The 120,346-nt window shown below is 30.4% G+C and overlaps 3 protein-coding genes and 1 long non-coding RNA gene across 18 annotated transcripts in view; 1 reads left to right on the forward strand and 3 right to left on the reverse strand.

Annotated features, from left to right (window-relative positions):
- LOC129318677 (G-type lectin S-receptor-like serine/threonine-protein kinase At4g03230) overlaps positions 1-1,463 on the reverse strand; it is a 1,784-nt gene extending 321 nt beyond the window's left edge. The window contains exons 1-3 of the mRNA XM_054963576.1: positions 1,075-1,463; positions 833-983; positions 1-750 (exon numbers count right to left, since the gene is read on the reverse strand). The exon at positions 1-750 is cut by the window's left edge and continues 321 nt beyond it. Of these exons, the coding sequence (XP_054819551.1) occupies positions 442-750; positions 833-983; positions 1,075-1,280 (666 nt within the window). The 5' untranslated portion in view covers positions 1,281-1,463 and the 3' untranslated portion in view covers positions 1-441. The remainder of the gene's footprint in view (positions 751-832; positions 984-1,074) is intronic.
- A 28,437-nt stretch (positions 1,464-29,900) lies between these two features.
- LOC129317800 (uncharacterized) lies at positions 29,901-70,668 on the reverse strand. 13 transcript variants are annotated; one of them, XM_054962183.1, is made up of 15 exons: positions 70,501-70,668; positions 70,354-70,417; positions 69,727-69,794; positions 63,574-63,650; positions 57,803-57,928; positions 56,540-56,589; positions 38,373-38,525; positions 38,042-38,197; positions 36,380-36,460; positions 36,084-36,191; positions 32,187-32,288; positions 31,961-32,092; positions 31,066-31,182; positions 30,686-30,785; positions 29,901-30,608 (listed from the first exon to the last, which is right to left on the reverse strand). In XM_054962183.1, exons 8-15 carry the CDS (start codon positions 38,147-38,149, stop codon positions 30,127-30,129), a joined length of 1,230 nt encoding a protein of 409 aa, XP_054818158.1. In that variant the 5' UTR covers positions 38,150-38,197; positions 38,373-38,525; positions 56,540-56,589; positions 57,803-57,928; positions 63,574-63,650; positions 69,727-69,794; positions 70,354-70,417; positions 70,501-70,668; the 3' UTR covers positions 29,901-30,126. The 13 variants fall into 13 exon arrangements, 7 of the variants coding, with proteins under 7 accessions (XP_054818158.1, XP_054818160.1, XP_054818159.1 ...); XM_054962185.1 differs by lacking the exon at positions 32,187-32,288; XM_054962186.1 differs by lacking the exons at positions 29,901-30,608; positions 30,686-30,785; positions 31,066-31,182; ... (3 more) ...; positions 36,380-36,460; positions 38,042-38,197 and adding exons at positions 38,615-38,734; positions 38,834-38,947; positions 39,915-40,060; ... (2 more) ...; positions 43,931-44,913; positions 48,944-52,026 and having other exon boundaries at positions 38,219-38,525.
- Positions 70,669-84,940: 14,272 nt separating this feature from the next.
- Positions 84,941-98,420, reverse strand: LOC129318895 (uncharacterized). 3 transcript variants are annotated; one of them, XM_054963891.1, is made up of 2 exons: positions 93,912-94,345; positions 84,941-85,066 (listed from the first exon to the last, which is right to left on the reverse strand). In XM_054963891.1, exons 1-2 carry the CDS (start codon positions 94,255-94,257, stop codon positions 85,035-85,037), a joined length of 378 nt encoding a protein of 125 aa, XP_054819866.1. In that variant the 5' UTR covers positions 94,258-94,345; the 3' UTR covers positions 84,941-85,034. The 3 variants fall into 3 exon arrangements, with proteins under 3 accessions (XP_054819866.1, XP_054819868.1, XP_054819865.1); XM_054963893.1 differs by lacking the exons at positions 84,941-85,066; positions 93,912-94,345 and adding exons at positions 88,787-89,117; positions 98,147-98,420; XM_054963890.1 differs by lacking the exon at positions 84,941-85,066 and adding an exon at positions 88,787-89,117.
- Positions 89,114-91,079, forward strand: LOC129318896 (uncharacterized). The gene is made up of 2 exons (XR_008595350.1): positions 89,114-89,496; positions 90,757-91,079. It is a non-coding gene; the product is annotated as an uncharacterized LOC129318896 (long non-coding RNA).
- Positions 98,421-120,346: the final 21,926 nt, after the last annotated feature.

Genomic DNA, 120,346 nt, shown 5'->3' on the forward strand with positions numbered 1-120,346 from the left:
ACTAGAACTATCAGCGGCAATGACCCACTTCCTTTGTCTCTTCTCCATTGCAACTTCCTCTTACTGCCCTCACAACATTGTTGCCTTTGAGGATCCAATGATGGAAGAGCAAAGAACATATATGAAGGCCAAGATTTTGATTTTCTATTTATATTTTTGTTTCCTCGGATGGTAGGTCAAGTAGTTTCATCGCTAACTTTACTTAGTCGGTTAATATAAATATGGAGAATTATAGAAGAAAGATGTTTTGGAAATAGCCTTTTGGAGTCAAAATGGTGAAATTTTCTGGAATAGTGGGGGAAAAAGGTCGAGGAGTAGAGGTGGGGATGCGGGTTAGAATCATCAACCTACTGTTCAAAACCCCTTTTTTAATTTGGGCTTTGAAAATTAGTTTGTTTTAACATAAAAATAGCATCCATTATGTATATAATACACCAGGCACTATCGACCCTCTTGATAGGAAGACTCGGTTGGTAGAATTCCTTCAAGTTTACTAGAAGAAGAAGCAGTATTTGAAAGGCCCCTGTCTCTGTTCATAAAAAAAGTTGGTTGTTTCGGAGTTGGGAGGCTTACAGTCTCACTTTCAAGCATTATCACTACCTGCGACATGGTAGGCCTATCTCCTGGTTCATCTTGTACACACAACAGACTCACTTGCGCACACCTAATGAATTGATTCACATTGCAGCTTTCAATGAACGACTGGTCCATTAAATCCAACAGTTTATTCTCTGTCCATAGCCTCCATGCCTGCATTAGGTTCATTCACATAAATAAGAAACCACCATAACATAGAAGAACAAGCCAAGAGGGTGAACGAGATGAAGCATACATAACCAAGAAGGCTAGGAACTTGTTTGGATTTGAAGAATCCTGTGTTCTTCTTTCCACTAATAATTTCAAGTACCACTACACCAAAGCTGAAAATATCTGATTTCACTGAAAATAATCCATCTAATGCATACTCTGGAGCCATATATCCACTGTAAAATGAAAATAAAAAAATATTGTAATTTTTCTTTATAAATTAAAGTTCAATTTCATCATAATCAAATACAAAAATCTCAAGCTTACTAGGTTCCAACTATTCTCTCAGTGTTGGCCTCAATTTCTTTGTTTCCAAATATTCTTGCCAAGCCAAAATCTGAAATTTTTGGTTGCATGTCCTCATCCAGAAGAATGTTACTTATTTTCAAATCTCTATGAATTACTCTTAATCTAGAATCTTGATGAAGATATAACATCCCTCGAGCTACTCCTAGAATTATGTTAAACCGCATCTGCCAATCCAAAATCAGACTATGTGTAGAATCTGTGTCAACATTTTCATTTTCCTTAGAAAAGGCATGTGTGACAAATGAAAGTACTGGAAAAATATTTGGACTAGGTGCTCATTTAGAGAGATGAATATTTTAGTGTCTATCTTTCACATGTAAAAACTAAATTTTGTTTAATTTAATTATTTTAAGAGCAGAAGGAGATGGCAGAAAAAGCTGAATGAAGTGAAGCGTAGGTAGAGGAAGGTGGTGGCAAGTCAAATCCTTGCCACCCACGCCGGTGACGCTAAGAACAGAGGAGGGAGAAGGATCTGACACCCACCGTCAACAAGGGAAGTTTCTTAGCTGACACAATAGGGGAGAAGGCTGATAATCACTTCGTCGGGACACCTTGCAGCGGCAGAAGACGATACACCACTCACCGGCGAAGGAGGAAAGCCAAGCAAGGAGGAGAATGAAGGCTCAAATCTGGATCTCACTCTCCCTTGCGTCTCTATCCTCTGTTTTTGATTCTGATGGACTAATGAAAATAAAAAGAAAATGGTCCAGGAAAGAGAATAAATTTGATTGCTTTTGAGGTCAAAATAGTAAATTTGCAAAGCTGAAACCGACATAAAAAATATCTTTCTTTTTGAAAGAGTAATTTGACCTTGTGTACCTTGTATCTTATGCATGTAAATTATCAATAAAACTCCACCAAATCAACATTCTTTTCTAATAAAAATAATAATTTTTTTAAATTAATATAAATAAAATTAAAAATATTATTTTATATTTTAATTTTATTTAAAAATTTTGGATTATTACATGGTGATTATTCTTTTTGGTAGAATTTTGTACTATATTTTGTAAATTATAAGTTAGTGCTCCACATATATCACTATAAGATCCAAATTTTATGTTGTTATTATGCAAGTTGTTGGAAAGGAGCCAGACTCCTTGCTGGTTTGATTGGTAGGTTCTGTTGTTGTTGTGAAAATTCTGGAAGGTTCAAATTATAAGAGAGACTCTGTCAAAATTTTTACAAAACGTTTAAATCTTTATGAACTTTATTAATATTTATAACTTACCTATATTGATATTTTAGTTTAATTCTTAGTTAATCAAGGCTTATGGAATATGAGTTCACCTCATATTGCATGTCGATCACATCCTTGATGTCGGGGTGTGATCAATGATATTAGAGCAAGGATTCTTGGGTTACCTAGGTTTCTTGGGTATACGTGGAGCAATGATTTTTCTTTGGAGATTCAATTATTATTATTATGAACTCAGGTATAATAATAATTGAGATTTCATTGAAAGTCCTATTAGTGTGTCCCAAAAAGAGTCATTTCCCACCTTACTTATCATGCTTCCTATATAGTTGCTGTGTTTTAACTAAATATTTCTTATGTTTCCTTCTATAGTAAGAATGCCACTTAAGCGTCGTCCCTCTAGTAGAAGTTTCACTTGTAGTAAGACATCTGGCAGGTCCTTTGCTTCATAGAATGAATGAACCGCCCTTTCATAGTAGAGGGTAGGGTCTTAGGAGAGTAAAGATTAGGGGTTGTCGACCCCATATGCATATTCAGGAGATTGTATTTGAGGCCAAACCTTTGAACCCTCAATCTCATGAGGGTGTTTCATCATCTACACCTGGCACTAAAAGAGAAAATGTTAGTGCTACTAATGAAGAGGTTGCCATGGCCAAAATTGGTTGATTTTATTAAGTTGAATCCTCCTACCTTCTTTGAAACCAATGAGAAAGAAAATCTAGTAGCGTTCCTTGAGGGCGTGGAAAAGAGGTGTCAAACCTTGAGGTGCCCAAATGTATAGTGTGTGGAGTTTGATATTTTTCAACTCAACGGGGTAACAAAAGAATGGGTTAAAACTATTCCAGGTGTCAAGGATAAAAGGGTGCCATCTTTATCCTAGGAAGAATTCAAAGATGTATTCCTTCAATGTCATCTTCCATAAAGTAAAAGAGATGCCATGTAATGACCCAAAATTTTAAATAAAATATTTTTAATTGATATTTTTATTTAAATTAGTTTTATAAAAAGTAAAGAGTGATAGTTTAGTGAAATATTTAAATTAGTTTTATAAGAAGTAAAGAGTGATAGTTTAGTGAAATTTATTTTAGTAACTTTTTGAAGGTCCAGAGTTTGATTTTCATTGAGCAAAAGTTTGATTTTATTTTATTTTAAATTATAAAAAATTTTGGGCTCATTTTTGTAATTTTTCTTGTGACATATCTTGTAGTTTTCCCAATTTTCCTTTTTGGTCAAAATGTATATTCTTCCTACGCGAAACAGATCATTTCGTTTTACCTCAATTTATCTCCTTTCTTCACTGACATGAGCTCCCTTGATTCTTTACTGTCGGTTTGCGTTTCTGCTCTTCACCATCGACTTGCTTCCTAGATCTTTGCCATCGGCTTCCTCTGTTCGCGTCGCTATTTTGCAGCTGGAAGTGGGAGATCGTTGGATTCGCTGCCTTCTTTGGCCGTTCTTTGCCTCCTCTTTGCTTCGTGGCTGACAGTGATGCGTGGTGCGTCATCTTGAACTTCTCTTCCTCCTCAGTTCTGGGCATGAAGTAACCTCAATTTCTCTTCCTCCTATGACCGATAGGTGCTATCTCTTCTTTGATTTTTGCTGCTGTGGAAAAAAAAACATACACAGAGAGAGAGAGAACAAAGAAACTCATTTCAGTTGCAATGGAATTGTTGGAGGAGGAAGGAAGATGGGAACTAAATAAGAGTTTGGAAAGGTTTGATAGCTGTTATATCTTACAAAATCAGTTAAAGAAAAACAGAGAGAGATTTGAGAAAACTCTAATAGGTTGTGTTGGCATTTTGAAATATATAATTGTTGAATTTGAACTGAGGTGTGTTGGTGTAACAATTGGCTGTTATTTTATTTTGATACCAGGTTGTATTTGATGTAACGTATTCTTGACAAGTCTGGACGTGTTTGAAAAGGATTATTGATAGAGGGTTAAGGAGATGTTTACTTATATATCATCTTGAGTGCCCATAAAGTATCAGTTAAAATGCCTAAAAGAGAAATTGTAACAATGAGAAGTTTAATGTTATGTTAAGAGGAGTTGTAGGGATAGAGTATGATTTGTTAAATAGTTTAATTGACTCAAGTATACTTAAAGTTTAAATGATTATGGTACTATTTTGAATATTAGTTGAATATCCACCAAGTGTTTGGGAAATTACTTGACAAGTAAAGTTGAATGATGTAGTAAGAGATTAATACAATAAAGATAATTTTGCTAGTTGTTGGAAGTTGATAGTTAAATGCTTACTTACATTAAGAAAAGAGTGACAAAAATGATTTTAAAATTGTGATTTATTTGTTAGGGAGTTAATGGCATTGTTGGAATTAAAGTGAGAAGTTGAAGTAAAACAAGCTTTAGAATTTTTGGAGAATTTTTCAGGTAAGTGGAAAACGTCCCAACTAATTTTCTAATAAAATTTCCTGTACTAATGTGAGTACTGGATAATTTGTTAATTAAACTTCTTTATTTTATGAAATTACCTTTAGCACTTTTGAAATGTCAATTATTCAATAAATACAAGTTTGGACTTTGATTATGGGATTTCATTCTGAAAATCATTGAATTGCTATGGAAAAACGATTCATACGAGTTTGACATTGAAAATGAAAATTATATTTTACCAATGATGATTTTCTCACATGTTTGAAAGTAGATTTAAAAAGGGACTTTATACAGAATACTAGTTGCTAACGGCAGTTCCGTTAGCCCTTGGCGTGCCATGGTACACCTAACTAGCAGGGTGTGTATAGGAGGTGCTAGCCTCATGCGATGGCCAACGCACGTGGAACGGAGGGATGGTTATTTATGAGCATCGTACTCACGTTTGTTTCGTGGCTTCAAGTCGCATTTGGTTAGCATTACCCTCGTAGACTGTGACACATTTGTTTCTTGGTTTCAGCTACGTTTGGTTATTTACCCTTGTGGACTGTGTGTCCACGTTTGTTAATTATTCCGATAAGTCCCTGTAATTATGAATTCAATTATTTAATGATTTTATATTCCATTGATCTTTATTCAGCAATTTATTTATAAATATTTATTTTATTTATGTGCTTTCTTGAAATCAAGTGATATTATCATTTGCTACAATAGTTCAATAATTTGAGATTTTCTTGAATTTTTATACAGACATTTTATTATGAAGTTTATTGAATTTTTACAAAAATTTTTGTTTCTTTAACTTACATAACTATTTCGAACTTTTCATTTTATTTATGTTCTATTATTTGTTGTTGGGATATTATTCACCGAAAAATTTCTTTGGTCTTAGATAATGTAGTTGACCCTGCACCTCCTGCAAATCATTGAGGGGCTCTATTGCATTTTGGACAGTGGAAGCATGCTTCAATTGTTTATTTTAATGTAAATAGTCATTATATTATACAATGGTAGTTAGTGCTCCATGTATACCGTAGTTGGGTTTTGGTCCTATTTTTGTTATCATATAATCTACTGGTGTGGAGTTAAGCTCCTCTTCTAGATTTGCTGACAGGTTTATTGGCTATAGAAATTTTGGGATGTTCTAATTATAGGGGAGACTCTGCCAAAATTTTTATGGAATATTTAAGACTTTATGAACTTTATAATTATATATATATATATATATATTATATGATTTATTGATCAGTATAAATATCTATCACTATTATAGTTAAATATTTGGATAATTGAGGCTTATGGAATATGAGTTTATCTCATATTTTGTGTCAATCACAACATTAGTATTGGGGTGTGACATGCCAAGATAGAAGAATTTTTAAATTTGAGATGTACTAGGTCCGTATCGAAATATTGTCACACCCTAATACTAAAGGTATGATCGGCATGAAATAAAAGGTAAACTCATATTCCATAAGCCTTGATTAGTCAGGAATTAAGCTAAAATATCAATTTATGTAAGTTATATATAATAATAAAGTTTGTAAAGTTTTGAATGTTTTGTAGGAATTTCGACAGAGTCTCTCCTATAATTTAGACCACCTGAAATTTCCACAGTAACAATAGAATCTGTCAACTAGATCAGCAAGGAGACTAGCTCCATTTCAGCAATTTACATAATAACAAATAAGATTAGGATCAAACTTTGGTGTGCGTGGAGCACTAAGCTATGATTATAAAATAAAATACATAGTTTTACCAAAACAATAATCACAATATGCTTCCTTTTTCCAAAAAGCAAAAGGGCCCTCAATGATCTAGTGGAGGTGCACAGTCAGCTATAATATCTAAGGCCAAATAAATTACCAGTGAGTAGCGTTTCAATCAAAATTACAATTAAAAAAAATACAAAGATAATAAATAATAAATTTAACTTAAAAGCACTTAATAAAATAATGAATCATATACTTAAGCTAGAAATAAATAATGATTTTTCTCAACAATATAATTGTGAAATTAAACAATGCTAATAGAATCACATAAATGTATTAAAAATCTTTACTGCTCATAAATTATAAAAATTTTCAATAATAGAGTAGTACGATAAAGTACTTTTAGAGAATTGCTAGAGAAATGATAAGTTTTAACTTAAATTTAAGAGGGTTTTATCAGAACGATTAATAAGTATGGACATATAGTCTATGAAGGTAGATAATCAATCAACGTGGACACACAATTTATGAGGGTAAGTAACCAATCAAGCGCTATTGAAAGCCACGAAACAATCACAGTAAGAGCCATAAATCAAGTGCAGGCATGAAGCCTATGAAAACCAGTGTGAGTATGATGCTCATGAATAACCATCCCTCCATTTCACGTGCATTGGTTATCACATGGGGCTAGTACCTCCTATAAGCACCCTACTAGCTAGGTATACCATGGCGTGCCAAGGGCTAACTGAATTGCCGTTAGCATTCAGCATTCTGAACTTAGTCCTCCTCAATAAAATCAAGCATGTATGGAGCAAGAAAATAATTTCAAAATTTTATCTTTCAAACATCATTCAACCATTATTTCCTATTGTCCAAATTTATCATTATTTCCTCCATACATGAATTATTGCATTAAAAATTTTATATCGACATAAAATTCAATAATTAAACTACAAAAGATGTATATCATTTATCATATGTATGTTTCAACCATTGCTTATAAATAATATAAATTATCAGTAAAATCAAGACATTTTCATTAATAAGACAATTATATTAGGAAAAAAATAGGGTTTACAATAATATTTGTATAATTTATAAAGGAATAATAGTAAAATTTAAATAAAGAATTTTATAAATATTTTATTAGAAATTTATTTGAAACGCTACCCACTTAGCTAATAGTTTCTTAACATTCTAAAGCGTGTTTCTCTTAATCTCTCACTTTAATTCTAATGGTGTTCTTAATTTCCTGACAAATAAATCATAATTCTAAAATCATTTATCAATAAATTTTCCAATCACTTACAAGGCATTTGAATTCAATTCAAAACACTTTAACCAATTTTGTTTCAAATATACTTGAGTTAGTTAAATCATTTGACAACTTTTAATTTATCCTCATACTTTCTTATGACCCAGACTCATTCATAAATTATAATAAACTATATCAATCATTTTTAAGCTTCCTCCTGATTAAAAAAAATGTGAAACAAGCATCTTATGTAATCCTTTCTCCCATTTTGATATTTTAAAATTTTCAATTAACAACTTGAACCAAATTTATATCTACTCCTCCAAGCTATAACATGGAAGCTTTAACAACCCATAATTCATTAAATTCTTCTCTCACACATTTTTATAAATACCTTGAGAGCATGCATTTATCATTGATAAAATTGTGAGATGAACAACTAAGTAATTCCAACAACTCCCAAGCTTTTACTTTCATTAACCAAATTTAGTTCATATCATGGTAGAATGACATCCAAGATTAACTAAAACTACACTTCTAATGGATTCTAAAATTTTGTGAAAGCAATAATGAGGATTAGAGCTATCATAATTCAGCCAGAGAAGGGAGAAGATCGTTCGGAGTTATTGTAGGAAATGAAGAAGAAAGAAAAATAGCAACTACCTCAACTAAACACAATAGCAACAATTGTGGATCAGCAAGTGGCCTGCGGTGAAGGAGAAGAGGAGAGCTTTAATCTGTTACATGCACGAGAAGGAAGCAGACTAAACTTTCAGCCAACAAATAAAAGAATCAGCCAATACACATACACACGTAGGACTTCAACAACTGAAAAGGAAGGAAAAGAGAAAAACTAAACATATATACACACACCCCTCTAACAGCATGAAACAGAGCAGAAAAGAGGGAAGGATTCAGCTGCTTCCACCTAACAGAAACGAACAACTGGCTGAGGGAACAGGACAGATGAATAGCCGGCGGTGAGGAGACAAGCCCACTAATGGTGAGGATAAAGCCTGTGCGACAAAGAAGGGAAGAAAAATAGAACACTCACGAACTCTCTTACTCTCTGTTTTGCGTTTTTGACTAACCAGGAAGGAGGAAGATAATATGAAATAATAAGCTCAATGAGAAAGTTACAAAACAAGACCCAAATCTTGTTGGGGAAAATTTCAAAATAATACCCCACCAAATATTTTTTTTATTTTTTTGTTTGTATTTTTTATTGATATTAGAATATTTTTATAACAATAAGCAAGGGGAACTTTAGTAATTTCTCATATAAAGGAAAATAAAACTATCATTTGGCTTAAGTAAGATTCAAACTCTAGACCTCTATATAAATAATCAGTATAAATTCCACTAGGCCAATGCTCCTCTTATGTTATAAAATAAGATAATTAAATAAAATATCAATAGGGAAGGAAGATTGTTTAATTTTAAGTTTTTGTGTTATTACAAATATGATTGAAAATTTGTAGAGCTTTCTTCTTTTTCCCTTCACATTGTGCCTTCTGAGAAAGAAATGATTGGAAAATTTGTTCATGGTTTACCTCAAGAGATACATATTCTAGTATCTGTTATGATGGAGCTCTTTACCAGCTATTCATAGGCCGTGGACGCTGCTCTCAGAATTGAGTCGAAGCATCAAGAAAACAAGGCAGTTTCTAAGAAGCATAAGGGAAAAGATGAGGTGAAATTCCAAGGTTCTTCTTCTAGAAGTGATCAATTTCATAGGCAATTTTACTCTTGTGGAAAGCAGTAGATGTTCAAATCTTATGTCCCTTCCTTTACTGGTGCCCTAGTTTCCAAATACAATATTGGAAGTCCTAAACTGTAATCTCAATTAGCTTCATTTCAGCTGAGCTATACTAGAGCCCCTAGTGCTACTTGTGCATTTTCATTCGGGACCTTATCACAAGGCATATGGTGCTTGTTATGAGTATGGACAAGTAGGTCATTTCAGAAGAAATTGTCCTCTTATTCAATCAGTGTCTAGCCAAGGATCTATTCGACCACCTCCACGCTAGACTAATATTGAGAGAGCACTTTCTACTATTGTTGGAAGGGGTATGTCAGGAAAAACATTTGGGAAATTAGGACAATCTTCAGGCAAGGACAAGCATTGGTTTATGCTATAACTCGACAGGATGCTCGAGCTTTAAATGATGTGGTTACAGGTATTATTTTTGTATGTTCTAAAAGTGCATATGCATTGATTGATCCTGGTTCAACACATTCATATGTTTCTATGTACTTTGTAAAAAAGTTAGGTAAAGAACCCATCAAACTTAATAATCCTTTTATGGTTGCTACTCCAATAGGAGAACCTCTTTTTATTACGCAGGGATTCAAATCATGTGACACTTGAGGGTAGAGAAACCCTAGTGGACTTAATGATCTTAGATATAATTGATTTTGATGTAATTTTAGGCATGGATGGGTTGGCCTCTTGTCACGCTACTGTTGATTGCCGTTGAAAATGGTAAGATTTGAAATTCTTGGAGAAACTCCTTTTATTTTGTAAGGGAGTCAAATCGATAGACTAACTGGTTTAATTTCAGCCCTGAAAGCCCAATGGCTTTTGATGAAGGGTTGCCAAGGGTACTTAGCCTTAGTAAGGGATGTTGAGAAACTAGTTTCTAGTATAGAATAAGTTCCAATAGTAAGGGAATTTCTTGATGTTTTTCTAGATGAGTTGCTTGGGTTACCCCTAGATAGGGAGATCGAATTCGCTATTGATGTGATTCTAGGTTAGCCAATTTCAACTACTCCTTATAGAATGGCACCATCTAAGCTAAGAGAATTGAAAAGTCAGCAGTAAGAGTTGTTAGATAAGGGATTTATTCGCCCTAGTACTTCTCCTTGGGGAGCGCTAGTTCTCTTTATGAAAAAGAAGGATGGGTTGTTGAGACTCTGTATTGATTATCATTAGCTTAACAAGGTAACTGTAAAGAATAAATATCATTGCCTCACATTGATGATCTTTTTGACCAGTTGGCAAAAGCTCAATGTTTCTTAAAGATTGACTTACATTTAGGATATCATCAATTGAAAGTTAACAAAGAGGATATTCCAAAAACAACATTTAGAACTTGGTATGGCCGTTATGAATTTTTTGTAATGTCTTTCAGGTTGACAAATGCTCAGGCTGCATTCATGGATTCAATGAATTGAGCATTTAGGCCATTCTTAGATAAGTTTGTAATTGTTTTTATTGATGATATTGTAGTATGTTCAAAAAGTTAGGAGGAACATGAAGAACACTTATAGCTAGTATTACAAATGCTAAGGGAGCACTAACTTTATGCAAAGTTTTCTAAATGTGAATTTTGACTCGATCGAGTTACCTTTTTAGGCCATGTTGTGTCTAAAGATGGTAAATAGGTAGATCCAAGCAAGGTTAAAGTAGTTCAGAATTGGCCACAGCCTGCTACGATTATTGAGATTCAGAGTTTCTTAGGTCTAGTTAGTTATTATCATCATTTTGTTGAAGACTTTTTAAGAATAGCTATACCATTGACTAGATTGACTCAGAAAAATGTGAAGATTGTGTGAAGTGATGAATGTGAGGAAAGCTTCTAGAAGCTAAAAGACTATTTAATGTCTGTACTAGCATTAAGCTTGCCATTAGGGACAAATGGATATGTAGTTTATTGTGATGCTTCTTGGGTTAATCTCAGTTGTGTCTTAATGCAAAATGGGAAAGTAATTGCATATGCATCCAAGAAACTCAAGAAACATGAGAAAAATTACTTGACGCATGACTTAGAAATGGCAGCAATTGTTTTTGCTCTAAAGATTTGGTGGCATTATCTGTATGGTAAGACCTGTGAAATTTTCACTAATCATAAAAGTCTTAAATATATCTTTGAGCAAAAAGATCTCAATATTAGGCAAAGAAGATGGATCGAATTACTTAAAGATTATGATTGCACAATTCGATATCATCCTGACAAGGCAAATAGAGTGGCTAATACTTTAAGTAGGAAATCTATAAGTAGTATAGTGCATGTAACAATAGTAAGGAGACCTTTAGTACAGGAAATTCATAAGCTGGAGCAAGATGAAGTGGGATTTGAAATTTTAGAGAGGGGGTTGTTTTTGGTTCACATGTAAGCCCATTATTCTTTAATTGACCAGATTAAAGATACTCAAAATTCATATCCAAAAGTGGGTAAACTAATAGACCTGGTCAAGAAAAGGGAAAATATTGAGTTTACTATTGACTAAGAGGGTGTATTAAGGCATGACAACAGGATTTGTGTTCCACAAGTTGAAGACTTGAGAAGGCATATTTTGGAAGAAGCTCACTATTCTGCATATACAATCCACCCAAGATCTATAAGGATGTACCAAGACTTGAAACAACTGTATTGATGGGATGGAATGAAAGGGGATGTAGCAGACTTTATTTCACGGTGTCTTATATGCCAACAAGTTAAAGCAGTACACCAGAAGCCAGTAGGGCCATTTCAACGACTAGAAATTCTAGAGTGGAAATGGGAAAACATCACAATGGACTTTGTTACAGTTTTCCTCGAACTACTAAGAAGTATGATTTTATTTGGGTTATTATTGATAGATCGATCAAATCTGCACATTTCATTCCGGTTAAGAAGACATACTCGGCCAACGATTATGCTCAAATTTATATTAATCAAATTGTATGATTACATGGAGTTCCAATTTCTATAATCTCTGGTAGAGGACCATAATTCACATCCTAGTTTTAGAGGTCATTTCAAGAAGCTTTGGGAACTTAACTAGATCTTAGCACTGCATTTCATCTGCAAACAGATGGTAAGTCTGAGAGGACAATTCAAATTCTTGAAGATATGTGGAGATCTTGTATTTTAGACTTTGGAGGAAGTTGGGACGAGCATTTATCATTAATGGAGTTTGCATATAATAATAGTTACCAAGCAAGTATACAAATGGCACCATTTAAGGCCTTATATGGTAGGCAATATAGATCTCCGATTAGTTGGTTTGAAGTTGGGGATGTTAAAATTTTGGGACAAGACTTTATGCAAGATGCTAAAGAGAAGGTACAGGTTATCAAATAAAGATTGATAACTGCTCAAAGTCGATAGAAGTTTTATGTAGATTATCGTTACTGAGAGTTAGAGTTCATGGTGGGAGATAAAGTTTTCTAAAAGTGTCATCTATAAAAGGTGTTATGAGGTTTAGGAAGAAAGGCAAGCTTAGTCCAAGGTATATCGACCCATTTGAGATTTTAGATAGAGTGGGTGCTATTGCATACCATCTTTCTTTGCCTCCAGAGCTAGACGATATTCATCATGTGTTTCATGTGTCAATGATGCAGAGGTATTTGTATGATCCTTCTTATGTTGTTAGAACTCAGCAAATTCAAATAAACAAAGACTTATATTATGAAGAAGTTCTAATAGCTATTCTTGACAGGAAGATAAGGAAATCAAGATTGCAAGAGATTCACCTTTGTGAAAGTTTTGTGGTGTAAACATTCTATTAAAGAGGCCACTTGGGAAATAGAGAGTGAAATGCTAGAGAAGTGTCCGCATTTATTTGATAAGTGAGGTAAGCATTCATTCAAATTTGGAGGATCGAATTTTGTAAGGGGGGAGAATGTAATGACCCTAAATTTAATCTAACAAAAATTTCTTCCCAATGGATATTTTATTTAAATAAGTTCTATAGTAAGTAATTTTTGTGTACCCTTTCTTGTGATTTTTTTGTGTCCTTTCTTGTAATTTTTCCAAAAAGTTCCTTGGATCAGATTTTCTATTTGCATGAATGAAAGAAAAACAGAGCTTTGCATTTTCTTTTCTCCACTGCCCTTATACACTTCTCTAGACTTTTATAAAAGGTTCATCTCTTTGATTCTTATCAACTTTCTTAGCTCATTATTGGCTAGGGCTTTCTTTGCTGCTGTTGCTTTGTTTGCTGCCATCTTTGTCGTTTGTGTTCACTAGCCACAATGGAGTAAGCTTTTGATTCTTCTTACATGTCATTGTGTTGTTTGTGCCAGTAAGAGGTGAGCAATACTCTCCTTCTTTCTTGGCCATTGGTTTGTTGTCTTCCTCTTCTTTGGAGGGAGGAGGTTACAGCTTTCTATCATTCTTTTCTATCAAAGGGCTATCGGTAGTAAGTGGGAAAAAATTTTCATTTCCTTCATCTTCACCTACTAAACATCTATGCACGAAGAAAGTTTAATATTTTTCTTTTTCTTTTTAAGCCCATGAAGTCTACTCTGTTTCCTCTTCTTAGGCCATGGGGTTGTAGCTTTTTTCTTTTTCGTACTGTTTGTGAATTGTGCATGTGTAGTAGTTACTACTATGTGTTGGTCAAGGTAAGATGTTGATTCTCCTTTCTTCCGTGAGTGTGGATTTTAGTATGCTATGCGACTTACTCTTCTTTCTTTATTAACCGAAACCATGCTCTGCTTCTTTATATTATTGTCTTAAGGTGGTAGAAATAATTAAGTGGCGTGGGTTAGATACTATTTTAGTATATGTTGAGCTAGAATTTTCCAAAAGAAATTAGAAGATGGAAATGTTGGTGTTGCTTAGGTTGCTTAAATGCTTGCTTAATGATTTAGGTTGGTGCATGTTCTCTTGGTAATTATAACTATACTTGAAAGATTTATGGGTGAAAATAAGATTGTTAAATTTTATAATAGAGCTTGAAAAATTTATAAATATTCATAATGACAAGAGGATTGTTGGGTTATATGTTAGATTAATCTGGGGCATCATTGGAAAAAGCACGAAGTTACGAGAGTTTGACTATAAGATTTTAGAAACTTAAGTGAGTGGGTAGTGTCCCAAATCAACTTCTAGTTGAATGTTTATAAAACCTTTATTTAAATTTACTATTGGGTTTTTATAAATTGTACATATATTCTTGTTAATCTTACTTTTTAGATAATAATTGTTTAATATATGAAAATGTACTAACTTTATTAAGGACTTACATTTTTTATAATCAATTAGTGAAATAAGTATACGACAATTGGTATTGTTTCCCATTAGCAACTTAATTATTTAATTCTACATTGAAATAAATTTTTTTATTGTAATGAATGGTGTATGAAAAAGGTGATGATATATTTGGAGAATGAAAAGTGATAGTCGAATTGTAGTTGCTAGTGAAGATTTGATATTATCTTTCTTACTCTATATATGCTTGACTTTAATGAGGGGGATTGAGTTCAAAATGGTGAATGCTAACGGTAATTTTATTAGCCCTTAGCGCGCCATGGTATACCTAGCTAGCAAGGTGTTTATAGGAGGTGCTAGCCCCGTGCGCGGGCCAATGCACGTGGAATGGAGGAATGGATATTCGTGAGCATTACTCTCACGCTTGATTATTTCATGGCCTATGCCGCACTTGTTTCATGGCTTCTAGTCATGCTTGATTGTTTTGCAACTATAAGCTATGCTTGATTGGTTATTTACCCTTGTGAACTATGTGTCCACACTTGTTATTCGTTCTGAGCAAGCACTCTTACATTTAAAATAAAATATGTTACTCATTTATTAATTTTTTGAAAGTACTTAATTGAATTTCATTATTAATGAAAACGTTTATATTTCATGATTTGTTCCTATTTTTAAACACTTATATGATATTAATAGCATTTGTGTAACTTCATAATTATATCATAGATAAAATTTACTAGTCATTGTTGATTTAAGTAGACATTTCATTATTCCATTAAGTCACCTCAAATTAAGTTTACTAGTTACTATTTTCATAATCTCTGTAACATTTATATTTTTGACTGGACCATTATTCACCAGAAATTTCTTTAGTCTCAAATACAATACCTGACCCCGTGTCTCCTGTGGATCATTGAGGGATCTTGTTACTTTTTGGAACAAAGGAAGCACATGGTGATTATTCTTTTTAGTAGAATTTTGTATTATATTTTATAAATAGCAAGTTAGTGCTCCACATATACCACTATTAGATCCAAAATTTATGTTGTTATTATGCAAGTTGTTGGAATGGAGCCAGACTCCTTGCTAGTTTGATTGGCAAATTTTGTTGTTGTTGTGAAAATTTCAGAGGTTTGAATTATAGGGGAGACTCTGCCAAAATTTCTACAAAACGTTTAAATCTTTATGAACTTCATTAATATATATATATATATATATATATATCTTACCTATATTGATATTTTAGTTTATAATGCTCACAATTATGTAACGAATTCAGCAAGTGTACAGGTCGTAAAAATAGTACGTGATAAATCATGGTCGATCCCATAAAAAATCAAGTTAATTGGTAATTAGGCAATAAATTCTCCATTTTCATTTAAGTCAAGCAAAACAAAATTTGGATTTGATATTACAAAATAAGAAATTGAAATTATATGAATGCGGTAAAATTAAAATCCAACAACTACAAATAGTCAAGGCAACCTAGGGTGGCTAATACCTTCTTCAATTCATAGAGCATGTAATTACCTAAATAAATTTACTTAATATTAATTTGTTAATTTAGAGTATTAATAAGAATAATTATCTTTCAATTAATTACAACTCTCTCTTGAATTAATATGTTATTCCTAATACAATTACCCAAGAGGAAAAATGCATAAATCTACTGTAATGTGATTATATGGGTCCAATAGGTATATTCCTATCCTATTGGCAAATTAGAATAAATTTCAATCCCACATTACTCAATCTAATGGTCTAATTTAGATTTTCATCTTCCAAGGCAAAACCTAAACCCACAAATTCACACTTAATGGTGATCAAACATTAAGTAGACAAATAAGCACAATATTAAATAAACAAAACTAATATTAAGCCCAAATAAATGGTTCAAACATGCTATATAATCCAAGAATTAGTTTATAACTACGCCAGATTAAGAGAAAATCAGCCACACATGGCTTCTATGATAGCAAAATTAGTAATATATACAGCAAAGTAAAGAGAAGAAGGAGAAGAAAAGCTTAATCGGATCAATCTTGAGCGAAACCCTTGATTTTTCATTAAACCCAAACTTCTCCAATCCTTCTTTGACTCTTTTCCCTCTCTCTGGACGTTCTGCAGCTGTTGGAGGTGAAGAATGCATGAAAATGAGGTGCCAAAGCCCTAAAAGTTTGTTGATAATCAAAATTGTGCGTTTTACTAAAATCGCGCTTCACTGCAGCGAAACGCATTTTTGCTGCAATAAATATGACCTGCTTAGATTTTCTTTTCAGACTTAATTCCTTGACTTGGGCTCTGAAATTTTCTCTTTGGGCCCTTAAATTGGGCCTACCTACATGTATAAAATCCAGAATTAATGCTAGAATTTGTCCACTAACTTTTAACACATTTCCAAGCCTATTTTCACACACATTCCTCCACTTAATCATATTTTGCTAACAAAGTTTAAATAAATGACTTTCAATTACATTAAAAACACCAATAAATTCAATAAAACATTGGAAGTCATTAGTTTAATTCCTAGTTAATCAAGACTTATGGAATATGAGTTCATCTCATATTGCATGCCAATCACATCATTGATGTCGAGGTGTGACAAATAAGAAATATAAATTCCTGTATTACCTCCACCCTTCTATACCAAAAGGGTTTCTCATTGTACAAAAATAAGACTTGGCTTGTTTTTTAACTTCTCAATAAGTTTCATCAACAATTTCCTACAACATATAAGTGATTCAATTCACTTATCATTACAAATCGCGTAAAAAAGACTATAACTTATATCACACAACTTAAATCAATGAATCATAATCCATTCCAATGGTCTATATATTAAACCAAGCATTCATATAGTATCACTTAACCACCAAATCATTTATTAGCCACCATTAAGCCAATTTCTGAACCAGAAAATTTTTAATCAACCAAAAAATTTCACTTAGTATTACGAAATTTCACAAATAGCCTTTATAATAAAAACTAAAGCTTAATTTAAATCATATTGGATTCAAGTAGTACAATTATAACTAAATCAATAGGCTTAAACCATTAAAGAGAAAAACTCAATCCCTTAGGATTTAATTTTTGCCTAAAACTCCATTCTTTTGCCCGATTACCCACTCAAAATATTAAAGCATTATATAGAAACTCAAAACAAACTCCCTAGGAACCAAAGAAACTAAAGCTTACAAGAATAAAACCTTTGAGATCAAAATTCTGAAATTCTCTCTTCCAAAAATTAAAGAAAACCAAGAAGAAAGATGATTGAAATAGGGAGCTTACTTAATGCATAATTGAGCTCACAACTGTCGCAATGCCTCCCGGATCTGAACCCTAACTCCCTCTCTTCTTTTACTCTCTTGGTCTCTCATCCCTCTCTCTCTCTCTCTCATGCTCTTTGTTCTTTCTTTCCTTTTGTTTCTTTTCTTTTCTGTGTTCAATCTTTAAAAAGGAACTAAACTAACTATTTTGAAAAAAATTATAAGAAAGGGCTTAAATCTTTTATTATAATACAAAAGCTCGAGGAAAATTTGGCAATTTTTTTTCATAATTAAAAATAAAATAAAACTAAATTTTTACTTAGTAAAATTCAAATTCTAGACCTTTAAATTTAATTATATATAATTTTAATTTAATTATATATATATATATATATTATCTTTTTATTATTTTTTAATTAAATCCAAGTTGTAAAAATTTTGGGATGTTACAGGTTTATTGTAGAAAATATGATGTGCAATATTGACTTTTTGGTTTAATTTATGTTCCCATTTCAACAACAATACATTTTGTACCAGTCTTTACCTACAAATAAGGTTTTTGAGTGGTCCTTGAATTTGATTCTCCTAAGTAACTTTAAGAGGAGAGGCCTTTTTTAAAAAAGAAAAACGATAGTAAAATTCTTCTGAAATATATAAATGACAATTTGGTTCCTTGAAATGTCATAATTCTACTTAAGTCTTTAGGAACTTTTCTGTCATTAATGAATTTATATAAATGATCAAATTATCTTTATTGAAAATAAAACAATTCACAAGTTTTGTTTAAATAATTACAACTTTCTTTTTTATATTTGCAAGAATGCAACAATAAATTACAATTTTGTATGTTAAATTCCTAATTTGCTGTTAAATTCATCATTAAATAACCACGTACAGTGGCATGTAATATGTCGGGAGTAACTCATGAAAGTTTAAAAAAGTTTATAGGGGAATTCACAAATGTGTTTATGAAATAACAAACACTTAAATCTATTATTTAGCTCAAGTAAAGTTAAGCATAAGTATATCTCTCACTGTTGAAATGGATATGGTATAATTTATTTATGAAAGGATAGTTCGAGGAGATTAAGATAATGCACGGATATATTACTTTTTGTTATAATGTATGCGTCTATAAGAAGAGTATAACGTCAAGTGTAGGAATTCTGATAGATGTTTATGTTAGACACTAGCACTTGGATATCTATTACATATTAGTCAGTCTTTATCACGTATTGTGAATCATTCAATATATTTATGGCAAATATGATTTTCATGAATATTTGAGTAAAACACTTAAACAAATTTGACGAACAAAATAGGCTGACGTTACTATTGTAAGCTACAAACTTGTGGTAGTTGTGATGATCCATGAGATATCAGAATTGTCTGCTAAGATTTGAGCAATTCTATAGGGCGTGATGATCCATGAGATAAGAGTTATAATTATAATGACTTTAAATTTTAAATTAAATAAATTTTTATTTTTAAATAAATATTTTATTTAATATAAGTTTTATAATCATTAGAAAAAGGTGGTTTATAAAAATTTATGCTAGAAATTTTTTTAGAGATTTAGAGTTTAAATTTTTGTAAGCAAAAGATTGGTTTTGAATCACAAGAAAATTTTGTGTCTTTGATTGTAATTTTTTTATACCTTTCCTTATAATTTTCCTGTGCTCTTTTTATAATTTTCTCCCAAGCTTCTTTTGATCTGATTCTATTTCCCTCACGCGAAGAAAAAACAGAGCATCGTAATCGTCTTTTTTTTTGTTTTTACCTCCCACCGCCATTATACAGTCTCTAGATAGATCCTCATAGTCGGTTATTTTCTCTGGCTCTTACCAACATCCCTAGCTCGCTGTCAACTGAGGATTCTCGTTGCTGTTGTTGCCTTGTCTACTGCTGTCCTCGTCATCTTCGTTTGCCCGGCACCGTGAAGTTGAGTTGCTGAGTTTTTTTTTTCCCTGTCATCGTGGTTAGTTTGTGTTAAGTGAGGTGCGTAATACCCGACTTCTTTCCTTGCTATCAGCCTATTGTACCCGCTGTCACCTTCTTCCTCTTCTCTGTCTAGGTTCGTCTGTCACAGTGGAGGGAGAAGTTTGCTACTTTCTGTCATTCTTCTTTGTCACGAGCTTTCAGTGGTGAGTAGGAAAATAGATTTCCTTTTCCTTCCTCTTCACTTACTGAACATCCATGTGTGATGAAAGCTTAATATTTGATTCTTCTTTTTTGGTCCATGAAATCTGCTCCGTCTCCTTCTCTTAGATAGTTGGGTTGAAGCCCTTTTCTCTTCTTCATGCTATCCGTGAGTTGTGTGTGTCAGCTGCTACTGTGCATTGGTTGAGGTAAGATGTTGATTTTTCTTCTTCCGTGAGTATGGGTTTTATTGTGCTGTGCGATTTACCCTTCTTTCTTCATTGGACGGAAGAGTGCTCTGTTTCTCTATGTTGTTGTCTCAAGGTTGTAGGAATATTTAGGTGTTGTTTGGATTGGATACCACATTAGTATATGCTGAGCTAAGGTTGGCAAAGACACTAGAAGATGGAAATTGTTAGTTTTATCTGGATGCTTGCCTCATGATTTAGTAATGGTGCATATTCTCATAGTAATTGTTAATATAATTGAAAGATTTGTGGGTGGAAATAAGGTTTATTAAATTTTTCAGTAGAGTCTAGAAAAATTATAAATATTACTTGAGGAAGTATATGTTTTTTTTTCCACACAAGTTGTAAGGTTGAATTGCTCGTTAAAAAGTGTGTAGCACCAAAAGCGAAGTTATATTAGACTATATAATAATTAAGATTTTTTTAAATTGAAATAAAGGTTATATTGATGGTTGAAATGTAATGATGCCAAGTATGATTGAACTACATGATAGAAGTTATAGGTGAGTTCAATGAGAGTTTAAGGAGTTAATGAGGAATTTAAAGAATTATTGAAAAAGCTTAAATATTGATTTAGATTGATTATTATAAAAAAAATTCATAATGATGTGAGGATTGTTGGGTTATGTGTAAATTAATTTGAGATATTATTGGTGTAAGCAAGAAATTGAGGGAGTTTGACTTTAAGCTTTTGAAAACTCAAGTGAGTGGGTAGCATTTCAAATCAAATTCTGATAGCATATTTATAAAAGCCTTTTAATTAAATTATTATTATTATTATTTCTTTGTAAGTTGTAAAAGTATTCTTGATAATCTTATCCTTCTAATAATTGTTTTATTTATGAACACGTGTTAATATTACTAAGAATTTATATTGTTGATAAGCAATGATTGAAATAGATAGACAACAAATAGTATTATTTCTCACAGCAACTTAATTCTTTAATTCTATGTTGATATAAAAAATTTATTGCAATAATTCGTGTATGAAGAAAAGGATAAAATATTCAGATAATAGAAATGATAGTTGGATATTATTTGCTATTGAAGGTTTTGAAACTATTTTCGTACTCCATACATGCTTGATTTTACTAAGGAGGACTAAGTTCAGAACACTGGATGCTAACAATAGTTCCGTTAGCCCTTGATGTGCCATGGTACACCTAGCTAGCAGGGTGTTTTTAGGAGGTGCTAACCTCGTGCGCAGGCCAACGAATGTGGAACGGAGGGATAGGTATTTGTAAGCATTGTACTCACGCTTGTTTCGTGGCCCTTACCGTGCTTGTTTCTTGGCTTTTAGCCACCCTTGATTATTTTGTAGCTTTAAGTTGCGCTTGTTGGTTATTTACCTTCGTAGACTGTGTGTTTACGCTTGATTGGTTACTTACCCCGTGGACTGTGTCTGTGCTTGTTATTCATTCTGACGAAGCCCTTAAATTTTAAATTAAGATTCATCATTTCTCTAGTAAATCTCTAAAAGTACTTTATCAAACTACACTATTATTAAAAATATTTATATTTTATGAGCAGTGAAAATTTTTAGTATATATATGATTTTATTAGCATTGTTTAATTTCACAATTATATTATTAAGAAAAAAATAATTATTTATTTCTAGCTTAATGATATAACTTATTCCGTCATTAAGTCATTTGAAGCTAAATTTATTATTTATTATTTTATTATTTTTAGATTTCCTTTATTATAATTTTGACTGGAATGCTACTCACCGAAAATTTTTTTAGTCTCAGATATTATAGTTGATCATGTGCCTTTAGCAGTACATTGAGTATCCCTTTTGTGTTTGGAAAAGAGGAGTCATATTGGCATTAGTATTTTGATAAAACTATTTATTGTATTTTGTAATCATAATTTAGTGCTTCACCTATACCATAGTTAGGTTCTAGTCTTATTTTGTTATTATGTAAATTGCTAGAATGGAGCTAGTCTCTTTGTTGGTCTGGTTGGCAGGTTCTGTTGTTGTTGTAAAAATTTTGGGAGGTCTAAATTTTAAGGGAGACTTTGTCGAAATTTCTACAAAACATTTAAACTTTTCAAACTTTATTATTAATATATAACTTATATATATTGATATTTTAGCTTAACCTTTGGTCAATCAAGGCTTATGGAATATGAGTTCACCTCATATTCCATGTCGATTATATCCTTAGTATCGGATGTGACAGTAATAGAGTGTGATGAGTACCAATGAAGTAGATGATGCTGAGTATGGAATCCTAATGGGATAAGAAAATCATATACTTGAATATCATGCGACATAAATGAAATATTAGGTTGAGTCATCAATCTTAGCTACCATTAGTTGTTATCTTGAGGATTTTCTTGTCACGCCCCGAAAATAAAGGGTGACCAGCAAGGGGTGCAAGGTATATCGCGCATTCCGGTAAGCCTTAACATGAAAATTCAATCCATTTTAAAAAAAATTAATCAGATTATATAGAATTTATAACACTTTTAATATTACTTATCATAAGAAGACTTCAACGTTTTTGTAGAAATTTTGACATAACTTTCCCTGTAACTAGAATCTCTCGAAAATTCTACAACAAAAAAATTTTACAAATGATAGTATAAATCAGGAGCGTAGCTCCCTCCAGCCAATAACCAATATACAAATCAAAATAAAATCTTAACAACAACTTATGTAGAGCACTAATCTTTCTTTTAAATCAAAATACATACGACTTATCTATTTACATCAAAAGCAACAGTACCAACCAAAATTTCCACCCAATGTAGCTATATTGCTCTTCGAAGGTCAATGGTGGGATCAGCGTCAGCTAATAAATTTGAGGCTAAAATAAGTTTTTTAGTGAATAACATTTCCAAAGTAAAATTTTTAAAATTTAAATCAACAGACTCTAATAATGGTGTAAACTAATTAAAAATAATTCAACAAAATAAATTTATAAGTCTGTAAGTCATAGCCATAATTGTAAAATGAGAGTAAATTAAAAGCAATTTTTGTTATCATGTTTAAAGAAAATAATTTACTCACATATAAATTAGAGTGGAATAATTGCTAGTCAAAATCATGTAAATTTTGAAAACATATATTAGTCAACATTTAAAATTTTGAGAACTCAACAAAATAGGTAACAAACGTGGACACACAGTTCACGAGGGTAAATAACCAAATGCGACTTATGCCACAAAAAGAAACATGAACACACAGTCCACGAGGGTAAATAAGCAAACACGACTCAGGCCATGGAATCAAACGCAGGTATAAAGCCCACAAATACCAAATGTGAGAACAAAGCTCACAAGATAAACTGGCTAGTGTTTAACCACAGTGTACTACGGGCTAACAGGACTGCCGTTAGTAGCAGTGTTCTGTTTAATGTCCTCTTAAAAATCACGTTTCAAACATGCGAGAAGAATAATTACTTTTGCAATAAAATTACCATTCTCAATGCCAAACTCGCATGAATTGTTTCAATTCTCATAATTTGTGAAAATATACTTTATAGCTAATATACCAAACTTGCAGTAATTGAATAGCCAATACATTTCAAAGCTCAACAACCATACAAAAATGTGTTCATCAATCTTGAAAATACACTTTTAAAAATAAATGAATGTACGTATCATAACTCGTTTGTCCTTTATTAATATTTCATAATTTTTAAAATTAAGGTAATTCATAAGAATAAAATATTTCAGTAAAAGACTATCAAAAATAAATTAAATGGAATGCTATTTACTTACTTGTTAGAGCTTCAAATTCTCAAAGATATCCTTTCCTTTAATTCTGATCAGGGTCTTGTTCTTCCTCACACCCTATCAGGATATAAATAAATGAAATTTTTAACATAATTCCAAATCAACCACCATCATCTAAAATTCTAAAACCAACATCATTTTTAGAGTTTATCCAAGTGTTATCATTAATATCACTAATCCCCACCAATTTGTTTTAGTCAAAACCATCCATTCATAATTCCATAGCTTCCATACTAACATACTTCTCCCACTGTAAACACCGTATTTTGTCTGGACATTTTTTTAATAACGAAAAAAATATAAAAATATAAAAATAAAATTTAATCCTTTTTAGGATTATATTTTGACAAAATCAAAAAAATCTTGCTTAAATCTTTAAAAATCTCTCCCAAATTATCCCAATCATTCAAAAATATTGGGAGTCAATTTTTAAGGGTTAAATTTTCTCTCCTTAAAACTTATTATTTTTCATTTTTTTAAAAAAATATATTACAAAATTATATTTTTTTTCTCTCTTCTCTAATCTGAAAAAAAAAGGAGGACAAAAGAGGCATAAAAGAGAGGGAGAAATCGGGCGGGTGAAAATCTTCACCCAGCCCAAATTTGCGTTCAGCTGCTGGCAGAGAAAGGAAAAGCAGTGGGAAAAGGGCGTTTACCCGGCGCATCAGAAGGAAGAAAGAACATGAAAGTAGAACACAGCTAGACGCAAACATGAACGCACATATACTTTCGGCCATGTAGCAGAAACAGGAACACGAAACACCAGCAAAGCAGCATGCGTAGCAGGAAAAAACAGAGCAAAAAAAAACATAGTCAGGCATGTTGAAGAAGCACACACACAGAGTCAGAAACAGCAAGACCAGAGACGTGCATGGCAGGAGAGGAAAGTGAAAGAACACGTACACACACTTTCGGCCAACAGAAGAAAAGAGACAGAACCGAGACACATGCATGCATGCAGCAGACAAAAACACGTGAAAAGCTTCACTTTACAGAGAAGAGATGCACGTTACAGACTGCAGAAAAAGAAAAAACAGAGCAGAGGGAGCGAGTTCAAGAGAGCATAAAAGAGAATGAAAAAACAAACAAGAGAGGAAAAAAGGGAAGAGAGGAAAGGCTGGAAGAGAAGAAAAAAAAACAGCAAAAGGAAGAAGAAAGAGTCCGAGAGAGGATAGAGAATAAGAAGGAGACGGAGAGAGAGAGATGAGAAGGAAACGGAAAAACAGAGCATGAAGAAAAACACAGAAGAGAGGATGAAAAACCAAGAGGAAGAGAGCCAGAGACGCAGGAAGGAGAAGAGGCTGAGAGAAAGAGCAAGAAAAGAATAAAAAGAGAGAGCCAAAAGCGATAAACGGAGCGAGTCTGAGAGAGGAGGAGAGAGACGCAGAAAATCAGAGGAAGAAGAAAAAGCTGGAAGAAAGGAGAGAACACAGACCGCATGCATGCAGAAAAAATAGACAGTAGAGAATGAAAACTGGAGGAGAGAGACACAGGAAAACAGAGCAGAAAATAGAGACAGAGGAGGAAGAGAAAGAAGGAGACCGAGAATGAAAAATAGAGCATGGGAAGAGAGGAGAACAAGAGCACAGAAAAGAGAGGAAAGAGAAACTAAAAAAAAAAGAGAAGACAGGAGGAACAAAAGCTTGAACCGAAATGAAGAAGAGAAGGGAACGGGGACGATAAAATGAAAAAACAGAGCATGAAGAAGGAGCAAAAAAACTGGACACAGACAAAAAAAAACAGAGAGCTATAAGCCCGAAGAGACCGAGATCAGAGAGGGAGGAGTTTGCTGAACAGAAGTAGTGAGACAGATCTGGGACATGCTGCACATAGGTTCTTGCTTCTGAATTTGAAATGCACGTGTTTAATTTCTGTTTATTATTCCAAAAATAAATTTCATGTTTAGATATCTGTCTCATATTTTTAAGTTCCCAAATGAAAATTAATGTAATTATTATTTTTTTAATAAAAAAGAGAGAGTGTGGAAAAGAAGGATAAAGAAATTACAAATAATAATTTTTGCTTGCTATCATAACTAAGCTTAATTTGATTTTAGGCATAACCTCATTTCAAATAAAGAATTGGTGTAATTATTAAGCAAGGTCTTTAAATGTATTTTTAGCATGAAAGGGTATATTAATATGTATGGGCATGATTTTTTTTCTCCATTAGTCCTAAGGTTCTTTACTTGTCAATAATATTTCTACACTCATATCGTATGGCACTTTCCATCATGATTACATGTACGATTTCATTTATGACAAGCCTATTTTATAAAAGGCAGGGGGGAGAGAATCTAATTCTTACCCAATTGAAAGAAAAATGAATGAAATGAATAAGAGAAATTTATCTCTAATCATTTACTTGTCGTGTGAGATTTTAAAAATTTTCACAGATATTTAAAGTGATCTCATACCGTATAAATCAATAAGATTTTACAGGTATAGAGATTCAATTTATATGTATAATTAATGGTTTCAATGATCAACCGTTAAAACTAACTATCTTTTTATAATCTAAATAATCTATTTAAGTTTCATGTGAGATTTGAAGAATCTTTATAGGGACTTAAATTAATCACATTATCGTGTAGGATAATAAATCCTCACAGATATCATGATTCACAATTTGTGTGGTAAACAAATAAGCAAATTTTGTAAATAAAATAATTAACATTTTTATACTATTAATTAATTAAATTAATAAATTTAAATCATAATCATATTGTCAAATTAGATCTTTTAATCATGTGAGGTTTTTAAAACTCCATAGACCTTTAAGATAATCGTACTACTGTGTGAGTCAATAAGGCTTCGCAGGTATAACGATTAAGATTTTTATGTTTAAAAATATGCGTTGTATAATTACGCATTAAAATATATTCAAAGTGAATATTATTTAATCCTTTTATCGTGTGAGACCTTATATCTCTGCAGATATTCAGGATAATCTCGTATCGTGTAAATCAATAAGGTTTCACAGATATGAGAGTAAAACTTATATGTTAATATGGGTTTCAAAGGCTCATCATTAAAATTAACTCTCCTTTTATAATCCAAATTAATTTATTTAAGTCTCATGTGAGATTTCAAAAATCTTTGTAGAGACTTAAATTAATCACATCATCATGGGGATAATGAGTCCTCACAGATGTAGTGATTCTCAATCTCTATAGTAAATAAGTGATTTTTGTAAATAATCATATAATATACAATTTAAGAAACTTAATTAACCAAATTAATGTATTTAAATTGTAACCATATTTACCGATTATATCCTTTAGTCATGTAAGATTTTTGAATCTCCGTAGGCTTCTAAGATCATCGTATTATCGTATGAGTCAATAAGATTCTGCAGATATAACGATTTAGTTTTTAAAATATATATATATATACATATATATTATATAATTAATTAAATCAATTAATTAAATTTAATTCCTTTATCGTGTGAGATTTTAGAATCTCCACAGATATTTAGGATAAATCATATTACCGTATAAGCCAATAAGGCTATACAGGTATGATGATTAAAATTATTTAAAAACATATATACATACTTAAGCAAACTATTATTAACACTTAAAAATAAATAAATTAAATTGCTAAATTCTTTTATCGTGTGAGGTTTCGGAATCTCCGCAGATACTTAGAATAATTGCATTACCGTATGAACCAATAAGGCTCTGCAGGTATAGCAGTTAAAATTCTCAATCATAAAACATAAAAAAGAAAAATAATTTTAAACACTTTCCTTTCTTTATTCCAAAAATTCAAAAATGAAGAAAATAATTAAAATTAAATTACCTTTTGCAATTTAAAACACACATATCAAAATTTCAGAAATTATTTTATTTGCAAAATGGTGAATTATTTCTAATTAATTTCTCTTCAAAAAAATATTTTCACTAACAACTTTCAAGCCCGAACTACGCGGACTTTGATCCCCATCACAGGGTATGCAGGCCTCATAGTCAGATTCTGAGTCAAGTCCATCCTCCCTCGTAAATAAATAAACATTTCTCACCTAATTCCTATCATTTTTATATCAAACACATGAATATAAAAGGAATAATTAAAATAATTATAAAACCATATTAATAGAGCACAACAAACTTCAGGTAACCGTTTTGACGAACGGGTGTTGTGGGGTACCTAACACCTTCCTCACACTCAACCGACTCCCGAACCTATTCTCTGATTTCGCAGACCATCCTTATCCTCTATTAATTGGTTTTCCGAGATTTCCCTCAAAATCTTGGTGGCGACTCCTCGTTCGATCTTGTTCCCGTCACGAAGGCCCGGACCTCCGCTCGTGCGCCGTCCACGTCGCATTTTTTCCGGGTGCGACACCCACCAAACATTATCCTTCATACTTATAACCTTCCCTATTCTTGAGGTAAGAAATTTTCTCATAGGTTTTGCACCAATTACTTTAGGTGCATAAATTCTAATTATTTAAGTAATATATCCAAGCTACTCTCTTCCCATCTTTCCTTAATAGTTTCTTTAACCATATTCAATCCAAATTAGATTTATTTAGCTCTAAAACTTATGACCCACACACATACACACACACACACACACACACACACACACACATTTTTATCAAACTTTAGAATGAACTTCTAACTTAAATTTGAATCTTCTCCCTCCTATAATAGCATGGCACAATAGCAACAGAAGGCAGGCATGCATAATTTTTTTTTCAATCACCCACGTATAGTCACAGACAACAATAGGGGAGCCAAGTTTTGCCACTTTAATCACCAGTTCACATGTACACAGAGCAAGAGAAGCCTAAACGTGAAACTTTCTCACCTTAACTCACCACGATAGAAAACAAGGATGAAGAAGTTGAAACAGACGGCCGAACGGGGGAGATATAAGCTAAACGCTATCACCATGCACAACAATAGAAGAAGCCTGACTCCACAGCATTGATACAAGCTTATAGCAACAGCTCTACCCTAGTTCCAATGCTTTGTAATTTCTCAGCCCAAAACAACACAGACAGAACAGCATGCAGAGAAGATGCAAAAATAGGGCGCACAGAAAGGAAGGGATAACGAGGCTCACAGCTGAACTGGGGAAGGAAGAACTCATGAGAAGAACCTTCTAGCTTCAACAATCTAGTCCTTTACTCCAGCCACAACTCAAACGTGAATGACACAGGGAAAGCAACAGATTGAGAAAGAAAACAAAAGAGTCTGAATGCATGAAGGAGCACCTGAACGTCACTAAGCAATGGCGAGCCTCCTCTGTCGTAGGTGATAGCCAGGAGTGAAGAGGGGAGAGATGGGTTGGTTATGGTAGAAGATTGGAGAGCAATATTGAACACTCTCGAATTCTGTCTCTCTCTCTCTCTCTATGTGCTGACTAGATAAAGAAGAAATAAAAGAGCATTTATCAAATGACGAAGAAGGCATGATGGTAATTTATATAGGATAAAACCAAAAGAAATAAAATTCCTTCTTGTGCTCTAGAGAGATTTTGAACTTAGGACCTTTTACATAAGTGATTATATAATAACCACTACACCAAGTCTTCTTCTTGCTACACATGTTCTCAAAATTAATATAATTACTATTAAAACACCAACTTATATACTTACTTATTATTATTATTATTTCTGGGCTATTACATTTCTTCTCTTGATAGGTTACTGTGGTTGGAAGCTAAGAATGAGTGTATGAGATACAGACCAGAAACACCAACTAGGATTTAGAACAGAAGTTTGTAATATATGATGAAGCAAGATAAAGAGGCTTTGCTTATATAATATATATGATGGAAAAAGGCATGATGCTTGGGTACACATTGTTCAAATATAAAACTAAAAATCATTATCAATATCAGATACGAATCATCATCCATCAAATTAGATTCCATACATCAGAGATTAATAAACTCTGTCCTGTTATTTAGTTGAATGTAGAGAAATATTATTTGTCTATGTCATGCATAACGGTTCACTCTTTTTAGTCTTTGTGAAGAGATAAATGGAATAACAAGGCATAAAGGAAACACACCTAAATGCCAAAAGGTCTATCCTCTGAACTTATTATTTCTCCTAATTCCTTCACCTTCATTATCAATTTCTTGCGATCTTCTAAGAGACCCAACCATCAAGAATCAATTGCTTCAAACTCACTTTGTGCCATCTCCAACTGTCTTCGTGCCACTACAAGACCCCCTTCAGCTTCCACTCTCTGCTTTTGAACTTGTTCCAAGGCAATGTCACATGTCTCAAGCTCCACCTTTAAGACTTGAATTTTGTCTTCAGCTGCCAAGACATCAGATATGTCCAAACCAAATACTCTAGCGTGAACTAAATCAACCCATTCTTTGTTGAATCCAAGAAATGCTATTTCATTTAAGTTAGCCTCTAAGGTTGACTTTTCTATTGCTGTAATGTTACGTGGAATCTTGGTAGCTAGCATGATCAAAATGTCAACTAGTACTCTGTAGTAGAGAGATGTTATTCGATCAGTAAGGTGCTCATGAGGCAGCACTAGTTGAGGATATCGCTTGGGTGCTTGTGCAAGTAAAACCATTTCACAAATCCTTGATACAGGAGCCGAAGGGTCAGCATCTTCACCTCGTGCTTCTGTCACGGTCAAGAAAGTTAGCAGAGTGGTATTGAAAGAATAAGTGTAAAGTTATCATGTGAAGAGAGACACTTACGATGATAGAGAGGAGGAATATTATCAGGAATGTTTGTTTTTGTGGCATTCTCTAATTTATGTTCCTCTTGAACACTAGAATCCCTTTCTTCTTTAGTATCCTGCACAAAATGGAAACAAAATTATGCAGATTTCTTCATTTGGTTCTGTACTTTAAAATGAATTATTGTTTATAACTATGTTAAATAAAGCTCAAAAGGCATACAAGTCTGTTAAATTTTGAGTCAAATGGAGTTGCCTTTGGTGACGTGTCTGTGGCACTGACATTATCAAAAATGTCTTTTACTGCTTCCTTAGTACTTTAACAAACATCAATAATATGTTATAATCATTTTCCAGAATACTTCAATTTCTATGGATAGGAAGGGTTGACAAACTTACTTGTGCATAATCATTTCCTGAGAGATCACTAGTTAAGTGAACTGCTGTCATGGCATCATCTTCTGAATAATTCTTTTCAAGACCTTGTTTCATTGTATCTTTGGTGCTCTGAGTAATCTAAAAGTAAGAAGAAGTGAGTTGTACTTTTTCATGTTGCATTAGTGCAGGAATTCTACCATTAGATTTTGCAACTTTATGAAAGACATGAAAAAGAATGTATATTGTAGTTCTATTTTTCCAAGTTCAAAAACCAAGAATCTAAAGGCATGTTATTTAGTTATTGAATATTCATTAACCACTAAAAAAGCAAATACAAGTGAGTAATGCCATTTTATTCACATTGGAATTTGTTGAAATTGTAGCCATTGATCATAGTGAAGCATGTAATCTAACATGCCCTTTCTCTGTATCTAAGCTGTATATAACATAAAAAAATCATAAAATTTATTTGATGAAAAACTTCGGTGATTCATGGAATATAATTTATCTCCTTATTCATTAAACAATTCTCCTTTACCTCTATACGTGATATTTAAGTCTCTTAGTTTAATAAAAGGAATAATTTCAGCAATTCAAAGATTAAGCCATCTAGTATATTTTCTTTGGTGAGACTTCTATCAATATATATATATATATATATATATTTGTGACTACTGCTAATGTGAAAGTTCATAAACATGAGTAAATTGGAAATCTTGTAGCATTTGTATGCTATTTGCTTACTATTTCAAAGTTACAAATAAGCTTTGTAAAATTTTTTATGTGATTATTTTAGCATTATAATTCCCATAATCATAATAAGCACAAGTGAAAACCATGCAGTTACATCAAGATTCTATATTAATTTTTGTTTTTAACTGGAAAGATTCTATATTAATAAGAATAATGCATTTACTTGTGCAATCATGGACGATGCTCTAAATTGCTTCATTGACTCTGGATCAGTTGATTGAGCTGCCATTATAGCTTCGTCTGTTGCAACATTCCTTTTAGAGCCTTGTTCATGTGTTTCTTTCGTAATAGAAACCTAAAAATCAAGAAAAAAGTTTCTCTTTCACTGATTGTTCTCTTCCAATAATATTCTAAAGTTCTACGTACGTATATTTGGATATAAAGCATACCTTTGTTTGATGAGGAAGATGAATTCTAATTTCACTTTTTCCTTCTCTATGTGTAAATTGATCTGTCAAATTTGGCTTAATCTTAGGTTGTTCATCCTCTTCCTATCATATTAAGTAAAAATGTATATAAAAGAGTTATTCAAATCCATTTCAAATTTCATAACAATATGCTCTTTCAAGTTTTTCACATGGTGAGATTCCATTTTGAACACCTCTAAGTATGTTAAGATATAACATGAGGCACCCACGTGAACTTATTGTGATCTAACCAATTGTACACCCACGTGTTTAGTTTCTATAACTAATGTAATAACCTTGACTAAATTTAAAATAAATAAATAAATAAATATATAGGTTAACTTACTTAAAGTATGTTAATATTAGTTTTGGGAATAAATATAACAAGTTAGAAACTTGGTCTAGTGGCAGTTGAGCAATCTTTCATACATGAGGTCCAAGTTCCAATCTAGAAGAGACCAAAAAGGAGAGTTAAATTTTTCTTTTTCTGGTTATACGAAATTACCATCCTGCCCTCCTTCTCATTTGATAAATTTTCTTTCATTCTTCTTATCCAATCGGTACACATACACACAGGGAGAAAGTTCGAGACTGTGCAGTGTTATTCTCCAACCTTCTACCATAACCGACTATCTCTCCCCTCTTTACTTCTAGTTATCACCGGCGATGGAGAAGGTTCTCCACTACTCAGTGATGTTTAGATGCTCCTTCATGCATACAGACTCTGTTTTTTTTTTCTCTTTTCTGGTCTGTTGCTTCCCTGTGCTGTTCACGTTCAAGTGGCTGTTAGAGTGAAGGACCAGGTCGTTAGAGCTAGAGGATTCTACTCAAAAGTTCTTCCTTTCCCAACTCAACCGTGAGCTTCGTGGGTTGCTTCACTAGTCCGTGCCCCCTGTTTCAGTTTTTTTTCCTCTCTGCTGCGCCATCTGCGTCGTTCTGGACCAAGAAAGCATAAAGCATCGGAGCTCGGGTGAGGCTGTTGCGGTGATCTAGTATTGGTACTGTGGAGTTAAGCTTCCTTCCCCTACTGTGCCCGGTGACAGTGCTGCTTGTCTTCTCCCCTGTTCAGCCATAAACTCAACATCCCTATTTTCTTTTCTCTCGGTCTATGGTGTTGATAAGGTGAGGGATTTTCAAGTTTCTATCCTTGTATCATTAATTTTGCTGGGTTGTGAACGTAGGCTTCTGTTGCTGTGTGTGAGAATATAAGTGCTGTGTGTGTGTGTGCTGAAAACGCAGAGGATAGTGTGTGTGCATTGCTATTATTGCTCGGTTATGTGTAAGTCATGGAAATTTCAGATTTTTCTGCTGTCACCTATACTGTTATGTAGAGAGGAGAAAAAAAAAATTTAAGCAAGGAACCCATCTGAATTTAGTGACAATATATGATAAATGTGGGTTGGGGGTTAAAATTTTAAGATATTCATCCTTCCTTGTGATTACAGGTGCATACATAAAAAGGAGTGTTTTAAATTAAATGGATATTGTAGTTGTATAACCAAGGAAAGTGATTGAATTAGTGATGATACTTGGATCAATTTTAAATCATAAATTTGGCTTTAAATTTTAGATGAGGATGGTTAATTTGGAATTGTTTCTAAAGATTAGAAATCTATGAAATTATTTTTATCCTGATAGGGGGTGAGGAAGAACGAGAGCTTATCGGAATTAAAAAAGGGATATCCTTAAGAATTTGAAGTTTCTGACGAGTAAGTGAATAGCATTCCCTTTAATTTATTTTTATGGGTACTTTTATTTTTAACAAATTTTCATTGAGATATTTTATTCTTGTGAATTACATTAGTTTTGAAACTTTATGATATTGATGCGAGACGTTTAAAGGAGGATATATGCATTTATTTCCTCAGGGAATATGTTTTAAAGATTTGTGGAATTATTTGGTTAATTAAACTCCAAATCCTTGATTATTTAGATAACGCAAGGTCGTATATTATTTTATGAAAGACTATTTTCAACAGGTTTTAAATTAAAATTTAAAGTGATACGTGTGAGTTTAGCATTGGAAACGTTGATTATATTTCAGAAGTAATTATTTTCTCGCATGTTTGAAACACGATTTTTGAGAGGACTCCAAACAGAACACTGTTGCTAACGGCAGTTTCATTAGCCTGTAGCGCGCTGTGGTTAAATACTAGCTAGTTTGTTTTGTGAGTTTTATTCTCATGTTTGGTATTCGTGGGCTTCGTACCCGCATTTGATTTCATGGCCTGAGTCGCGTTTGGTTACTTACCCTTGTGAGCTGTGTATCCATGTTTGTTTCATAGCTTCGGCTGCGTTTGGTTACTTACCCTCGTGGACTGATGTGTCCGCATTTGTTTTCGTGGCATAAGCCGCATTTGGTTATTTACCCTCGTGAACTATGTGTTCACGTTTGTAACCTGTTCCGTTGAGTTCTCAGAAATTTAAATGTTAATTAATATGTGTTTTCAAATTTTACCTGATTTTGACTAGTAATTCATTCTTATTTTACAAATATGATTATGACTTACATGCTTTTATAAATTTTGGTAGAATTACTTTCAATTTCTTGACACCATTATTAGAGATTGTCAATTTAAATTTTAAAAAATTTTATCATGGGAATGCTATTCACTGGAAAAAAAAATTATTTGGCCTCAGATAGGTTAGCTGACGCCGATTCCACCAACGACCTCAAAAAGGAAAAATAGCTATAGTGGGTGGACATTTTGATTGGTATTGTTGCTTTAATGTAAATATATAATTTGTATGTCTTTTTGATTTGAAAGAAAGAGTAGATGCTCCATATAGGTTGTTGATGAATCTTATTTTTGTTTGTATATTGGTTGCTGGCTAGAAGGAGCTACGCTCCTGATTTATACTGTTATTTGTAAAAAAATTTGTTGTAGAATTTTCAGGAGATCCTAGTTACAGGGAAGGTTCTGCCGAAATTTCTACAAAAACGTCGACACTTTCTTATGATAATGAATTTAAAAAAGTTATTTTAATTCTCATGTGATTTGATGGAATTTTATTCTTTTCTTGAAAAAAAATGAAATAAACATTCACTTGGAGGCTTACAGGAATGTGAGAATGGTTCACACCTGTGCCGGTCACCCTCTATTTTTGGGGCGTGACAACTAATCTGTTATAACTAAGTGATGTATGCTTGTGTTTGTTTCAATTATCAACTTGATCCTTCAAATTTACTTTTTATTAATTTGGTCCCTTAAGTTTATTTTAGTTATATCAATTTAGTTCTTATCATTTAAATATGAAGTAACATTGTTAAAATCTCCTAACATGAATAATGAAATATTGATGACAACCATGTAAATGAATGAATATAATTATTTAGATCTAAAAATCATGCTCAAAAATTAAAAAAAAGACAAAATTCTAAAGGACTAGATTACTAGAAAAAAATTAAAATAATTTGAGGGTAAAGTTGTTCTCAATTAGTTACATATGCATATCAAATCATCAAAACACTTTACGCGTTAGATTAATGTGAGAGTAAATTTGTGTTTTAAAACTTAAAAGACTTATAATATGATAATTTTAAAAAATATAAGAGACCAAATCGATAAAGTATAGACTAGGGATCAAATAAATAATTGAGACAAACTTGAGGAGTAAACATTTTTATTATCCTCAATATCTTTTATCAAATCTTCACAACTATAATCGCCAACCTCCTCTACAAGTTCTTTATGAATTGGAGTGATACCTAAGGATATAATAAATAATTGAATGGTTCACTAGTGCAACAATTCATTAATTAATTGATCTTACTCATCCTATATTCAATTATTTTCCAAGAAACAATTTAAATGTATAAATAACAAAAAATATAGATGTAATTAATGGTTTTAATATGAACACTACAAATAAACTTACATTTACCGATGGACTTGATGGGGATCCTTCTGCTTGTGAACTAATTGAGGAAGCATCTATTTTATCTTCCATAGGTGTAGTGTCTTCAGGAATACTTTCAATTCTACTCTGTACCAATACAGCAGGAACATGTAAGTATTTGATCATTTAATTAAAACCCTTTGATCCTTAAATCTTTTTTAAAAAGAGAGTATATAATAGTTGTTATTTTTTCCAATATTTAGGCAAGTGCTTGTGGTTCAGCCATTGGATGTTTGTCATAAAAAAAAAAAATTGTCAGTTTTAACTTTTGCAACCTCTAAATTTGATGAAGTTGTAGCCACTGATAACCCTGAAGTAAGGACCATATGAACAGCTTCTTTTCCTGTTTCTGAGCTCTGGATAACATAAACATGATAAAATTTGTTCAATCAAACAAGTTCATGAATTCATGCAATGTAATTTATCTCTGTATACTCTATTTGACTAATTATTCTTCCAACAATGTTTGCATATAGAAATGGTCTCTTCAAAACAAATTAAAGAATAAACACAAAAATTTCACATCATAATGAGATGGGGTTGTTGATGGTAACTTTGAAGTAGGAGCTACTTTTCCAACTTCCTTCTCCGTTTCCCTATAACTCTGAATTACACTAAAAGTAGCCATTGCTCTTAGTTCCTCTGGGTTTGCCATGATTGTTTCTCTTCCTGATTTTGTCTTCAACAAATCCTAAAACATATAATGAATATAGAAAATTGTACAAGTTTAAGACATTTAATTAGTATATTCTTAATCCTTTATTTAGAAAATGGTAGAAGATACACTAGCCAATATATAACCAATGGGAGCTCTTCTATGAATAAAAACAAGAGTTAATATCTAAGTTTTCATCATGTATGAAAACATGCTTTAAGTTTAAATTGTGAACCCTCAATTTTGAATTGATATTTCCAGGAAGTAATGATTTTACAAATATCATATACTATTACTCATTATAATTTTGATTAGTATTTTTTAAAAAAATTATTCGATTAACTTTATGCAATATCATATGGCTAAACAAAATGAAAGCCAGTTTTCTTGGCGAGAGGTTTAAAGCATAGGAAGAATCAGGACATGAATTATGCACATACATAAAAAAGGCTTTTTATCCTCAAATTTAAAGTTTGAACTATTCTTTAAGCTACTTCTTTGCTGGTTTCCTTTTCTGTTTCTTCATAGTTCCAAGTCAAACTGAAAGACATAACTAATTAGTTCACTAAGATAACATCGTCAAGACGCACATATTTTCTAAATCCAATATTCAAGTCCTTTTCAAATAACAATGAGACTATAAATAACAAAAAATAAAGTTCCAGCAGGATATATCGTTTGGAATATTTGTTGTTAGGAAAACAAAGGATACGCAGAGAAAGAAAAAGAAAACAAAATAGTTTATTGAAATTGAACTTCAAGTTCACAAATTCCAACACATTCAAATTCAAGTGACAAGAAGTAAATTTGTTTTTCTTATTGAAATTGGATAACTATGAAGCAGGGAGTAAACATCAAAGGGGATATACAGGCTACTCCCTATGATCAAGTCATTAACAAGTTTTGTCAAATAACATGTGCAACTATTTTTGCATCATTCTCAAATAAGAGATAAAGGAGCTTGGAGATGTCATTTTGATCAGTTTTGACTCTGAAGCCGTTGCTATTCCTACAACTTACTTTCATTGTTTCTATGCTCTGAATAAATCATTAATGATAGCATTTGTTTAATAAAGCAACTTCATCAATTGATATAACTAGATTTTGTTCAGTCCTTGTTTGTTGTATATCAAATATAAGTATGCATCGAAGAGTTAGTCTAACATACCTTATAGTTTTAACGAATCCATTTAAAAAAAAAAAAAATTGCAAGTTTTTCATGTGATGGGATATATATATATATATATATATATAAAGAGGTAAGAGATTCCATTTTGATCACCTGAAAAGAAGATGAAGTTGCTGCCAGTAACTTTGAAGCAAGATCAGGATCAACTACTCTGTTAATATCCTTCTTTGTTTCTTCACCAAGAACAGAGGTAGCAACCATTCTAGTTTTCTTATTTGAGGTATCTTCTGGAAAGCTTTAAGAAACATTCTAGGAAAGTACCAAAAGATATGTAAGCATCAAGTTGTTTTATTAGAATTCTTAGATCCTTTAATATTTGGTGAAGAATTCAAATATACAACAATTATCTTTTCTCTGATTGTTTTTCTTCTTGATTCCAACAGCATCAAATCCTAAAAGAAGCAATGAATAGAGAAAAAGGTACATGTTTTGCAGAAGATGAGATCTCTTGTTGGAGAGGAGTGATCAATTTTGAAGATGAGTTTCTTGTTGCCAACTCAGCTACCATAGTTGCTACCACTACATCCTCTGAGATAGGACCTTCTTGAACTTTTTCTTGCATTATGGGACCCATACTCTGAACAGCACATCACTGTAACTAATAAGATATCATATCTTGTATTGATAAAACTTAAGAATAAATAGTCTTTCTATGCTATAGCATACATCATCATCAAATGGTATATTAGTCTTATGAGAAGCTTTAATGGTGGATTTTGCTTCTGCAAGATCCTCATGTTGGAGCTGCATAGTCGAATTGCTTGTTTCACGTTCATCGTCAAACTCCTATTGGGAATATTAAATAATTAGCCAAAAATCATTTTGACTAATTTGAGATGGAACTTCTTATCATGTTGAAATTACTTAAATAATCTATAAACTAACATCTACATATGTCCTTCTCAATTGTGATTCAGCTGCTGAAGTTTTTGATGCATGTTTCTCTAAAGATGGAGTAGGGTCTTTAGCTTGAACTTCCATTAATGTTTCTCCCTTAATCTACAATATCAAAAAGATGCATTTTATCCATGGATTAATTTTGCTAGATTTTTTATGTGCACATGAGTCTAGAATATTCAACTCAACAACATTCTTACATATTACAAGTGTTGTTTTTTTTTTGTTCAAATCTTCAATAATTAACGTTAGATCTCAGAATGAGTTGAGGTCAGTTATTATAAGCATGTTAATTAAAATTTCTGTCAAAATCTTTCATAGTACATATTAATGATATAAAAAAAATAGTCCAAGTCATGTGGCATATTCCTTTATTTATTCTGTTTGGTACCTTCAACAGAATGCCCCTGTTCTTTTCTATGTTCCAATTAATAAGCACGACTAAAATCGTTATTCCATTCCACATCTTCTATTAAAATTAGCTTCCTTTTCATGCTTTGAATAATATATATGAACTATTGAATTAAATCTCCATTTGCAAGTATGTAGTTAAAAGAAGGAGAAGCTTTTTCAATAATTTTTTTCATTTCTTCCAAAGAATTTTTACAACCATCATAAGAAATAAACAAATTAGATGTGTAAAATATATTTTTGAAAGAGTTTGATTCATTACTCTCTCCATCCCTATACATAGTTTCAAAAAGTTTATTTTGTTTCTAAATATAAAAGGTGTCATAATATTTTTGAATAATTAAATAATTTTGCCCTTATTATATATTAACTATATGCTTTACCACCACCGTGATATTAACTGTAACATTATTAAGGGCAAAGCAGAAAAATTGTTATGGTTTTGTGTTTTCAATTAAACAACAAACTTTTATTAGTAAGCAAGATTCATTAGTTAAAAAATATCTTATATATAAAGATAGAAGGAGTAGCAAAACAGAAGACAGAAATTGTTAGTTTATTAAAATTGGAATTTAATCTCACTAATTCCAGCACATTTAGATCTGAGTGATCAACAGTAAAAATTTGATTTCTTCATATAATTATCAGTCTAACATACCTTTGCTAAATTTGATGATGAACCACTTGTTTCTCCCATATATGGCACAGCCTGAGCATTATCAGAATTGACAAAGAGTTGCTCCTCCGTTTTTTCTTTATTTTTTGAATCCAAATTTGAAGGTCCTTGCAGTTGAGAAGTAATTTCTGCAATGGGTTTTTTGATATTATATTAATTTTAATAGAATATTTACAGTCTTAAACTAACAATTGTGAGAAGTAATCTTTTTCAAATTCAAACCTTGATGATATTTGGGACAATCATCTACTTTAATAAGACGTCGCACATTTTGGAAATTGATCCCACTACAAATAGTAGCAAGCATTGGCAAACTTTTGAGTGTTATTGTCCTTAGATTTGGGAACACATCTTCCAGCACCATGTTTTCTGTATCATTCTGTTTGCACGTAAATACTTGCTCCAACTTTGAGGTTTCTTCTATTTCCAATTCCCGCAGCTTTGGAAACATGGAAAGTGTTGAGATGGAGAAAAGGCATTTCAATCTGTTACAACACTTGATCTCAATTTGTTCTAACTTTGGGAAGCAGAGTTGATGCAAATGATCCTCAGCACTCTCTTCAATGATGTCAACTAATTCATTACAATCACTTATCCTTAATGAGGATAATTGTGGGAGGCTTTTTGATATTGAGACAGAGAAGATTGCTCTCAGCTTCTCACATGCTTTGATATGTAGGTGGCAAAGATTGTGGAGGCTCAAAATATATTTGGGACCCTTACATATATGCCACAACTCACTCAGATTTTCCAAAATCATTGCTTCTAAGCTTCAATTTCCGGTTCCAAATTAAGAACATCTATATTGTAGTTGCTTACTCCAAGAAATGTCAACTTCTGCATATCCTTGATAATTTTCATCAAGTCCTAATAAAAATATATCAATTCAAAATTTCAGTATGAATTCAAGTTGTCGCATTCATGAATTGTGCAAATTCCCAATATGTACTATGATTAATGAATGTCTCAATAAAGATTATGAAGAGAGAAAGTTAATAATTTATTGATGCCTGGAACGCTTACAGGGACATTTTGACATGGATTATGCTTAATTATATCTACCTGATATTATATAATGTCTATGTACTTTAGAAGCTGATCCGTTTTTAATTGCCCATATTGGTAAACATATGGTGCGTCTTTCTTTTAAAACTATTTAGTAGAATTTTTTTTTATTTAATTTAAGGTTATCAATTACTTTCTCAATTAACGACATCTACCTTTAAGAATTTGACTAAAGGCACACGCGCGCATATATATATATATATATATATATTGAAGCAAACAAATTTTAAATGAAAACTAAATTATAAAATATCTATGTATGAAAATTTAGTAATTTCATGTCTGGACATGACAAATTTTTATGTAAGAAAATATATTCTTGATGTTTAACTTTAAATGCTAAGCAATCCGTTGTAACAAAAAGAAAAATTCCAAGAAATTAAAAAGGATCAAATAAACATAGTAAATGCATATTATAGAACAATAAGTCACTCAAATTAATGTGTTACCTCTGGAGCTTTCACATTCAATCGTATTCCTTGTAAGTAAGCCATCAAATCGGGAAAAGATCTTCCGCTGAACTCTTGACCATCCAAATGGATACGTTGTAGAGATGGCAAACCCAAATGATACTTCTTTGCACAAATATTGATCATCTTTGGTACATCTTTAAGTATCAGTGTTTCCAAAGCTGGGAGATCAATATGATGCTCATCACTTTCATTCTCATTTGATAAATAATCTCCACCATGATATTTTCCAAAAATGTATTTCAACTCAGTAGCTTCCCAGATTTTCAAATATTTTAATTTTTGAAAAACATTCAGAAGAGAGAAAGGAAATATAAACTCCAGCTTGTTGAACTCCCTAATTTTTAGATGCTCCAGTTTTGGGAAAATGGAACTAAAAAAATCTTCTTCAACAACATTAACTAATTCCTCACAGTCCCTTATAACCAACTTGGACAACTGTGATAGGGTTCGGCATGCAGAGACAGAGAACAGAGTTTTCAACTTTTTGTTTCTCCTTACTCTTATTTCTTTTAGATTGCTGAAGTTGAGAAAATATTGGGTGCCCACACTTGGGATGAGTGGTCTGTCAACATTCACAATCTCCTGTACTTCAGATTCCTTTGCTGCTTCACTTGCGACATCTTCCATATGCTCCTCAATTTCCTACAAGTTTTCCGATTGATAGAAATGTAAATTTAACATTCTAGTTTAGTGAAACTCAATAACAATGCAAATTCAGTATCATCATATTTTAACCAAAAAAAAAAGAATTAATGTACAAAATACACTCATTTACAAATATCAAATATTATTAACATCAACAAACTTATCTAATGATAAAACAATATCCAACTAACTTTTCAATATTTAGTCAGATGATTTTTTGTCACGGAAATCATTCTTAATTCATCAATGAAAAATTGTATGATATTGCATGTGCTCATATTAATTAATAAATAGATAACCCCCCACACACACACACACCATAGTCAAATAATTTTAAATTTAAATATAAAAATGATTTTTTGACATAAATTAATCTATTGACTTGTATGTATACAAAGAAATTTTTTTTAACAAATTTTATATATTTAATGTTGTTATATTTTGTGAGTGTGAGATAAATACACACACACACCCTGTCACACACAAAACTGCAGCAAACAGGCTCTACTTTTGCGAAGTATTTTAAATTTGAAATCTTCGTAAATATTAGTGAAAATTCAGCATCTCACTTTAGAGAAATTCAATATTGCCATATTTTAACAAAAAAGATAAATAAACACAATACGTTTGCAAATATCAAAATAATATTAATATTATTAAAATTATCTAATGATATAACAATATTCAAAAACTGACTTTTCAATATCTGGTGAGGAGACTTTGACCTGACCTATGAAGGTTTGTCACGAGAGGTATATTCTTATATATATTATCTATGAAAAAAAATTCATAATGATATTGCATGTGTTGGCAGGACTTAATAATTATAGAGAACCCATACATACATACATATATATAAATAATATATATATATATATATATATTATCATATCATAGTCAAATAATTATGAAAATTTAAATCAATTTAAATAAAAAAATAATTATTTTGACATGAATTTATTCACGTGCATAGATAGGAAAATCATTTCGAACTAATTCTGTATATTTTGAGCCAAAAAATTTAGAATTTTGTTCTACTTTTGTGAAATATTTAATTTAAATTTAAACTTGAAATCTGTATAAAGATAAAGCTGGATCGCTTTGAAAGCCTTCATTGTCTTGAAAATGTTTAAATATTTTGTTAACAATCATTCATTGTATAAAATCTTCAGAATCATCCTCAACAACATTCAGCTTGTTGCAATTCCAGATTGTTATTAGATGCTTCAGTTTTTGGGAAATGGAGCTACATGGTTCACTTGATGGTCATTAGAATCATCTTCAACCACATTAACTAATTCCACAGTGATCACACATTTCTAAACTTTTTGTTTTCCTTTACCCCTTCACTTGTCACATCTTCCGTATTCTTCCCATCTAGTTTCCTTTTAAGTTTTAAAAAATTGCCATTCAACATCACACCGAAGTGAAATCTTGTCCGCATATGTTCATATTTTAACCACACAAAAAAAAAAAAGGAACAGAAAAGGCACATCTACTGATTTTTTTTTTTTTTTACCGGAAAAAGGCACATTTAAAGATATCCAAATTAACTTTCAATATCTAGTGTACGGAGTTTGACCTGACAGATGATTTTTTTTCCTAGAAAAGTATATTCTTATATTATCCATAACAAAATTAGGATATTGAATGTTTTGTCATAGATTGCAATGCGCTTAACTCAAATTAATTATCTATAAAAATTCAAAAATTGAAATTATAAGAGAGAATAACTAGAACAATATAATATATTTTTGCAACAGAAAATAGAACAAGGTTGACATGCTAAAATAACAAGTTAAAAAGTGTTATTACCTTTTGTACTTCCATAATCTGTTGAGATGTGCATTCCAGTTGATAATCCTTGATACAAATGCTCCTCATATTTGGTACACCTTCAAGGGATAGCGTTTCCAATGAGGGAAGATCAATGTGGAGATCCTTGTATTCATTCTCATTTGATAGGCACTCTTCATGGTATTTTCCAAAAACAGATTTTAGTTCATGGGCTTCATAGATTTCTATAGATTTTAATTTTTGAAGACCTCCAAAAAAAGTGCATGGAAATATAAATTCCAACTTCTTGCACCGCCAGATTTTGAGCCGCTGTAGTTTTGAGAAAATGGAGGTACAATTGGGATGGCCATCATCCTCTACTTCATTTGTTATTATGTGCTTCAATTCTTCACACTCATCAATGCCCAACTGCTCCAACATGATGGTTGTGGCAATAGATACATTGAACAATGATTTTAATTTTGAACATCTCGAAAGTGTCATCCGCCTTATCACTACTAGAAAAATTAAATTTAGCGAGGGACAAATCCCTCACTAAATGCCATTTTTCGTAGCTAAATTGCATTTTAGCTACGAATTTTGTGCTAAATTCGTAGCTAAAAAAAAGCTCGCTAAATTTAGTGAGGAATTGTATTTCCCTTACTAATTAGCGAGGGATTCAATCTCTCGCTAAAATTAGCTAGGGACTGAATCCCTCGCTAAATATGCTTATATTTAAAAATAATTATGCCACATCACCCGCCATGTGTGATGTCAATTTATGACATGTCATCAACAACCTCATGCTTTGTCAACCACCATGTCACCTACCATCTCGTGCCCTATCACCCACTACATGTGCGACAACTCATGACACGTTATTGTCCACCTTGCGCTATGTCACTTGCTCCTTACCATATCATATATTCATCATGTTTATGCCAAAGCCAAGGTTTGAACCCTTGACCTCATATCTTCCAAGCTTTATGCTCTCCTTCTTTGCCAGTTGAACTGAAAGGCACCTACAAGCATTATATGATAAATTAAATATATATATATATATATATATTATTTAACTACATAAATATATCAAATAATATATTATAAAAATACACACATATACATATTAAATTTTATTTTCAATTATTAATATGTTAAAAATATTTATATTTTATTTAAATTATTCTTTATATTATATTTTTAATAAAATATTATTTTATTAATGAAAATCAACTTAAAATAAAGAAAATATTAAATAATTTTATTATGAATATTTTAGTTAATTTTTAAATTTAATTATTATTTTTAAATGAAAATAATTAAATGTATAATTAAAAGTCATTGTTAAAAAGTAATTTTTTTTGTAATAATTAGCTAGGGATAGAATCCTTCGCTAATTATCTTATTTTAGAGAGGGATTGACAGTCCCTCGCTATTTTCCTCGCTAATTCTCTTATTTTAAAAAGGGATTGACAATCCCTCGCTAATTTCCTCGCTAATTTTAAGTCAAGCTACGAAATCAACATCCCTCGCTAATTTCCTCACTAACTTGGTATTTTAGAGAGGAATAGATGATCCCTCACTAAATTTCCTCGCTAATTTGTATTTTTCTAATAGTGTATATTTTGTAGGTTTAATGGTTGTCTCATAAGACACTCAGCTGTATAAAATGTGTCAATCCTTTTGCTTGATGCACAGAATTCCTGTACAACCAATCAATTAGTAAAAGCATGATTCTTATATTCAACATTTATATACTTATTTTCTTTATATCATTTAGTCCTACATCTGAATAAAAAATCTGATTAAAAGCATCAATGAACCAAAAGATATGTTGGATCGTAAAATACATGAAATACAAAATAAATGTGTCAAGAATAATATATTATACATTTTCATTTATAAGATTGGGGGCAGTTATGATGTAATTTACAAGGTGTTAAATTAATGAGATACCCGTTGGACTTAAACATTCGCATCCATGCTTGTAGTCAAATAATAAAAAAAATGAAAAACGTCACATATAATTAAGCAGTTATTAACTAAAATCCTTCGCTAAGTTAATGATTCGCCCATTATTACTATGTTTAAATTTGAAATTTGTAAACTATCCAAACAAAAAAATTTAAATATTTAAATTTTAAATGTGAAATTTGTAATGTGAGATTTTAAATTTAAAATATAAATTCAAATCCACCAATCCCAACACTATCTATTTGTAGCATACTACTTTAGTCACTAGCAAACCCAGAGGCAAAAAAAAAAAAAAAAATCCTGGATAGATGTCTAATTTCAACAAAAAAAAAATAACGGTATCTAAATATGAGTAAACTTATTTAAATATTCAAAATAATTAATATAAAATAGAGATTTTGAACCAATTACAGATCAAATTAAGGATTTTGATGTAAACGAGATGTTTTAGTTTAACTTTTGTAGGGTATAAACTAAAATAATTTAAAAGAAAACTAATATTCAAAAAGAGCATAATTTATGTTTTTTAACATATTATATATATATATATATATATATAATATGTATGTATGTATGTATGTATGTATGTAACAACTCAAGACGGAATTAAATGAGATGCAGGGTATCAACTAAAATATTTACTTGGTTACAAATATATTTAAAGACTTTCAAAAATATATATATTTAAAGACCTTTCTATCATAAAGGGACAGTAGAGTAAAAAAAATTACTTAGTGGAGCAAAATCTACACGTAAATACTAAATTTAAAAAACATATTATTTTAAATATTAATTAAATCACTATGAAGCAATAATGTATTGAAACTAAATACACAAGAAACAATGCATAAAATTATAGTAACAAAAAAAAAAATAAAGTTAAGATCCATTTTTGCCCCTAAACTATTTCTATAGGAACACCCAATGTTCTAAACTATTTGTTCCAGCAATGTTGATCTTAAAATAAATAAATCATATAGCAATGTTACTCCTGACATTAAATGGGCAAGTGTTAAGTTAACTTTGTTGACTCAGACTTAACACCAGAGCAACATTGCTTCACTTTAATTACTTTTAAGGCAACATTGTTATGAATTAAGTTGAACTTAGCTTATTTTTAAGTTAGCAAAGTTAACCATCAATGTTTGCCCATTTAACATCAAGGGCAACATTGATACAATTTAATAACTTCAAGGATGACATTACTATGAAAAAGAATTTAAAACATTAAGTGTTCCTAGAAAAATAGTTCATGGAGAAAAATGGACCTTAATCCATGATAAACATTAAAGAATGTATCACTTAGAGAAAATTTTATATACTTAACCTTATATACTTAAGGTATTTATTTTTAATTAAGTCAAAACATGTGTAGTTTTTATAGATTAGTTATTCAATAACAAATTCTTGTTATTAATATTATTAACAAATTAAAGTTCACATGTCTTGATTTAACTAGATAAAAGAATATTATTATTTAATTATTTTTTAAAAATATCAATAATGAGTGTTACAAATAAAGAACTAAAGTAATTTCTTTAAATATCTTTATTATTTATTAAAAAAGTTTTCCCCCCACTGTTATGATACTGGATCTGCCACTCCATAACACATTAGTCTCATGCAATTCGTGTAGTTTTCACCAACAATTTGTGCTAGTTCACCATGCTAAAAATTTAATAATGACACCAAAGACAGACAATGAATGACATTGATATCAACTTTTTCGATGAAAAGTGCACAAATTATTATTTTTATTTTAGTAATAATTTACAATAAAATGAATATCCATCTTAGGAATAGCACAGCAGAATTATTTTTTAGGTAAATGTGTATTTTTTTTTTAAAGTATTCTCCAGGGAACATCCAGCACCTTAAAATATTGGTTAAAGTAATTTTGTCCTTAAAATAATTAAAACGTAGTACTTCCTCCATTCAAAATTGTAAGGTATTTTTTGAGAAGTTTGATGTTAAAAATATAAGGCATTTTTAGTTTTTTGAGGTGTAATCATTACCTTTTTTTCAAAAGTGCCCCTATTGATAATGACTTATATTTATTGTAGGCTGTTTAATAGGGATAAATATGGAAAGATATGGTTAGTTGGAAAGTAGGTAACTACTTTATTAGGGGGTGAGATTTGGTTAAAAATGCCTTACATTATTAAACAGAGGGAGTATTTTTTCCTTTTCATTCAATTCACTAACAGTCAACATTAAAGTCTTGGTTAATATTTCAAGTGGTCAATGTTGGAAATTTAACAGTAAAGGCACAAATGCTTTATTTAAATTACTTTAAGAGCAAAATTGCTCCAACCAATAGTTTACAATGCTGAGTATTTATCAAAGAATACTTCATGAGCAAAAATACACCTTTATTTTTATTTTTATTTTTATTTTTATTTTTATTTATTTTTGCCATTGAAAGGATGAAGGAATTCCACAAATCACTTATTCAACCATCACAAAAGGTAGAGATCTAATGAATAACCAATGACCCACCACTTAACATCGTTCATCCAAGTGTTAAAGAAAATCAATTTTTATTTTAACTGTTATTTCATTTAGTATAATTAGCTAGTGCGTGCTTTGATGTAATTAAGGAAAAAATAAATTCTTAAACAAAATGCATTCCAAAAGTTTTATTTCAACTAACAAATCAAACTATTTCCTTATAAATTATGGTAGTAGTTTATTTAACAAGGGCAATAAAGTTTTAACTAACTCATTCCTGGCATTTTGCTTAACTATTAGCTACACAAATCTGACAATAAAAAAAGCGACTATAAATAAAAACAAATATGACCTATCATTCTTATCTCCCCATTTCTCTAAAACCTTCTAAAACTTCCTTGTAACTTTAAAATATTAATTCATTTCAGTAAAATCAATCAATTGAGAATAGTTCTATGACTACATCTCCCCTCTAGATCTAACATGCGTTAAAAGAGAAAAATATACCATTCAAGTAGCATAGTCTAAAATGAAAGTTTAATTAATCAAATATCACTTTTGCCAAAAAAAAATTATAAAGCATAAACATATATGTTGAACAAAGAGAACAAGACCAGAGTAGCATACCTGTGAGATTGTGCTGGGTTTTAGTGTGGCATTAGAAACTACAATATTAGTATCTTTAATTGGAGCCCCAAAGCAACACTCATGAGCCCATGAGAAGGCACTTCTTTTACTTGAGCTTTCATCTTTATTCTTCGAATCTTCTTTCAAAACTTCAAGTGGCCTTGGCATACATTTATTGCATTTTTCAAATATGCTAATGAAACTTGGTACTCCACCAAGAATCACTTTTATTAGTGAAGGGAGCATAGTTTCTTGTAGTGAAACTTGATCCATATCTCCATATTCACCAAATATGTATTTTAGATTCTCACAATCCTGTACATATAAATCTTCCAACTTGGGAAGGTCTCCAGGTAGGAATGATGACACCATTTCTAATTTGCCACATCCTTGAATTTTAAGAGATTTTAACTTTGGAAACAATAATCCATAACTCTTTTCATTATCAACATCAACTATTTCCTCTCCCAAACTACTACATGCAATTAAACTTTGCAGCTCCCCACAACTATTAATGTGTAATTCTTCCAATTGTACTAGACTTTGAGCAATAGAGCGTCGAAAAATTGATGGTTGGAACTGTGGGCATTCTTGCAATCCCAAGACCTTCAAATGAGGTAGTTTGAGACTTTCATCTAAGAATATGTTGTCTAGTTTCTTACACTTCTTTAACTTTAAAATCTGCAACTTCTTGATAAAGCTAGAAGATACATCACCCTGATATAATTCTTTTACATCCACACCATCCAAATGCAACTCTTCCAACTTAGAAAAGGCTAGCACATTAGAATAAGAATGATTCTTACTAGCATCTATAAGGCACTCGATGTCAGCCCATTCATACAAATAAAGCTTCCTCAAATTATTCATGAGCTTATCTTTCATATGAATAATGTCAGGGACTAGACATTTCCATCCTGTTTGCCCAATTTCCCCTAACTCAAGAACCTCTGCTCTTCCTACTAAGTACTTTAACATGGCTTCTGATATTAAATTTTTAATGAGTTTTGGTTTAAAGCAATTTGACATGCCATTACCATCATTAGCAAAATATTTAAAACTAGGCAAAGCAATAGAATACATTTGCCAAGCAATTTCCTCATCAATTTCTTTGTCATCCCCCCGCTTCCAATCTTTGACATTGTAATTCTCAACAAAATATAATTCTTCCAATTGTGAGCATCTTTCAATCACTTCAAAAGGACTGCTGTTTTCAATTTCACATTTTCTTAAACTCAATGATCTTAACTTCTTTATTTCCCTAATTTCCCTTGGTAATTCAAATATTAAACATTTTTTCAGCTCAAAAGCCTCAAGACTTTGCAAATTTTTCAAAATAAAGATGTCACCTAGATTCCAGCCAACAAAGATGAGAGTTCGGATATTTTTTAATGAAAGAAGTGACTGTGTTGATAGATTGAAACACACCTTAGGTTCATCGTAAAGCATATACAAAATTATAAGGTTGTTCATCTCATGAAATATTACGGATGAGTCTTTCACCTTAACTTCTCCTTTTATCCAAAGTATCAAAATCTCAAGGTTTGCACCATCAAAACAATTGGGAAAGTCATTATTACTCCAAAAAAAAAAAATTTCAAGTTTGGCTTTAATTTTGTCCTTGGCTTTATGATCACTTGCATGTCATTGTTTGCTATCTGTAAGGCCACATCAATGAACTAAGTCATGCATCTTCACACAACTTTCCTTACTCCAATAACAAAGAAGATTTAATAAGGTCACTTTTAATAGGAACCACTTTTCTTCTTGCTAAAGAGTAGCTGTCAACTTCCCTAAAAAGGCCCAATCCTACACCAAGTTTGCTTAAAAGGCATATAGGAATTTCATAATCCCTTGGAAAGAGAGAGCATAACAAGAGGAGTTATTGGGCTTCAACCGCAAGATAATTATAGCTTAATGCCAAACTTCTATAAACCTTTAGCAATGGCCCAGAGTTTTGATGAAGATTTAGCAATGACTCAGTGATTTGCAAGATTTTCAAAGCATTCTTCCATTCTTGTAGATTCCAACCTCTGAACATCGTTGCTACTGCCACAATTGCAAGTGGTAGTCCTCCACACTCCTTCACAATTTCTCTTGCCATATCCAATTTGGAAGAATCGTCACTTTCTAATCTAGCATTTTCTCTAAAAAGATTCAATGCATCCACTTCATCTAATGGTGGTAGTTCAATTATAAGATGGCATCTTATTTCTTCACAAAACATTGGTACCACGTGTGGTTATCAAAACACAACAATTCTTTTGATCACAACCATCGGGAATCCCTATGCCTCTAAGATCTAGCTTTTCCCAAACATCATCTAGTATTATGAGTATCTTCCCTTTATTCTTAGCAATTCTGGACAATAAAATATCCAAATGCTCTTCTTCTTGTCCTTCTGGCAATCAAAAATTTAATTGCCTTGCAATTCTTTGCCTAATCTCACTAATATCTAAGGGATTAGGCACAACTGCAAAGATGACTTCCTAAAATGCTTTGGACTCTTTAACTTGTTCGCCCACTTGTGCTGCAAGTGTGGTTTTACCTGTGCCCCCTAAGCCTTGCAAACCAATCATGCAGCAGTTTTCATTCATCAATGCTTTAACAAGTTCTTTGGATATTGACTTTCTACTTTCAAAAACCATAAAATTTGGTACGCAAATGGAGCTTATGCCTGGATGTTTAGCTAGACATGCCACTTTATCAAATTTACAACTTTCAATTAGATCTATAGCATCAATCATCTTATTTGCCAACATCTTCCCTTGTTTATATTGCCAAATGCAATTAGGACACCAACCATAAAACCATTTCTTCTTTGTGTTCATGTCTGTTTTAATGACACTATTAGCTTCCTCTATCCACTGCTGAACTTCAGCAACAACTTTATTCTCATTTCTTTTTTTGGCATCTTCAATCTTCTCCTGCACTGTTTTTAGTTTTGCTTCCAATTTTGTCTTTTTTTTCTTAAAGCTCTCAACATGAGTCTTGGAGCAACATAAGTAGCTAGCTTCCTTAAGTGTTGCATTCACAAATATTTAGACAAGATTTGTTGCAACACTTTCTCCAATGGTTGTCATCTAATATGGATAAGAGAACACTACCATTAAGAGTCATTCTAGTATTGAATGTAAAACAAAGATTTAAAAAAAAAACAAGGTGACCAAAGTACTCTATTATTTTTGCATTTTACTTATTGTTTTATAAATAACATGGAAAAGAGAATACTACCATCAAGAGTTGATCATTACAGTAAAGAAAGTAAAACAAAGGTTTTTTTTAAAGGCGGTACCAATGTTGCCTGATCAAAATTTTAATATTTAATAGTGCACACATGAAAAAATCACTTGAATTAAAATTTTACTATTTTCACATCGCACAACTTTTTTTTCTTTTTTTTTTGTTTGAATCCAATATTTAATATTTCAAGACATTAAATGTGTTTTATTATTATAATTTTATGATGTTTTATATGTTTAATATTTTCTGAACATGTGATTTCATTTTTAAAAATTAACTAGATATATGATTTTTAATGTTACTTCCTTTCATAATACATAACACTAATTATATATTATATTTCATATCATTAAATTTATTCACTTATTTAATTCATTTTAAAAGTAATGATGAATATTAAAAATTTTATTATAGTATTTTTTACAGAGCTGCTTACACATTGGTAGACACTTGATTTACTTATTTTTATAAAGCAATGGACATATCTATACAAACCTATGATGCTCGGGATTTGTTCAAAAACAAAAAGAAACACGGCCGAAATATTATTAAAATTTTCACTTTAAATGAAGAATGATACAAAATAATTTTAATTTTATAATTATTAAATCATTCAAAAAATAGTTTAAATTTAAAAAATAAAAACATAAAATTTTAGGGCTTGTTTGATTCTGGTTTCTATTTTTATGTTCTCAAAACAATTCTATAGAATAGTTTTTCAGAAAAAATTTTAAAAAGAAAAAAAAAATCTGTTTGAATCATTATGTTGAACATAATGGGACAGGGATAAAAATGGTGTCCAGACAGAATGGGACTCGGGCTGAGCATCCAGACATCTAGTCTTGTCCAAAATATATTTATATATTAATTTTATTTTATTATTTTTTATAGATGACAAAACATATTTTTTAAAAAAATTAACTTTTATAATTTTTTTTACTTTTCTAATATTCTATTAGACTAAAATACAAATCTACCCTAGACATTTTTAAAAAGGGGCAATTGGTATCCTAATGTTTTAAAACACACAATGTTATCCTAACATTTTAAAAATAGGACAATTTTGCCTTGTTGTGATAGAAAGCCTACGTTGACCATTAACCTTTGTTATTTGACCTACATACTTCGCCACATCACTTGCCACATCTAATGTGGCTATTTTAAATTAAAAAAAATTAAAACTTGTGACATATGTTATGTTTAATGGTACATATGCTTTACTTTTATATAATTGCATGTGATAGTCAATAGGAGTGAGTTATTTTGTTACTGAAATTTTTATCTCAGCCTCGTGGTTACATTTTTACAAGATAAAGTAGTGATCAAGATAAACGAAAAGAGTTAAGACCGGCTAAGAGTTGTTGAAGCCATGTGAACTCAGAGTATGTGTAATGAATCAAAAACTTGTAAATATATATAGATAAGTTGCCGTAGGGTTGCATGCATGATTTAAATGGTTATAAATTATTGAATGTTAAGTTTGGTGAATCTTAGCCCATGTGTGAAATTATGAGGAAATGAGTAGTTTGTGGTTAAGATTGAGTTGGGATGATGTGGTAAATGTGACAATAGTGAATGGAAAGAATTTGTGGTGAGAAAAGGCCAAATAGGCCAAAATGTGTTTAGTGGTGAGATTTTATGAAACATAAAAATGGACTATTGAATGGCCAAATTTTGATATACATGTATATATGTGATGAAATGTAGTCAATCAGGTATAATAGGTTCTTTTGGACTAAGTTCAAGGCCTTATGTAGTCTAATGAGATAATGGGAATGATTTGAGCACTTGAGTGTGTGAAATTTTTGTAAAAAGTAAATTTTTATGCTCGGGAACCTCTCTCATTAGCTAGCTGATGAGATAAACTTCATATGGATGCTTGAATTACTCCAATTGGATGTTGTATGTGAAAATGACAGACACCAAAAATTCTCTATTTCTGTTGTCAAATGACACTAGCAAATTTAGACTGATGTGACGTGGCTCATGGTGTCTCATGCCGCCGCACATGACATAGAAAGTCAAGCGTGTGGCTTTTGCCACATGCCACAATGCATATATAGCATGCCGCGGTGCATGGCCCCTAGTCTGACCTGATTTTGTAATTTGAAATACATGTAATTAGGGTTATAAATGCATGTTATTTGCTTCCGTTGTATTGCCTAAATGTGTTGTGATTCCAATAGTTTTGCAATCAAGTCTTAGGTCCAAACTTTTCAAACAAAATATTTGATTACTGATTGATGTATTTGATATGGTAATTTTGTTAATCTTCTCCTGTATCTAGTTGATATAGGCGGAGGTTACACCTCGCGACATATGGCACAGATTTTGCTTAAAGCTGACATGCTTAGCTTGTGAAAATAAGAGGAGAAAGTAAGAAAAACGCACAAAGGAGAGGAAAGGAAGCTCATCTTTGCTAAGGCTTTAATTATCAAGAGTTTTAGAGTTTGCTTCGGTGAGTGACTTGTTAGGTAAGTTTCGTACCGCCCTGTGCTACGTTTCTACCCTAATTTCTTTAAGTTTGATCAATAGAAAAACTAAATCAGGAAGTTTTAAAGAGTGAGAACTTAAGGAAAAGGTTTAAAAGAACTCTTGGGTGTTGCGATTGGTTTGAAGTTTATTGGTTGAACTTTAAGGGTTTATACTCAAATTAGCTTAAAGAATCAGGTTAGAAATGGAAAAAAATTGATGAATGAAAGAGTTAGGAGGATGTTATGGTCATCTGAATAGCTTATAGGACTAATAAACATAGAGTAAGGATTACATGAACTCAAAGAGCCAGATTTGAGAAGAATTGGAAGTTGAAAGATTAAATGAATAATTTTTTTTATATTTTATGCTAAATGTATAAAAATTCTCATTATTTTATCTTTCTTTTACTAGGATTTCCTAATCCTAGATGGGACAAGATATAGGATTAAAATCCAATTTTGATTACATTTCAAGACAGGACATGGGATAAGGCCATCCCAATCCCGTCCACTTTGGTCCCATGCACACCCGCAATCAAAACTTGCAATAACATTTTTAAGATTTTAATATTATTGAATGATGCATTCATGATTCATGTAGGAAAATCTTTCTCTCTCTTTGGTCCCAAAAAAAAAAAAATACCCCTCTCTTTACCCAAACTCGTTTTCTTTTCTCATTTTAATATATTCATTTTAATAATCTACAATCAACGAAGAAAGAACTAAAATGAATAATTCAAACACGAACCAACTAAAGCAAATCATTTATCAACTTTGTAAGTATGCTTGATCGATTGCAATAAATCACACATAAATATGAAACAGAAAAATAACTGACTACACATATGCGAATTAGAATGCATTTGTTTAAGTATTTTTAACCGAAAAATCACTTATTTTTGAAAAATTTTATCACGTTGCTTAATTTTTTTTTAAATAATCAGAAGCTGAATATATATATATATATATATTGTAGATTTATTTTACGAAGCTGAGTTTTTAAAAATAATTAGATATGGGTGGACAAGTAATATTTTTTTAAAAAAAATATAGAGTTGCCAGAAAATATCATAGAATTTACAAATACATCATAAATTATTTTTATGAATGATATATAAATATTTCATAAAATCAAAAAACAAATATGTAATAAATTTTTTTATTATTTTAACCAAATACACATTTTTGTATTTTAAAATCTCCACACAATAAAATACTTTTCTAAACTTGAGTCCAAATTTTTCAACCTTTTTACCTCAAAATTCAGTAATATAATAAATCTATATAATTTATCTTTTAATTATTAAATTACTTTTAAAACTATTAAATTTTTAAAAGAAAATTTCCTCCATAACTTAAAAGTCCTGGCTTTGCCACTGGCTAGTTAGATTAGAGATTGGTGGAATTTGGTTTGGGTAGAGTGAATTAATCCTAGAAGTGAGATTTGGGAAGTTGAATTTCTGAAGTTAGCTTGAATGGACTCCTTTAACGTTTAATAGAAGCGAATTGTCATAAATTATGTAGATTTACATTATTTGTGAAAGGTGACTAACACATGAGAGCATTCAAGCTAAGGAGTGTGGTAACTTTGATTTATCTTTCATACGCTTAAAAATCATGAGTTGAGTAATCATTAAATAACTTTGTTGAAGCCGTTTTTTATGTTTTTATTAATTTGATGTTCATTTATTTTTATTTTTTTGAGACATGCAGCTGTTGTCTATTGAGGGCTTGTGTTGAAAGGTGGAATTGAACTTGATGTTGATTTAATTTTTTAAAATCTGGTTAGCATGCTTGTATACCCTTAAAACCTGGTGTTGTTCTATGATCAATTTATCGATGAAAAGAGAATTTTGGACTAAGAGATTGACGAAAGTACCTTAATTCTCGACCATGGTTTGCATGTGTATTTTGAATAACCTTTAGTTCCTGAAATATTAGATCTCATGGTTATATATATATATATATATATATAATTCAATAATCATAAAGCAAATAATAAACACAGATAGCTGAGAAATTTAACAAACATAAACATTAGAAATTAAGAAGTTCATATTATCTTCCTTTAAACATCATTATAACACAAGCTTTGATACCATAACTGAACTAGCTAATTATGTATTACCACAGGGTTTGACCAATAATGATCTGGGTCACAGAAGAACATGTAAAGGCTTTCTGTTCTCTTACATACAGAGAATTATCAAGTTAGAAGTCTCTCAATCCAACTTTCAACCTTTCACAGGACTTCCTCCTTCAAACCATCACAGTATATAGCTTTCAATTTTGCATATTTATATAAGCTTCTTCATAATTATCTTTTATCAAATGTTGATATTCTTTTTTTAACTCTTTTATTTTTTTCTTGTTCTTCTATTTCCATTATTTCTTCTAATTGTTGTAATTCATTTTTCATTTTATTGGTCTGTTTCACTAAATTCTATTTCACTAATTTCTTCTATAGTTTTAGCCATATTTATATTCATTTTTTGTTGCTGCTGATTTTTATTTATTTTTCTTCTGGGTTTATAATAATAATTTCTTAACATTATTTCAGCAACTCTATTACCTTCTTCAAAATTTATTTCTTCTATATATATATCATCTCAGCATTTTCATGTATTTGGGTGATATGGTAGAGAGGGAGGGAAGGCATGGGCGGAACGAGTCTTTTAATGGCTGGTGGAACGTTCCACGTTCACTGAGTAAGAGTTCTTAGACCTCTTACTGAATTTAAATTCTCATCATTACGGTTACGGTTACTATTGCTATTTCTTTAATATAGTAATAATATTTTAGAACTTTAAAGTATTAGACAATATATATGTATGTATGTATGTATGTATGTATGTATTATAATGCCGCTTAAAATTGTAAAGCTTGCTTGCTTTTCAAGAAAAATCAGTTATTATTTTTCTTAAAAAAATACTACTAACTTTTAAAATATAATAGGAATAGCAATTCTCGTAAAATTTAGTAGTAATTTTGGATGATAAGAATTAATTTCAATTTGTTTTTATCATAATTTTTTTAACTGACCTCCCCAATAAAAAATAGTTCAAAATTGAAAGCCATATATAACCATAGATCAAAATTCATAATTTTATAAATGCTATAAGCAAATGCGATCACACTTTACCTCAAAATAACGTGCAATTAAATTTATTTCTGGACCTGAAGAAATTCAACTATTTGGAAGCAAAGAAAGTACATCGGAATACGAGTGAAGCCAATCTCCCATAAATTTAAAGAACCTGCACATAAACTACCAAAAAAAAAAAAAATTGGAGAAAACTTAGTATGATGCACCAACATGAGATGATGTAATGACTCGCTAATCCCTTTAGAACACAGTGTAAATTACTTTCTAGAAGCATTACTTAATTTAAAATATAAGCATTTGGTATATTTTATATTTTCTTTCCATTGATGCCCTTGCTTTTTTTTTTTATTCATTGTCTTTAAATTTCCTTATTTAATGACGATCCATGTGTTACTAGGAATCTTGAAGGAACATAAATGAAAGGATGTGAATATTTTTAAGAAATCAGGGTTTCAAATAACAATTTTGATAAACCGTGAATTAATTAACAATGATATATATTGTGATTTGGTGGAAGTATATCTCTATTTTAATATTTTTTTCATTCTTTATTTTTTGAAATTTAATGAATAAATTCCATTGAGGGTACACAGTGGCAGAAAAAAAAATTAGGAATGCTTATTTAAAAGTACCTTTCAGGAAAATATCAATTTCATGTTCTATAACAATTATTTGACTCAACCCATTAATTAACTGATGTTAAATAAGCATGCATCGTTAGTCCTAAGTAAGCGTAAAGCCCAAGCCAAATTTGATACTCTCCCAATCTAATTTATAAGGCGTTTAATTTGAATTTTTTTAATGTATTTTAAGAAAAGTTATTTCTCTCATCAACCCTAATTATAAGACAAAATTAACCAAACTCACAATTCTTAAAGAATGATAATTAATATTCTTAAACTTGTAAAAATATAACTTTTTAATTTTACTCTTCATTAAAATTAATGACCACAATAAAATTTATCTTGAAATTACAACTTTGTGCAATTAAGGAGGAACAATATTGAAAAAAAAAAATTAACTACTACATCTTTATCTTGCATTTAATATCAAATAAAACTTTAAAATCTTTCCTTGTAATTAGGACTGGATCAAGAAAGAATGTTACTCTATTTGTTAGAAAATATCTCAAATTTTTGGTTAGGTTTAGACGAACCTATATTTATTTGTCTAAGGGATAGAAGACAAGAAAAAGATTTTCAAAAATCAATAGTAGGAATTATACAGTCAAATTTATTTGAAGGACCAATCTATTTTGATTGTTTTCCAAATTATGTTACTAGATTAAAAGATAATAATTGCCGAGAAGCCTTAGTAATGGAAATAGAAAGTAAAGGAACTTGGGCTAAAGGTACTACTTATATGGTAGTACAGTATAAGATAATATTTAAAATACAAAAAACCCACCAAAACTTTAAAGCTAAAAAAGAAAGCCCAAAAGGAGAAACTATGTTGATAGAAAGAGGAGACCCTTCCAAAACTTCGGTTATCATACCTAAGAAAATAAAACATAATGAAATACAAATTCCAGATAAATGGATTTTCCCAAAACTCACCAAACCAACCCCAATAGAAAAGGAAAATTAAAGGAGATAATAACTACATCTGAAAGAGATGTTACCTATGAAATATTAAATAGATCTACCTCTTTAAAAATAAAAGAAAACATTCCTATAAGTATACCCAGAACTTCTTTAGATAATTCTAGTATAAATTATAAATTACAAGGAGTAGATTTCACACCAAACATTCCTAGACCTATTTATATAGCTGAACCTTCTAAAGTTAGAGAATCACCAAACAACCGAACAGAGAACATAGAATGAGAAACTCAATCACAAATAGAAAGAGAATTTAAACCTTCAACAGAATATCATTCTTTAATGGTAATTAGGAAAGAAGGTTTTGAATTAAATAAAGATATTCTTAGAAAAATGTTTATGTCCTCACAAAATAAAGAAAAAAGAAATTGGTATTTTAAGACCTTTGATGAAGAAAAACTAGAAGAAATAAAACAAGAATATTATAGAGAACTTATACAACTTAGAGAACATATAGACTTTTTTATATGGTTAGAAAAATATACCTATAATAACCAAATATTTAATCCTTTTAGTCAGAACAATCACCCATCCGTAAATATGACTTCAATAAGAACAAAAAATTGGACATGTGAAAATAACAATTCTGTTACGTCTATTCACCCTCCTTTAGAAGAAATCACATATAAAATAGGAGAAACAAGTGTTATAGCCTCACCATTAAAATTAGTTAATCCCCAAGAAAATAAAGAGTTACAAAAAATAGTTCAAGAGAACAACTATTCAAACATAGCAATTCAAACTATAGGACAACAATTAAATAGAATAGAAGATAGATTAGATAATTCTTCAATACAAAATAGTCCAGAAATCAAAACTGTTGACCCTCAACGACCAATATTTAAATATGAAACAATTTCCTCTGAACAAGCTAAAACAATAACCTTAGGAAAATGGGAAGTAAGAGATAAACAAAACATAGATATTTTAAAAGAAATTCGTAAAAAATTAGAAGTACTAAATATTAAGGATAGAATAAATGTTATAAGAAAAGAAGAGGAAACAATGTTGGTAAATAAAGTAAAATTTAACCCGAAACCCAAATATAAGAACATAAAAAGTTATTGTCCGAGACCAACTCTTCCGAATCTTCAATTTGAAGAAAGATCTACTATGTCTGCATCTCATTATGATGGATCTTCCATATATGAGTGGAACATAGATGGATTAAGTGAATATGAAATAATGAATATAGCCCAAGAGATAGTTATGGCTGTAGCAGCTTATCGGATAAATAAACTTCAAGATAATAATATATTTGAATTAATAACACAAGGTTTTACTGGAAGTCTAAAAGGTTGGTGGGAAAATGTTCTCACAAAAATCGAAAGACATCAAGTAAAAACTTGGCATTCAGTAAAAATAGAAGGAGAAGTTCAAACCACTTATTTAGATAATATTGCTCAACTTATATATGCTATAATAAAACATTTTGTAGGAGAACCAACAAGAATACAAGAAAAATATTTAACTGAACTAATGAATCTGCGATGTCCAACCCTTGCAGATTTCAGATGGTATAAAGATAATTTTATACCCAAACTTTTTCAAAGACAAGATGCTAATTCGGAAATCTGGAAAGAAAAATTTATTTCTGGCTTACCGAAGCTCTTTGCTGAAAAAGTAAAAAATGAAATAAAACAAAGACAAGGATTAGGAGCTATAGATTATAATGCCTTAACATAAGGAGAAATAATACAAATTATTAATATTACAGGATTAAAATTATGTAATGATATAAAAATGCAAGAGAAAATTTATAATGAAACTAAACAAGAAAAGCTTGAATTAGGAGATTTTTGTGAACAATATGTTTTTGAAAAAATTCAAGCTCCTTCAATAAGAAAAAGAAAAAAGCATTATAAATCCTTAGATAAACCCTTCTATTACAAAAATAGAAAGAAAAAATATAAACACTTTCCGAAAAATAAAAAATATAAATCCTATAAGAAAAATAAAACCCAAATAAAAAAGATAAAGATATTGTTTGTTATAAATGTGGAAGATTTGGACATTATGTGTCTAAATGTAAAATGGAAAAAAAAATAGAAAACTTCAAATCAGTGAAGAAAATAAACAAAATTTGCTTAGGATAATGTTAGAAAATAATTATTCTGAATCTTCTGAATCTAATCCAGAAATCTCTGAAGAAGAAGAAGAAGAAGAAGAATTAGAAAAAAATTTTAATATTAATATTAATGATAATTCTTGAAGAAGAAGAAGAAGAAGAAGAATTAGAAAAAAATTTGTAATTGTTCAGAAAAATTACAAATAAATATCCTAGACAAAGAAAATTTAAAATTTTTAATCGAAATAATAGATAAAATTCAGGATGAAAACATAAAAAACCAATATTTATTAAAAATAAAGGATATTATTGATAGGGAAGATAAAAATAATTTAGATTATACATTTGAACCTCTTAGTATAAATAAAATAATAAAAAGATTTGATAACTCTTATAATAAAACTGTAGGAGTAAAACAATTATAGGAAGAAATTAGAAATATTAAGCAAGAGATTAAAGAATTAAAAAATAATGAAATACAGAGAGATAATGAAATATTACAAATAAAGGCTTTAATTGAAAATCCTGAAATAGAGAAAAATAGTGAAGATATTAATGAAACCTCAACAGAAATTAATCAAGATAGATGTATTAATATAATATCTCAAATAACTTATAGAAAATGGTATTACCAAGTTGGTATAGTTATAAACCAAGAATTTACTAAAACTATTGTAGCTTTAGTTGATTCTGGTGCAGATATGAATTGCATTCAAGAAGGATTATATTAATTCCTACTAAATATTATGAGAAAATTTATGAAAAAATTGAAACAGCAAATAATTCTCATCTTGATATAAAATATAAATTAACAAATGCGCATATATGCAATCAAGGAATATGTTTTAAAAACATATTCATGTTAGTAAAAACCTTAAGTGAACCTGCTATTTTAGGAACTCCTTTTTTAGAACAAATTATACCTTTTAAAGTTGGAATAGAAGGTATAATTACTAAGATAGCTAGAAAGAAAATAATTTTTAAATGGATTAGTCCTCAAATTAGTAAAGAGATTAAAATGCTAAAACAAGAATCTATATTTAGGATTAATACTATTAAGAGAAAACAAAATCAAATAAATTTCATTAATAAAGAAATTCATTATAAGAGAATAGAAGAACAAATAAAAAATTCTTAAATCCAACAAAGGATTGATATTCTTACAAAAGAATTTGAGAAGGAAATTTGTTCTGAGCATCCCAATACTTTTTGGAATCGTAAAAAACATACTATTGAATTACCTTACGAAGAGAAATTTAATGAAAAACAAATTCCCACCAAAGCTAGACCAATACAAATGAATCAAGAACTGCTTGAATACTGTAAACAAGAAATTCAATAGCTTCTTGAGAAAAAAATTAATCGGGCAAAGTAAGTCTCCTTGGAGTTGTTATGCTTTCTATGTTCAAAATTCAGCAGAAATAGAAAGAGGAGCCCTAAGATTAGTCATAAACTATAAACCTTCAAATAAAGTTTTAAAATGGATTAGATATCCTATTCCTAATTAAAAAAGATTTATTAGGAAGATTATCTAATGCATCTATATTCTCAAAATTTGAGATGAAGTCAGGATATTATCAAATTCAAATAAGCGAAAAAGATAGATATAAAACTGCTTTTACAGTCCCTTTTGGTCAATTACGAATGGAACGTAATGCTATTTGGATTAAAAAATGCTCCTTCAGAATTTCAGCAAATAATGAATGATATTTCTAATCCTTTTAGTAAATTTACAATTTTTTATATTGATGATATTTTAGTGTTCTCCAATTCTATTGAAGATCACTTTAAACATTTAAATTAATTTTTTGATATTGTTAAGAAAAATGGTTTAGTTGTTTCTGCTCGTAAAATGAAATTATTTCAAGTAAGAATAAAATTTCTTGGTATGGAAATTTATCAAGGAAGTCTAAAGCCAACCAGCAGAGTCATAGAATTTGCTGATAAATTCCCTGATAAAATAATAGATAAAAATCAATTGCAAAGATTTTTAGGATGTCTTAATTATGTAGCGAATTTTTTGCTGCAAATTAGGACAATAATTGCCCCACTCTTTAAGAAATTGCAAAGGAATCCACCAAACTCGTCGAATAATATGACAAAGATAGTACAAGTAAAAATCCAAGTTAAAAGTTTACCCTGTTTAGGAATAGCTAACCCTTTAGCTTTTAAGATAGTGAAAACTGATGCGTCTGAAATAAGATATGGAGGAATCCTGAAACAGTTAGAACAAGAAAAAGAAAAAATAGTGAGATTCCACTCTGGAGTATGGACAAAGGCTCAACAACAATATTCCACCATAAAAAAAGAAATTTTATCAATTGTTTTATAAATTTTAAAATTTCAAGAAGATTTAATAAATCAAAATTTTTTGATAAAAGTTGATTATAAAGCGGCTAAAGATGTTTTAAAAAAAGATGTTAAAAATCTTGTGTCAAAACAGATTTTTACCAGATGGCAAGCTATTTTATCTTGCTTTGATTTCAAAATACAATTTATTAAAGGAAAAGAAAATTCTTTACCCGATTTTTTAACAAGAGAATTTTTACAGAGAAAATTAAAAGATGAATAAGAAGGATAAAGGAAAAGGTAAAGCTACAATATAGCCAAACACTCCTCAAAAGCTAGACAGACCAATGAAAATGGGAGATTAGGTATCAGATAAATCTTCTAAACCACAGACATATGATCAAGCTGTAAGCTCAAAAATAAGCCCTTCTTCAAAGAAAATAGAATTCAGCCAATATGTTCCAAAAGAATTCATAATGAATGTATGCCCTGTTGAACCTGAATTCAGAAAGCAAAATATAACTGATACGATTCAAGCCATTTTTCCTCCCCTTCCAATTGAAGAAATTTGGAATTTTATTCCACAAAACCCAAGAAAAGACAAAATATATTATGAATATATTCTGGTAGCCACAAATTCCATAAGTATAACACACAAGGAGTCTGAAGGAAATCCATACAGTCAGATAAAAATATTACAAGTCCTTACTCCCACCACTTGGGGGTATTCACCTTATACAGCAAAAAATTTTCCTGAAAATTATAAGGATCAGGTTTATAATTATTTTGATTATAAAGAAGCCTGGTTCAATGTTTTGTATTATAAGAATTATAATCACTCCTGGTTTTTCTGGTTCAACCAAAAGTGTCCAAATACTTTTCCAAAATGGTTCCTTGAATTTTCATATTTTCGGACCAGTTAAGAAAATACTACCCGAAATTGTTGAAGAAGGCTATAATCATTTCAGAGAAAATTCAAATCTCAAGGAAACAGAAAAACCCTTTTGGTTTTTCCACTATATGAGAGTACCATGGATCATAAGTTGGTGCTTTTCTGTAATGGATCAAAGACAGCTCTATCCTACCATATTTTACCTTGTAAGGACATTTAAGGTAAAATGGTGGGATAAATATATTCAAAATTTTGCTAGCAAAGAAGCAGTTATAAGAAAAATACAAGGATTATTGAAAAGAGTTACATATGAAGTAAAGCAGAAAGCTGAAGAGTCAACATCATTTCAAACAAAGAAAAATAGATTAATGACAACTGGCAGCAGCAAAAACAAGAGAAGAATGGGCCTCGTTAATCAATGATGCAGCCTCCCAAGTAGCGTCAGATGTAGGGTCATCCACTCAACAATTAGAAACAGAGGAAGAGACAAATATAGAACAAGACATTTATGGAGCCGATTTTGAAGACTTTCAATTAGTGGTTCATAAAAAGAAATAGCAACAATGTCATGTTCTGCCGAAAGAGGAAAGCAAAAAAGGATTATGAATAAAATAATCAGACAGGCTATCACGAGAAAGCTAAAGTGGAAACAAGACCGAAGAAATTTATTGCATAAAGACAAAAAAAAATGGGAACAAGAAAAGGAAAGAAAAAAGCTGAAGCATTTATGGTCTGACAGGGAAAAAGTAAAGTCACAGGGTAAGGTTTAGTAACCGAACCCTAACCATTGTAAATAATCTAAGGTTTAGATAAACTAGAGTTCGAAATTCCTCTATAAATTCCACTTCTCTTTCAGTTTATAAGGATAAAGGATGATGTGAACATCAACTTCTTTTGTGTGCTTTTCTCCTCTTCTTCCTTATCTTCTAAATTTCAGAGTCTTCCTACTCCTGTACTCCTTCCTTCATTTCATTGTAAGCATACCCCCTGTTTAGTTTTATCTATTATTCAATTACTACTTTTGAATCAGATCCAATTATCTTTTTAAACCAATCCATAAATTTGTTTCAACTGTTTCTAATCCTACTATTTTTACTTTTCTAAGTTTGACAGGAACACCACTGCCTAATCCAACGGACTTACACTCACTGTCAGGTACGGGCTCTTAGGCTTTCCAACGTTTCCACCAGAAAAGAAGTAAAACTGTATAATAAAATAGTTTAAACAAATAAATAGACAAATAAAAATGAACAATGGCTCTGATACCAAAAGAGCGGTTCGGCCCAAACAGATCGATATAGCAAAACAAAACACAATCATAAAATAAAACTTCACAATATTATTAAACAGAAGGGTACAGCGGGTATGCTTCTAATGAAATGAAGGAAGGAGTACAGGAGTAGGAAGATTGTGAAATTTAGAAGATAAGGAAGAAGAGGAGAAAAGCACACAAAAGAACCTGATACCTATAAACTGAAAGAGAAACGAAATTTATAGAGGAATTACGAACTCTAGTTTATCTAAACCTTAGATTATTTATAATGGTTAGGGTTCGGTTACTAAACCTTACCCCGTGACTTTACTTTTTCCCTGTCAGACCATAAATGCTTCAGCTTTTTTCTTTCCTTTTCTTGTTCCCATTTTTCTTTTTGTCTTTATGCAATAAATTTCTTCGATCTTGTTTCCACTTTAGTTTTCTCATGATAGCCTGTCTGATTATTTTATTCATAATCCTTTTTTGCTTTCTTCTTTTGGCAGAACATGACACTGATTTCTATTTCTTTTTATGAACCACTAATTGAAAATCTTCAAAATCGGCTCCACAAATGTCTTGTTCTATATTTTTCTCTTCCTCTGTTTCTAATTGTTGAATGGATGACCCTACATCTGACGCTACTTGGGAGGCTGCATCATTGATTAACGAGGCCCATTCTTCTCTTGTTTTTGCTGCTGTCAGTTGTGTCATTAATCTATTTTTCTCTGTTTGAAATGATGTTGACTCTTCAGCTTTCTGCTTTACTTCATGTGTAACTCTTTTCAATAATCCTTGTATTTTTCTTATAACTGCTTCTTTGCTCGCAAAATTTTGAATATATTTATCCTATCATTTTACCTTAAATGTCCTTACAAGGTAAAATATGGTAGGACAGAGCTGCCTTTAATCCAATACAGAAAAGCACCAACTCATGATCCATGATACTCTCATATAGTAGAAAAACCAAAAGGGTTTTTCTGTTTCCTTGAGATTTGAATTTTCTCTGAAATGATTATAGCCTTCTTCAACAATTTCGGGTAGTATTTTCTTAACTGGTCCGAAAATATGAAAATTCAAGGAACCATTTTGGAAAAGTATTTGGACACTTTTGGTTCGAACAAGAAAAACCAGGAGTGATTATAATTCTTATAATACAAAACATTGAACCAGGCTTCTTTATAATCAAAATAATTATAAACCTGATCCTTATAATTTTCAGGAAAATTTTTTGTTGTATAAGGAGAATACCCTCAAGTGGTGGGAGTAAGGACTTGTAATATTTTTATCTGACTGTATGGATTTCCTTCAAACTCCTTGTGTGTTATACTTATGGAATTTGTGGCTACAAGAATATATTCATAATATATTCTGTCTTTTCTTGGGTTTTGTGGAATAAAATTCCAAATTTCTTCAATTGGAAGGGGAGGAAAAATGGCTTGAATCGTATCAGCTATATTTTGCTTTCTGAATTCGGGTTCAACAGGGCATACATTCATTATGAATTCTTTTGGAACATATTGGCTGAATTCTGTTTTCTTTGAAGAAGGGCTTATTTTTGAGCTTACGGCTTGATCATATGTCTGTGGTTTAGAAGAGTTATCTGATACATAATCTCCTATTTTCATTGGTCTATCTAGCTTTTGAGGAATGATTGGCTGTGTTGTAGCTTTACCCTTTCCTTTATCCTTTTTATTCATCTTTTAATTTTCCCTGTAAAAATTCTCTTGTTAAAAAATCGGGTAAAGAATTTTCTTTTCCTTTAATAAATTGTATTTTGAAATCAAAGCAAAATAAAATAGCTTGCCATCTGGCAAAAATCTGTTTTGACACAAAGTTTTTGACATCTTTTTTTTAAACATCTTTAGCCGCTTTACAATTAACTTTTATCAAAAAAATTTGCTTTATTAAATCTTCTTGAAATTTTGAAATACATAAAACAATTGATAAAATTTCTTTCTTTATGGTGGAATATTGCTGTTGAGCCTTTGTCCATACTCCAGAGTGGAATCTCACTATTTTTTCTTTTTCTTGTTCTAACTGTTTCAGGATTCCTCCATATCCTATTTCAAACGCATCAGTTTCCACTATCTTAAAAGCTAAAGGGTTAGCTATTCCTAAACAGGGTAAACTTTTAACTTGGATTTTTACTTGTTGTACTATCTTTGTCATATTATTCGACCAGTTTGGTGGATTCCTTTGCAATCTCTTAAAGAGTGGGGCAATTATTGTCCTAATTTGCAACAAGAAATCCGCTACATAATTAAGACATCCTAAAAATCTTTGCAATTGATTTTTATCTATTATTTTATCAGGGAATTTATCAGCAAATTCTATGACTCTGCTGGTTGGCTTAAGACTTCCTTGATAAATTTCCATACCAAGAAATTTTATTCTTACTTGAAATAATTTCATTTTACGAGCAGAAACAACTAAACCATTTTTCTTAACAATATCAAAAAATTGATTTAAATGTTTAAAGTGATCTTCAATAAAATTGGAGAATACTAAAACATCATCAATATAAACAATTGTAAATTTACTAAAAGGATTAAAAATATCATTCATTATTTGCTGAAATTCTGAAGGAGCATTTTTTAATCCAAATGACATTACGTTCCATTCGTAATGACCAAAAGGGACTGTAAAAGTAGTTTTATATCTATCTTTTTTGCTTATTTGAATTTGATAATATCCTGACTTCATGTCAAATTTTGAGAATATAGATGCATTAGATAATCTTCCTAATAAATCTTTTTTATTAGGAATAGGATATCTAATCCATTTCAAAACTTTATTTAAAGGTTTATAGTTTATGACTAATCTTGGGGCTCCTCTTTCTATTTCTACTGAATTTTGAACATAGAAAGCAGAACAACTTCAAGGAGACTTGCTTGGCCTAATTTTCGGTTAGGTTTAGACAATCTTTATCTTGCATTTAATATCAAATAAAACATTAAAATCTTTCCTTGTAATTAGGACTGGATCAAGAAAGCATGTTACTTTATTTGTTAGAAAATATCTCAAATTTCCAATTATATTCTTATTAGTTAAAGGAAGATCATGAATAACATTTTTATTTGTGGAAATAGTTTTTCAAGTTAAAAGATAAAATTGAAAGATTATTTCATCTTTTTATTTGACACATTATAATTAGAACCACTTTTTAATTTTGTAAAAAGACCTTATAAATAAGATTAGCATTTGAAATTTAACAAAAGGAAAGTTACAAACAAGTCTGATATAAGAAACTTTTTACAAATAAATCTTATAAATTTTGAAAATACATTCAAGTTCCATAAAATTTGATTGTAATTAATTTATCAAGTAAAATGACACAAATGCCTTTAAACTTTCATTCTTTTGATTAACGTTTGATTGACCATTGGTTATCATTGATTGGTGGCCAGTGGTTCTTGACCAGTCAAAAGTATTTTTTATTAAAATATCAATAATTCAAAGTTTATAAGATAAACATCAAGTAAATATTCAATATTTACAAATAAAATTTTTTATATTTACATGTCAATCTCTTATAATATTAATATTTTAATATTTACAAATTAAAATTTGAAAATTTACAACTTAGATTTATAAATTAAGTTGTTTAACTTGTAGATTTGCAAAATCAAAAATCGACAGTGGTCGGTCAAGGCCAATCAAAGGATAGGAGTCAATCTAAGAGCATTTGTATTATTTTACATGGTAAATTAATTTTATATAACCAAGTCCTATGGCACTTGAGTAATTATTTAAAAATTTATAGAATTTATTTGTAAATAAGTTTTTTATATATGGTCTTTTTGTAATTTTTCAATGAATAAAACGATGCTTTAAAGAAATAAGATCACACTTTACCTCAAAATGGTCTGCATACAATTCAAGTTAGCCAACTACTTGGAAGTAAGGAAACTGGAGAAGCCAATCTGCCATGAACATGCATGGAGATATCACCGCACACAAATTGTAATAAGAAAGAAACTTCAGGAAAGATAACAAATATGAGATCGATAGTGAAATAACTAACCTACCACTTTTTCCATTTTCATTTTTATTTTGTGAAATTTGATTAACAAAAGCAATTAGGGGAACAAGATACTTTTAATTTGAAGTAACTTATATAAATAAGCTAAGTGTGACCCATCATAATAATAATAATAATAATAATAATAATAATAATAATAATAAGACAAACTGTACAATATTTTATTCATTCAATTTGTATAAAATTTCAGTTCTCTTATTTTATTCAGGTATTTAAAAAGTTTCCTTATTTAATAAAGTAACTTCAATAAGAAACCAAAATGAAATCTTGCAACAACCATTCCAAATAAGATTTAAGCAATTCAAATCTTCCCATTAATGACAGATCTTCTCATTTATCTTGTAAGAGAAAAAAAAAGCAAAAAAATAATGATTTTAAGAAAAATCAATTATGAAGGAATATTTAAGGAGCGAAAGAAAGAAGGGTCTGATTTATTATACCTGAAACCGCCTGAGAAGCGTCCATGTTTGGAAGCAAAGAAATTGGATGTGGCATATGAGATCACTGATGAGCCTAACGAGAATCAGTAACAGAAAGACATAAATATGACAGAGAGAGAGAGGGAACAAAAATGGAGAGAGACTTACTAGGAGTAGCGTGCTCGAAAAGAAGCAGAGTGATAATTGAGTGAGAAGCACCAAAGAAGAAGAACAGCTGTGTAGAATAGCAATATAGCACAATGATGAAAACGATAAGAACACAAACGGGCGAGGCACATAATTGAAGAGAGATTCTCTTAAAAAAGCAGAGGGAACTCATATCGTGATTGAGCTTGTCTGTCACATCACACAGGCGAAGCTAGCGCGTTTAACCTGCACCAAGGCCCCACCATTTAGTGGTGGCTTTATTCCTGTGTTTCCGTCGAGTTTGATATTTCCATTCAAATAAATCAAAAAAAAAATCATTTAATATTTATAATTTTAATCTAATTATAATTTAACCTTTAAATTTATACATATTATAATTTAATTTTTTTATTTTCAACTCGATTTTAATTTAATTTTTAAAATTTAACTATTATATCTCAATTCTTATAATTTTAATTATTTAAAATATTAATCTATATATTATAAAAAAATAAAATTATAAATATTAAAAGTATGTTAAAATTTAGGATTAATATTTTAAGTTATTAAACTCTTCTCATCTTTATAAGGATCATAAATATTAAAATATTAAAATAGTTTTAATATTTATAATTTTAGTTTTTTATAATATAAAAATTAATATTTTAAATAGTTAAAATTATAAAAATTGAGTTATATAAGTTAAATTTTATAGATTAAATTATAATTAAGTTAAAACTATAAATATTGAATTATAATAAATTAAAGCTTAAAAATTAAGTTATAATTGAATTAAAATTATAGAAACTAAATAATTATATTTTTAATTAAAAAATATTAGAATTGGATTTAAAAAAAATTAATTATTTCTTCCTTATAATTTTATTAAGCTTGTAATTCAACCCTATCATTTAACTTGTTGCTACTCTTGTTTACACCGTTCGCTCCATCCCTCTAGTTGAAAAAAAAAGCTCGTCAGTAGGAAAAAGACAAAAAGAAAAAAAATAGCTCCAATCCTCCGCAAAACATCAGACTGTCGCAATGCGTGGAATTAACGGCGTCAACTTTGCTCAGATTATATCTTAATCATCAGGCAAGTGATTAATCTCATATTTTTCAACTCATAAATCATTCTTAAAATCGCTAGCCAAAACACTCACCCAAAATAGTGTTCCGATGAGTCGACAGGGTTAAACGACATTTTCAATTTCTTCAGCTTTAGATAGATGCCATTTGAACAAAGTTAACGCCGTTAGTTTCTTGCCCTATCATGTCTAATATTTTTTTAAAAAATTATACACAAGTCCACACCAAAGTTGAGAAGAAGAACAGCTGTAGAGAGTAGCAATACAACACAGTCACAATGAAGATGATAAGAAGACAAATGAGAGAGAAACACAATTGGAGAGAGATACCCTGAAAAAAAGGACCTTGTTCCGTCACATCACATGGACAAAGCTGACGTGTTTAACGTGTATTGAGGCCACACCATTTTGAGGCAAGTTTGATATTTTCACTTAAATAAATTTAATTTACTTCTCTTATTAAAAAATATAAAATATTTTAAATTAAATTTCACATTTTAATAAAATACTTATCTACTTTTAAATTAACTCTATTTTTTTATATTTATCTCTATTAAATAATAAATAGAAAGCTATTCATTAATAGTAGTACTTTTAAAAAAAACAATAATTACATCTCAAAAGATTAAAAATTCCTTACATTTTTAACATCCAACTCTTTAAAACATATTTTATATTTTTAAATTAAGGAAGTAATCTTTATAATTTTAATTTAATCTTTAAATTTTAATTTATTATAATTTAATTTTTATAATTTTAATTCTATTGTAATTTAATTCTTAAACTTTAATTCTTACAATATAATCTCTAATTATAGCTTTAATTATTTAAAATAGTTATTTATATATTGCAAAAATAAATTTATAAATATTAAAATCATATTAAAATTTAAGAAAAATAATTTAAGATACTAAACCCTTCTAATACTTATAAAGATTAAAATTTTAAAATAATTTTAATATTTATAATTTTACTTTTTTATAATATAGGAATTAATATTTTCAATAGCTAAAATTGTAAAGAATAAGTTGTAAGAGTTAACATTCATAAATTAAGTTATAACCAAGTAAAAACTATAACTATCAAATTATAATGAGTTAAAGTTTAAGGATTAAATTACAACTTGATCAAAATTATTGAAAACAAATGATTAATTTTCTCATTCAAAAAATATTAAAACTAGATTAAAAAAGGAAATATTAATTATTTTATCCTTATAACTTTAAAAAGTTTATAATTCAATCCCTATTATTTAACTTGGCGCGACCATGTCCCTCATATTTACACTGTTAGCTCCATCACAATAGTTGAAAATAATAGCTCTAGTCCTTCATAAGGGTCTGTTTGGTTCAAAGGGAGTGAAAGGGAGGGGAGGGGATGGAGGGGAAGGGAGGTGAGGGGAGAGGAGGGGAGGGAGGGGGGGGGAGGAGGGGGGAGGGGAAGGGGAGGGGAGAGAAAAATTTTCACCTTACCAAACAAGGGGAGGGGACGTTGCAGTGCCCCAAATTAACGGCATCAACTTTGCTCAGATTGTATCCTAATCATCAAGCAAGTGGCTAATCCCATAGTTTTTAATAGAGCCGAGAATAAAAGTTGAGTCTAGAGAACTGAGTTTGGAGGCTATATTTAAATGAGAGTTCGGACTTTAAAATTTAGTTTTTTTAAAGTAACCAGACTTGAGGGTTTGGCCCTGATAAGTTCTGTGAAAAAAGGCTCGGACTTGGATAACCCTTTAAGCCTTGATAAGCCTAATTATTTTACACACACACACATACATATATTTAATTGATAATGATATAATTTAGTTAATATTTATTGTAGGTAATGAAGAAGATGTTGTAGAGATAATTGATATTGAATCTCCACCTCCATCTTCAACAAGTGAATCTATATCTGAGGAATTTAATATTTTATTTTTAGATAATGAGGAGAAGAATTTAGATTTACATTGATAAAAATTTTAATTTTCATCTTAAATTTTAAATTTTAAATTTTAAATTTTAAATTTTTGTCAAATTTTATGTTGAATTTTAAAATATTTTGTTTAAATTAAAATGTTAATTTTATTTTTTGAAAAAAAAGGCTCAACTGTCTGGCTCTAAACCCTTTAAATAAGAGTCGAATCTCAAAATCAGATCTTACCTTTAAAGGTCAAGCCTGCCTTAATTTTCACCTTTAAAGTTTTTAACTCATGAATCATTCCTAAAATCACTTGCCAAAACGCTCACCCTAGAAAAGTGGTTCGATGAGTCAACCGATGGGGTTGAACGAAATCTTTGATTTCTTCCTCCTTAGATCCTTCAATCCCACTTGCTTGATGATTAGGATGCCATTTGAACAAAGTTAACACCGTTAATTCCATGCCTTGCCCCGTCTAATATTTAATGCAGGACTGAAGCTGTTTTTTTTTTTTTTAACTGCAGGGACGGAGATGGAGCAAACTGTGTAAACATTAGGGACTGAATATCAACGTACTCACCAAGAAATTAAAAAAAAAAAATATCTCAGCCTTTAAAATTTTGTTTTCTAATTATTTGTTTAAACGTAATTCTCAACCAGAACCGAATGAAAAACATAAGACCATAGGAGCCATGGACAGAAACGGATGATAAAGTAAGGAGAATTATTGATATATTATATTATTATGACTCTCAATTATTATTATTATTATTATTATTATTATTATTATTATTCTGTAGGCCATCTCTGTTTTTTTAAATTTGTGGGGTCAAGTAAAACAAATTAAAGTCTTCTCACTACTTACTTTCCATGCATCAACGAGGAGTAAAATGACCTTTTTCTTTGCATCTTTTGTGGGGGCAGGGCGCATCGTCTAATATATTGACCAGCGCAATGCTGGTGGGGCTTTAGCATAATTAAAATAATTATTAGCTTCTCTCTCCTCATTCTCTCATTCCACCCTATCACCTCTTCTTTACTCTGCCTTCTTCACTTTAATGTAAATTTGATTTATTCAGATTTCATGTTTGTCCTGAGCACACCCTTATTTTTAATCTACTCTTTAAAAAAATTATTGACTTTAAGTTTAATATTTTTTAAAAAAATATTAAATTAATCACAAATATATATGTATATATAAAAAAATTCATGTACATTTTTATTATATATTTGAACTGCCTTTTGAATAAAATTTTTTGAGAAAATATTTTTTTACTGTTTTCTAACCTTTAAAGATTTTAACAAGTATATGATTGACATAAAAGCACGAAAATGAACGCAGAAGATTAGTCTAGTCTTTTTTTTTTCCCGGAAAATAGTTTATATTTGAAAAATATCAAGTTTGATGAAAATATAGAAACTTTTTAAAAAATTTATGATTTAAAGTTCAATATTTTAAAAAAATAAATTTTAAAAATATTTATCCAAAAATTCAAACCCTTATATAGGTTATACATAAAAGTTTATTATTTTTCCTAAACATATTAAATGATTCAAACAACATATATATAATAAAATTCATGTTCTTTTTTATCATTGTACACTTAAGTTGGCTTTTGAAGTATATTATCTAAACAAAGTTTAATTATATTTTTTTATATTTGTAATCTACCTTTTTAAAAATTGTAATTTCAGGATTAATATTTTTCTTAAAAATATCAAATTAGTCACACAAATATATACAAAAAACTTATATCCATTTTTGTCATTATACATCTCAATTAGTTTTTAAATCTAATAATTTAAACAAGTTTTAGTTTGTCTAACTACCTTTTAAAAAAATAAATATTTAAATATAAGTCACGTTAAAGTCACAAGCTTTTTCTAATCTCAGTTGTAAAATTTTTAATCCAAACACAAACTTAATATTTCATATGAGTTTTCCGTACCTACCTGTCCTTTCGACTTTTTCCTTACCTTTGTATTATGAACTCTTGTTTCTTAATGTTATTATTGATATTTTTACATTAAAAAACATGTTATTTTTTCCTTTTAAAATACAAATAATTTAAATTTAAATTGTCCAAATTAGATAGAAAATTTTCAATTTTATCTATCAATTTTATCTAACATGAGATATCTTCACTAACATTTAAAATTTTAATTTTGGGATAATAATAAAAAAATATCTCCAAAATATGAAAATGATAATTAATGATAAAAATATGATAATTATTATTTAGCTTTAAGGTTAATTTTTTATGAAAATGACATAATGTCAGTAACTATTATATGTAGGAAAAGAAATATTTTGGTTGGACTATTATGAAACAAAATTGAAAAAACCTACGTTCTTTCTGCAAATTTGTTTACAAGTAAGGAGAATTATTGGCATATTATATTATGACTATCAATTATTATTATTATTATTATTATTATTATTATTATTATTATGTTTATGTTTATGTTTATGTTTATGTTTATTATGTTTATGTGAGCCATCTCTATTATTTTAAATCTATATGGTCAAGTAAAACAAATTAGTCTTCTCACTACTGCCTTTCCACGTGTCGAGTTTCCATTAACCAGGAGTAAAATTATTTGTTTTTTATGCATCTTTTGTGGGGCTTGGGGGCATTGTCTAGTATATTATCCAATTATAATAAAATTTTAAAATTAGATATGAATTAACATGTTAGTTTTTACATGACCTCTCAGGATTGCATCCACTTCCCGTGCTTTAACAAAAAGCTTTTTCATGAGTTATTGTCACAACAACGTTGCTTATTCATTTCGTTTGGTGAAAGCTTAAAATCAACATCCATTTAAGCGGACATGTATCTTCCATCTTTTTTCTTTTTTCTTTAAGTTTCTTGCTTTTATATTTGTTTCTTTTAACTGTATTTGAATTATTTGTCATTTTATATATATAAAAAAATCTTTTGGTGCAAGACATCACCAATCTAGCTACTCTACTAGGCTTAGTTGAGTTTAATATTTTTCATGACCTTTATCTTTTCTTACCTCCTTGTCCTATAGACTTTTTCCTAAACTCTTGTTTCTTAATGTTGCTATTGATTTTTTATGCAAAAAACATGTTAGTTTTTTCCTTTTAAAAATAAAACTAATTGAAATTTAAATTGTTCAATTTAGATATGAAATTTTCAATTTTATCTAACATGAGATATCTTCAATAACATTAAAGTTTTAATTTTGGAAGAATAATAAAAAAAATATCCCTGGAATATGAATGATAATTAATTACCACAAATTATGATAATTAATATTTAGTTCCCAAGGTTAATTTTTGATGAAATGATGCATTTGACCTCAGTGACCATTATACTTTGGGACATAAATACTTTGGTTGGCCTATATAGACTAAAACATAATTTTGCTTTGGGTTAAGTTTTTTTGATGACATATATAGACTAGTCAACTATATTTATGCCTAATTATTTTTTAAATATATAGTAGTTAACTATAATTATTGAACAAATACTTTTTAACATGTTTTTACCTATATTGTTCCATATTACATGTAATTTGAAAAAATAATTTGTGTGCATCAAAGTTATTTTATACTATCATATTTTTTCTTATCTTAAAGTGATTTTATATCCAAAAGTATTCAAAGTATTATCTTTTATGTATTGAATATAAAGCTTTTTATATGCATAGTACCATAACTTTCATATCTACACTCATATGCATATTAATACTTGGACTAACTAGATGTGTTCATATCATATCATTAAAGGTTGTCTAAAATAAAGATAAGAGTGAGTATAAAGAGGAAGAAAATTAAAGTTATTATTAACATACTATAGATTGAAGAATATAAAGATGAAGAGAATGATAAACTAAAAAGAGCTTAAGAAAAATAAAGACATTCATACAAGTTTGAATGCACCTTGAAGCCTTGAACTGAATAGGTTTAATATCCTAAGGTTAGAAGTCTTTATGTTATACTCATTGATTTAGATATGCAATATTAGTTTAAGATATTCTAAATGAAAACATGCTTTTTAGTTCTTAAGAGAAATAGTGAGATGTAATTTTTTACAATTATGGTTTTTCATTTTTAATCAGATATGTCTCTCAACTCTCAAGATTTGAAAATGTTTTGACTACTAACTTCATAAGATTTTCATTTTTGTTCTATTTACTCAAATGGAATTAAATTGAAAAAGTTATGAATATTTGAAATGTGAATTTTGCAAAAAAAAAATTATATTTGACCTTTGATCATGATTTTAGTCATATAGTACCTATACAAATTATTTTAATGTAAAACATATATTATTTGAAAATAGATTTCAACATATTTTCAATGCACTATTAAAAAAATGTGCATTAGCAAGAGAATTTAGTAAGTAATTGTCTATTCTTCTCTAAAATGCCAAATTAGCAAGGAAATTAGTGAGGATATTGATTTTGTAACTAGACTTAATATTAGAGAGGGAACTAGCAAGGAATTATCAATCCCCTCTAAAATAATATAATTAATAAGAAAAATAATGAAGGACTATCAATCTTTCTCTAAAATAAGATAATTGTTGAGGAAAATAGTGACGGACGATCATCCTTCTCTAAAATTAGATAATTGGTGAGGGATTCTAGCCCTAGCTAATCACTATCATTGTAAAAAAAAAAATTTGACTTTTAGAAATAACTTTTAATTAATTATTTATTTAATTATTTTAATTGAAAAATAAAAATCAATTTTACAAATCAACTAAAATATTCTTAATAAAATCATTTAATATTTAATATTTTCTTTATTTTTAAGTTCATTTTCATTAAAAAATAATATTTTTATTAAAAAATATAATATAAAAAGTCATATAAATATAAATATAAATATTTTTAACATATTAATAATTGAAAATAAAATATAATATACATGTGTATTTTTATAATATGTTATTTGGTATATTTGTGTACTTAAATAACATATATTTAATTTCTCATATAATTACTGTATGTGCATTTCAATTCAACTGATAAAGAAGGAGAACATAAAACTTGAAAAAGGTAAGAGGTCAAAAGTTTAAGTATTGACCTTAACATAAGCATAATAAATATGTGACATGGCATAACATGGCATGAGTTGACTCATACGTGGAGAGGCACCAATGATATGGTATTAGGTAGTCATTTTTAAATATAAACATGTTTAGTGAAGGATTTAGTGAGCGATCAAATCTAGATCAACAATGGTGGAAGTTAGGAGAAGGAGAGTTGGTCGCACAAGCAAGGAAGGAGAAACCGAAGCTTATGGTTGAACAAGGGAGCCATGGACTCACAATCTTCACCTCCACACAGTGGTTCTCAGTGAATGTCACAGCAGTGGCGAGCGAAGCTCCTACTCTTATCGACAGCGAGTTAAATAGTGGAGGACAGAGGTGACTGGATTGAGAGTTTAAAGCCCCCGAACACCAATTTCTCTTATTCTCAAATGGATTTGTTGGATTATCCACCCTTGGTGGATCATGCTCATATAAAAGCCTAAAATTGGGAATGGGGTTCTTGTGATAATTATGAGAAATGTTTGGGTTCAATATGCAATTTACTCAGGGCCTCAAATGTAATATTCTCTAACCTTTGAATTTAAATCATGAACGGTTAAGGAGAAACTGCCGCACATTCCCATAAGAGATGGTTATGGGTGCAGTTCTCAGTCAGTTTTTGTTCTCTTTAATTGTTATCATTGATTAGAATAGCTTTATTGCTTGATTTTTTGGTTATAAATTTTATTTGATTTACTTGCTATAATCGATTAATATAGTAATATAAAAGCAATTTGGCTTGGCTTGGGTGATTATCCATGTTTTGTTTCTGGTGTAGTTAACATAGAATAGTTGTAAGTTGTGGGTTAAAGAAGATTTCAATTAATATATAATAATACCAGAATAATAAAGTTAAATAAAATTAATTTATTTTGTGGATAAGAAAGATTAAGTTTAAGTGATTAGGTTGTGATTGATTGCACTTCTTATTCTTGGTAATTTTCTCAGTTAAATTTTCTTTATTTATTTAATTTTAATTTAGTTTTTTAAAAAGTTAACTTTGTCATAAAAAAATCCCACCACTTTTTAACTTTTCATAATCATAATTCAAGCAATTAATCCATTGACTCTTAGATAGATGACTTAGGTTGCAGTTTACTGTAAAATTTAATTTTTATTAATTTTAGTATTATTTGAAAGTAGTGTCAATTATGGTTCCTATATGATTAATTGGATATTTGTGATTCTTAGAAGTTAAGCAACCAGTATACTCGTGTTAAATGTGACTTGCATCTATTATGATTTATAAAGTTAGAGATCCGTTAGAAGAGGTGTCATTGTGAACTTCATTAAATAAAGAATTGTCTTATAGTTAGAATGGAAAAATATATAATTTCAGATTATCAAAGAGAAGAATAACTCTTTCCCTTAAATATAATTTTTTTAGAGATGTTGGGTAGGTTGTATTTTTGTCAAAACTATTTGAAATGAACCAAGCATGTAGAACCACATATGTCGTTACAAACAAAATGTCAGTGTTTGTTGACATGAAACTAAATTTTGTTGTCACTACTAAGATTAAGTAATAATTAAACATGTACCTTCAAATTTATCAGAGTAGTGCAGCCGAAGCGTGGAAGGGTGCCCTTGAGCCCTATGGGTTTCGATAGTATTGGAATGTTGTTCTTCTGTTTTTAGTTGCCAGGCATGCATATATTCATTATCTTGCATTCTATAGGAAATCCTAATGAAATGCTCAAATTCTTAATAAAAGAATTAGATGGCATTAAGTATTATTTAATCTTTCTTATGGATAATAAGTGTTGGATATGTCATTAAAGCTTCATTAAACTCTCGATGAAGAGTTATCTTATTTAGATTTGGTTAGATATTCATTCTCTTGAATTTCTTTGCTTCGATTATGTGTTGAATAAACTTTGAGAATATCAAAAGATGTTGTAATATGATTATGTTGTTTCTAAGTTGTTGATTTACTCTTTAACAGAAAGATAGCCATCTCTTGGCTCCTAGCATGTCTAATTCTTAATTCATGTTGTGGTGTGTGTGAAATTGTAGTCTATTGAGAAGTTTATTTTACAATTATTTTTGAACTAAATGCAATACTTGTAACATACATCTATCTTGGGTAGAGCTTGACAAATTGAATTTGGAAATGGGCTAGTAGAATATTTGTACATAAACAAGGATTTGCGTTGGTATAACTTATAAACTAAGTTAATATACTTCTATTTCTAATTTATGAATCTCCATTGCTAAAATGGGCTTCATCCTACTAAAGAGCTTTTATCAAGTGTTTGGATATAGATTTGAAAGTGAGATTTATCAAGTATTTGATGAATAATTGAAATTGAGATTTTTGCAAGTATTATTATAAGGATGAGGATCTTTTATTTATACAAAGAAATGTTTATGAGCATATATGAGCCTATGGATGAAAGTTTGAAAAATGGTTTATGAACATTATTTAGATCCTTTTCAAATAAAAAGGTTCATGTGTTGAAGATTTGATTTTGGTGAACATACAAGCCTGTTTTTCATGAGTCTAATGCTCACGCCTGTTATTCATGGTGTTATGCTGTGTTGGATTTGTTATTTATCCTCATGCACTATATACCCATGCTTATTATTTGTGGCCTTCTTACTGCTCCTCTTATTTGTGGCCTTTGTATTGCGCCTATATATTATTCATGACCTTCATGCTATGCCTTGTATTCGTGAAATATGCCTTGTCAGATTGGTTATTTTCCCACATGAGTGCCTATGACAGATATCTCCTGCTAAGTCGGTTCCTTGAAAGGAGCTTGTTTTTGAGAATATGCTTTTATTAAATTCTTATTATTAAGTAAAAATTATTTTTTTTCAAAAAAAAAAGAGATCTTGTTGATTTCTATCTTTAATGCCACAAAAATGGTTATAATAAGTTTGGAGATTTTATTTTATTACATATGTTAGTAATACAATTTATCTATCATATGTGTGAGTATTATATTGGTAAATATTTAGGCATGTTGATTTATATGAACTTTAAGTGTTTTAAAGATTTTAAATTATCAAGGTATGGCTCTTACTTTGAGAAAATTAAACTGAATTTGTTATTTATTTATTATTTATGGTTTGATTATTTTAACGATGAAACCTTGGTGTCATATACTTATTGAATTATTTGTATTTTAGATAATAGAAACTACTGCTCCTTCATCGCATTATAAAGCAGTTTCCTTTGTTAGATAATTGTAAAGCTTAATTTATGGTTAACTTGAATTATTGTCTTGTGGTTTTCGATAGTTGTTCCACACAACAGGCAAGATACTCACATCTTCATTTTTATTATTTACAAATTGAGGAGGTAATTCTTCCATATTTTGTTCAATTGGTTTGTTTAATTGTTTTAAATATTTTTTTATTGACTCTTGAAAAAGATTTGTTGAAGATTTCCCTACTGTTATGAATTTGTTGAATACACACACCAACCCATATTGATAAGGCTTATGAGGTAATGTTAACCTTATATTTCGTGCCGGTCACACTCGGTGTTGTGGGTGTGACACTGAATAATTAAAATAAGCAGAGCAATCAAAATAAGCACAGCTGAGGATAAATTTTAAGAAAAGCTTCAGCCCATGGCATAAGCCACAGTAAACAATTCAAGTAATTCAACAAAGTTTGGGACATCGTAGGTAGCTCATCTCTCATGACATTGGCATATGTCATAAACTTTGAAATTCACATATTTAAAAATTGAAATTGAAGTTTACTAATTCAAAACCAATAACTGAAGAACATACTATATTGATAAAATTATATCAATTTTGATATTAGAAAATTTAGACTCTGCAAGGTAGTGAGATGAGAACTCCATTCCATTGCACAGAAGTCAATATATCTGTGTTTAATATTTATTATATTCAAATTATCGTTCATGTCATTTCTGTTTCCAAGAATACCAAAAAGAGCAAACCATTCGGCCAAAAAAATAAAAAACAAAGAGCAAACCATGCATAATGTTGAATCCAATGACACAATAGAGTTTATTAGACTCTGATGTATGGATAAATAATAAATGCGGCCTTATGTTTGTTGTATGATCCACATCTCAGATTGGTAATCTTATCTTTTATGCTTTAATATTCTGCAAATTAAGAAATGCTAGAGTATTTAACAAGAACAAGTTTGTGAGTGCACTCATTTCGAAATTAAATGACAAGCTCACTGAACAAAATAATTGAGCAATAAAACTTTGAAGCAGAGCCATCTGGATCAAGAAGTAGAATATAGAAGCTTATTAATCAAAATAATCAGAGCAATCCGAGCATGCACAGTTGAGTACGAAATTGATTGAAGCTTATGCCGATTGCATAAACTTGATGAGAAGTAACCAAAAGACAAAACAATTTAAATGGCAAAGATCGATTTAAAAGAAACAGAGTAGTCCCAACAATGGGGAGCAGAGTAAAACCATAATCAATTAATTCAATCATTTCTTTTTTTTTTTTTACAATAATCATTTATATATTCTCTAAAAGTACTCTTTTGAACCCATCTATACATATAAATGCCGATGGAAAGAGGAATTGAAGGAGTTACTTTATCAAAGAAATTTTATATAATGCTATTCCCTCTCTCCATCATCCTAAGTATCTTGGTAGCAGAAGAGGAAATCTCATCCTTAGTCATGAAGTCAGAACTTATATTTGATGAATGATCAGTATCAAATTACACATCAACATCAATTTTTTAAGGCGTTGTATATGTAGAATTGGGTGCTAGACTTTGAAACCAGCAACAAACAACTTGACTCATAAAGGGGAGTTGTATCAGCTTCTCAAATTCGAGTCCCGCAATACAACTTTTGTGGTAAAACTTATGCTTGTAAAGGTCCCAACGTGGCTCAATTCTAATTAATTTAGATCCCCATGAGTCTCTCAACTAGATGTAGGACAATACTGATGGGACAGGTTTTAGTTTCAAAAGAAAGTAGTAACTTCCCCTCATGGGACAAAATTTATTTTGTTTTATTTTTTTTATGATTGTGCAAAGTGTCTTTTACTCTTTTAATTAGAGACAATTACGTTCAATCCGTAAATGTGAGCACCACTAACTCTCTCTATAGGGATTAAAATATTAATTTATTATGTTGTGAGAAGTTAGCCCATTCTATTAAACGTAGTGGTTGTTAACTTTACTTTGTTTTATTTGATTCTACTGATTTAAAATAAAGAGAAGGCAAACATAATAATTTGAGAGTTACAATATAATACTGCAATAATAATTCTACTAACTTTACCACCAGTCTAACTTGGCGTCCGCTTGTTGATGGTTGTCATGAGTGTACCACGTTTCCATTCAATTTTTCATGAAAAGAAGTGTCTTTGATTGAGATTTACATGTAAACTGTCAATTAAAGATAATATAAATAATTTGTTGTATGAATACTGCAGAATGCTTTTTTGACAATCTGGTTGAGGAAAAGATTCTTTGAAGAAGATATTCAAAGAGGGAAGCAGAGAAAAGCAAAGGAGGGACTATTTTAATAGTATTGATTGTCGCTAATGTGAAACGAATGCAATATCCTAGACAATGGATCAAAACAATGTAATTAAAGAAAGGACTTGGAAAATTTACTTGATGACCTTCAATAATGGAGAGCTAAGACTTCAAATCTCATATTTATCTTGTTATTTATATATATAAACTCAATTTTTTGGATTGTTGTGAACTGTCAATAATAATACTACATCGTTATGTTTATTAAGCAATTAATACTATTTAATATAGCAGGGGATATCAGTGTTGATAGCTAGATGGATTTTGTCCTCATAGCACTACTGATCTGATGAGTGCTGAATCTGTTGATTCTGTTCATTATATGCAACTTAAAATCTAAAGTAGAGCTGATATTTAATATTATCAGAACATATAATTTCAATATTAGATTCATTTTAAAAACAGATTCAGTCTCAAATATTCATTTATAAATTTATTTTAAAAACCTGAAATTTTAAAAATGATAAGAGTATAAGACTAGTTATTTTATTTTCTTACACACACACACACTATATATATATATGTGTGTTGAGAAAGTATTGAGATCTATGTTTCCCAACTGCATGCTTATTTAATAATCAATTGATATAAAATTATGAGACAAAAATATTTTAAGAGCAATATCCGATCGAACTCATTTTTGTCTTACTTACATCTTTTTCACTTTAATTTGTCTATACAATTTTGCTTTCAATGGAAAAAATCAATCTTTTTAATAAAAACTAAAGAGAAACTAATTATGCTATTCAACAGAAATCAAAACAAGCACGAGTAACAATCTATAAAGAACAGTACAGGGATCGACTTTTTTATCAACGGCCACCTCTCAAAGGAAAAAGTGAGGGTTGATCGAAGAAACAAAAGTAATAAGTATCCTTTTATAGTCAAAATTAATTAGCAAATAAATCTCTTATACTTTTGCTTCTAATTAGTTTATCCTTTTATTTTGCAGTCTGTGTGCCCTGATTTGTGGCATCTAGATGCTCCATTGTAGCTAGCTTTGGCTTGTTAGATCGTTTTGTCCTTCTGCAAATTAACCAAAAAAACATAAACGAGATTTCTCTATCCAATACATCATCAACGGCATTGAAATCTCCCAAAAAAAAAAGTTGTAAGTGGACGTTTTTAATTTATTGTGTTCATTTTACTGTTAATGTTCCTGTTTGTCATCTGCTTTTTGTTACATTTGCATTTCTTGTTTCTTTTTCTTGACTTTATCAATATTATTGAGAGTTGATGTATAAATGAAAACATAATGTTTTATGGAAAAAAGGAAACTCTAAACCAATAATATTTTATCTTACAAGAAAAAATAATTCACATAAATCAAATTAGGCTAGAAACTTAATAAAATTAACAAAATCAGAGGCTATTTAATATAAGGTATTATTGAATATATGTATTCACTTGGTAAATATAGAAAATTGAGCCGTATGATATCCTCTACACTTATTGGCATAGCTTGGTACACAATTATCTCTTTGGTTTTTTCATAACACATTTTCAGGGTTAATTTGATCATATATATGATAATTCTTATGGAAAAAAAGTAGAGTGCTATAGTTTAAATTTTGAATAAACCAAAAGGAATAGAAGGAGCCTTCTGGCATTTTTACAATTTGCAACTCGCAAGTTTATTAAACAAAATTGAGAATTTAAACCTTATGATGATAAATTGTGTTTTTTTTTTTCAAAACCTTATGATAAAATTAATTGAAAAATGATAAAAAAAAATACTCCTAAAATATGAAAATGACAACCAAAATAGTCATTTCTCCACCTATAATAGTCACTAAATTTTAGTACTTATACTTGACTGATAAACAAATTAGCAAAAACAAAGTAGTTTATTTTGAATTCTGTTTGAGTCAATAGCCCAACCAAAATATTTCTTTCCCAACGTATAATAGTCACTAAAGTCAAATATGTCATTTTATAAAAAAAATTAACCTTGAAACTAAATAACAATTATCATATTTTGGGGTAATTAATTATTATTTGCATATTTCAGGGATTTTTTTTCATTATTCTCCCAAAATTAAAATTTTAAATGTTAGTGAAGATGTCTTTTGTTGGATAAAATTGAAAATTTCGTATCTAATTTGCACAATTTAAATTTAAATTATTTGTATTTTAAAAGAAAAAAAAACTAACATGTTTTTTGTATAAAAAGATTAATAATAAGATTAAGAAGAATCAAGAGTTTACAATACAAAGGTAGGGAAAAAGTCTAAAGGACTAGGAGGGAAGATGAGATGAAACTCATGAGAAATGGCCCGAGCCCCCAAAAAAGAGCAAATAAAGAAATAATTTTGCTCCTCGTTGATGGAAATTCGACGTGGAAAGGAAGTACTGAGATGACTTTAATTTGTTTTACTTGACCTTGCAGGTTAAAATCGTAGAGATGGACCCCATAATAATAATAATAATAATAATAATTGAGAGTCATAATATAATATATCAATAATTCTCCCCACTTTATCATCCTTGCGTGTTCCTAATGCAGTATTGACATTTTAAATTGCATCATGTATTTATATTAATATCATATTTGATATTAATACTCATCAATACTTTTTTAATATGTATCCATAAAATATTAAAATATTATTTTTAATTTAAAAAATTTTAATTTTTGATATGTATCCTATATTTCTTAATCACAAGTTAAATAATTAATGCTCCAAAGTCAATACTTCAAGGAAATTCTTAAGAAATTAAATTTTATTAAAGATTGTAATATTAAACTTTTTATTATTAATATATCTTTTTGGAACATTGGTAGAGATGAATGATATGACCTTGATATTACTAGAATTTTGAATGTGGCAAACTTATCTTTTGATGAACCAATGTAAAAGCTATTCTTTTTTCCAAATGATAGTTGAGGAGAAGAATATTTTGATCCTTTGCCTATGATTATTGACTAAGTGCTAGATAATTAGGTATAGATAAAATAAAAGTGTAATTAATAATTATGTTTTACTTGGTATTACTATAAAGCATTATATATATATATATCAATTTAGATATTTTTTAATTGAAATTGTATTTTTAATTTATATATATATATATGCACGCTTAGAAATCGTATCATATTTTATATTTAAAAAAAAATATCAACATGACAAACGTATCCAATATCTGTGTCTCATAAGGCAATCATAACTTATCATGGCTACGATTGATGGGCACTTAAGCAGTTGCGCTGTTATTCCTTTGCACTTTTCAAAAAAGAAAAAAGAAAAAAAAATGTGGGCACAACACGCTTTGGTCTTATATTTTCATTTACATTTGAACTAATAATCAAAAGCAATGAGTTTTGAAAGGCTGAAATAATTGTTCAATTTCTTGGTAAGTACGTTGATTCAGTCCCTAATCTTTACACAGTTTGGTCTCTCTCCGTCTCTATAGTTAGAAAAAACAGCTTCACTCCTCCGTAAAATATTGGGAAAATTACTTTAAGATGTTCCTCAATATATTTAATTATTATAAAATTTATTGACAATTGAGTTAAGTAGATAATTATTAAATGTGTTGTGTGGGATTTATATGTAGTTCTTTCTAAAATATTAGACGTGGCTGGGCATGGAATTAACGACGTTAACTTTGATCAAAGGGCATCCTAATCATCAAGCAAGTGGGATTGAAGGATCTGAAGCAGAAGAAATCGAAGATGTCGTTTAACCCCATCGACTCAGCGTTTTGGCAAGCAATTTTAGGAATGATTCATAGGTTAAAAACTATGGGATTAGCCACTTGCCTAATGATTAGGATATAATCTGAGCAAAATTGACGCCGTTAATTCCACACACTGCAACGTCTGGTGTTTTATGGAGGAGTTTAGCTCTTATTTTCAACTACAAGGATGGAGCTAATAGTGTGAACACGAGGGAAAGGGTGGCAACAAGTTAAATTATAGGATTGAATTACAAACTTTTTAAAAGTATGTAAGGATGAAATAAGTAAGTTTTCCTTTTTTTTAAAAAATCCAATGATCTAGTATTTTTTAAATGAAAAAATTAATCATTTGATCCTACAATTTTGATCCAATTATAATTTATTTTATTAAATTTTAACTCGTTATAATTTGATTCTTATAGTTTTCAATTGATTATAACTTAATTCATGAATTTTAATCCTTACAACTCAATACTTATAATTTTAATTATTTAAAATATTAATCCCTATAGTTTAAAAAATAAAATTATAAATATTAAAAATATTTTAAAATTTTAATATTTGTGAAGAGTTTAGTAACTTGAAATATTAATCCTAAATTGTTTAACATAATTTTAATATTTATAATTTTTTTACAATATATAGATTAATATTTTAAATGGTTAAAATTATAAGGATAGAGTGACAATAATTAAAATTTATAAATTAATTTATAATTAAAGTAAAATTATAAAAATTGAATCATAAAAAATTAAAATTAAAAAATTAAATTACAAGCTCACTTGAAATTATAAAAATTGAATGATTAATTGTTTTAAAAATTTATTTGAATGGAAATATCAAACTTGACTGAAACATAGGAATAAAGCGACTAAATGAGGTGGCCTCGATACACGTTATTTGACGAGACAAGCTCACTTATGATTGATATGAGGTCGCTTTGACTTTTTTGGAGAATATCTATCCAATCATCAATTATGCGCTTGTAATAACCTAAGTTATATTTATAAGATTAGAATAAATAATAAGATAAATTTATTGTATTTTATGATTATTGGGGAAAAAAATAACAGCATTAAGGAGAGGGGGACCAGACGCAACTGGAACCACAGCAACAAAAGAAGAAGGAAAAGAAGATCAAAAACTACATAGGGGACGAATCTAACAGGGTGTACACAAAAGGAAGAAAATGAAAATCACAACATCAGAACAAGCAGAAAAGAGCTCGCGAACAGCCCTACCAGTTTCAGCGACCTGATTCTCAAGCACACCAGCTACACACACGTGAATAACAAGAACAGAACAGCAGCGGAGAAGACAAATAGAGACAGAGAAGCATGATGAAGAACTTGAGCCTTGCACAGCGACAGCGAGTCTCCACTTTCACCATCGACCACTGGAAATGGGAGTGAAGAGATGAAGCATGTAACATGCTGAATTTCAATTTAGGAAGACTATTTACTAATCAGGAGTATATTGGTAATTAGTGGATTTATCAGGGTTTAGATGTTAAATTGATGTTTTGTGTTGTATTGATAGTATTGAAGGGTAGAATGGCAATCCAAGACATAATGTATGAGCACAAGTGAGATTGACCTCACTGTGCCACACATCGCGGCGCATTGCGTGGAAATTGCTTAAAGCTGACATGATCAGCTTGTGAAAACAGAAGTGAGAAGTGTGGAAAATGTGTTTGGAGAGGAGGAAGTGTTTTGCTCTGCTAGGGCAAGTAATATCTGGAGCTTGGGAGCTTGATTTGATTGATGACTTGTTGGGTAAGTAACGCACAACTCTACACTTCATTTCTACCCTATTTTCATTGAATTTCATCAGTTAAGAAATCAAATCATGAAGTTTTGAGGTGTTATAATTTAAAAGAAGTGTCAAAATGGGCTATCAAATATAGAACCAAGGTTTTGTGACTAGTATGCAGTTGAATGGTTAAGCTTTGAGGATTTAGGCTCAAAATAGCTAAAAAGTTAGGTTAAATGAAAAAATTATGGTTGAATAATGAGTTAGGAGGTTGCTATGATTGTTTGAGTAGCCTATAGGGCTAATGACTATAAATAATGGATGTATGAATTCAAAAGATGCTAATTGAACCGTTTTATGTGTTAAGGGATTCAATTTAACCAAATCAATGCTTATGTAAAGTGTTGAGACTTGGCTAAGGGACGTTATGTTATGTAGATTGAGCACCTGTGACATTATTTGTGGGAATCTACACACTTAAGAATCCATAGTGATTGGTAACCCTTAGTAGCAAGGGTTAAAGGTAACTGAAGTAATATTTTTACTTGTTTGTTTGTAAAATTGTTTAACAATATTTTTATATAACTATATGTATTGTGTTGTGAACTGATAGAATAGCGGCATTGTGAAAGAATGCATGCGGGTGTGTAAGTATTGATTGAAATGAATTTGAGGTGGCATGTGCATTGCCATGCATTGCATCAGCGAGAATACCCTAGATTATGATAGGGGGACACGTCCTACCGTGAGGAGGTCTAGGAAGTCTTGATGATCTAGAACATAAAGCTTGACTCTATTAGGACAGAGCTAGGAGAAGAATCCTGATGATTTAGAGCATAGATCTTGACTCTGCTATGACAGACCTAGGATATGGAATGATTCAGAGGTTACCCTAAACTAGGGTAAGGGATTGTGGTCCTACTTTGTATAAGGCTGAGAAATTCTAGTGATTCAGAGCATAGAGTTTAACTCTGCCATGATGGACCTAGGAGCCACCCATATGCGAAGAGGATTACCTAGTCTGAGTAAAGGTATAGTGGGCCCTGTTTTATGTGACTGGAAGTCCTAGTTCAAGCGTAGAGATTACTCCGCTAGGTGGAACTAGGAATACATGAGCATGATGAGATTGATGAGAATGAATTCCTGTATAGGCATATGATATTGTTTTTTACTGAAACACATGCTACTTTATCAACTATTTATGATTTTGCTTATTAACCGGTAATTGGGGTTACCTCCGAGTTACTGGGACATATGTCTCACTTTATTACTTTTGAATACAGATGAAGAGAGCATGAGAAGGCTGGGAAAGGAAGCAAGAAAGAGTAGCTTCATTTGATAGTGGTATGACTACTATATGTATTAATGAATGTATAAAGTTGTATATAAAGTTTTAGTTTCTAATTAGGATGCATAAATAACTGCGTATTGAATTGTGTTGTGAAACTTGCTTATATATATATATGATGTTGCATCTCCCCGAAGGTGCCCTAGTGGAGGTACGTGGGTAGGCTTAGATGCTAAACAAGCAAATATATGTCATTATGTAACTTGTTCCACTTGTATGTATATGTTGAATGTGAATTGATTGTGGATTGTGAATATATATGAGAATTTGACATAAATGGGGAGGCAGAGCCCCATTTGGAAGAGTTAAGTACATTTGTGATTCTCGACCATATAGTGAGGCAGAGCCCCATATGTATGAGTCAGAGGGTTGAAAGTAGAACAAGTCTAATTGTATATATGTCAATATGTGTTGTAGATATTATGCCTCATATAAATTCACATGTGTGTAATATGGCGTTGAGAGGTCAATTTGAGTAAATGACATGATACCTGTGATTAGTAGTGTCAATCAAGTATATGTGGTCCTTTTGGACTTAGTTCAAGGCCCGAAATAGTCTAATGGGACAAGAAGTGAGAATTGAACACATAGGGTGTAAGTTTTTGAAAGAAAAGCAACTTTTTGCACCCGGGTGTCCAATTTTAAATTGAACCATCAGATCGAGTCCAAACTTATTCTATTAGCCAGTATAAGCTTGTAAGTTTAGTGTAGGCACTTAACTTACTCTAATCGGATGTCAGATGTGGAAATGCCGAGTGGCAAAAGTTCATTTTCTGAGCCGTCATATGACAGTGCTATCATAATCGCCATAGCACATAGCGTGCCACACCGCAGCATATGGCATAGATAGAAACAAAGCATGTTGCTTTGTACCATATGCCATGGCGCATGTGGTACAAGTTGCGGCGCATGGCCCTTTTCAAGGTAGAGATGTTGTGCCTTTTTAAGTCTTGAATTTTGTATTGCACTTCTATTAGCCCTCTTATTTGAATATATGTTTTAAGAAGTCGGGATCCCATAATTTAAAAATAAATAAAGAGCTATTACTTCGATATTATTTTGTTAGTATTTATTGATTATGTGATTGGGAATGGTAAAGTCCAAATTGAGTTAGGACTTTACAAAACACAATGGGAGGATGAAGAAATGGTAGAAAGCTGGAGCTCTCTCTCTCCCCTGATTCTGGAATAAAATGATGGAGAAGAGGAAGATATACTTCAAATTTGAAGTAGGGGCAATTTGATAATTTTATGAAGTAAAAAGCAAAATAAAACTCCTTTTGGTCTCAGCCGGCTTCGAACTCTAGACCAAATAAAGGAAGCTATATGCACACTCCCACTAAATCAACAGTCCTTATTGTTATAATTGTTTCAAACATTAATTAAAATACATTTTAAATAAATTATCATATATTTATTTATTATTTTTTCAAGGTTATTACATTCTCCCCCCTTAAGAAATTCGGTCCTCCGAATTTAAATATGCTTACCTCAATCTTTAAATAGGCGTAGATATTCACACGCATATCACTTTCAACTTCCTATATAGCTTCATCTTAAGAACGATTACATCACAACACTTTCACCAAAGCAATTTCTTTTGATTGTAGTTTCTTTACTTGTCTATCCAAAATAGCCACATGAATTACTTCATATGATAAATCTGGATCCATTTGGATCCCCTAAGTCTCGATCACATAAGACGGGTCATAAAAGTATTTTCATAACATTGATATAGGAAATATCGAGTGAATACTCAATAGTTTAGGTGGAAATGTCAGTTGATAAGTCAAAGCACCAACTCTCTTTAAGATTTCAAACAAGTTGGTATACCTTGGTTTCAACTTGCCTTTCTTCCCAAAGCTTATCATCCCTTTTATAGGAGACACCATAAGAAATACTTGTCCCTAACCATAAATTCTAATTCCTGGCGTCGATTATCAACATGAAATCTCTGAGTTGCTATCAATCCTTCTCTAACTATTTTCATTTTCTCAATAACATCTTACACCAAATCTGGTCCTAAAAGCTTAGTATCACTAACATCAAATCATTTGATAGGAGACCTACATTGCCTGCCAAAAAGTGCCTCATATAAAGCCGTTTGAATGCTGGCTCGATAATTAGTTTAATGAGAAAACTCCACCCATGTCTAATAGTAATCTTAGGGCTGGTGCAAAAGTCAAATATTCCTTCAAACCTTTTGAAAACTCCCTTTTAATTTAGTCTTGTCAAGGGGGTGGCTATTATGGAGTTTTTTTTTTTAAATAGCAAAGCAATGATAATACCTTGTGAGGCCCAAGAGACTTTAAACTTTTATAACTGTTGTGCATTGTAACCAATTCTTTACTACTTCTACTTTACTTGTGCCTACTTGGACGCCGTCTTTAGAAACACATCCCAAGAAAGTAATTTTATCTTACCAAAATTCACATTTAGAGAATTTAGTATAAATTTGTTGTTCCCTCAACTCAAATGGTGCCATTGCGTAAGATGGAATAGAAATTAGCTAAGTGTATGAAATCAAATCAATAGCAACTCACTCTCTAATTAGGTGGCATTCTAGGTAATATTTCTAGAAAAATATAAAAATGTTCCTAAACAAATGGTATTTGATCCAAACTAACAGTGAAGTTATCAATATTTCTTATTATATCTAAGAACCCTTAACAACACTTAATTAATAACGGTTAAGCTTTCAGGGCGAAATTAGGTTAGTAGATCTTTTGATAAAACTCCCTTGCAGTATAAAAGGAGTTTCACCTAGAATGGCATATCTCACCACCTTCAAGTGGAAGTCGATGGTAACAAAATGGGAAGCTAACTGGTCCGTGCCCAATATCACATCAAAATCAATCATATCAGATATCATCAATTGATAAGGGTTTTTCTACCCTTAAGACACACTTCACAAGACTTATACACATAAGTAACAATCAAAGATTTTCTAACTGGAGTATTGACTATAAATGAATTAAGTTTAATAGGTTTTTTTTACCTAACCTCTTAGCAAAATAAACAGATACATATGAATGAATTGAACCAAAATCAAACAATATATACGCCTGATTAAAATATACAGTAGTATTACCTGTAACAATAGCGTTCGACATTCTAGCATCCTGTCTCGTTATAGCATAAACTCTCGCTTGTCTTTGACCAGAAGACTGCCCCCACTTTCCATTTCCCTTTCCTAACATACTCTTGTTAGTTGAAGTAAAAGTGGCCTCGAAAGGTGGAGTTGAAGATGAAGTAGGGTGGGGAGAAGGCTGAACTGATTCATGACTTGACATAGATTGAATAAAAAGACAATCTCTTCTCAAATGACCTATCCATCCACACCTAAAGCATGCACCAATCACCTTATGACATGGCCCTGTATAATACTTCCTATAAATGGTATAAGAGACTCTAGCATAACCTAACTGATTCACCATTAACTAAGTTTGGGGTTTAACATTCCCAAAACTAGGACTAGCAGAATTGAAATTTCCCTAAACTAATTGATACACTATTGACTCTGAAATCGATGGCCTCTAGAAAAAGAGCCTTGAAATTTCTTATCATTTTCTATTTTGCATTTCTTAGAGGTTTTCTCATCTTCCTTATGCCAATTTTCAATCCTTAATATACTATCCACAATTTCAGCATAGGTTTTAAAATGATCCAGCATAGGAGCTACAGAATTATGTAAATACATTAGCAACCCATGTATAAATCTACTAATCCATTCCCTCTCAATCGACACTATATGAGGAGCAGAAGAAGATAGCTCTGTAAATCTCTGATCATACTCTGCTATCGACATTCCCTTACTACACTTTAAAGTTAAAAGAACTCTTCAATCTTTGCATCTTTAGTACTTTAGGGCAAATAGTGCTTTAGAAAAGTAGTCTTGAACTCATCCCATGACAAGGATAGTACTCCAATTGCCATTATACCTAGCACATTTTTTATCCAGGTATTTGCCACACCTTGAAGTTGAAATATTGCAAATTTAACATACTACACATCATGGCATCTTAAAGCCCAACACCTCTTTTCAATACCTTCAAGAAACTCAATCGAGTCTTCTTGTGCATTAGTCCCAAAGAAGGAAGGTAGGTTTAACTTCATAAATTCGGACAATTTCACTGCAGGATTTTCCTTCCGCATATTATGTGTAGAAAGGGCAGTCTATTCTTCAGACTGAGAATTTGTTTGTTTAGCTTCAAAAAGAATATTTTGAAGAGATCTAAAGGTTTGACCATCCTTAATTCTAATTCTACCCTGACGTTGTGTTCTACCCCTTAAGGGCAAATCATTAGGCAAAGGGGTTCTAGCTAAAGCCCTACTAACAGTAGAGCTTCTAGCAGATACTTGGTGTCTACGTGGCATTTTCACTAATCAAGAAAACATAAGTGTTTAGTTCAACAAAATAAAACTTATATGTTAAGGAAAATAAGAGATTTTAAGAACTCTCTAAAAGGCCTTCAATGATGCCTCAATTATGATTATGCCCGGATTTATAATGATAATTAAGACCCCATTGGAGAGTCCTTGCACCACATAGCTATAGGAAAACCTAAACTCTGATATTTGTCATGCCCCGAAAATAGAAGGTGACCGGCATGAGATGTGCACCACATCACATATCCCTCAAGCCTTAAGTTGAGAAATCTTTTCGTTATTAGCGAAGTTATGTTTACATTAGTTTATAACATTCATAATCATTTTCACATAAAAAAATCTTCAATATTTTTATAGAAATTTTGACAAAACCTTCCTCGCAAATGAGATCTCCCAAAAACTCTACATCACAAAGTTTTATACAAAAAGATCATTTTAATCAGGTGCTCGGCTCCTTTCAACCAGTAGACAAAATAAAAACCTAGCTATATACTATGTAGAGCACTGAGATAAAAATTTACAAAATAAAATTTCATAATTCAAACTTTACATAAAAAGAAATATTCTTAGCTCCTTCAATTTTGGTCAATAATAAACCCTTCATTATTCAGCACAAGATTCAACATCATCTACATTATCTAAGACCAACAATTACTTTTCAGTAAATAACGTCCCAATATTAGTAAAATTTAAAAGGATGGCATGAATAAATGACAATAATTATATAAATTAAAGAGATAACAATTTCATCTAAAATATTTCATGAACTTTAGACTTAAGAGATTGTATATAGCTTTAAATAATATTTTAAACCATTAAATTTATAATCCCAAATATCATTATCACTTGATTTCAAGAAGAAAATTAAATTAAATTAAATTAAATAAATATCGTAACATCTACTATTTTAAAACCAGTGGAATATAAAATCAACAAATAATTTAAATCACATTTCTAGGGACTTATCAGAATAATTAACAAACGTTGACACACAGTTCACGAGGGTAAATAACCAAATGTAGCTTATTTCATGAAGACAAATGTGGACATATAATCCACAAGGGTAAGTAACCAGACGTGGCCGAAGCCATGAAACAGACATGGACACACAGTTCATGAGGATAACTACTAGATGTGGTTGAAGCCACAAAACAGACACACGAGACCCACGAATAATAGAAGTGAGAACTGAGCTAATGAAAATCAAACTAGCTAATAATTTACCATGGCACGTCAAGGGCTAACAGAACTGTCATTAGCAACCAGTGTTCTGTATACAGTCCCTTTTTAAATTCACTTTTGGACATGCGAGAAAACTATCACTTTCAAGATATTATTTCTCTTCTTAATATCAAACTCTCATGAAACATATAAAAACATTAATTTTTTTCAAATATGAAAATTCATAACTAATATTTTATATACCATTCATCAGTTTTCATATTTGGTTTTATCAAATAAAGGACTAATAGAATTTGAAAAAGTATTGTTCATCAATCTAAAAAGTATAAGTCATGACTCCAAGAAATAAAACAATTTAATTAACAAAAGTAGCTAATGCAAGAGAAATATATATATAAATATTTGTAAATTGTTAAAAACAATATTTTGATAAAAGAAAATTTTCTAATTTATAAGTTGATTGGGATGCTATCCACTTGTAAAATTTTCAAGTGTATGAAATAGTCTCCTGATAATGATACTTTGTCCTTAAATTCCTAATATTCAAATAAAATCATTGTCATCTTCTTAAATAGGCTTTACCATCCAAAGCCTTTAATCTAAAACAGCTTAGAAAAATAAAAGAAAGAAAACATTCACTTTTACCTTTCTCAACATTGTATCAAACATCTCAAAGATGAAGTATATGTGGCAATTGGTTCTTAAATTTCCAACTCAATTATTTCTCCTCAAACACCTCAAATTCTACTTTGACTTTTATTCCCAAGCACACGTGCCTTTTGAGATTATTATTCAATCATAATGATTACACAACTATTTCACATTTTGCTAGTTTAAACCCAACATCTCTCTTTTTCAAACAATTATCAAACACCCATCTTAGACTCATTATTTAGACCATAAAACCCAACTCTTTTTCTCTTTAGACCCCTTTCTTAAGGTTTTCTTGTGTTAATAATTGAACTAATAATACCTCCCAACTTTCATTAAAAAATAATGGTCTTCTAATGATGTTTTACTTAATCATAATATTTATCATGCTACTATATCACAAGACACTCTTTTAGACATTTTGTCAAACATCTCTTACGCGTTACACTTTAAACTTTTATAAACTTCTTCCTATTCAATTTCATCTCTTAAATAAATATTTAGATTGAATAAACTTCTAAATTCTATATTCTCAATAGAAAAATCAGTTTTAACTTCAAAGGAAAAACCCCAAATTCACATCTATCTTCTATAGACATAATCAAAGCAACCATATCAAACTTACCCAATGAAAGTGTTCATTTAATCTATAAATTCCATATTATTAACATTCTCTCTGTTTTTTTTTTTTTGCAACATATTCAAATATGACCATTGAACTAGAGGAGGAAATCAGATTTCTAATCAATCAATGGACACACTCAGGCACAGATCTGATCGTTGGAAGAAAGGAGGAGTTTTTTTGAAGTCTCTGAACAACAACGGCATTAAGGAGAGGGGGACCAGACGCAACTGGAACCACAACAACAACAGAAGAAGAAGGAAAACAAGATCACGAGCTGCACAGGGGACGAATCTAACAGGGTGTACACGAAAGGAAGAAAACGAAAATCACAACCCCAGACCAAGCAGAAAAGAGCTCGCAAACAGCCCTACCAGTTCCGGCGACCTGATTCTCCAGCACACCAGCTACACACACGTGAATAACAAGAGCAGAACAGCAGCGGAGAAGACAAATAGAGACAGAGAAGCATGATGAAGAACCTGAGCCTTGCACAGCGACGGCGAGCCTCCACTTTCACCGGCGACCACTGGAAACAGGAGAGAAGAGATGAAGCACAATGGGAGGATGAAGAAATGGCAGAAAGCTGGAGCCCTCTCCCCTGATTCTGGAAAAATCGACGGAGAAGAGGAAGACATATTTCATATTTGAAGCAGGAGCAGTTCGGTAATTTTATAAAGCAAAAAGCAAAATAAAACTCTTCTTGATCTCAGTCAGATTCGAACTCTATACCAAATGAAGGAGGCAATATGCACACTCCCACTAAACAAACAGTACTCATGGTTATAATTGTTTCAAACATTAATAAAAATACACTTCAAACAAATTATCATATGTTTATTTATTATTTTTTTTCAAGGTTATTTAATCTAAAGTTCTAATTAACTGATGTATCTGAAGTTTCAATGATTTTTAGTTAGTAAGTATATTACTTTGTTTACATTTGAATAATTTGTTTTCTTCAAGCATGATAAAATAAAGTAATTCTAGTTCACTCTTATTTTATGGTTATGATTAAGATTTACAGGTTTATTAAGTTTCTTATATTGAATTATCATCTTTTCAATTATTCTAAATAATTGTTTAAATTTATTATTTTTACTCTTTTAAATTCTATTTTTGGGGGATGCTATTTACTGAAAAATATTTTGGTCTCATATTCATTAGCTGATATTGAACCTACTGCCTATCATTGAAAGGCTTGCCATTGAGTTAGGTGAATATTTACCCTGAGCATGCCTTTTCTTTTGATATATATATATATATATATATTCAATTATATGCTTTATTTTGAGATTATAATTTAGGTGCTCCACATTAACTATAGATGTGATTCTGAATTGTAAATTTATATTAACTGTCTATTGTCGAGGAATAAAGCTTCATATTATTAATTTGTTTGCAAATGATTATTGTAGAGATTCAGAAGTTCCTATTTACAAAGGAAGTTCTACCGAAATCTCTACAAAAAGTTTGGAAATCTTTTATTTTTATGGAAAATGTTACTATGATTTCCAATCTTATTTCAAGTGAATTAAGATGTTAAATTAAAATTTTCTTGATCAAGGCTTAAGGGATGTGTGTTTGTATATATATCCCATGTCGGTCACACCTAATTTTTGGGGCATGACAGTGCCTCTCTTATTTGTCTTCTTAACATCTTCATCATTATTGTGTTGTATTTGCTACTCTCCCCAGCTATTCTTCTTCTCAACTTTGGTGTTTCTCAATCAATTATTGTTCTACTTCTTCCCAAGCATACTGCTTGTCACTCCCAAAAATGCAACATGGACGGCGTGTGAGAGTGGAAGTTCTGGCCTTCGAAGCAAAAATTAATTGAATGAGAGTTGCCACTAAAATTTTGAGGAAAATCTTGAAAAATCATTTAAAGAAAATAAGGATGGTCTGTAAAATAAAAGAAATAGGTTCGGGAGTCGATTGAGCGTGGGAAAGGTGTTAGGCACCCCACAACACCCATTCGTGAGAACGATTATCTCAAGTTACTTATGCTAAATTAATATAGCTTTAAAGTTATTTTAATTATTCTTTTCTTATTCACATGTTTGATATTAAAAAATGGTAATAATAAAATGAGAAATATTTATTTATTTACAAGGGATGACTTGACTCAAAATCTGACTTTGGGCCTATGTACCCTATGATAGGGATCAAAGTCCACATAGTTCAGGATTATAATTTTGTTAGTGAAAATATTTTTTGAAGAGAATTTAATTAGAAATAATCCACTATTTTGTAAATAAAATAATTTTATAAAATTTTGATATGTATATTTTAAATTGCAAAAAGTAATTTCATTTCAATTATTTTCTCAATTTTTGAAATTTTGAAATAAGAACAAAGAAAAGAGTTTAAAATTGTTTTGTCTTTCTTTTATTATTATTTTTTGTTAAAAATTTAACCGCTATACTTATGGAGTCTTATTGGATCATACAATAATATGATTATTCTAAATATCTGCAAAGATTCTAAAATCTCACATGATAAAAGAGTTTGACAACTTAATTTATTTATTTATATTTTTAAGTATCATCATACCTGTAAAAACTTATTGACTTATACAATAATATAATTATTTTAAATATTTGTGGAGATTCAAAAATCCTCACACAATAAATGATTAAATAATATTTTTAAAATATATTTTAATTTATTTCTTCTGTGCATATATATATAACTTATATTTATATAGAAATCTTAATTGTTATATCTACGAAGTCTTATTGATTTACATGGTAATATGATTATCCTAAATATCTATGTAGATTTGAAAATCTCATGCGACAAAATGATTATATAATATTTATTTCAAAATGTTTCTAAACTTAATTGATTTATTATATAATTCATATTTTTATAAAAATCTTAATCATTACAGCTGCGGAGCCTTATTGACTCTTATAGAGATATGATTATCCTAGAGGTTTAGGGAGATTCAAAAATCTCACATGACTAAAAAATCTAATTGTGCCATAATTTAAACATATTAATTTAACTAATTAGTTTTGAAATGTTTATTATATTATATATTCACAATATCCATTTATTTATTTACCATATAAATTAATAATCACGACAGCTACTATAAGGACTTATTGTTCCACATGATGAGGTGATTAATTTGAATATCTATAGAGATTCTTTGAATCTCACATGATACCGTTTAAGTGATTTAAATCATATCTGGGAAAATATAAGAACAAAATTGTTAATTTGTATAATGGTTCATTAGAACTCATGTATAATATACATAAATTAGATCTTCATACTTGAAAAATCTTATTGATTTACATAGCAGAAGATCATTTTAAATGCATATGGAGATTTTAATTTTCTCTTGCAATATTGGTTATTTATGAATATCCCTATTATGTTGTCGATCATCAAGAAATTATTATATTTGACTCTACAAATGAACTTTAAGGGACTGTTTGGTTAGAGGGGAGGGGAGGGGAGGAATTTTATCTCCATCCCCTTGTTTGGTTTGGAAAATTGGAGGGGAGGGGAGCTCCAAATTGGAGGGATTAGAAGGGGAGGGGGAAATTTTTATATTCTGATCAATATACCTTTCATGATAAATTCAAAAAATACAGATGTACTTCTCCAGTTTCTCCTTGCATCCATCTTCCTCTCTTCTAAGTTCTCTAGAGAAATTAAGTGTCACCCAATTCACCCCCCACTTAGGTGCCAGCCTATCCAACAGTTCAGTCAACCATCTACTATCATCATCTTTTAGTCTAAAAATCTTATTATAATTACATCTTTTGATAGTAGATACATGAAAGAATCTTGTGTTTTGATCTCCTACTTTGAGCCAAGTAATCCTTGATCTCTGCCTCCAGTATACCTCTTCATGATTAAGTGCATTTCAATATCCCACATAGGACTTCTTTTCTAATTGAGGCTTTCGTAATGTCCCCTTGTGTGTAAGTCATGAGTTGGTGCTTCAAATCGTCAATAAGCCTTTTATTGTTGGGAAATACCATGCGACTCCACCTAAGTAAAGCTTTTTTGCAAGACTCAAGTCTTATGAGAAATTTAGCAATACAAGAGGGAATACTTACTTGTTCAGACTACCATCTAGCTTTGATAACATTTAGAAAATCAGAATGAAGTGTCCAGGTAGCTTTAAATTTGAAAGATTTTGACTTTTTCAGGGTTGTATAATTAAGATAAACCAAAAGCAAATGATGATAAAAAACCATAGGGCTAGTGTTGAACACCTGTGCATCCAGAATTCTTCTTATAGTAAAATGTTGCCTAGGGCACAATCAATGCAATCTCTGATAGTGTTATTACCTAGCCTCCCATTATACCAAGTGAGTTTGAAACCATTATAACCCAAATCCATAAACCCATAGTCAACAATAAAGTTTTGGAAATTAATCATTTTCCTTTTAACCTTTGGCCTGCCACCAAACTTCTCATATTGGCATACAAAATCATTAAAATCACCAAGAAAGAACCATAATTGATTCAATCCTCGAGAAAACTATTTTATTTTTTCCCATACCAGGCTCCTTTCTTTTTCAAACGGGTGCCCATAAACAAAAACGATATAAGCAAGGGTATCCATTAAAGTTGTAGAAACACTTGTATGGATGAAATTAGGTGAGGTAGTGATGGGAAGAAAATGAAAAAGAAATAAGTGAAGATATTACAAGAATATTGCATATTTAAAGATCGAAGATATTTTGCTTTCATATTAATTATGCATATTTTGTTTTAATTTGAATTATTGTTATCTTTCAACATTTATTATTATCTTTTCATTTATTGTTATCTTTTTATTTAATTTTAGAATTTCTAGGATTTTCATACATTTATTTCTAGGGTTGGGTTGAGGCCTATAATAGCACCTCGACTCATTTGATTTGTACACACATTTGATTGAATAAAAATTATTGTTAGCTTGCCTCTTCTTTGAGTTTTTCTCTTCTCTCTACTGATCTCTTTCTCTCTTTTTTATATTATCTTCCCCCTTCTCCTTCCCCATTCTACATTAATTGGAATCAGAGCTAAGGTTCCCACACCGCTTCTGTTACCAAACCCACTCCAAAACACCTTCTCAGTACCAAGAATCATCATATAGAAATGCTTTGGGAGATAAGTTTATAACTTAAGACTCCTTAAGTTACTTGGTAAGGTTCTTTGATCCTAAACTTTAATCTTTGGGTCTTTTGAATATTATTATGGAGGTATTTATTTTGTTCAATGGCTACTTGTTTCATTCCTTAATTCCTTTTCCATTATTCATGATTATTTCAATTTTCTTTCATCTCAAGCCATTTACTATATTTCTTTCTTTTGCTCTTATTTTGTTCCCTCCCTTTTGTTATTTCATTATTTTTCATATTTTCCTTGCATTCCTTTACTCCTTTTATTCTTCCTTTGATCCACGCTAAAAAAAAGGGGCAAAAAGAAAAATAAAAAGAAGTTCAAAAAAGGCAAAAAAAGAAAAAAAAAAAAGCATGAGAGAGAGAGAGAGTCACTTTTCATAAAAATTGAGTTTATTTCCTTTATTATTGAGATCTTTTAATTTATATTGGTTATTATCTATTTTTATTTGTTGCTTTATTATTCAGCATTATTCATAATTTTAAACATAGGACATAACCACCTCACACACAATTCGGCCCTACACCCGGGTCAAATTTTACCCTAAGTTAGTTGAAATTTCTATCAGTTTTTTTGAGGGGTTTATAGGCCCCCAGAGGTCACTATGAAGACTTCACTCGAGTTGTTACTTATTTAGCAAGTGTGATCCCTAAGGAGCTTTTAAGTTCCCAGTGGATTAAATTTGTTAAATAAGATCTTCACCTTTTGGTGGATGCAACTTGGAGACATTTTATCCAATAGGATATTAGACCTACCCTAAACCCTACACAATAGTATAACGCTTGTTGACTTTGATGACCATTTGAGACATTCTTGATAAACAAGACTTGTTTGACTAAGAACTTACAACTATAAAATCCACCATGACCCAAAACAATGAAAGCACCCTTACTAACTTTCATAACCTTAAAAGGGCTATTAAAGAGTATGTGGACCATTCAATTAAGGAGTCAACTCTTAGGAATGATGCTAAGATTGATGACCAGAGTGCCCTGATTGGAGAAACCTTAGATGCAGTTCACCTTTTAGGCCACCGCAACACTGGCAAAGATAAAGAGGACCTACATCCAAACCTTAAGGAAGGTTTACTACTAAACCCTAATAGTAAGATATCAAACCAACCTATCCTTACACCTAATCAACAAAGAGTACCTTATGTTGGTACACACCATTTCATCATAAATGCTAGTACTAACCACCATAGAGCATCCCCACGTGGACCTAATACCCACCAATTTGAAGATATGGATGATCTTTAGAATGGAAATGAAGTTATAGGAGACCATTTTAGGAATGACGAGTCAATCCTTAGGTATGGTCAAGATGTCCCTAGACATGGTCACATAGAGGACATCATTAAGAAAGTCAAGGTAAAAGGTCCTGAATTTAATGGTACATTAAATCTGACTACTTTCTTAGATTGGTTAGCCAACATGGAGGATTACTTTGAGTGGTATGATATGAATGACATCTAACAAATACATTTCACTAAAATAAAACTCATTAAATCTGCACGAAAATACTGGCAGACTGTTCAAAGAAACCTGGATCACTAAGGCCAACCATCAATAACTCTATGGGCTGAAATGAAAATGAAGTTAAAGGAAAAGTATGTGCCAGCTTATTATAGGAGCCAACTATTAGTCAACTCCTTAATTTAAGACAAACCTCCACGATTTCTAACAATATATCCCATTTTGATGACCTCCCAATTAGATGTGACCTAAAAGAAGACCTTGTGACAACACTCACTAGGTTTATAAATGTGCTTAGATCAAGCATTCAAAGGGAGCACAAGATCAACTTTCCTGAAACCCTTAAGGAAGCTTACCATAAAGCTCATGAGATATAATATTTATCTAGGTACTCCTCTATTAGGAGACCTATCATGCAAGGCACAGAGTTTTGACAAACTCGCAACCTTCCTCCCACTGATTGAACCATAGGTGTTTCCCTTAAGTCAAGCTCTCAACTTCCTTTTGGTCAAACGTCTAGCTTTAGAAGCAACATAAGGAAGCTTAATGAATCTGTAGGTTCTAGTTCCCGTCTTAACAGCTCAGCTATTAAGTGTTTTAAGTGCCATTCTAAGGGTCATATAGCATCAAAATGTCCACAACATGCATTACTTCTTGAATCGTAAGAGAATGATGTGATTACTGAGGATATTCTTAATATAGTAGTAGATCCTACTGAGTGCCCCTTTAATGTGAATGAAAATATTATTGTGGAAGAGTATGACTCAGGACACCTTGGGGTAATGCGATGTCTCTTATCTATCCTTACACCTAAAGATTCTTAGAAGAGGAATAGTATCTTTCACACCTTTATGAAATGCAAAGATAAATCATGTAAAGTTGTCATTGATAGTGAAAGTGAGAGGAATATGATTTCCAGCTAGGGAGTAGCTCAACTTGGCCTTAAGACTGAGCCCCACCTTAAACCTTTTCATGTAGCTTGGGTTAATAATACTTCCTTGTCTGTTACTCAATAGTTTCATGTGTCTTTTCACTTAGGAGATTATAAAGAAGAGATCCTTTATGATGTCATCCCCATGAAAGTTTCCTACATCTTATTACGACGCCTTTGGCTTTATGATTATGATGTCACTAGTGATAATTAAGCAAACACTTTTGTGTTTAAGCATGAGGGCAAAAATATCCTACTATGTCCTACCAAACTTGAATCAAAGGATAAGAGTCCTAAGAATCCAAAGAACTCCCAATCAAAGCTCAAAGGCTTATACCTCCTAACAAAGCAACAATTTACTCAAGAGTCCAAAGAGGCCCATGTTATCCTTGTTGTAGTCTCTAAGTTTTCTAGTAGGATTGCTACCCTAATGAATACTGAGCTATTAAAGGAAATAGTCTGTCTCTTGGAAGAATTTAAGGACATCACCCTAGATGAGCTTCCTTCAAATTTACCACCTATGAGAGAAATCCAACATGCTATTGACTTAGTTCCAGGGTCACAACTTCCTAACTTGCCACACTATAGGATGAACCTAAAGGATAGGGAAGAACTTAATAGGCAAGTAAATGATTTGCTGGAGAAGAGTTATATCTAACATAGTCTTAGTCCATATGCTGTGCCTGCCTTGCTAACACCTAAGAAAGATGGAACTTGGAGAATGTGTATGGATAGTAAAGCCATTAGTAAGATCACCGTTAAGTATAGGTATCCATTCCTAGACTTGAGGATATGCTTGATCTAGTTTTAGGTTCTAGTTGATTTTCCAAAATTGATCTTTATAATAGATACCACCAGGTTAGGATTAGGCTAGGAGATGAATGGAAGACTACGTTAAAAAAATAAGATGGGTTGTATGAATGGCTAGTCATGCCTTTTGGCCTAACCAATTCTCCTAGTACATTTATGAGGGTTATGACCCACATCTTTTGACCTTACATGGGCTAATTTCTAGTTGTCTACTTTCATAATATTTTGATCTTTAGCAAGTTCAAGGATGAGCACTTCTCTCATCTTTTCCAAGTATTCCTTACCTTTAGGAAAGAAAAGTTTTATGTCAATCTTCCCAAGTGCTCTTTTCTATAGAAGCAAGTTATTTTCTTAGGGTTCATTATTTCCTAAAAAGGATTAGCTACCGATCCTGAAAAAGTCAAGGCTATCTGTGAGTGGTTTGAACCTAGATCTCTTCAAGAAGTATGTAGTTTTCATGGCTTGACATCTTTCTATAGGTGCTTTATTAGGGATTTTAGTACTATCATGAGCCTTATCACCAATTGCCTTAAGAAAGATAAATTCCATTGAACCCCTATCGTATCACGAGCCTTTATGAACATTAAAGATAAATTATCTAAAGCCCATATTCTAGCCCTCCCTAATTTCTCCAAGTGCTTTGAAGTGGCTTGTGCGCTTCTAGAGTAGGAATTAGAGGTGTTCTCAGTCAAAATGGTTACCCTATAACTTTCTTTAGTGAAAAGCTTAATAAAGCTAAGCAAAAGTATTCCACGTTAAATAAGAAATTTTATGCCATAGTTAGATCCTTTTAGTATTGGAAATACTATCTTCTTCCTCAACAATTTGTTAGGTATTATGACCATCAAGCTCTTAAGTTCATAAACTCTCAATGCCACCTAAACCCCAAACATACTAAATGGGTTGAATTCCTTCAGGAGTTTACTCTCTTAAGTTCATAAACTCTCAATGCCACCTAAACCCCAAACATACTAAATGGGTTGAATTCCTTCAGGAGTTTACTTTTGTTGTTAAGTACAGTGTAGGAATTGAGAATAAAGTTATGGATGCTCTAATTCATAAGGTTAACCTTTTGCACACTATGAGTGTTAGTGTTATAGGCTTTAAGAGGCTAAAGGATGACTACACCTCATGCCCTGACTTTGAAGTCATTTATCGAGAAGTTAGTAATAGAGCTTGTCATGACCATATATCTCTCTCCTTATTAAGGATGATTTCCTCCCACATATCTTTCCTTTTTCGTGGTACTAAGTTGTGTATTCCTCAAACATCTATGAGAGACTTCATCATTTGGGAACTCTATGTGGGAGGATTAATTGGCCAATTTGGTAGAGATAAAACTATTGCTTTAGTTGAGAATAGATTTTATTGGCCTTCTCTTAGATGTGATGTTGCTCAAATTTTGTAACAACATCGCATTTATCACACTTCCAAGGCTAGGAAAAAAATACCAGTTGGTACACTCCTTTACTGATCCTTGATGCACCCTGGAAGGATCTTAGCATGAACTTTATCCTAGGATTACCTTGCACTGCTCGACAATATGACTCTGTTCTTATTGTCGTGGATAGGTTTTCAAAGATGGCCCACTTCATACCTTGTAGTAAAACCACTAATGCTTCCTACTTAGCCAAGCTCTTCTTTAAAGAAAGTGTATGCTTGCATGGGTTACCTACTTCTATTGTCTTTGATAGAGATGTCAAATTTGTTAGCTATTTTTGGAAGACACTATGGAAACTCTTTGGAATCCAATTAAAATTCTCTTCTGCCTTCCATCCCAAAACTGATGGCCAAACTGAGGTGACTAATTATAGTCTAGGTAGCTTACTTCAAAGTTTAGTCAGAGATAAACTAATGAATTGGGATTTAATCTTACCTATAGCTGAGTTTGCATATAATAGTTTAGTCAATCGGTCTATAAAAAAAGCCTTTTTGAAATAGTCTAAGGTTTTAACCCTAAACAACCCATTAACCTGGTCACTTTGCATCCTCAAGAAACTCGGTCCCAATGCTTAATTACTTAAATTACCTACTAATATGTCTATTATTCCAGTTTTTAATATTGATGATCTTGTTTCTTATCGAGGCACTTTTGAGCCTCCCTCATTGTTTAGTGATGATTCTATAGGTACACAGCCTCACACTGCTCCAATCCCTCTATTGCCAAATGTTCCACCCGCTAGGGACAAGATTGATGTAATCATGGATGAACAAATTGTATTAACCACCAATAGTCCTATTCACTACTACCTTGTTTATTGGAAAGACTTCTTAGACTCAGATGCTACTTAGATTGTTGAAGAGGAGTTTTTCCAGATTGATCCCACCTTGCTCATGTCTTATCAACTCCATACCACTCTAAAGGAGAGTTCTTTTGAGCCAAGGGAAAATGATAGGAAGAAAATTAAAAAGAAATGAGTGAAAATATTACAAGAATATTGCAGACTTGAAGATCGAAGATATTTTGCTCTCATATTAATTACACATATTTTGTTTTAATTGAATTATTGTTATCTTTCAACATTTATTATTATCTTTTCATTTATTGTTATCTTTTTATTTAATTTTAGAATTTTTAGGATTTTCAGGCATTTATTTTTAGGGTTGGGTTGAGGCATATAAATAGCACCTTAATTCATTTGATTTGTACGCACATTTGATTGAATAAGAATTACTATTATTTTGCCTTTCCTCTGAGTTTTTCTCTTCTATCTATTCTCTCTACTGATCTCTTTCTCTCTTTTCTATATTCTCTTCCCCCTTCTCCTTCCCTGTTCAGCATTAGGCAAAGATGATATTAATAATAATTTCATTAGTTCACCATAGTGCTAACCCACCACCAATACCTATAGGATCAACCATCCATTCTTCAGAGAAACCACATCTTCTTCGAACGTTCCTTATTACTCTGCCCTTTTGTTTAGTGTCCATTAGAAAAACAATTTGGGGTTTATGTCTATTGCATTTCTCCTTAAGGTTTTTAACTGTTAGGGAGAGCCCAAGACCCTGATAGTTCCAAGATAGGATTTTCATTGTGCACTAGTGGCCGGTCCCATCCAACCACTGGTATTTTCATTAGAAGAATCACCAAGAGAATTTTCATGATGACCATTAAAAACAAACCAAGACAAGGGAAAATCTATTTCTTGTTGTACCTCATCTCTAACAGGAATAACTTCATTTTGACCTCCACGATGAGAACAGAGATGCTTTTTAATTTTAATGGCTTTGAAACTTTTCTTTAGAACTGATTTTATAATTTATATAACTCAAAATCAATTTACCCAAAAACTACCATTTTTGAAAATAAAGTTTTTTTTAAACTCTGCCTTGATAACTTTTTAAATGCATAAAACTAAAATTCAAAATAAAAAAAATAAATATCATATTCTCTAATTATATTGGAGGCAAGACAAAACATTTAGTAGATGTCTTATAAGTAATTTTATTGCATGTAAAATTTTCATAAAAATTCTCTCATAGGCAAATCAAGATTCGAATCCCCACTAGAAGAAATACTTAAATAATGCCTAATCGTACTTCAAATAAGATTGCTTTCAATAATAAGATACCTGAGTATAACCCAAAAAAAAATGTGAACATTGTATTAAATTACATTTTCGTTTTTACTTGTTGGTTAAAAGTATTAAATCAAAATTTCTATAAACAAAAAAGAAATCTGTTTTGGGAAAATTAATCCTTCATTAACAATTTTAATCTTTAGGAATAACGGATCAAATTATAAGAGATCGATTCAAATAAAATAAATTATAGAGACCTAATTTAAAATTAAGGGAACTTATAAGACTACAGATTAACTTTCTCCAATATATACTCTCAAGTCTCAGCTTGTAGTCAACGGAGTTCCCAAAAACATAGGACATGGTGTTTTTTTTTTTCTTTGGTTGAATAAGATGACTTGTTTTTTTTTTAAAAAAAAAATTCTGGATTTTTTAAAAAAAAGATTTAGTCTTAACTATGAATGTACAAGTTAATTCAAAAGTATTACATCGAGAGAATCCAAGTACAAGGTTAGCAATAGGTCCCGTCACAGGGCGTGACAAATATCATAACGCACTGTAGGATTATAAAATTAATTGAGAGTGTTTATTATTCTTCTTCCACGTACTTTTCAAACATCATTGTTTTGGTAAAATTAAAGAGCATCATCCTTCCTTGTAAACAATGTTATACAATGTGAAAATAGTATAATTTTAATTAAGATATTTTCAAGTATGCGCCATTAATTAGTTATTAATATTTGGAGAAGACAACATTAATATAAGGAAAAAGAATACAAATAGGATAGGCTCGGACTTAAATTTTTTTTAATTATTTCACTTTCATTAGTGAAATGACTTTTAATAGTAGTATTCTCATATCCATGTTAGATGACAAGCATTGGAGAGAGTGTTGTAGAAAATCTTGTCTACAAATTTGTGGATGTAACACTTAAGGAATCTAACTACTTATTTTGCTTTAAGACTCATGTTGAAAGCTTTGAGTAGAAAAGGAACCAATTGAAAGCAAACAAAACATAGTGCTGGGAAATATTGAAGATGCTAAAGCTAGAAATGAGAATCAAGTTGTTGCTGGAGTTCAGCAGTGGATGGATGAAGCTAATGATGTCATTCAAATAGACACAAAAACAAAGAAGAAATGGGTTTTATGGTTGGTGCCTAAATTGCATTAGGCAACACCGACAAAGGAAGATTTTGACAAATAGGATGATTGATGCCACAAATCTCATGAAAAGATGTAACTTGGATAAAATGGCACGTCCAGCTAAACATCTATAAACCTATATATTTATATAAATAGGTTAGGTCTATTTAACTAAACTTCGGCATATCCTATTCTTGACCTTTTTTTTTAATTGAAAACATTAATAAAATGAAACTAGAACAAAATATAGCCATTAAATAAATCCTGATTCAGGAGACTCCTAAAAATAAAACAATATACAACTGAACCAATCACTCATCATTTACTGCCGATAGATTAAAAAGGGCCTCTCCTTACTTTAGCCATAAATTAATAAATTCAAGTATCAATAATTATGCGTCCAATAAAACAGAAAATTATGCATCCTGCTGGTTGCTAAGTGATGACAAGAAAACAAAAGGATATTTCCCGTTTTGTTTTGTTTTTTAAACATAAGTAGGGTTTTTAGGTTAAAAAAAAAACATAAGTAGGGTTTGGACTCTAATTCTTACCTAAATTTATCCAACTTTTACCACTTAAATTAGTTTAAAGTGGCATAAATTTATTTTTTATTTGAATAATATACTATACATTTCTTTTTTCTTCTGCCTTTGTTAATCATAAAGGCCTTTTTGTTGTATTTGAAATATTCATTGCAAATGTTTCTAAGAAATTCTAAATACTATAATGTTCATTAATTAAAAATTATATTAACATACCTTATGTTAATCAATTCATCCATCATTCTATGAAATCGATAATTCTCGAAGTCTTTTTATTTACACGTTTGAAAGGATTTTTAGACAATAATTTTTGTTCAAAAATATTAAATGAATAATTTTAAATAAATTCATTTAACTTTTATATCATCATTAAAGTTAATCAGTTCTATATATAATACGATAAAAAAATTTTAAATTATGTATTGAAAATATTTTGAAATAATATTTATATTTTATATGTATACTTAATCTAAAATATAATATTTAGCAATCAATTATCAGTTAGACAGGTGTATAAATGAACTCTTAAAAATATGACGAAATGTTACATAATTTTTTATTCCAAGGTTGGGTTGTGTATGTTTTTACTTAAATAGAATGGAGGAAATAATGACAACGATGAAAAGAAAATTTAAATAAAATATACTTACCTCCTTTGTTATGCTAAAATCACATTGACTTTTCGTCTGTGTGAAAAATTTCTAGTTGAGTCCAATTTTTAGCATGTTAAGAATATTTTGTTAAGTATTTTAAAATACAAATATTTTATTTACAATTTATTTTAAAAATTTAAATTATTAATTTTCCCTTATAATTTAATTGTTTACTCTCTCCCAATTTAAGAAACATTAAATAATAAAGTATGGAAATATTTAAATAAATAATTTAAAAATATTATATTTAAATTATAAAATTTAAAGAAAAATAAACATAAATTATATTGACTAATTTACCTCCTATTATATTAAATCCCTACTTCGTTAAATTGTTTTGTACAAATGCATTAGAAATATTATTTTGGCCAACTTTTGTATTTAAATTTTTAAAAATACTAAATATATAGGTTTGCATATCTAAAAACTTAAAATATGAATAAAAAGGTAAAATAAATATATCCATTTTTTAGAAAAGTTGAAATATTTTTAGATTATATATACACCCACATATAAAGATGAATATATTTTTGTCCAATATATATGACTTAATGGTCCAATTAATAGTTGGGTAATGGAAATGGAGTCTTAAAAATATAAGGGGAGGTTTATTTTTTGTAATTATTGATTTTTTTAAAATGTAAATAAAACATTATACCCTTTAAAGAGAGAGGTCCACTTGCAAATATTCTTTATTCGTTATCACTAATCATCTTCCGAAAAAAAAATAAAACATTGGTGTTATTCAACATTAGGTCTTTGAAGCCATGTGTTTTGGTAATTTGGTCTCTTGGGTTAAAAAAATTATAAAGACTTATGAGCTAACACAAGTCTAAGTCTGAGCCTTTTTTATGGGCTAATAAAGGCCGGGGTTAAAAGCCATTTTATACCAAACTCTTCCATCTTTTCAATCCTGACCCTCAATTTTTACAAGGCCTTAAAAGATAGCTTGACTGTCTAACTCATATTGACAGCTCTGCCTTGTGGTGAAATATTTCAATATTAAGTGATAAATTCCTATAATGTGGAGCAATATTGACTTAAGAATGACGTTGAACTTGAAAGTTACAGTAAGAAAATCAACAAGGAGTTTATTATAGCGAATGTGATGTGCAATTAATATTGACTTTTATGTTCTATCCAAGTTAATTAATTAATTTTCCTGCCAGCCGGCCTTCTTTTAGAAAGTAACTTTAGCTACAAATAAAATATTCAATGATCATTCATAAAAAATTATCAATAATCAACAATTATATGTCCTTTCAATTTTATGAAAGTTGGCTTATAAAATCCTTCCTCTCATCCATTTTAAAAGACATTTAAAAAAAGAAATTGTGGATGCCAATAAACTCAATCAAAAACAATTTGTAATCTTAATTTCTTTAAAAAATATAAACTTCGGAAACTAATTTCAATTTCCTTTCGTTAGTTGAATGATCTTTTGATTTTTGACTATTTGGGTACATAATGATGCTTAATGCTTTCACGCTATGATTCAGAATAGAATAATTTAGATATTTCTTTATTATTGTAATTAGTATAGTAGTTGCAGACTTGTAGTTGCTTAATTTTGACCGAGGAATTTCTTTATCCAAGAGTGCATATTATTCAGACCTTCAAACAATAAAAGTTGTTGCCACACACACACACACACACACACACACACAGTCTATGCAGCCACTATTTATACTATGTCAGAGCGATTATAATTTTTTACTCTCTGGGCGCAGAAGACAAAATTGTTGTCTTTAGTTGGACAATAATTTCGCATAATAATAGTTTAATTAATCAAGATAATAATAAAAGTAAGACTTGGAAAGTTGATTTTATGACCTTAATAATGGGGAGTTAAGACTTGGAATGTCATACATCTGGTTCCAATAGCTCTTCCATCACTTAAAATCTCTTGCCTTACTGGTGCGTATTCTGTTGATTCGTCCTTTAAATGTTTTCTTTTTTAATTGCTTTAATTTGTTATATATATTCTCAATTTTTTCTTTTTTTTTTGGAATAAAAAATGATTCTAGTTGGCAGAAGAACAATGAAATGAGACTCTTTTGATTGATCGCTGCTCTTTTGTATCTTTCTTCTGCTTTCACTCTTATTCCTGATCTCTCTATATAATTATATATACCAATATTTAGAGAGTTAAATAGAAATGTTAAATCCACAATATCTGGTGCTGTATGGTAAATAATTTATTCTATCTTCTATATTCTACTGTAAAAATTTTCCACAACAATGTATCATGATTGTTATGAATCCAAATTAAATTACCTTATCGATCTTATTTACTAAGTTTATTCTTTTACGTTGCAGTTTGTGTGCTCACAGATTAGTTCAGATTTGGAGTCTTCATTGTTGTCTTCGATCCTTTGATTGCTTTGTGTGGTGTCCTCTTACAAATTAACAAAAAATTTACAAAAACAAAAAGGAGACTTCACCGTCCAAGACATTATCAAACGACGTTGAAATCTTAAAAAAGAAAAAAAAGTGATTATATATATAAATTGTGTCCATTTTACTGAAAATTAATGTCCCTATTTTTCATTTGCAATTTATATTAGGGTCTGCCCAATTTTTAGGGGCTTCAAATAGTGTGGCATATACAAGTCCTATTTTAGTTAGGACCAATTATATTTTGGGCTTCAAATGTGTGTGAAATAATGAGCTTAAAGGTCTTAGGCGAAATCTTATAAATGAGAAGCAACCACTGGGAAGGGGGGAGAGAAAAGATGAGCAATATTAGTGGAAGAACGTCATATTTTAATTCAAAATCTCAAAACTCAAGTTTATGTATTATTCCTCTTTATTATATATGAATAAGTTATTAAATTTAACTTTATTCGATATGCATGAGACTTTCCACATCATCTCAAGTCCACCTACATTTAGACAACACTTGACTATCTCTAGTAGCATGTGTATCAATTCAACAATCTATTTCATTTTTTATAAACAGATTGAATGAGAAAAGGACAAATTGACATTTTCCTAAAAGATGCTACATAATCACGTATTCTTAATTTCATTTTTCCTCCACTGATAAACTTAATCTTCTAATACTTGTTATGCATGGTACGATTACTGTAAGTTCTATTTCTTTGTTATTTCTGTCTTCACTGTTTGTATTATATCATGATAGGTTCGTGTTTGGATTCTTCATTTTAGTTTAATTTGCAAGAAAGGTGTGTGTGTGTGTGTGCTTTTACTATTGCATTTCTTTTTTGTTGTGCATAAACATGTCACACACACACACACATTTGTCATATGCAATATATTCATTTTACACTTCTCGCTTCTTGTTCTTGACCTCTACCTTTACTGGGGCATTTGGGCGTGCATGTCTTTTCCAAAATATTTGACTTTTGTCATTTTAATTTTTTATTTTTGAAGTTGATTAAACTATTTTTCTATAATTTAATATAAAATTAAAATATTGTGTATTATTCTTCATTTAAAATGAAAAAAATTATTAACATATAATTTACAATTTTTTGGATCGTTGAGATCTCGTCCAAAAAATTTCAAATTATATTTCAAAGGTCAAAAAAAGTACTTTGAATATGTAAGCTTATGTGTCCAAATTTTGTTTGCCCCGTCTTTCATAGGTTCCTCAATTTGTGTGGTTTTGGTGTTCATCAATGTAAATTAAGCCTTAGTTTTAGCTATCGCAGATGAAATGAAAGTTTAATTTTTCTGCTCTGGAAATGCAACAAAATGATCATGTTTAAAATTCAAACCCATCCCAATGGGAAAAAAAATATCAATAAGTTAAACTACATTATACAAGTGTGGATTTATTCTGCAAGTTGCGATTTTTATACAACCTTCCAATTATTAGTCGGCAAGAAAATTATAGTAAATCGGTCTATAATGTCGTCGTACACTTTAACTTGATCCATAGTCTAAAATATTGTATTCATTTCTTATTGGTAAGTGACCTTCAACCAAATATTTCCGTTGTAATTAGTTTATTCAAATATTTTACACTTCTCTTATTTAAAAATAATTTATTTATTATTTTAGACATTTATGCATCATTATATTCTAGAAATCATCATCCATTCCATCTCTTATCTTAGAGAACCATCATTCCCATCCATAGGGAATTTCCATTTCCATTGGATAAAACATTTCAAAAAATGGAATCATAATTCATGATGATGACCTATTCATTTTTCTTAGAACATATTTTTCTTCTAACCAAACAAAGAAATTAATAATATCGTCAATTAATGTATTGAAAGACATAGCGACTCAAGTTTATGTGAATAGTAGGAACTTTCTTCATCAATTATTTGGGAGAAAAAATTTATTGATGATAAATCTTTTTAAAGTTATAATAGAATCTTTATTCCTTTCAAATCAACATTCTTTTCTTTTAATTTTTTGTTCAATTGCCAATAAATAACATCAATTTAGATTAAAAGAGCAAGGGAATAATATAATTATTAGTCCCTATTCTTTTAGGGTGTTTCAGTATTAGTCCCTATACATTTTTTTTTCTTGATTTCAAGTCTTTTAAAATGAAGACCTTCAATAATGCTGCCATGAACTTTCAGAGTCTTTTTTTTTTTTTTTGGGAGATCTGAGAGTGCAAATTATGATATTCAGATCTTAATTCAATAAGACTTCCAATTGACAGTAAAAAAAGTACGTAGAAAAATGAGTATAATTATGGGCTATGAATTGATCAACGTGTGTACCTATAGATTTGATTAGCTAACTTATCATTCAATAATTTTCATACGGCCATGACAGGTTGCATAATAAAGCCAAAACAAGGAATTTGAATCAACTCACAGATAAATGATAAATAAAATAATTTAAGTGCTCATCAACAAAAGAATAATATATTAAAAAAAACTTGGAAACTTGACTCTATCACCTTCAGTAGAAATGAGATCTAAGACATCAAATCTCATCCTTCTGTCTCTAATTGTGTGCTCTTATTTTCTGGTATATATGTATGTTGACTCATCCTTTAAGTTTGCTCTTAATTTATTAGTTTCTCTGCTATTTTACAATTTTTTTTAAGAAAATGCTTCCAAAGAGGAAAATTGAAAAAGGAGACTCTTGTTGAGGCATCGTCAAGAAATTTGCAATCTGCAAAAAGTGGTAATTAACTTCACTTTTTTGTTGATCAATATCAATCGCAGTGTCTATATTATTAGTGTGTGTGTGTGTGTGTGTGTGTGTGTGTGTGTATCTATATTTCGATCTTCTGTTTCATAAGTTCTTTCTTCTGCTTCAGTACTAAGAGTTAAAGCGAAAAATAAATTCCACTATGGTTCTCATCTTTATCATGCTATAACATCAAATAAATACTGATGTTTATGTGTAATTACTTAAAATGAGTTGTTTATACCTCATTGTTTCAAATATTTTGGAAAGTTGTGACGAAAAAAGAAAACATATAGAATCGATAATTTTGCTGGGCATCTTAAGAGATAGAGGGATAAATGGTTACGACTTATAAGACAATGGATGGAAGTTTCACAAAACCCAAAGTCAAAAACAAAAAGTAAAGACACTGATGATTTCATTTTTTATATGTCTATTCTGAAAAATCATTGATACATGTATATATAAATTAGTCATGAAGACTGTGTAATAACTATCATAATTACCCACTAATTTAATGCATTACCATGGTAAATAAAGAACTTGATCCCACATTAATCATTATCATGGTAAGTAGAACTAAACAAGAATGATAAAGTCAAATGCAAATTCAATAGCAAATATACTTTTAAAAATAGGATTCCAAGTTTAAAATCATCATTTAATAATGTCATTTGAGGTCAAATGTTTTAAAATCAGAATAATCTAACGAAACAAAGCATATAAATATCAACCAATAGCATCACACATCAAATCAAGGGCATAAAGGTTAATTTACCCCTTTCTAGCACGCCTGTTGTGGCTGATTGCATGTCAGTTGTGGCTGATGATGTAGTGGGCACAAAGTCCCTCCACTTACTACAGTGCATGTAGCATGTGCCACACCACATGACAAAATCGTGACAAATGCTGTCATGATAACACAGTAAGTCTAACTTTTGATGTGCGTAGTTTTGTCGTGGGATATCCGATCTGCAAAAGGACTTAACTAATTGACTTCATTTTTTGTTTGATCAATATCAATCTCTGTGCTTATATTATTAGTATATGTATTTATTCTGCTTCAGTACTTAGAGTTAAGCGAAACATCAATTACACTCTGGTTCTGATCTTTATGTTGTAAAAAATCAAATACGAGGAGATTATGAGGAGATTATAATGTTCCCAGGTCTCCTGGAACAATTTACTATTTTGCTATGTGAAGAAGTGAATCTTGTCCCTTAATTCTGAAGTCTTTTGAGAAGAATAATTTTTTAATATAAATTGCTCATGCATCTCCATCCAAGAGCTTATGGAAGCTTATGGTAATCATAAAACCATTGACGAGCTTCTCCTTTTAAACAGTAAGGAAAGCAACGCAGCTTTAAATCATCATCTGATAGATTATTTAGCAGTAGTATATCAATTACCATATAAAATTCTCGTATAAAATCCAAGGCATCTTTAGTTTGGTGTTCATTGAAATTCGGTAGTGCATTTAAGTGAATATTCTTAAATTCATAATTACACACTCTCATACTTAGTTGGATGTATGATGGATTAGATGTGATGAATGAGTATTGAATATCTTTAAATGTAACAGATGGCTCTGGAATAGTTTCATCACCTATCTTTCTTCTTCTTTGAGATCTATTTTTTCTGCAAAACCATTCAATTTCTAGATTAATAGGAATCAAATTTAAGTCACCAAAACTTCTCAGTTGCATAAAAAAATAAAAATAAAAAATTAGAAGGAAAAAAATTTTAAAAAATAAAATGAACTGAAAATTAAGTAGTTAGTAAATTCATAACTTCCCCAACAAGGGCGCCAAAAACTTGATCGGTCCTGTAAGTGAATGAGATCATAGTAATAAATTACCTGGAGTATTCCAGGTGTCAAACCCATAAGGAAGTTCCACTTTTACTAATTCAAATAATTATTAGTTTAAGAAAAATAGATAAAATGGATAATTTTGATGAAAATATAAAGAATAAAAATAAATCAAGAAAATAATGATGATGAAAACACAATTACTTAAAGCATTGGAGTTTAAGATTTACCCTATAGGTTGCTAGTTTCTACCCTTTGAGTTGACTCTAATTAATTATAGTGACAACTATTCATAAAGTGTCTTAATATTCTCCCGAATTATTAGTCCTTTTTTAATTAGCATTGAATTTGCTCCCACAATACCTAAGCAATTAATTAAACCATGAAGTTATAGTTTAAGTCACCACAAATTTCTAGAACCATCCCTAGCCTAGTAGTTTATGTTTATTTCACTAGATCTAGGTTCTTTCTTCACCTCTCAGTCCATTAAGATTACCCATAGATTTGATGAAATGGTCGCCAGTCATTAAATCAAGATAAAGAATAAGAGAAATAAATATAATTGAAAAAAGAAAAATATTCATAAATATAAATGTAAAGAGTCAAAACAAAGGAAATAGAAAACTAGCTCCCCAATTGGGCTACATCCCTATCCCAGCTAAGTAATTTAGAAACACATAATAAAATCAAATAATACTATTCTAAAATCTCCAATCATGAAAAATAATCACAAAGAAAATTAAGGAGTAGAAAAAAATAATTATGAACTGTAAAACTCCTCAACGATCTCGCTTTTAACCTTTAGAACACTTCTACGAGCTCCAAATATCTCAGAAAAAATTATTGAGGTACTTAGATAAGTGATTGGATGCCTTTCCTCTTAACGAAGAGAGTATTTATAGTTAAAGTAAAGGCTCATTTTTTTTTTCCTTGTCAATGTGAGACTCTGATATATATATATATATATATATATAATATATATAACATTTCATCTTGTGTAACTTTTTTTTCATTCTTTGAAATCTCGTCCTCTTCACATCATCTTTCCATAATATCTAGTCTCCATGTATGTATTTTTATCCTCGTGACAATAGCTTCCCACGTTTCCTTCCTTCATATATATATATATATATATATATATATTTCTCTTTTCTTTTTTTTCTTTTATTTGCTTTATTCTTTTTTTCTGGAAAATATAACAATAAAAAGATATGAGTACATTTTATATTAAAATCCCTTTCTATCTTATAATTAAATGATGAGAAAAAATATATAAATATTAATTAAATAAATATGAAATCTTAATAAATATAATCACATTCAAACCAAAATCTATACCTATTTAATTATAAAATATGCACTTGTCACCCATCTTTCATAGGATTCTCAAGTTGTGAGGTTTTGGTGTTGTTCAAACTTCAAAGTGATAATGTTTATAATTCAAACCCATCCCGAATGGAAAAAAAAATATATCAATAAACTAAACGCAATAAGACATTACAAGTGTGGAATATTTTAAGAAACTATTGGATG

The sequence above is a fragment of the Prosopis cineraria genome, unplaced genomic scaffold, assembly GCF_029017545.1.
Source record: "Prosopis cineraria cultivar Desert tree isolate PC_DT_omini unplaced genomic scaffold, ASM2901754v1 PC8, whole genome shotgun sequence".
Lineage (NCBI taxonomy): Eukaryota > Viridiplantae > Streptophyta > Magnoliopsida > Fabales > Fabaceae > Prosopis > Prosopis cineraria.

Excerpts from the sequence above, each read along its gene's own strand:
- LOC129317800 (XM_054962183.1), bottom strand. The coding sequence starts at position 38,149 with ATGGTTGCTACCTCTGTTCTTGGTGAAGAAACAAAGAAGGATATTAAC. Across the intron at positions 32,289-36,083 it reads CATCAAGTCCATCGGTAAAT|GAAGAGGATGAACAACCTAA; the intron begins GTAAGTTTATTT and ends TTAATATGATAG. Across the intron at positions 31,183-31,960 it reads CATCGTCCATGATTGCACAA|ATTACTCAGAGCACCAAAGA; the intron begins GTAAATGCATTA and ends TCTTACTTTTAG.
- LOC129318895 (XM_054963890.1), bottom strand. The coding sequence starts at position 94,257 with ATGGTGAATCAGTTAGGTTATGCTAGAGTCTCTTATACCATTTATAGG. Across the intron at positions 89,118-93,911 it reads GTCGAACGCTATTGTTACAG|TGGTCGATGGTGAAAGTGGA; the intron begins GTAATACTACTG and ends TCCCATTTCCAG.